We start from the raw sequence: 144179 nt of genomic DNA, 5'->3' as shown, positions 1-144179 counted from the left end.
ATAACATCACCATGTGTAAATAATACCCCCATACAAATATTATCACCATGTGTAAATAATTCCCCCATAGAAAGTCCAAATAATATCACCATGTGTAAATAATACCCCCATACAAAGTCCAAATATTATCACCATGTGTAAATAATACCCCAATACAAAGTCCAAATAATATCACCATGCCACGTGTAAATAATACCCCCATACAGTGCTCCTAACAGAACATAAAATAGACTAAGGACTTCTTTTAATTACACGCACAGGACTACCCGTTACTATACTCTCTCTCTTAGGACCCATCCCCCAGCACTGCCATCTCCTTTGTAGTCCTGCATCTGGATTTTTTTTAATTATTTCAAAAATGTACAAATATAAAGCCCTGTTCACACAGAGTTTTTTGCAGGCATAAAATTCTGCCTCAAAATTCCGTCTGGAAATTTGAGGCAGATTTTGATCTGCCTGCACGCAGTTTGCCGGATTTTTCACTGCGTTTTTTGCCCGCGGCCATTAAGCACCACGGGCAAAAAACACTGAGAAATACGCTTTCTCTGCCTCCCATTGATGCCAATAGGAGGTCAGAGACGTAAACGCCCGAAGATAGGGCATGTCACTTATTTTCCCGCGAGACGGTTTTTCTGCTCGCAGGAAAAAAACGCCTCCGCCTCCCATTGAAATAGATAAGAGGCATTTTCAGCTGTTTTTTTGGCGTGTTTTCCGACGCGGTTTCTGCGTCAAAAAAAGTTTAGGGACACTTGGAAATTTCCTTATTTTTGCAAGAAAAGCACACTTTTTTTCAATGAAGATAACATTAAATTAATCAGAAATACACTCTATACATTGTTAATGTGGTAAATGACTATTCTAGCTGCAAACGTCTGTTTTTTAATGCAATATCTACATAGGTGTATAGAGGCCCATTTCCAGCAACCATCACTCGTGTTCTAATGGTACATTGTGTTTGCTAACTGTGTTAGAAGGCTAATGGATGATCAGAAAACACTTGAAAACCCTTGTGCAATTATGTTAGCACCGCTGTAAACAGTTTTGCTGTTTAGAGGAGCTATAAAACTGACCTTCCTTTGAGCTAGTTGAGAATCTGGAGCATTACATTTGTGGGTTCGATTAAACTCTCAAAATGGCTAGAAAAAGAGAGCTTTCATGTGAAACTCGACAGTCTATTCTTGTTCTTAGAAATGAAGGCTATTCCATGCGAGAAATTGCCAAGAAACTGAAGATTTCCTACAACGGTGTGTACTACTCCCTTCAGAGGACAGCACAAACAGGCTCTAACCAGAGTAGAAAGAGAAGTGGGAGGCCCCGCTGCACAACTGAGCAACAAGACAAGTACATTAGAGTCTCTAGTTTGAGAAATAGACGCCTCACAGGTCCTCAACTGGCAGCTTCATTAAATAGTACCCGCAAAATGCCAGTGTCAACGTCTACAGTGAAGAGGCGGCTCCGGGATGCTGGCCTTCAGGGCAGAGTGGCAAAGAAAAAGCCATATCTGAGACTGGCTAATAAAAGGAAAAGCTTAATATGGGCAAAAGCACACAGACATTGGACAGAGGAAGATTGGAAAAAAGTGTTATGGACAGACGAATCGAAGTTTGAGGTGTTTGGATCACACAGAAGAACATTTGTGAGACGCAGAACAACTGAAAAGATGCTGGAAGAGTGCCTGACGCCATCTGTCAAGCATGGTGGAGGTAATGTGATGGTCTTGGGTTGCTTTGGTGCTGGTAAAGTGGGAGATTTGTACAAGGTAAAAGGGATTTTGAATAAGGAAGGCTATCACTCCATTTTGCAACGCCATGCCATACCCTGTGGACAGCGCTTGATTGGAGCCAATTACATCCTACAACAGGACAATGACCCAAAGCACACCTCCAAATTATGCAAGAACTATTTAGGGAAGAAGCAGGCAGCTGTTATTCTATCTGTAATGGAGTGGCCAGCGCAGTCACCAGATCTCAACCCCATAGAGCTGTTATGGGAGCAGCTTGACCGTATGGTACGCAAGAAGTGCCCATCAAGCCAATCCAACTTGTGGGGGGGGGGCTTCTGGAAGCATGGGGTGAAATTTCTCACGATTACCTCAGCAAATTAACAGCTAGAATGCCAAAGGTCTGCAATGCTGTAATTGCTGCAAATGGAGCATTCTTTGACGAAAGCAAAGTTTGAAGGAGAAAATTATTATTTCAAATAAAAATCATTATTTCTAACCTTGTCAATGTCTTGACTATATTTTCTAGTCATTTTGCAACTCATTTGATAAATATAAGTGTGAGTTTTCATGGAAAACACAAAATTGTCTGGGTGACCCCAAACTTTTGAACGGTAGTGTATGTAAACGGGATATTAGGACTTGGTGACAGCTACTCCTTAAAAAATAAATTCTGACCCATAAAAAGACACCTAAATATTAGATCCTCAGAATAGACCCCCCCCCCCCCCATTTACCACTCACACGTGTCACACACAGACGGTACAAACACTTCACCACATAAGCACTAGATACACACACATTACTCACAACACAACTCTAAACAAGTATCCCACGCCGTCCCATGTATCCCCCTCCTCACACACTGCTCCCCATAAACCCCTCTCCTCACACACCGCTCCCCAGGTACCCCCTTACTCACACACTGATCCCTGTGTACGCCCCTCCTCACACACTGCTCCTCATGTACCCCACACCTCATACACTGCTCCCCATGTACACCCTTCTCACACACTGCTCGCCATGTACACCCCCCACCTCATACACTGCTCCCCATGCAGGGGCGTAGCTAAAGGCTCATGGGCCCCGATGCAAAAGTTCTTATTGGGCCCCCCCCCCCCCGCAAACTTCTCATGGCCGACGGTCCGCAGCTTTCAGCTGCATCGCTGGGTCGAAGTGACCCAACAATGCAGCACTAGCAGCCGGGGGCGTCACTAAGGGCTTAAAATGTCAGGGGAAATAGCCCTAATACATATGTGTCTGCCCAAAAAAAATGTGTGTATAGGAGACCGCATATCTATAGCACTACGACCCTATATACTATGGATAGGATTAGATACAGTGGCTCAGCAGACAGTATCACACATGATAGGATTAGATACAATGACTCAGCAGACAGTATCACACATGATAGGATTAGAGATAGGGCCCAGCAGACAGTATCACACATGATAGGATTAGATACAGTGGCTCAGCAGACAGTATCACACATGATTGGATTAGATACACACCTCAGCAGACAGTATCAAGACAGTATCACACATGATTACATTAGATACAGGGCTCAGCTGGCTGACATTGCAGCTCCAGCGCTGGACCCAGGATAGGTAAGAATAATAATTTTGCTTCTTTATGTGTTACTGATTATTTTTGTGTGTTTGTGTTTTTTTACAGGTTCGGTTGTTGGACTTCGGATTCGAGGACTTCAATGACGGCGTTTTTTATTCTCAATAAAATGGTTAATGAGGGTTGTGTTTTTTTATTTCAATAAAATATTTTTTCTATGTGCTTGTATCTTTTTAAACTTTATTATCACCGCCTTAGTAATGGCCGCTGGCTGATTGACAACCTCCATTACTAAGGCTGGGCTTAATGTTAGCCGGTGCAAAGGCTACACTAACCCCGATTATTACCCCGGTACCCACCGCCACCAGGGGTACTGGGAAGAGCCGGGTACGAACCAGTACCCGTCCATCTGTAGTGACGGGCAGGGACCGGGGTGGCCGCAGGCTGGTAGTATTAGGCTGGGGAAGGCCAAAAACAGTGGCCCTTCCCACCCTGGTAATGCTGCCTGCTGCTGCTGTGTTGTATCTGGCTGGTTATGAAAATTGGGGGGGGGGACCCCACCTCGTTCTTTCCAATTATTTTTTATTTTATTTTTTTTAAATTACGTGAGTTCCCCCCCATTTTTCATAACCAGCCAGATACAATAAAGCAGCAGCAGCCTAGCATTACCAGGGTGGGAAGGGCCACTGTTTTTGGCCTTTCCCCTCCTGATAATACCAGCCTGCGGCCACCCCAGTGGCCGTCCATCACTACAGATGGTCAAGTACTGGATCGTACCCGGCTCTTCCCAGCACCCCTGGGGGCGGTGGGTACCGGGGTAATAAAGGGGGTTAGTGTTAGCCTCTGCACCGGCTAACACTAAGCCCCGCCTTAGCAATGGATGCTGTCAATCAGCCGGCGGCCATTACTAAGGCGGTAGTAATATAGTTTAAAAAAAAACACAAAGACATAGAAAAAATATTTTATTGAAATTAAAAAAAACCCACACAACCCTCATTAGCCATTTTATTGATAATATAAAAAGCCGTCATCGAAGTAGTCCTGGAATCCGACGTAGTCCAACGACCGAACCTGTAAGAAAACACACGAAAAACTATTAGTAACACATGTGGTAGGCTTAGATACAGGGTCCAGCAGACAGTAATCTTATACAGTATAAGATTACTGTGTGCTGGGGCCCTGTATCTAAACCGACAGTGTGGTAGGCTTAGATACAGGGTCCCACAGACAGGATCACACATGGGCCATGTATCTAAGCCTACCATGTGATTGGCTTAGATACAGGGCCCAGCAGACAGGATCACGCATGGGCCATGTATCTAAGCCTACCATGTGATTGTCTTAGACACAGGGCCCAGCAGACAGGATCACACAATCTGTGATCCTGTCTCATGGGCCCTCTAAGCCTGCTACATCGTAAGCTTAAAGAGGCTCTGTCACCAGATTTTGCAGCCCCTATCTGCTATTGCAGCAGATCGGCGCTGCAATGTAGATTACAGTAACGTTTTTATTTTTAAAAAACGAGCATTTTTGGCCAAGTTATGACCATTTTTGTAGTTATGCAAATGAGGCTTGCAAAAGTCCAAGTGGGTGTGTTTAAAAGTAAAAGTACAACTGGGCGTGTATTAGGTGCGTACATCGGGGCGTTTTTAATACTTTTACTAGCTGGGCGCTCTGACGAGAAGTATCATCCACTTCTCTTCACAACGCCCAGCTTCTGGCAGTGCAGATCTGTGACGTCACTCACAGGTCCTGCATCGTGTCGGACACATCGGCACCAGAGGCTTCAGTTGATTCTGCAGCAGCATCGGCGTTAGCAGGTAAGTCGATGTAGCTACTTATCTGCAAACGCTGATGCTGCTGCAGAATCATCTGTAGCCTCTGGTGCCGATGTGTCCTCACTCGTCTGACACGATGCAGGACCTGTGAGTGACGACACAGCGTGATCTCTCGAGAACACGCTGTGTCTGCACTGCCAGAAGCTGGGCGTTCTGAAGAGAAGTGGATGATACTTCTCGTCAGAACGCCCAGCTAGTAAAAATAGTAAACACGCCCCGATGTACGCACATAATACACGCCCAGTTGTACTTTTGCAAACCTCATTTGCATAACTACAAAAATGGTCATAACTTGGCCAAAAATGCTTGTTTTTTAAAAATAAAAACGTTACTGTAATCTACATTGCAGCGCCGATCACATGCAATAGCAGATAGGGGTTGCAAAATTTGGTGACAGAGCCTCTTTAAATGGGTTGTGCAGTCCCTAAACATTGATGGCCTGTCCTCAGGATAGGCCATCAATAGCTGATGTGCCTGGGTCCGACTCCCGGGACCTCCCTGGTTCCGGATCGCAGCGGAGGTCCTGACGTCACAGCGCTATGCGCCGCGCACAACATCGAGAGGACAGAACTTCTGCTGCGGCTGAAGAGGAAGGTAAGATTAGTTGCCCTGACTGGCGGGGTCCGACTCCCGGGACCCGCCAATCAGCTGTTTTGAAGGGGCCGCAGCACTCGTACGAGAGCTGCTTCCCCTTCATCTCACTACTCGCTCACACTGTGAATCGCCGACACAGATTCACAGTGTGACCGGAATGAAGGGGAGCAGCTCTCGTACGAGTGCTGCGGCCCCTTCAAAACAGCTGATTGGCGGGTCCCGGGAGTCGGACCCCGCCAGTCAGGGCAACTAATCTTACCTTCCTCTTCAGCCGCAGCGGAAGTTCTGTCCTCTCGATGTTGTGCGCGGCGCATAGCGCTGTGACGTCAGGACCTCCGCTGCGATCCGGAACCAGGAAGGTAAGGTCAGTCTGTTACTATAGTAACAGGGGCCCGCAGCCCGAGTTACTATAGTAACTTTTTATTGATGTGGTGCGGGGGGCTGTGGGCCCCCCTGGCTTCGGGGCCCGGTCGCAATTGTGACCGCTGCGACCCCTATAGCTACGCCAGTGTAGATATGAGATAGATAGATAGATAGATAGATAGATAGATAGATAGATAGATAGATAGATAGATAGATAGATAGATAGATAGATAGATAGATATGAGATAGATAGATAGATAGATAGATAGATAGATAGATAGATAGATAGATAGATAGATAGATAGATAGATAGATAGATAGATAGATAGATAGATAGATAGATAGATATGAGATAGATAGATATGAGATAGATAGATAGATAGATAGATAGATAGATAGATAGATAGATAGATAGATAGATAGATAGATAGATAGATAGATAGATATGAGATAGATAGATATGAGATAGATAGATAGATAGATAGATAGATAGATAGATACAGTGGCGGATTATCATATGGGCGTTTCGGGCGGCCGCCCGGGGCCCGAGGCTTCCAGGGGGCCCATGGCAGCCCGAAACGCACATTATCTCGTAAATCTATTCAGCGCGCTAGCGCTGCTAACGGCCGAAGATGGGGAGGAGCAGGGAATTCGCCGGGATCCAGGGGTAGGACACGCCTCCCTGACAGTGCGGGCCGCCGCCATTGAGTAACAGAACAGCGACGGACGGCTGTTCTGTTACTCCAAAGCAGCAAGAGAAGAGCCGGCGGGCGGTCACCGGCGCTGAGGTCAGTACAGGATTATCCTCCTGCCCAACTGGTTCCCGACCGCTGGCTGTATTTTTACGGCCAGCGGTCAGGGACGGGTGCTTAAAACCCGAGCCATAGACTTTCTACGGCTCGGGTTTTAACTTGCTGCCCGCGCGATCGGGCAGCTGAATGTCGGGTCTCCGGCTGTCAGTGACTGCCGGGGACCCTGAGGAGAAGACAGAAGCAGCTTTCGCTGCTTCTATCTTCTCCGATGTCTTCTTACACAGCGTTCAATGAACGCTTGTGTACAGGAATAGAGACAGCAGCAGCGGCGCTGTCTCTATTCCTCCCGGTGATCATGTGACAGGTCACATGATCGCCGGGTGCCGTTAGTGGCAGACTGTTGCTGGGTCTTACTAGACCCAGCACAGCCCTATTAGTGACAATCGTCACTGTGAGAGGGCTGATTTCCCCTGTAACTGGGGCTGCTGTGCAGCTCCAGTTACAGTGGAAAAACATGGTGTAAAACAAAGAGAAAGTAGATATAAAGTTCCCCAAAGGTCTTTTTTGACCTTTGAGGATCAGAACATAGTAATAAAAAATAGTAAAGTGCAAAAAAAATAAATAATAATAAATACACATAAAATACCCACCCCAAAAAAAACGTTCCCCCCCCGCCAATCATTGTTGTAACGCTAGCGCTGACCCAATTACCCTAATATAGACATGTAATATATTAAAATTTACGGTAGACAATGCCGATCACAGATAAAAGGTCTATTTTAGGGTAAAACAATGTTATTACCAAAAAAAAATAGCTGAAACGTAAAAAAGCTTCTTTTTTTACTATTATTTTCAAACTTTATGAATAAAAATTCTAAAATGGCAAAAAATGTGTGCATAAAAACGATAAAAAACGAAACCTGCATTGTCTACGGAAAAAACGTCGCAAAAATAACGTCGGTTTTATTTTTTTTTATAAAAATGTGTGTTTGGTGCAACTTTGTAATTACGTTTTATTAAAAAATATTTTCACTTTTTGAGATACAGCTGCTTTGTATCCTGTATCCGTCAGGTCAGCAGGACTGACGGGATCAGTGAAACGGGCCCTGCGCTAAATTATAATCTTAGATGTGATAGATTTGAGGTGGATCCTGCGTGTCACTGATCCCGTCAGTCCTGCTGACCTGACGGATACAGGATACAAAGCAGCCGTATCTCAAAAAGTAAAAATATTTTTTAATAAAATCAATCAATCACACTGATACACAGACATACTATATATATATATATATAATTATAATATAAAGTTTTTAAATGTGTACATAACCTTGTGGCACTATATACAAGGGGGAGCGCTGTGTGGCACTATATACAAGGGGGAGCTCTGTGTGGCACTATATACAAGGGGGAGCGCTGTGTGACACTATATACAAGGGGGAGCGCTGTGAGGCACTATATACAAGGGTGAGCGCTGTGAGGCACTATATACAAGGGGGAGCGCTGTGAGGCACTATATACAAGGGGGAGCGCTGTGAGGCACTATATACAAGGGGGAGCGCTGTGAGGCACTATATACAAGGGGGAGCGCTGTGAGGCACTATATACAAGGGGGAGCGCTGTGAGGCACTATATACAAGGGGGAGCGCTGTGAGGCAAGGGGGGGCTGTGTAGTGCTATCCACCGTGGTATGTGTGTGGCGCTCTTTATAGGGGGGGCTTTTTGGTGCTATTTACAAGAGGGGGAGGGCTGTGTGGCGCTCTCTACAGGGGGGCTGTATGGCACTATCTATAGGGGGCTGTGTGTAACGCTCTCTACGAGGGGGATGTGTGATATATAGAGGGGGCTGTGTATGGCGATATCTATGGGGGTGTGTAATATCTACAGGGGCTGTGTGTGGCACTATGTACAGGGGGCTGTGTGTATGGTGTTTTACAGTGTGTGGTATTATATTCAGGCGCGCAGTGTTTGGTGCTATTATATTTAGGGGTACACTATGTGGCACCATGATAACTTTATTTTCGTTTATAGGTGTGGAAATGTTGGAAAAGTGAGGAGACGTCTAAGTGGCAAATTCTGCAGAAATGAGTCATGGCCGGGAGAAGTCGTCATGAGCGCTGGACCGGATGGAGAAGAAAAGAGGAAAAAAACTACTAGAATCTGAGACGTCGTCACCTGTGAGTCACTAGATTTATAGAGAATCTGTCACCTCTCCTGACATGTTTATTATAGGAAATCCTTGTATTTCACAAAAAGTCTTTCTGCGGTCCAGGACTGATAGACAATTCCCCTTGTCAGGAGGTTGTGTCCCTGCACAGTGTGATCCTGTCAGTATGTAGGGACACCGCGCTGTGACAAGGGGAATCGTAACACTGTTAATGCTTGCCCAAAAAGGTAGTGTTAAAAATAGTTACGGTGAGGAAGGGGGGCCCAAGTTTGGGTAACAGCCCAGGGCCCATGGTCTACTTAATCCGCCACTGGATAGATAGATAGATAGATATGAGATAGATAGATAGATAGATAGATAGATAGATAGATAGATAGATAGATAGATAGATAGATAGATAGATAGATAGATAGATAGATAGATAGATAGATAGATAGATAGATAGATAGATAGATACTTTGTCTGTTATGATAAACTGTCAGCCCTGAGGTGTGACTGCTCAGCATGACAGACATACATACACACAGTGAAGGGGTTAAGAGCTGGATTACTAGTTGCTACTTACATCTGCTGTGGGGTCAGAGAGCAGCTGGTACTGCAGGGGAGCAGCAGACACGCACACCATCTTCTTGCTGTAGCCATTCCTTTCCCTCTGAACAGGTCACGAGGAAGAGGGAAACAGCAAGAAGTGAGCTGATTGGGTGGACAGTACAGTGGGCGGGCCTGGGTCTCGTAAGATGAGTGGATTCATCTATCATTCATTTTCCACCCTCTTGTTCCCCCAGGCAATGACTGTCTGACAGCTGAGCTGCCACCAATGCTTTAAGCTACATTACTGGGTCTCTTTTGTACCACAGCAGGGACCCAACAATGTAGAGCAATCATTGCAGTACTAGTGTGGTGAGGGGGGCCTGCGGGCCCCCCTAGCTACGGGGCCCGGTCGCAGTTGCGACTGCTGCGACCCCTATAGCTACACCACTGTCCCCATGTACACCCCCTCCAAACACACACTGCTCCCCATGTACCCCCCTCCTCACACACATTGATCCCATGTACCCCCCTCCTCACTTACACTGCTCCTCATGTACACCCCCTCCTCACACACTGCTCCCCATGTACACCCCCTCCTCACACACTGCTGCCCATGTACCCCCCTCCTCACAGACCGTTCCCCATGTACCCCCCTCCTCACACACCGTTCCCCATGTACACCCCTCCTCACAAACACCGCTCCCCATGTACACCCCATACTCACACACTGCTCCCCACGTTTACACCCCTCCTCACACACTGCTCCCCATGTACACCCCCTCCTCACACACTGCTCCCCATGTACCACCCTCCTCACAGACCGCTCCCCATGTACACCCCTCCTCACACACACTCCCCGTGTACCCCCCTCCTGACACACCGCTCCCCATGTATCGCCCCACCTCACGCACCGCTTTCCGTGTATCCCTATCCTCACACACCGTCCCCCGTATATCCCCCTCCTCACACACCATTCCCGTGTACACCCCCTCCTCACACACCGTTCCCATGTACCCCCTCCTCACACACTGCTCCCCATGTACACCCCCTTCTCACACACTGCTCCCCATGTACACCCCCTCCTCACACACTGCTCCCCATGTAAACCCCCTCCTCACACACTGCTCCCCGTGTACCCCCTCCTCACACACTGCTCCCCATGTACATCCCCTCTTCACACACTGCTCCCCATGTAACCCCCTCCTACAACCCTGCTCCCCATATACACCCCTTCCTCAAACACTGCTCCCCATGGATCCCCCTCCTCACACACTGCTCCACATGTATCCCCCTCCTCACACCCTGCTACCCCATGTACCACCCCTCCACACACACTGCTCCCCATGTACCCCCCTCACACACTTCTCCCCATGTATCCCCCTCCTCACACACTGCTCCCCATGTACCCCCCTCCTACCACACTGCTGCCCATGCACCCCCTTCCTCAGACACCGTTCCCCATGTACCCCCCTCCTCACACACCGTTCCCCATGTACACCCCCTCCACACACACTGCTCCCCATGTACTCCCCTCCTCACACACTGCTCCCATGTACCCCCCTCCTCACACACACCGCTCCCCATGTACACCCCCTACTCACACACTGCTCCCCATATACACCCCCTCCTCACACACTGCTCCCCATGTACACCCCCTCCTCACACACTGCTCCCCATGTAAACCCCCTCCTCACACACTGCTCCCCATGTACCCCCTCCTCACACACTGCTCCCCATGTACATCCCCTCGTCACACACTGCTCCCCATGTAACCCCCTCCTACAACCCTGCTCCCCATATACACCCCTTCCTCAAACACTGCTCCCCATGGATCCCCCTCCTCACACACTGCTCCCCATGTATCCCCCTCCTCACACCCTGCTACCCCATGTACCACCCCTCCACACACACTGCTCCCCATGTACCCCCCTCTCACACACTTCTCCCCATGTATCCCCCTCCTCACACACTGCTCCCCATGTACCCCCTCCTACCACACTGCTGCCCATGCACCCCCTTCCTCAGACACCGTTCCCCATGTACCCCCCTCCTCACACACCGTTCCCCATGTACACCCCCTCCTCACACACACCGCTCCCCATGTACTCCCCTCCTCACACATTGCTCCCATGTACCCCCCTCCTCACACACACCGCTCCCCATGTACACCCCCTACTCACACACTGCTCCCCATGTACACCACCTCCTCACACACTGCTCCCCATGCACCCCCCTCCTCACACACACTGCTCCCATGTACCCCCCTCCTCACACACATTGCTCCCATGTATCCCCCTCCTCACATACTGTTCCCCATGTACACCCCCTCCTCACACACTGCTCCCCATGTACCCCCCTCCTCACACACTGCTCCCCATGACACCCCCTCCTCACACACTGCTCTCCATGTACACCCCCTCCTACAACCCTGCTCCCCATATACACCCCTTCCTCAAACACTGCTCCCCATGTATCCCCCTCCTCACACACTGCTCCCCATGTATCCCCCTCCTCACACCCTGCTACCCCATGTTATTTATATAATCAGAAGAGCAGACGTCACTCTGCTCTTCTGATTATATAAATAATTGGCAACGTGAATTATAATTTTTCATGCCCGAAGAAGGACCTGGAGCGGTCCGAAAGTTTGCAAATTTCATTACTTCAAGTATTGGGAAGGAATCACTTTGTGCTGATATATATATATAGTTCAAGTAGATAGGAAAAACACAGCGCTCAAGGTAAACATCAGGCCGTGTGCACGTTACCAGTAGAGGAATGAATCCACTCCTTAGAATAAGATAACAGGGGGGGGGGGCGTGACCAACTGCCGACAGGACCGGTCGCATGATTTAGGAGCTTCGCTCGCGGCCCTGATTTCCCTACATTTATCCTGCTGATATACCGCTACAATTACTCACAGAGCCAGAAGACGACCTCGCCGACGTAGAGAGGGTGAAATGAATTGCACACGGCAATCCATGGCTGCAGAGAAGTTGAAGGAGTTTGCCCGTGCTGCTCCTCAAGATGGCGCCAACGCTTCTTCCTCCTTGCCGCCTCCCCCACCAGAGAGTGCACAACAAGATGTCCCGCCCGCTCCTGAGCCAGAGCTTACGCTGGCGCAGGTATCAACCAGACTCCTGGATGCCATACAGCTATCCACCTCTTCCCTGACTGGAAAGATCGCTGAAGTGAAGTCGGATGTGGGTCTCCTCAGACAGGATCTGCAGAACTTAAGGGACCGAGTGAGGGAGACGGAGGACCGCATATCTGGGTTAGAAGATAAAGTGGCGCCACAGACAGGGAAGCTGGCACAGCTAGATAGAGTGGCTACTCAATGGCTACAGAGAGCAGACGACCTGGAAAATCGTCTGAGGTGCAATAATATAAGGATCCTTGGACTCCCAGAGCGCTGTGAAGGCAAAGACCCCTGCTCCTTTATCGAAACCTTGTTTAAAGAAATTCTACCGAATGCTGTATTATCGCAGTCCTATACTATTGAAAGGGCGCATCGTGTACCTGGCAGACCGCCGCCACCTGGCGCCCCACCGAGACCCCTGTTAGCACGCTTTCTCAGCAGCCGAGATCGGGACGCTATCCTGCAAGCTGCCCGTACACATGGAGAAATCCGGTACCAGAATACCACTATCCTGCTCTTTCCGGATTTTTCTGCTGCATTACAGAAAACGAGGGCTTCCTTTGTACAAGTCAAGAAGCGGTTGCGAGATCTGCAAATTTCTTATTCAATGGCGTTTCCAGCACGATTGAGAGTTATGTATCAAGACAAGACGGTTTTCTTCAACACTCCGTTGGAAGACGATGACTGGCTGACTTCCCTGGGTCACTCTCCTCGAAGATAGAAATGGAGACTGCAGCAATATTTGGAACTGTTCACCGTGAACAATTGGTTCTACCTGCCTCCCTGCACGAGATTTCGTTTTGGATGTCCAGATGAGTATTAGCCTGTCTTATCCTGAAATGGTGTCCTCACGCAAGTTTTGTCTTATATTATTCTTGTAATTTTTCATATGCAAGTTCTGAGAGAAGAGTTGCGGAAAATTTAGTAATACCGCTGTTTATTATTATATTGCTGTATATGGTACGGTGAGGCAGATGACTATAACAGGTATCATTTACTGAACAGATGCCCTCTCACTTTGATCTGGTGACTTAAATAACGGGCGAGTGGAAGCTGACCTTTCTTTTCTAGAGAAACAGTATGTAAAGTTTGTAGTTAGCGGACAATTATCCGCGAAATTGGGAATCATAACGCCGGTTCCTTTATTTCACTTGTGCCTTTTTCTTTTCCTTTGTTCTTGCTCACCTGTATTAGTCATCTGATATATAGGTGATCCCCCGTTTTGCCTCAAATATCACTTCTGTGATACACAAACGCGTAACAATTAGTGTATAGCATTGGTTGTTCTATATTTGTTATTGTTGATAACCTAACTGTTTCACTGCATATCTCAATTGACGGTAATTTTATTGCTCTCTTACTGGTTTATCCTTAACTATTGAAGTATTATGACATTATCTATTCTTTCTGTGAATGTGAGGGGTCTGGGAGACTCCCATAAGAGGAACCTGACTTTTTCATTTATCCGGCAGCAGGGTCCGCAGATAGTATGCCTTCAAGAGACACATCTTATACAATCTACTGCCAACTGCCTAAATAGAACATGGATTCAGTGGTCGGCCCATTCTACACACAGTACATATTCTAGAGGGGTTTCCATTTTGATACATAAATCGCTCAGATGGGAACCGGATGTGGTGCAGGTGGACAAGGAGGGCAGATCAGTCTTCATACACGCGTGGATTGAAGGTCAGCAGTTCGTACTGATTGGACTTTATCTTCCTCCTCCGGCCTCCATGAATGTGTTATATGAGGCGGCTAAGTTTGCATCCCAATTCCCTGCTGCTGGGGTAATTTGTATGGGAGACTTCAACCTTCTTCTAGATCCTTCCACAGACAAATTTTACCCTGGACCTGTGCCCGGGCATGTACCCAGGTCTTCCCAGCTGGCTGGATTCTTGGGGGAGATGGGTTGGATGGATATGTGGAGGCAGCGCCATCCCAATGGCCACGAATACACATGCTTCACACCTGGGAGAAACTCACTGTCCAGGATTGATTATGTGTGCAGTAACGCCAAAACCTACAGTATGATGGAGCTTATTTCTCATTTACCCAGAGCAATGTCGGATCACTCGCCTATTATAGTAAAGCTCAACCTACGACCCCAACACCTGTACAGAGGACCGAGGAAAATTCATCCATTCTGGCTCAAAGTATTTGGGGATCAGGACCGCATCCCGGATCAACTGATAGTGTTCTTTGCAGGAAATCTTCCCTTTGACAACCACTCAGCCTTATGGGATGCGCTGAAAGCATACCTGCGAGGGTGTTTGCAGTCCTCGATCTCCTACCACAAACGACAGGCCTCCGAGGTGGAACAGCTGATGGCCACTGAATGTATGTCATTGGAAGCCGCATTTATAGAGGACCCCACTCCGTTAAACCAGCAGACGTGGCTACAGAGAGGCAGGGAGTATGCCCATCTCCTCCAGGAAAAATCGAAGCGTCGCATATTCTTCTCCAACCAGAAATACTTTGAGCTAGGTAATCAATCCAGTAGCCTGCTGGCACACCTGGTTCATAGTAATTCGGCCTCGCCGGCCATATTGCGTATTCACTCCGGGACTGGGGAAGTGATACACGACAATGAGCGAATTATGTCACGTTTCGCTGAATTCTACAAAGGACTCTACGAATCTAAAATACAGATGTCTCTACAGAATATCAGGGATTATCTGTTGGGAATGGATATTCCGCAGCTAACGGAGTCACAGAGAGAGTTTATGGATGCCCCTATTACACTGCCTGAACTATCAAAAGCATTGACCACTATGGCAAAGGGCAAAGCCTCGGGCCCGGATGGAATCCCCCTGGAAGTATACACTATATACCAGGACCAACTCCTACCACAGTTACTAGAAATATTGAATGCCTCCTTTGAAGAAGGTACCCTGCCAGCCTCAATGTACGATGCGACTATAATTGTACTCCTGAAACCTGATAAAACATCGTTGGATTGTGGATCCTACAGGCCCATCTCTCTACTCAACACAGATTACAAACTGCTGACTAAAGTACTGGCACTCAGACTAAACTCCGTCATCTCTGATATTATTCACCCAGATCAATCTGGGTTCATCCCTGGGAGGAGTACATCTGATAACTTGAGGAGAGTCCAGACGGTGGCGCAGATAGGCGAACGTAATAAAAATGACTGGGCCTTGGCCTCCTTGGATGCTGCTAAGGCTTTCGACTCTGTGGAATGGACCTACCTAGCTAGTGTTCTGTCCAGCTTTGGATTCGGCCCTGCATTTGTGGCATGGATACAGATCATCTATAAGCATCCCAGGGCCAACGTAGCACTGAACGGCCTCGCATCCACCTCCTTTGACCTAGGTAGGGGAACAAAGCAGGGCTGCCCCCTGTCACCCCTGGTCTTTGCAATGGCAATAGAACCACTGGCAATACTTATCAGATCGGACTCGGAAGTAAAGGGGGTCCCACACGAGAAGGGTGAGGATCGAATTGCACTATACGCAGATGATATTATGTTATTTGTTTCGCAGATACAGTCTTCCCTCCCGAGAATGATGCATTTAATTAACACTTTTGGAGATTACTCTGGAGTTCGCATTAATTGGTCCAAATCGACCATATTGTTTTTACAGCCTGGGGATACGCAGTCTGTGGGCTCCACGAGAGAAGGTCTTGCTGTAGTTGATCAATTTAAATACTTGGGTATACATATTACTAGAAAGGCGGCACTCTCCCTACAACTCAATGTGTATCCTCTATTATCCGTTGCCAGAGAAAAGTTTAAGACATGGGCGGCCCTTCCATTGTCGGTCATGGGGAGAATTAATCTGATTAAAATGGTAATACTTCCAAAGAGTCTTTATATTTTACAACATATCTTCACTCCTATACCAAAGTCCTTCTTCCGGCAACTGGAGTCTCTCATCATTTCCTTTATATGGGGAAGATCTAGGTCAAAACTGGCCCTACAGAAGCTACAAAGACCAAAGGAGATGGCGGGTATTGCTCTCCCGGACATTTACCTATACTATTTGGCCGGCCAACTCAAATACCTTAGCTCCTGGACTCAAGCCACACGCCCTTCGGGCCTTGAGGGTATGTTACTGGACTATTCTGCACATAAGTCACTGTGACCGGTATTGTTTCATCAGGAAGTGCCAAGGTCCTCTTTACTGCCTGTCTGTCGAGTGGCAAGGGAAGTTTGGAAAGTGGCTATGACTATCTCGAGTTCGTCGGATATCCCCGCGGAGACTCCTCTGTGGCATAATACGGTGCTGGACTCCCTAGTTAAGTTCCCGGATGCCGCATACTGGATTGATGTGGGTGTCACAGTGCTTGGGGACGTGTATGAAAATAATATCCTTCTGTCTTTCGAACAAATGCAAGAAAAATTTAGGCTTCCTCAACAACATTTCTTCAGATATCTACAGATGCGTCACCTCCTTGCTGAGCAGTTTCCGAGACAGCGTCAATCCATCTCCTCCTATCCGCTCATCGGGGTGGTCCGGTCTCAGGGCCCCAGAGGTCTGATCTCTACTATTTACGCTCATCTGCTCGAACAGAAGGCTAATGCGGCTCCGCTGCCGATTGTTACCAGGTGGTCTCAGCTAATTCCTTCTCTGACGGAGGACACTATTGAAGACCTACTGCAATCACACTTGCATGTTTCACCTGCTGCTAATAACAAGCTCATTCAGTTGTACTATATTCACCAGGCGTATCTGACACCTCAGCGTCTATTCAAAATGAAATACATATCGGAACCTGCTTGCCCGAAATGTTCGCATGCCCCAGCTGACTTCTGGCATATGGTATGGACGTGCCCACACATCCGCTCTTACTGGTCAGAGATCATCGGATTCCTCAACTTAATGCTACCATTCCCTGTTGTGGGGACTCAGGAGCTGTGCCTATTTGGAATACTGGAGGAAGACATATGGTCCTCTCCTACAAGAACCTTTTTACAAGAGACTCTCTTTCTGGCCCGTAAAGGCATTTCTATGAGATGGATGGATCGCCGACCTCCTAAAGTTGCAGTATGGAAGCAGATGGTTAATTCTACTATATCATATGAACGTATCATTTTTAAACATAGAGATCGGCCAGACAAATTCCATAAGATATGGGACTTATGGTGTAACAGCTCTGATTCAACGTACACCTCTCGGGAGTTGGAGGTAGCAGTGGAAGCGATGAGGGGAGGGAGGGGACGATATGCGGGATGCGAAGAGACGGAGAATGTAGTGGATCTCCCGGACCTCTCACATATAAACATATTGTATGAGCATTATACTGTTTTAAAATGTAGTGAATGGATTTATCTTTCGTGAATTTTATTATGCCTCTTTTGAGCAGTGAAGTAAACAGGATGGCAATATTGTTGAGATTTGTACAGCACCTGCGAGTGCTCTGTTGGCTTGATTAGGACACTGTTGTCCTTTACCTTTGTTTTTATACCTCATATTGTGTTAAAACAAACTTACTTTTCAATAAAACGAGTTTTTAAAAAAAAAAGAATAAGATAACAGGAACAGAGGACAAGTAACAGCACCAGGACTTCAGTGTTGGGGAAGATGTTGGTTTATTCACCACCAGGTGGAAAGAATGAGCAACGTTTCGGTTCACACCTGAACCTTTCTCAAGCTAATTCCAAAAGTGCAGAGTGCCACATATATATAGGGATACACAGGGTATACAGTAAATAGTGCAATTAATAATACATATGTTAAAATCAGTTAATACAAAGAACATAATCATACAAAAAGTGAAAATATATCAGTCAATGTGGCTAATAAATGTGTTAAAAAACAACATCTCTCAATATTAGGTAAATAGTGCAAAGAAAACTAAGGTAATAATATAATTACCCTAATAACTGACATCAACTCATAATGAAGGGGACTGAGGGATTCTTCCAACACAGTTGTAGTGGAAAAGAACAGAAGTTATGTAATAAAACTTAGTGTCAGCTCTCGGTGATGCATGGAGTAAACCATGGTGTCCCGCGATAGATAGTGCGCATGCACAAGATGGCGGACTGCCGGAAGTGCGTCATATGGAACGCATCCCTGGAACGCAGTATGGCCGCGCATGCGCGGACAGAGAATTCCGTCCCGGCGCATATTTTGACAATATGGAATAACACTCAGAGTGTGTAACCAGCAATATATATTTCTTTATACAAGTAGCCCACAATAGATATATATGTGAAATGTGATTATATGTATATGTCAAAAGACTCAATATATAGTCTGTAAATATAATGGCCACGGACTGCAACATATATATATATATATATATATATATATATATATATATATATATATATATATTGCTGGTTACACACTCTTTTGAGTGTTATTCCATATTGTCAAAATATGCGCCGGGACGGAATGTGATGACTTCATAAAGCAGATATGTCATCCACCTTCTTGACCAATCATGGTATGTTCTTCTGTGGTGTCATAGTGTGATGACATCATAAAGCAGTCATAGGTTAACTTATCACTTTCTCCTTGATTTGACCTCTCTGATTATGGCGAGTGTACTGAGCAGAATGCTTATTTTCTGGCTTATCTTTGCTTTATTTGTTGCTGAAACAGCAGCATCTGAGAATGACCGACCATCCAGGTCTTCTCCCATCCCAGCTTATGCTGAAGGTAAGAACAATGTCCTTTATTATATGTAATATGGAAGCTTGTAGATAGAAATGCCGCAGTTGTGGATTCTCTAGTGTGAAGAACTCCCTTTTATTACATGTGTTTTATACATCCATTATACAGCCATTTTTTGTCTGCTGTATTTCTGCAGTCACAGGTGTTCTTGCACCTGCATACATTTTGTATCATTTAGTTGGAATGTGCTGTTCAACTTTTTGTTGTGTTTATGTGATCCATATATGTGGGGTTAGTGACTGCCTCCACTTGTTGTTCTTGCACTCCTCCCATTCTGCCCTGGGTGATTTTAATCAGTTCAATGCTGGATCCTACCATCCCCAGGTATATATGTAGGCTTAGTCCCAGTTCTGGGTGTATGTGCAGCGTAGGTTCCCACCTTACAGAGGTCGCCTTGTCGTGGCAGGTGGGCTAACACTTTTTGATCAAAATGTGCACTAAGAACCTCCCTATTTGTAAGTAGATTTAGCTTTAGTGCATATTTATTTATATTTAGTGGTTTAGGTGGCATTAGTGTTGCAGGGTGCTGTCGCCATTTTTTGTCTGCTGTATTTCTGCAGTCACAGGTGTTCTTGCACCTGCATACATTTTGTATCATTTAGTTGGAATGTGCTGTTCAACTTTTTGTTGTGTTTATGTGATCCATATATGTGGGGTTAGTGACTGCCTCCACTTGTTGTTCTTGCACTCCTCCCATTCTGCCCTGGGTGATTTTAATCAGTTCAATGCTGGATCCTACCATCCCCAGGTATATATGTAGGCTTAGTCCCAGTTCTGGGTGTATGTGCAGCGTAGGTTCCCACCTTACAGAGGTCGCCTTGTCGTGGCAGGTGGGCTAACACTTTTTGAACAAAATGTGCACTAAGAACCTCCCTATTTGTAAGTAGATTTAGCTTTAGTGCATATTTATTTATATTTAGTGGTTTAGGTGGCATTAGTGTTGCAGGGTGCTGTCGCCATTTTTTGTCTGCTGTATTTCTGCAGTCACAGGTGTTCTTGCACCTGCATACATTTTGTATCATTTAGTTGGAATGTGCTGTTCAACTTTTTGTTGTGTTTATGTGATCCATATATGTGGGGTTAGTGACTGCCTCCACTTGTTGTTCTTGCACTCCTCCCATTCTGCCCTGGGTGATTTTAATCAGTTCAATGCTGGATCCTACCATCCCCAGGTATATATGTAGGCTTAGTCCCAGTTCTGGGTGTATGTGCAGCGTAGGTTCCCACCTTACAGAGGTCGCCTTGTCGTGGCAGGTGGGCTAACACTTTTTGATCAAAATGTGCACTAAGAACCTCCCTATTTGTAAGTAGATTTAGCTTTAGTGCATATTTATTTATATTTAGTGGCATTAGTGGTGCAGGGTGCTGTCGCCATTTTTTGTCTGCTATATATATTGCTGGTTACACACTCTTTTGAGTGTTATTCCATATTGTCAAAATATGCGCCGGGACGGAATGTGATGACTTCATAAAGCAGATATGTCATCCACCTTCTTGACCAATCATGGTATGTTCTTCTGTGGTGTCATAGTGTGATGACATCATAAAGCAGTCATAGGTTAACTTATCACTTTCTCCTTGATTTGACCTCTCTGATTATGGCGAGTGTACTGAGCAGAATGCTTATTTTCTGGCTTATCTTTGCTTTATTTGTTGCTGAAACAGCAGCATCTGAGAATGACCGACCATCCAGGTCTTCTCCCATCCCAGCTTATGCTGAAGGTAAGAACAATGTCCTTTATTATATGTAATATGGAAGCTTGTAGATAGAAATGCCGCAGTTGTGGATTCTCTAGTGTGAAGAACTCCCTTTTATTACATGTGTTTTATACATAGGGGGGATGTAAAGTGGGTGACCTCTTAAAAGCAGATCCCCAGGACCCCCCGTTATTACAAATCATTTGTCTCAGTACACGGGAGGCCGTTACCTTACTGTAATATACATGTTATGTGCACATAGTATATACTTATCTCTGGTATTGATAGAAATGTAATGATAAAGGAGGTGAAGCCTTTACCAGTGACTACAGATGTACAATGTAGGACCCTCCAGTAATCCACAATCTTCTATTACATATCACTACGATGTTTGGCCCCAGATGTCACCAATGATAATAAAAGGTCGTGGGTTTCATTCTTTTCTTATAGGAGAAACACAACGTGTTTTTCTCAGGGGTTTGAGACAACTCAAACAAATCATGGATGAATTTCAGTCCGTACAAGGTAAGTTTATTTATTGCCACCATTTTATTCTACAATTCTCCTCCCATCTTAAAGGGGATACAATCTCTGTTAAGTCAATAACACAGAGATCACAGTGACCGGACCCCCAACTTACCTAAGAACAAGGGGGTCCTATCCCCATACTGTAAATTATAAGGAATAGTAGAAGTCATGTAGAAATGTCCTGAGCCGGCAGCCTGTTATATGTCATACAGCTCCCTGGTGACTTCTAATATTCTTCTGTTACAGTAGGAGATACATGATCCCATATATAATAATAACAGATTGGTACTATAAACATATGATGTATATTATACTCAGGATAGATAATACAGGAAACATAAATAACCAATAAATGTAATGTCCTTCACATAGGAACATCTGATGTACAAACTGAAAAACCTAAAACACGTCTGAGGAAAATTGTGGTGACTCTTCCTCCGACCATCGATGGTAAGTGTCTGCTGGACGTCTTCTGTGTCTTCAATGGCAGAAAACTCATTATATTCATTATTTACATTGTTTATTTGATTTTTCTATAATATATTGTTTTATTATTTACAGAAAAGACGTCTGGCGAGATAAAACCATCGTCCATCGCCGTGCCAACATCCCCTGCAGGTAATATAATAACACATTATAGAACAGACTCATATCTATCCATAGAGGACATAACGGCTCCGCTTATACATGCAGCAGTCAGGGACAGAAGATACAAGTCTCCATCCCGCACATATGTCTTCTGTGTCCACACTCAACATCCAGGAGGAGGAACCTGAAGACACTTGTGGTCAGCAATGTATAGAAGGACGTCCAGTCAGGAGGAGGAATCCTGGAGACATTTCAGTAGACTAGAACCCCATTACTTCACCATATAGAGTCATGTATTACACTAGAACATGTTCCCTAATGATCCCCCAATGCTGATATATAGGGAGAGTAGGGAACAATAAGGTGTCTACTACATGTGGAGAAGGTGGGCTCCTCCATTATATTGTCTCCATAACAATGTTGTATGTGAATGACTCTCTGCTCTGTGCAGGACATCAGAATGGATTAGAATTATTGGGATTAGATCAACAATTTCTCTGTATTTTCTTCCAGGTCCAACAAGTGCAGTAATAACCAGCACCACACAGGGGTTTACATCCCCGACTGCTTCTGATCTACAGGGGATCGGTGAGTTCTCTAGATACTTATATTGTCTGTTCTAGTACGAGGCTGACACTGGAATAAGATTCTCCATATATTGGGGTCACTTATTGTTATTTCTTTGTGAATAATTATAATATGTTCCTGTTTATTATAGTAAAGACGTCTTCTGCAACTGAACAACCGTTGCCGACCACCACGACCACATCCCCTGCAGGTAATATAATAACACATTATAGAACAGACTCATATCTATCCATAGAGGACATAACGGCTCCGCTTATACATGCAGCAGTCAGGGACAGAAGATACAAGTCTTCATCCCGCACATTGTCTTCTGTGTCCACACTCAACATCCAGGAGGAGGAACCTGAAGACACTTGTGGTCAGCAATGTATAGAAGGACGTCCAGTCAGGAGGAGGAATCCTGGAGACATTTCAGTAGACTAGAACCCCATTACTTCACCACATATAGTCCTGTAGTACAGAATTAATGGATTAGGATTATTGGGATTAAATCAACAATTTCTCTGTATTTTCTTCCAGGTCCAACAAGTGCAGTAATAACAAGCACAACACAGGGGTTTACATCCCCGACTGCTTCTGATCTACAGGGGATCGGTGAGTTCTCTAGATACATATATTGTCTGTTCTAGTACGAGGCTGATATATAGTATGAAGTATCTATATATAAAGTAGATGATTAATAATGCAGTTTAATGACTTCTATGTAATAGAATAGACTGGACAAGCTATGAATATATAGTTATGGAGGGTAATTCATGTACTTTTCTCACATAGGACACTCCAATGGAATTTCCACCAAAAAACAATTAAAATCCATCATTGTTCCACGTGGAATCCTCCATGGTAAGTTCATCTTGACGTTCTTGTTGTTCTCAGCTTCATATCTTGTTCTTCATGTGGAATCTACAATTAATAAAAATATAACATCTCCAAATGTCCCAGTGTAGAAGAAGCGGAGGTGTAGAGGGGACTGGAAATCATGGAAATATTACAGGAAATTTATATGACGCTCTTATCTGGAAATAATCGTTCCTAAGAGAGTCTGAATACTCAGGTACATCCCTGTAGTCTATTTGGTAAAAAGGAAATCTTCAATAATAAAAGTGAATGTGAATTTTTATCATACAGGAGAAATCGGTTTTACCACAACAATTCAACCAAAGAAAATCCGGGTTGTATTTATGAGAAAGCTTGGTAAGTTCTGTCTGAGGAATTTCTTTATAACCTGCAAGACAATTAATCTCCTGAAAATTACATGTAACCATGACCCAATGTATTTCTATAGACAGTAATTGTCTTGAGGCAGTAGTAATATTACTATCTCATACAAAGAGGGCCAATATGGTGGTAGATCCACCGCTATGTACAAAGACATACTGCACCCCTTTCCAGACCAGCACACCACTCACCAGTCTTTATATATGACCCATTAGAATAACATACAAGGATTTGTCCCTTTGCTCTACATGACGCTTTATTCCACTATCAATGAAGAAAACATTTCCTGATGCAGTTCACACTCATATTCTGCATTGACTGACAACATACACTAGGTTGACCTCCAACACACTATACCCCATAGCTTTACTGTGATGAGGGGCCAGTAATCTGGTTTAGTAGAATGAACAATAATGCACTGCAGAGTTGTACATTAGGAGGAAACATCAGAGGACAATGGTAGTGGACCGAATATGATGTAAGGAAATACATGTTCAGTATTATGGCAATGCCCACTAATGCCATAGCCTGTTACCATTGTATATATCAGTCATTATAAGAGTAGATATACTGCTTACCAGTCACTGTCGGTCATATTTGGCCGTTACCTGGGCACAGAGCGTTATGTCGTTTATCTTATGATTACAAGTTCTTCTATCTATTTCACTACTATAAGCATCACACACTTATATCTATAATAACACAATATCAGGATTCATACTTTGTTTGCTTTTAACTTATAACCTCTAAAATAATTGTATTACTAATTTTCAGGTCGTAAAATCAATGAGGACGTAGAAACATCCGACCATGCAGGTAACGTCTTCTCCAGTCTATTACATCATTCATATTATATATATAAACTTGTAAAGAATGACCCTCACAGATGTAATAAATAATACTGTACATAGGAAAACATTTATTAACAGACTAACAAGTTAGTGGCTCTACAGGGGTTAAAATCATCTATTTCTCACACTTGACCCTGCAGGGTGACTATATTATTAGTCAGGGAAATGAAATCCCCAGTGACCACAATGTCCCCTCCATGTCACAGGCAGGTACACGGTTAACTATAAGACCCTGTAATTGTGACATGGGTAGAAGAGGGATATTGGGGTCTATTGTAGTCACCAGGGAATATTTAGGTTTTGGGTGTAGTTAGGTCTTGAATAGTAAATAAGTTGCAGTAAATTATTTGCACCTCAGCAGCAGGATATTTGTTACATCAATGATGGCGGCTTTTTCGTTTCAGGAGAAAGCCGACACTTTATAGTAGAAATCTAACTGCTCCAAATAATACAATACAAACCAAGCAGAACTGTAGATGCTGCAAATCAATGAAACATTTCTAAGAAATCTGTAGACAATCATTCTTAATAAAGTGTAAATAATGAGGTAGATATTGTGCCAGATCTGGACAACCCACCTCTAGAATAATAAAGGTTAATGGCTGGAATTTTATCATGTAGGTGAAACCGATATACAGAAAGAGCTAAAAATATTAAAGAAGATGATGGCTGGTACTAAAAAGAAGCGCGGTAAGTTCTATGTGAGATAATTCTTTATAGACACTGAGATAATAACACTTATAATATAACATGGTATCTCATATAAACAGGGAGGCTATGGCTGTAGATCCACCTCTATATACAGAGACACAGCAGATCACACAGTAACACATATAACTCTGATACTCTGGTTAGGGAACAGTTTTCTGATTGACATAATATCTATTTAATGACATGTCTAATAAGTAAATGATTATAAGATGTCGTTGAGTAAGAGAATATAAGTCACATACACTGGAATGATATAATAGAATTTGTGTTTGTGTCAGGACAGGCAGGTCCAGTGTCATGGTAATGCCCACTAATGCCACAGCCTGTTACCAGTGGATGTATCAGTCGTTATGAGAGTACATATACTATATACCAGTCACTGTCAGTCATATTTGGTCTGGACCTGGGCACAGACTGTTATGTCTCCTATCTTATGATGACAAGTTCTTCTATCTATCCCAATATTAGAAGCATCACACAGTTATAGCTATAATATCACAATATCAGGATTTGTATTACTTGTTTTATTTTAGCTTCATGGAATTTTAAATGATTTCATTTTTAATTTTTAGCTCGTAAAATCAATGCAGGAAAAACATCTCCTGAGAAGTCAGAAACCAACTACCGTGCAGGTAACGTTTACTTCAGTCTTTAAGATCATTCTTGTCATTGATATAAATGTTATATACACAGATATGGGGCTCATGTAAAGCACCATGTTATGCCTCTATACCACCTCCGAGTTATACAGAGTCGTAATATGGCGCCCATAGACATGTGGAGGGTTTTCGGTCTGATTCCATATTAATCTGACAGAGAGCGCCTATAGCTCCATAGTACAGAGCTGCAGGAATTGTGTTCTCCTCTGTACAGGCTCCGTGCACACGCCATATACTGACATTTATACATAACATTCACACCAGAAATAAGTAGTGACCAGAAGAAAACATTTACTAATGATGAACTGTGTGACACGTCTTATTTCCAGAATTATCACCAGCGCCACCAGATTATGACGAGGAGACCTATCCCTGGATGGAAGGCACAACAACTGAACGTAAGCTTCTCTACTCTCCCACATCTCTCATCTCTGTAATACAGTTCTGATAATCAATTATTGATTTTCTAATCATTTTCTTGTTTTCCAACAGCCTCTTATCAAACAACCATAAAAACAACACCAGCCCCAGCAGCAATCCAGAAACTAAAAGTGCGTCTAGCAGCAGCAAGAAAAATGGCTGCAAAAACTAAAACAACAGCAGCGCATACCGCAGCCGCAATAAGAGCACCAAATATCCGTACAACAACAGCGCATACAGCAGCCGTAATAACAGCGTCTCCAGCCACACAACAAGATCTTGCAGCCACTGCCAGCATTACAGACGACAGCCTGAGAAAAATCCTGATCATCAGCGGTGCTGTCGGCGTTCCACTCCTGCTGGTCGCTGCCCTGTTAGTGCTGCTACTAGTGAAGCTGCACAACATTCAGAAATTGCTGGAAAGAGAAAGTGTCTGATGAGCGCTGCTGCTTGTAGAATATCGCTTGTTCTGGCTCTGGCACATGACATCTTGGCCGGTAAAGTAGGTCAACATCTGGATTGAACATAATGGTGGCTGTGAAGGGTTTCGTTGAGAAGACAGGGCCCCGACCTACCATATATCATCTATAATACTGGTGTCTTTTGGGCCCCTCAGACTCCAGGGCCCGGGTGCACCCCGTATAGCTACGCCCCTGTCCATCATTATCATAACTATGAGGACAGTATTCGGGAGTCCTGGTGATTGCCGGTGTGATAGTGAATGTGCGTGTTTCCACCATTATGTCAGTGTAGTGATATCATAGACTGACAATGGCGCACTATTAATTCATCACACATTCTCTGGTAGAAGCAGCTACGAGACTTTCCATTCTCGCTGTGAGGAAAGTGCGATAACAACTGCACAGATATTCATTACATCAATAAACTTCTACCACTCATCTGTGTCTGTGGAGCGTTGTATTAATAATATTCCTATTATGAGTGAAAAGCGACTTCACATATAGAAAGGCTTCGCTCGGAGGGGGCTACCGGGGCACTTGCCCAAGAAGCAGAATGTGGTCTGGGCGCAACATGGGCCCCCTCCAGATTTAATAAGAATTGATAAAAATCGTCCATTATCTATTGGTCTAATCCTATAGATAGCAGCATGTATACTTCCCTCCTCAGTCCTGGCTCTTCTTCAGCTCCGGGCACAGCTGCACTGGGTCTCTATGCTGGTTAGCGTCAGGACAGATTCTATAGCGCTCGGAGCTGAACAAAATACGGAAGAAAGGTGGGTAAGTATATAGTTTGGGGTCTGAATATGTATTTATATCATGTCAGGAGTTAGATGGTAATATAGAGGCCCAGTCTGGTATGTGAATTCATTTAGGGTTCTGCTCTATATTTAATAAGTAAATATATTTATGTAGGTCTGAAACTAATATAGTAGTTTCATATCAATATAGGGATTGGGTCTGGGGTCTGATATTAGCCCCTTCTGACATTTGACGTCATAGATCCTTTTTATTTATTTCCTTATATATATTTTTTAGTGAGGGCAGGGTTTTTTCAGGATTTTCCAGTGATGATCAAGTGAATGGGGACCTGCCGTGACTGGATAAACAATGAAGGGCCGGAGAACTGTGGCCCCTTCATTAGACTTTCTTATAGTTAGTCTTCATTTCTTCTAGTTGGTCTCCTTTAACCGGTTAAGGACTAGGCTGTTTTACAGCTAAATGACCAGAGCAAATTTCACAATTTTGCTATGCGCTTCTTTAGATGACTATAACGCTGCAGGTGAATAAAGTTCATCTTTGAATTTTACACTCTTTTTAAAGGACAGATAGGGCTTTGTTTTAGTGGCATTTGTCAGTATATATCATTTTTATTTTTTTCTCTAAAGTGGGCAAAATTGGAAAAAAATGCAAGAATTTAGCAATTGCGCCAGTTTATGCTAGCATTTTTCACACACGGTATGGACCACGGACAAAATTAATCTCCTTTCACATTCTTCCACTTCTCCTGTGCATGGGGATACCAAATATGTGTGCCTTATTCACTGTGCGGGCATGTGCCAGGGCTTGGCATAAAAGGAGGCTTTTCGGTCCAGGAATTTTGAATTTGATTTTATAGCCGCATACTGTTTTCTGGGGGGTGTAATGCTGCTGAAACATTAGAATCACCCCATAAATGACTTCATTCGCACAAGTAGACCCCACAAAGTTTCCTTGAAGGGGTTTATCATATTTTTAGCAAGTCCAGTTTTCTTCTGAAAGTTTCTTGAATAAGATGGAACAAAAAAAAATCAGCTATTTTTTAGCAAATGCGTCAGTTTAGGCTAGTATTTTTCACATACGGCATAGACCACGGACAAAATTCATCTCCTTTCACATTCTTCCACTTCTCCCGTGCATGGGGATACCAAATATGTGTGCCTTATTCACTGTGCGGGCATGTTCCAGGGCTTGGCATAAAAGGAGGCTTTTCGGCCTTTTCGGTCCAGGAATTTTGCATTTGATTTTATAGCAGCAAACTGTTTTCTGGGGGGGTGTAATGCTGCTGAAACATTAGAATCACCCCATAAATGACTTCATTCACACAAGTAGACCCCACAAGGTTTCCTTCAAGGGGTTTATCATATTTTTAGACAGTCCAGTTTTCTTCTGAAAGTTTCTTGAATAAGATGGAACAAAATAAAATTACCTTTTTTTTTTAACAAATACGTCAGTTTATGCTAGCTTTTTCACACACAAAATGGACCACGGACAAAATTCATCGCATTTCACATTCTTCCAATTCTCCTGTGCATGGGGATACCAAATATGTGTGCTTTATTCACGGGCATGTGCCAGGGCTTGGCATAAAAGGAGGCTTTTTGGCCTTTTCGGTCCAGGAATTTTGCATTTGATTTTATAGCCGCATACTGTTTTCTGGGGGGCCTAATGCTGCTGAAACATTAGAAACACCCCATAAATTACTTCATTCACGCAAGTAGACCCCACAAGGTTTTCTTCAAGGGGTTTATCATATTTTTAGACAGTCCAGTTTTCTTCTGAAAGTTTCTTGAATAAGATGGATCAAAATAAAATTAGCAATTTTTTAGCAAATGCGTCAGTTTATACCAGCATTTTTCACACACGGCATAGACCACGGCCAAAATTCATCTCCTTTCACATTCTGCCACTTCTCCTGAGCATGGGGATACCAAATATGTGTGCCTTATTTATCACATAGAGATGTAGGAGGGCGGACGATAGAAGAAGCTTATTTCACAAATCGCTTTTTTTCAAAGCTGGTTTTACAAAACTCAACAGAGTTTCTATAACACTTCCAAAATATCTGCTCTTGAAGCCGAGATCCCAAAATATTCATCTAGGGGTATAATGGGAATTTATTTTTTGGGGTTTTCTAAAATAAGAAATTGCAGGTTTATGCAAATGGAGCTCTCCAGCAGATGAACTTTAGAGAATATGCAAACATGACATCCACCCCCCACCCACCCATTCCCTCCCTCACCCTTGGAGTAAAATCAGGGGAAAAATAAAAACGTAATGTAGGGCAAATATATTTTCAACAAATTAACTAAAATCTAATAATGCAGAACAGTGTGGTATTTTTTAAAACATGGCTCAATGCACAGGCCTGGTTGTGAGGGACATGAGGGACAAAAATATCGGGAATCTTTGCGGTGCCCGTCTTTTCTGCAGACGCGGCACTTTTTCTGAGGGTTGCTTCTGGTTGGTGTTGGGGGAATCCGACTGATGAAGTGTCTTTCAGTCAGTCGCGTGACATCCTCAGACTGGGGGCATTCTCGGGTGTCCTGAACATCAAAAATGAGGCCTTCAATAATTTTTTCCTGGAAATCCAGGTATGTGTCTCTGCCTCTGTTTTTTTTGTAGAGCACAAATGAATTGTGGATGGCCACCTGTAACAAATAAATGGCCACTTTTTTGTACCAGGTTTTAGTTTTGCGTTTTACTAAATAGGGCTGTAAAACCTGGTCGCTTAAATCCACCCCCCCCATGTACTTGTTATATTCGGACACGCTCACTGGTTTGTGCTTGTCCGATGTTGCCCCTCTTTCCCTCACTGCCACTGTTCCTGCGGTATGAATCGTGCTTAGCACATACACATCTTTGCGATCCCTGAACTTGACCGCCAGCAATTCTTCAGATGCATAAGCACAGGAGTCCCCCTTTACCATGCGCTTCCCCACTAATTGCTGTGGAAAACCAATTCTGTTTTTGCGCATGGTACCACATGCCCCAGTCCTTGCAGCATGCAAATGCCTAAACAGGGGCACACTCGAATAAAAATTATCACAGTACAGGTGGTACCCCTTGTGAAGCAGAGGCTGCATTATCTCCCACACGATCTTACTGCTGGTGGAAAGATCAGGGGGGCATCCAGGAACATTTATTGTGCGGTCCCGCCCTTCATAAATCCTGAAGGCGGTGGTATATCCTGACCCGCTTTCACACAATTTGTAGAGCTTAACGCCATATTTTGCCCTTTTTGAAGGTAGATATTGGCGAAAGCGAAGTCTTCCATTGAAGTTGAAGAGGGATTCGTCCACACTTACATTCTGCTCAGGGGTGTAGAGTTGCAGAAATAAATTATTCAGGGAATTTATTAGCGGTCTTATTTTGAACAACTGATCCCGGTTTGCATCGGTACTTGGGGGGGCCTGTGCGTTGTCATTGAAGTGGAGGAACCTCATTATTGTCTCATAACGAGACCTGGGCATTACTGCAGAATATACTGGGGTGGCTTGGGCGGGTTTTGTTGACCAGTAAGACCTAATGGAGGGCTTTTTGACAATACCCATATTTAGGGTGAGCCCCAAAATTTTTTTTAATTCCAGCAAATTGGTGGGCGTCCAATCTCTGGCATGGGTGGATGAAGGTTTCTGCCTTATATATTGAGTGGCATATAAATTTGTTCGTGGACAATCTGATTTAGGATGTCGTCCGTTATAAATAAATGGAAGTAATCCATTTGGACAAAATTTGTATTGTCCACGGTTATGCCAGGAGTGGCAGTAAATCCGTGGATTCTAGGCCCAAAAGATGGGGCAGGTGCCCATACAAGAGCCTGGACTGAAGGGACCAGGCTGTCCCGTGCTACAGCGCTACTTGGCCCTGCGCTTTCAAGTTCTGCAGTTTCAACTGCATCAGGGACAACGTCCCCTGAAGATGAACCTGAAGTGACGCTGTCATCGTCACTACCTAAAACAGGTTCCATCTCGGACGCCATCTCTGATGCGGTCTCCGACTCAGACCACAGCATGGCGTATGCCTCCTCGGCGCTAAACAACTTCCTCGCCATAACGTAACTAACACTAACTAAACAAATTGTTTTGTTTTTTGTTTTTTTTTATATAAAACACACAAACTAACTGCTATATATATCTACACTAACAAAAAAATAAACCGCTATTGCTATATATATTATATATATGTGGATATATATATAATTATATACTCCCTACCTGCCTATTAAATAGAATAAAAGATAGAAAGGTAGATATATAGAAAAAAAGATAGATGGATAGATAGATTGTATAGATAGATAGAAATCTATCTATACAGAGAATGTTTTAGAGTGTAACTGTATTTTTTGTGTAGCTGTAACTGTATTCTTCTGGCAGCAATTCTCCCGAGTCTCTTCTTCTCCTCAAACTGAAACAATGTTTGAGGAGAAGAAAAGAGGCAGGAGATTTACTGCCAGAAAAGTCAAAATAAAACAAATGTGGTCGCTGTGATAGGTTTTCACAGCGACCACATGTTCAGGGACCATCAGATTGGTCCCTGATACTCTGCCCAGTGCCCAGAGCTGTTGGTAACAGCGTGGGCACAGGGCTGTGTGCACGCGATCGCGTGCACACTGTTTTCTATGCAGAAATGCATGTGATCGCTGTGATTGGTTGTCACAGCGATCACATGTTCAGGGGCCAAAAGATTGACCCCTGACATTCTGCCCAGTGCCCATGGCTGTTAGCAACAGCCAGGGCACAGAGCTGTGTGCACGCGATCGCGCGTGCACAGTCTCTGAAGTGCCGCCGTAAATAGTCTATACGGCGGACTTCAGAGACCCAGACCGCTGGCCGTATAAATACGGCCAGCGGTCGGGAACCTGTTAAGAAGTGTGGATTGTAAATCAGTAATAACCCTTAATGGTATTTGTAGAGGGATAGTTCTCAAATAGTAAAGAATCTTCGGCATGAGCCATATCTTTACTAGGTTTATCCTACCCACCTATGATATAATAACATCAGAGACCTGTTGAATTTGAGCTTTAATGGAGGAACAGAGATCTTTAAAGTTAAAAGCAATCATATCCGCCGATTTAGCCATAAGCTTAATGCCTAGGTAAGATATATGGCCTTCCGCCCAGCTGAATGGAAACAGTTTAGAAATATGTTTTTTAAGAGATTTAGAAACGTGAATTGGTAACATTGCAGATTTGGAGTCATTAATTTTATAATAAGGCGACTATACTCGCCAGGACATGAGAAAGAGATTGAACTGGGGAGGTTACAGTCAAGATCACATCATCAGCATACAGTCCAATTTTATGCTGCACATTACCGATGGAAATACATATGACATTCTGGTGAGATCTTATAGACGAAGCAAATGGCTCCATTATCAAAATGAAGATTAGCGGTGAAAGGGGGCATCCATGTCTTGTACCATTTGACAAGCAAAAGGATTTGGAGATTATCCCTGATATGAAAATCTGGGCTGAAGGTAAGGTATACATTGACATTATAGCTCTATGGATACATCCCACAAACCCAAATTTAGAAAGAACCTGTGACAGGAAGCCCCAGTGACCCCAGTCAAAAGCCTTTTCAGCATCCAAGGAGAGGCACACAGTGGGTACAGAAGAAGACTGAGCAATATGAATTAAGTCTATCATTCTCCTAGTATCGTCAGTAGCTTGTTTGTGCTTGACAAACCCAACTTGGTCTACATTTATTAGTGAGTCAAGGAGAGGGTCCAACCTAAGGGCCAAGATTTTTGCAAACAATTTCAAATCCATATTCAACAGAGATATTGGTCTAAAATTACCTGGTGATGTTGGCGGCTTCCCAGGTTTTGGCAAGGCAATAATTGTAGCTGCCAGCATTTCCTTAGGGAAGGAACCCACTTGTACTGAGGCATTAAACACTTGGGCCAAAGCGTCTGATAAGAGGTCAGGAAAAGTTTTATAGTACTCTCCGGGAATCCCATCAGGACCCGGGGCTTTCGAGGTTTTAATAGTTTTAATAGCTTTCCCTATGTCTTCTACTGATACCGGAGCATTTAAATATTCTGTTTGTAAGTCATCTAGCTTTGGGAGATCTAGTCCGTGAAGGAACTCCTCAATCAGCTTGCCTGTAGGCTGGGGAACCCTCTCATCTGTGTTTAAATTGTATAACTTCTCATAGTATGCAACGAATGCATCAGCAATATCCACCGGATTATGAACTTTGCCTTTTGTAGGGTGATCAATGAAACCTATTGTACTCCTGGCCTGACATTTTTTAACTCTCCTAATAAGTGTAGCCCCAGCTTTATCTCCAGCTACATAGAAATGTGCCTACATCCGTTTCAAAGCCATATTGTATTTGTACAACATCAATAAGTGGAGTTGTTTATGAAGTTCTCTAATCTGGGCTGCAATTTGGCCATTAGGCTTCAACTTATTCAAGCGCTCCAGGTGATATATACAAAAAGGAAACAGGTTATGGCTAAACCATACCCAAAAATGATACCCAAAAATGCAATATACATATAGCACGGTGCCATTTCTGGAGAAGATATATACCAAAAAAGAAAAAAAAAAAAAAAGATCCAGAAATATATCAAGGCACTCTCAGGTAAATATAATTTATATAAAGTCAATTTTATTTATTTAAACCTCCGAATATTTTCAGATACATTAATATATACATACAAAAAGTTTTTTAAAAAAAGATCTCCTGGCCAAGAGATGAAGGATGACATATAATCTAATACACCTTTACATATTAATTAAATCGCTCGTACAATACGTTTGTTCTCCCTAGGCATAGGGACAGATAATAAATTTGGAACAATCGCTAGGTTGTGTTCACACTTGCGTTTTTGGACAGAATAGATTTTATATGCTCAAGGTGGCCACCATGCCTATTCATGACAAGTGGAAATATCTTTATCTTTATAATCTCCTATATAGTGGAATTCCAATCCTGGGAGAATAATCATCCCACGGCACATAAACTGTCTTGACGGCAGATCCTTATATTATTTAGCTCTTCCCTCCTATTGCATATAGCATTGGATTTTGGGGATAATAAGTAATAGGCAGTCTATTTAGTAGACGCAAGGGTTTAAGTATATCCCCCTCGATCCTCTTTGTTCAAAAGGCAATCGGTTTTCCAAGATTTAGAAAAATAGCTTGTGTTTTTACCTCTAATGTTCCGGTGAGCCTCTGTAATCCATATGCGGGAGCAATCTGTTAACAGGTGGGACGAAAAGGCCTTCCAAAGGTAAATTCCAGGCTATATATTCATTTGTTTCTCAACCCACTTTGGAGCTCCACCGCAAGGTCAGATGGCTTTAGATTTTCTTCTGAATATCCGCTTATTCCACACCGTGCACAAGGCGGTACGAGGTCCGGGAAGGCAAGAGCATAGGCCGGCAATAAGGTGAATTACAATTCACATGATGTCTCCTTCCATATCATGTCTCCAAGTTTGGTCAGGGATTTGCAGGGCCAGGTATAGACGTCACTACCTGCCCAACTTGATTAAGTCAGCTGACGCGTTTCATCCCTACACGGGATTTCCTCAGAGCTCCAGGTGATATAACTGAGTCAGTATGGAGTGTTTACACGACTCTCTCTGCATCTTTTCGAAAGCTGCTAATTTATTAAATTCTCCACGTATAACTGCTTTGTGGCAGCACCAAAGTGTGGATGCAGAAATTTCAGGGGATGAGTTAATTTCAAAGTAACTTTGAATAGCTGCTGCTAAGGTTTCCTTGTGTTTGGGCATATTCAGAACATATGTATTCATACGCCTGTAGAGCGGCAATAAGGAGACACTTGGTTTCTTTCGTATTTTATTAATGTGAATTAGAGTAGTAATACGCTGAGTGGTCAACTCGAGGCCGGGGACCTCGACTGAACGCAGGAGTCCCACCCTGTACCGGTTGCGTCTAATATTCGTGTCCGACCGGTCGGTCGTTGTTCCTACTGCGCCTCCGTGGGTCACTGCGGGAACCACCCCACTACCTCACGGCCTACTCCAAGAGTAAGGGAGGAGCCCTCTGCTCTTGGTTGCGCCACGAACTTAGAGAACGTCGCTGCTACGCCACTGCGGGTCCTAGTGGCGGTTAACCACTACCTTTCACAGTATCACCAGTAACACACCCGAGCGGTTGCTTGCAAACTCACAAGCAACCCAATTTACTCTGCCGACAGGGATATGGTGCCACAGCATTAGTTCATAGTCCACAATTCAATTTGCAGGCTACCGTCCCTTTAAGACCAACTTGCCATTAAACAGCAGCTTTGCAGATAACAACACACTCCGCTTCACCAGAACTCTACAATGTAACACTTAACTTGTCTTGCAGGGTCTGCTGGGTGCCAATAGGAGAGTCTGAGGGTCCTGTAGCTTTCAGCAGATTTCTTCATCATATCAGAGCTGCTCCATTCAGAGAATCAGTAATATAGTGGACTCTCTTCTGCTGTTCCTGGATAATAAGGATGCAATTCAGCCTCCATTCACTGTTTCAGACTGAGGAAACCCAACTATTCCTCACAGGCTGCAGCCTCTCTCTCTGTCTGCCTCTCTCTCTCTCTCTCTCCCCACCATGTCACATGGCTCCCCCTGACTTCCACTTCCTGTCACACAGCTCTGTCTCCTCAGTCACTCGTCCTGCAGTGACACCTTGTGGCTGCTAATAATATGACAGGCATACACAGGATAACACATAGTAGGTGCAGATAACACAGAATAAAAGTACCACTAAACATGAAAGATGCACAGGGAAGACAGTTCACTTTAGAAGGGCAGTATCACCCCCTCACACGCCATGGTCTATGGTTTTGGAAATTAGATTTTTCTAAAACAGTGAGTAAAATTGGTGCGTGATCAGACCATGTAATATGTCCAATAGAAGTTGATTCCACTGCTTGCACCAATTCACTATCTATAATAAACATATATATTCTCGTGTAAGAATTATGGGTATGGGAGAAGTAAGTATAATCTCTTTCCCCAGGGTGTAAGTATCTCCATATATCATGCAAGTGTTCTTCTTTCAGTAACTGTGCTATGGAGGGTTTGCCCCTACCAACCACATCCATAGAGTCCATGTCAGGATAAGATGTAATATTAAAATCTCCACACATTATAAGGGATCCCTGTTTGACCTTATTTACTAACTTAAGAAGCTTATTAACCCCTTCCCCCTGCTTGCATTCTGGGCCCTAATGTCCAAGCCATTTTTTAAATTTTTCCATTGTCACATTCGAAGAGCTGTAACTTTTTTATTTTTTCGTCGGCATAGCTGTATAAGGTCTTGTTTTTTGCGGGACGACTTGCAGTTTTTATTGGTACCATTTGAGAGTAGATGCGACTTTTTGATCACTTTATCAAATTTTTTTTAAGTCAGGATTAACAGAAAACAGCAATTTTTCCATAGTTTTTTATTTTATTTTTTACGGCGTTCACAGTGCGGGTTAAATAATGTAACAGCTTTATAGTCGGGGTCGTTACGGATGCGGCGATACCAAATATGTGTAACTTTTTTGCTTTATTGTAGTTTTTTTTAATAGTAAAGCATTTTGTAAGGGGAAAAGCTGGGTTTTTCATTTTTTTTTTCACTTTTTTTTTTTATTAACTTTATTAAACTTTTTTTACTTTTTTACTAGTCCCACTAGGGGACTTCACTATCCTCCGATCGCTATTATAATACACTGCAATACTTTTATATTGCAGTGTATTACTGCCTGTCCGTTTAACACGGACAGGCATCTGCTAGGTCATGCCTCCGGCATGATCTAGCAGGCATTCGCTCCAGGCAGACCTGGGGGTCTTTATTAGACCCCCGGCTGCCATTGGAGACACAGACACTCGGCGATGCGGTGCATGCTATTGTGCACCGCATCTGAAGGGTTAAACGGGTGAGATCGATACCAATAGCAGGGACGCTCCCAGCCCTAAGCTGCCTCTGGCAGCTGAGAGCAGGGAGATTTGATGGCTCCCTGCTCTGTTTACTTTATTCTACAGCAGCGCCGTAGAATGGCGGCGCTGTAGAATAAAGCCCATTAATGACCGCCGTGAAAAGGCTTATCGGCGGTCATTAAGGGGTTAAGAAAAGAGATTTGTCTTTGATTGGGGGCATATACCCCAACTAAGGTGTATGTTTTGTTATTGATATCACAGGTGATAATCAAGTATCTCCCTTGTGCGTCTACCCATGAATCCCTATAGGAAAAGGCCAGTGTATCCTTAATTGCTAAGAGCACCCCAGCTTTCTTACTCTCATTATTTGCAGTGAAAATATGAGGAAAACGGACATGTGAACATTTAGGCGGGGCAGAATGTTAGAAGTGAGTTTCTTGGACACAGATAATGTCACTCTTTGATTGTAAGACTTCCTTCCACAAACGAGATCTTTTATATGGGCTATTAAGCCCATGAGCATTCAGGGAGAGAATTTTAAACACCATCTTAAACAAGTAAAAGCAAGGCGTAATTTCACTGTCTAGTTTGATAGAAATCTAATTGTGCTCCCACAATATGAGTAAATTATATAGTTCACTGAAGTAACAATAAAGTAAAAAATACCTTTTAATTAGTAACTAGTTAAAAACAGGGATAACACACCACTGTGACATAAGCCCCACCGTGATTGTTAAAAAACGTATTAAACAAAAAACACTGAGTCATTGTGATACATCTAACTCGGTGTTTATAACAATATTATGTCTGGAAACAGCATATATCCAGGGCACATCAGTAGTACAATCCCAAAATAAAGCACAGGCGTCCGAATAGATCGGGTCTCCTAGTGCTGGGTGTAACACGATATGACTATCCCCAATGCAAACATTCCATAAACAGTACAACGACCCTACGCGTTTCAGGTACTCATCCTCAGGGGTCCGTATAATGGTAACTCTGGCCTTCACACCAGCGATAGAATCCTTTAACAGCAGATATTCTGCTGTGCGTCATCTTTGCCGTGACGCACAGCAGAATATCTGCTGTTAAAGGATTCTATCGCTGGTGTGAAGGCCAGAGTTACCATTATACGGACCCCTGAGGATGAGTACCTGAAACGCGTAGGGTCGTTGTACTGTTTATGGAATGTTTGCATTGGGGATAGTCATATCGTGTTACACCCAGCACTAGGAGACCCGATCTATTCGGACGCCTGTGCTTTATTTTGGGATTGTACTACTGATGTGCCCTGGATATATGCTGTTTCCAGACATAATATTGTTATAAACACCGAGTTAGATGTATCACAATGACTCAGTGTTTTTTGTTTAATACGTTTTTTAACAATCACGGTGGGGCTTATGTCACAGTGGTGTGTTATCCCTGTTTTTAACTAGTTACTAATTAAAAGGTATTTTTTACTTTATTGTTACTTCAGTGAACTAAAAGCAAGGCGTACCTGATCCATAAAGAAAAAGATGTAAGTATTAGTACCAGTCATATTACAAAAGACATCACCACCACAACAACATGTGCAACATGTCCACACAATAGATGTGTTAGCCAAAGGAGTGAGGGCATAATTCTGGGGTATATGTATATAGCCATACACATACACCTATGACCCTCACAAACAAAGTGTGATGGGGGGTGGGATATTTAAAGAAGCACTAAAAGTGCACAGGCAGAGAGGACACTCCGCCACTATAGGGACTCGTATTCACATTATCAACTTATAAAAGGCTTGTCATAACAATTATAAGAACATTGTTAAGAATTGTAGTCGGCACACCTTGATTGTGTTCAAAATGATATTTATTTGTTTCTCAGGCTAAATGCCAGAGGCTATATGTGCAACGTCAACGTTTCGGTCGTAAGACCTTCGTCGGGCACTAGAAAAATATGTACATATAATGATAGCATATCATGAGTTTGGAGAGCTGTCACATAATATACATCATAACATCACATAATATGTCATATATATACACTAGATGTAGTATAGAATATATAACTCGGTCAATCTTAACATAGTCATTCTTTACAAAATAAGGCTATGAAATTGACAAAAAGATTAAAAACAATAGGAGGAAACAGTTGCATATATCCCAGGCACAGTCACCACAATGGGGGGAACGCCAGTATGACTATAGGGAGGTTGGTGATGTTCTAGGTAGTCGTACATATTCGGGTATGTATAATTTCGTGAGCACATTGGATAGGCATGGTGCCACTTGTCAATGATGATCTACGTAACTTGTTAAGGCATAAATATGAACACAGCGGGATGTTAGATGAAAACTATTGTTGTGGAGTGGCATTAAGGGAAGAAAGGGGTGCACATGTCTTTATGGAATCCATGATTGTGTAATCATGAGTATGGTCATTGAGCGTCTCTCCAGGTGATGGTCCCTTAGAAAAAGCATTCTAGAGGTACATTTTATACATCATATACATCGCAGACTAGGAAGTGTCACAGAATTAGGTGCAGGGCATACAGTATAAATATAACAAACAAACAAGGATTAGTTTTACAAGCGAAGTTCCACTAGTCCAAAAAAGAGTATACAGTGGAGTGTAGGCACCTCAATAAACTTTGATGATATATTCCTTACCTGAGCCGTACTAGGGACTTGATCGATCTGAGTGTACAATGCGTAGTAGCGCTGCTATAAATTGTATTCGGCGGCTTACCGCTCTTCATGGGCGCTGGTAATCCCTGGTAACTTCCTGGTTTTAAGTGCTGTGAGGAGGGGGCGTGTATAGTTGGAACACATCGGCCAAGATGGCCGTGCGTTCCACCGCGTTGTGTTAGCGAGGCGTGGAACACACGTGCATGCCCAGATTGGATGGGTATCTCGAAATGAAGGGAGAACGCTGTCTCCTTGTTGGGCACATTAAAGACATGTTGTGGACTGGATAATAGAAGGACTTGCTATAGCATTTTTTGTGGTGGCCTTTATTACAATATATGACTCTGTTTTACGAAATATTCAGCAAAGTAATGCTGAATTGTTCCATGGCGCCATCTTGTGCATATGTCTGGTAGTACAGTTTTAAACTGCAATTTTCAGTGTTAGGTAGATAATGAACTGGTTGGCTCTAGTACGCCCTTTTGTAAAAAGGATACCGTGTCAATAGAGGTGATACGTAGGTGGTTGGAGTAAGGATCCCTTGTAGTACATGCAGGCTCAGAGGGAATCATCGAGTCCGGGATAAAAACAGATGCAGGTTATGTTAATGTCAATTATAGAATGACTGTATAAGCCCCGTGTACCCCTGAGGACGCTACTACGTAGCGAAACATGTCGGGGGGGCTCTAATTGTTGTTTTTAATTCCTGCCTTAGCCGATCACACTGCTTTGAGTATCCGGGCATAGCCTGGGACCATATAGCATTGCTTCGTGACTGTCCTGCTGTTGTCAGTCAGCATTTACCCTTGGCTGTTGCACATCATGCTGGGCTCCGCCAGCTGTTGAATCCACTTCACATCGGCATTTGGCAGTGATAATTTTAAACCATATATGTGGTCTGTTTCTTGCTATACGTAGCCTAATAAAAATGTAAAAGTGTTAACAATTTAATTTCTATTCCTAAATTGGGTAGTCAGGAAAAGGGTTCTGTTTGCCTGCAGGCATTCCTTCTTTTGACTATGCCTATCCAATGTGCTCACGAAATTATACATACCGAATATGTACGACTACCTAGAACATCACCAACCTCCCTATAGTCATACTGGCGTTCCCCCCAGTGTGGTGACTGTACCTGGGATATATGCAACTGTTTCCTCCTATTGTTTTTAATCTTTTTGTCAATTTCATAGACTTATTTTGTAAAGAATGACTATGTTAAGATTGACCGAGTTATATATTCTATACTACATCTAGTGTATATATGACATATTATGTGATGTTATGATGTATATTATGTGACAGCTCTCCAAACTCATGACTCAAATAAGTCGAGTCGTGTACCCCCCTTTATTTCCCTTTTATAAAGCAGACACTGAAACAGAGTTGGAATTTAATGGCCACAGCAGCCGTTTATTATTATCATAAATAACCATAACTTTTTAAATAACCATATAACATAACTTTTTGAATTCCCCTCCGAGGAATTCAACATAACATACTTAACCATATGACCCTCTCCGGGTCAACAAAAGAATGACAGGGGCAAGTCCTTGAAGCCACCAATAATTTTGTATTTACAGGCCATCTGCCCACCAATACCTTACCCCCAGTCGTAACCCGGCTCGGGGGCACCGATTACCTTTTTGCAGATGACCTCCACCATATATGTCACAGCCTTCAAAAGGGGTAACACCCTAAGAAGCCGATTTCCAACAAAATTGGGGGGTGCATCCCATGATGCATTCCCCCCCCCACCACATTTTTCGACCTACTTCAAGGACTCCCCCCCGCCAAAGCGACATAGGCCTTGACCACCTCAAGCCTGTGAGCTCCTCCACACGCCCACCGCTCTTTCAATCCCTTCAGACAGGACCAGACTCCACATATCAATTCCCACATCATTCAAGTGCACTCCATCTTCCCTCCAATAATTGCCTGTCCCAGCCTCCAAATCCCAATGCCGCACAGCCACTCCCCCACTCCGTGCCACAAAACCAGATATGGCCCTGTTGGCCTTAATCCGAGCCTTATTGACCTTCTCCACGGAGCGAGCCCACCGCCAACTTTTCCTTGGGACGATCTCCGACCATACAGTCACCAGTTGGGGATGTGAAGACCACAAGCACAACAGGTCATGTTTGACATCCCACACTAGTTCCCGAAAAGGGCGTAAGCCCAAATCATTCCCTCCCACATGTAAAACCAACACCCCCGGTACCCTGTCCAACAGCACAAAAGTGTTAAACTCCTGTAACACCCTGCCCCAGGTCATACCACGGAAACCCATCCATTGCAAAATCGCTGCGTCCCTGAGCTGTCTGCCGTCGGGCCGTACATCCGTCCGTATGGCACCCCAGTACACATAAGAATGCCCCATGATCCACACCAAACAAGGAGGAGGGCCTGTAAAACAAAGGAAAAACATACTCGCACACCATTCACCCTTGCACACAACACCACATCACAGGCGGGAACGCACACACCCAGATCAGTAATGCAGAAATACATAAATTACAACATATGAGGACGAACATACGAGCGAAAGCGCGCTGACTCCCAGTGCCCGATACGCTGCACCCCGGCGTCGTCCAAACCCCACCTCACAGCTTCCGTCGCCGCTCCTATCCGAAAGGTGTGAGACGAGTACTGTTCCGCCCGCACCTGACATGCCACCAAACACTTTTTAAACACTGCCACAAACTGAAAACGCGACATGAAAGTACCATCCGAATGCCGAAGTAACGGAGAATCCGAAATAACTGCGCCCGCCAAGAACTCCCTGAGGCAGGAAATCGGACATACCGCCTTCCCCGGCAAAGCGAACAACACCAACCTCCTTCCCCTACCCATTTGATCCGTTTTGGAATAACGAAGCACTATCTCCACCCTATCGTCATACACATCCACATCATCCTGCCTCACACCTCCCGGCGTAGACGCACTAGGGGACACCAGCTCCCCCACCCGGAAAGTCCCGAAAAAGGCTAAAGAAAAAGCCAAACGAAACAGCTTACTCTCAGAAGGTGATTTACACACCTGCCACACCACCTCGCCCAACTCACAAAGCAACTGAAATGACACCGGACGCCTCCTGTCCCGTACCACCACACCTTTTCTCAAACCCCGCAATGCTTGGCTCACCAAGAAATGCTTTGTGACGTCCACCAAGCCCCGGAGCTTCAAACCAAAAGAAATGGTCGCCATAAAGCGATTGACCTTGGCAACCGTGCAACCCGCATAAAATGCCTCCCCCAGCCAAAACAGCAACGCAAGTATCCTGTCATTGTCAGACACCACATCCCCCAGTGACCTAATCCACTCTTCCCACTGACGCCATCCAGCGGAATATGCTGCCCACGTCGATCTGGCTAGGGATCGTTCAATCAAGGCACCGGCAGCCCGTACACCAGCTCCCAAAGATGACTGGGACAGTCCATCCCAGTCAAGTCCGCGTCCGCCACCAGCTGATGAAAACGACCCCATTGTGAGCGAGAAAGCGCACCCCCGGTACATGCACCACCACTACCCACGCATTCAACTGCAGACAAGTAAGCACCAACTTTCTTAACAAGCGAATAACCGGAGGAGACGACGCTGACACATTGTTTATTGCCATAACAACCCCCATATTGTCGCAATGAAAGCAAACTTTTTTGTCCCGGAACCTATCCCCCCAAATGGTAATTGCCACCACGATGGGAAATAGTTCGAGCAGGGCCAAGTTGCGCATCAAACCCCCCTCCACCCACGAGGCCGGCCACGTATCCGCGCACAACTGACCTCCAAAGAACGCTCCGAAACCCACCGCTCCCGACGCATCAGTGAACAATTCCATATCGAAACTCTCCAACGCCTGAGACATCCATAAGGAGCGCCCATTGTATGTAGCCAGGAAATGAAGCCATACTTGCAAATCCTCTCGGTGATCAGCAACCAACCTGATAAAATGATGCGGCTCCTTAACCCCCGCCGTTGCAGCTGACAGCCGACGGAAAAACACCCTACCCATCGGCATGATGCGGCAGGCAAAATGTAACTTCCCCAACAGCGACTGTAACTCCCGTAACGTGATCTTTTTAAAAACACTTTACAAATGGACACAGCCAGGTCAGAAACGCTGATGAAGGAGTGAGCAGGTGCTTTAAATAATAATAGCCACTCCCACTGGTCTTGAGGGGAGTGGTGTGTGTGGTGCATGGGATGTGTAGTAAGAAATAATAAATAAATAGTGTGTGTGCAAGTGTAATACTATAAGTGAAATATAGGGGGCAGTAATGAGTGAAGTGCCTCAATAGAAATAAATGGATAATGGGGTGCAAGTGTGTGAAACATGGTGGGATAGTGTGTACGTCATGAGGTACAACGTGTATAGCCAGGTAGAAGCCTATTTGTGACGCCTTGATAGTTCATAGAGCGGGCTACCCTGCTTGCTATGCCAAACAACAACACACCATGCTCTCCCAGCATCAAAGACCCGGCTGTGTCCAAGAGAAGCGAATATACATAATAATGAAAAATACCTGGGGTATTAGTGATCATTTTGGCCAAAAGGACGCAAGCTCGCAATCCACGACAAGGATCCCCAGACTTGCGAGTCCCTAACTCCTTAACTGGAACAGAATGTTCCTGATGTACAGACAGAACCGATAAAAACAAGGGGACATATACAAAAACACCGAAAAAGGCCATACTTACAAATGGACACAGCCAGGTCAGAAACGCTGATGAAGGAGTGAGCAGGTGCTTTAAATAATAATAGCCACTCCCACTGGTCTTGAGGGGAGTGGTGTGTGTGGTGCATGGGATGTGTAGTAAGAAATAATAAATAAATAGTGTGTGTGCAAGTGTAATACTATAAGTGAAATATAGGGGGCAGTAAATCCTCTCGGTGATCAGCAACCAACCTGATAAAATGATGCGGCTCCTCAACCCCCGCCGTCGCAGCTGACAGCCGACGGCAAAATACCCTACCCATCGGCATGATGCGGCAGGCAAAATGTAACTTCCCCAACAGCGACTGTAACTCCCGTAACGTGATCTTTTTAAGCCGACACGCTCTGTCCACCTCCAACCGCAAAGCCACCAGCTTATCCTCCGGCAATCTACACTCCATTTCCACCGAATCTATAGCAAATCCTAAAAAACAAATGGATGACGTCGGATCTTCCGTCTTATCAGCCGCCAAAGGGACCCCAAATTCCCGGGACACCCACGTAACCGTCTCCAGCAAGTTCGCGCACATTCCCGAACCCGCCGGACCGACACACAAAAAGTCATCGAGATAATGTATAACCGAATTCACTCCCGCAACACTCCGAACAACCCACTCTAAAAAGGAACTAAAAACCTCGAAATACGCACACGACACCGAACAGCCCATTGGCAGGCAACGATCAACAAAATATCCCCCGTTCCAGTAACACCCCAAAAGCCGCTGGCTGTCAGGGTGCACCGGCAGCAAACGAAAAGCTGCCTCAATGTCAGTCTTTGCCATTAAAGCCCCCCGTCCGTACCCGCGCACCAGCTCTACCGCCGCATCAAATGACGTATAGACGACCGAACACAAGTCAGGATCTATCCCATCGTTAACCGACAACCCTTTTGGAAACGACAAGTGGTGTATCAGACGGAACTTGTTCGGTTCCCGCTTCGGCACCACGCCCAAGGGTGACACTACCAAATCCGGCACCAGAACCGACGTGAAAGGGCCCGCCATTCTGCCCAGCTCCACCTCTTTCTTAAGTTTTTCTGATACTACCCCTGCATGCTGATAAGCCGACCGCAAGTTGCACTGCGTAAAAGGGACCGCGTGAGGTGGGGGCGGAATAATAAAAGCCGAACTAAAACCTGAACTAAGCAGCAACGCACCTTCCTTGTCGGGGTATCTACTTAGATAGGGGGCCATCTTTCTGACCATCACTGGCGTCACCCCCATGACCAGAGGACGCACTTGCTCCCCCTTGTCGGCGCCCTTTTTTAAAGCATTTTGCCGCCCCATGGGACTGACCGCTACAATGGGAACAGACATGCTTAAACTTACATGTGGCTCTGAATTTACATTGGCCTTCATTGAATTGCCAACATGTTCCAAGCTTGGAGCCCGACGCCTGCCCAGCCTGAGCAGAAGTTCCCGCCCCGCTCCCGGGAAAGGACTGACCCTGCTTGTACAACGCAGTTACCTTCAACCACAAGGCTATGTCCTTGTGGTCCCACCGGATGTTTGGCCGCACTGCCTTTCGTTGACGAAATTGTTTGTCGTACCAGAGCCACGCCTGACCCCCATAAACCCTATGAGCCTCCCCTACCGCGTCTAAGTAGCAAAACAGCGCCGAGCAATTGTCCGGCGCCTTCTCCCCAATAACACTTGCCAATATCGCGAAAGCCTGCAACCAATTGACGAATGTTTTCGGGATTAACCGATACCGTCTCTTCTCCTCCTCATCCTTCTTAGTTTCGTCGCGCTTAACCTTATCCAAATTAAACTTTTCCAAAGGCACAAGGGAAAAAATTTCAACGTACTCGTCTTTCCAAATACGCTCTCTAACCTCCTGTTTCAAATGGGCTCCCAACGGGCCCTCGTAACACACATAAACCTCACCCCGTGCACGATCATCTAAACGCACCCTATCCACCTCCTTCGGCGACTCCGTCTGCACCGAGACCGCTACCGCATCCCCCACCTCCCCATGTGATATAACTCCCGTACCCAGGATTGGGTCGCTAGTATGTTGACCTGTCCAAACCGCAACCGGGGACGCAACCGCCTGCCCGGGGGGCGTGGCCCCCCCTAACTGCCCCACTAACTCTTTTAAACAACCTACTAAGTCAGGAGAGAAGGTTGTTTGAAACGTTTAATGAAGGCCTCCTTTATATGAAAGAAATAAAATCTAGTGATAACATCCCTGGGTAGTGAGGGAGCCAAAGACTTAGGTTTCGGCAGTCTGTGAATGCGGTCAAGCACCTTCTCCATTTCAGAAATATCTGGTAGCAGGGTTGAGACAATGTCCACTACATATTTAAACAGTTGGTCGTTAAAAATGGATTCCAGGCTACCCCTTAGCCTCACATTGTTTCTGCGAGGGCGATCTTCTGTATCCACTAGTTTAGAGGCCTGTCTCTCCAGCTCATCCTCCATACTGCTTACTTTATCAATAAGATCGTTGTGCGACCCAGTGAGCTCAGCCATCCTAGATTCCAAGTGATCGGGTACGATCACCGATGCTTTGTATATCAGCTTGTAGTGTGTGAGGCATAACTTGAAAGTCTTCCTGAAGAGATTTACGTAGTGTAGATAACATACGTGCCATTTTTTCTTCCATCAAGGATGTTGTTGAGGTCTGAATGGGACTATGAGTACCTCTGCTGCTGCCGCTTTCAGCTGGTGAGGAGCACGCCATGGTAGTTTTAGAGCGCAGGCTATGCTAAGGCATATTTCCCTCACGAGGGTGGAAGAATTCTGTCAGCTTTTTAGGCTCCTTAACCTTACTCGTACGTCCCATATCTCATATCATGCAAACAAGCCGTATAGCCTTCAAATAGTTGAAATGGATAGTGCCGCAGTTTTCCCCACAAATGGCGGAGTGCAATCACCGCATGGTTATTACATATACGTTAGAGGAGGACCAGCCGCCATGCTGGATAGAACTTAGCGCTGTTGAGCTGCTGTGTGCCCCCTTGCAGAGTCAGGCTGATGGCAGATGCACCACACAGATGCTTCCCTATAGGCAGATGTACTGCACAGTCTATGTACCCTGGGCAATGCACGGCCCTGGAGGTGATGTGGGTGAGCAGTAGGCCACAAGCTGTGACTCCTGGAGCCTCACAAAATGGCAGCCGCGCTTTATCCATTGCTTCAGGACTATTTTATGCCACTCTGGCAGTACTCACAGTCTCCAGGATGATGTCCAGCCCCTTGTGCAGCTTGTGGTGAGTGTAGTGCACCTTCCGGTCAAAATTGAGGCCGGGGATCCAATGAGGGCACAAGGCCCAAATTGCAAAAGTTCTCAGAACCGGCCGAGACTGGTACCAAAACGACCCCCAGAGCAGTGGGGATCCAGTAATGGGGTATGATTCGTCCCTCGCCCCTCCAGAAGGGCAGATGTTGGCAGATAAGGAATTGCTAAGCAGAGCTCTGCAGGAACACATCCTTCCTCACTGTATGCAAGTCACGCCCCCCCCCCACTGGTGCTGTATATATGTACTGAGTTTGGTTCTGGTGCTGTATATATGTTTTGAACTTTGTTCTGGTGCTGTATATATGTACTGAGCTTGGTTCTGGTGCTGTATATATGTACTGAACTTCGTTCCGGTGCCGTATATATGTACTGAGCTTTGTTCTGGTGCTGTATATATGTACTGAGCTTGGTTCTGTTGCTGTATATTTGTGTATTGAACTTGGTTCTGGTGCTGTATATATGACCTGAGCTTTGTTCTGACGCTGTATTTATGTACTGAGCTTGCTTCTGGTGCTGTATATATGTACCGAGCTTGGTTCTATTGTGTATTTGTCATGGAGGGTTCGTGGACCCACTGGGCCGTATCGCCATGGCGGTATGGCAGCTGGCCAACAGGGTGCAGGTCAGAGTCTATAGTTTATATAGGGTACCTGTGGCAGCTCGGGCAGTAGCAAGGCAGGCTTGGCAGGAACTAGGCAGCAAGTAGGCGTCAGGTGTGAACAAGCAGGACAGGCGTGGTATACAGCACAGCATGGCTACAGCTAAGCACGGCACTAGATCAGGATACAGGTTACAGGATACATAAACAGGAAACACTGGGAGCAGGAAACATTAGGGGACCATTTGCAAGACAGACTAGGAATACAACAACAAAGCTCAGGCGTGGGAGGATGGGGCTGGGACCTTCTTATAGCCCAGGGTGCTCTGGACCAATTAGCTCAATCACCAACATATATAACCTAAAAAAGAAGATGGCAGAAGACTAGAGGTATAAGAAATTGAAAAAATACTTTATTGAGAACAACATATAGACGTACTAAGATAAAAAACGAATCCATAAACCAACAGGTTAAAAGGACATACAAGCCATGCAGCTCATGAAATAAGTAAATTGTGTGAATGAAAATACATGAAAAAATGCCTGGTTGTAGACACTATCACTGTAAGCAATAGCAAGTAAAATCCTGCCCAACACAGTTTGAATCAACATGAAATGGAAAAATACCAAATGAAGTAATTGAATTAACAGGTATATGTGAAAATGGCAGAAAATACACATTGCTAATAAATAAAGCAGTAAAGGAACAAATTGCGATAGTTGAACATACCCATAGTGAGTCCAGGACTAGGTGCACAGCAGAATGTCCACCCCAACGCGCGTTTCGGCGCTAATGCCTTCGTCTGGGGGTAGTGCTGGACAATGCACATGCCACTTTAAATAGTGGGAGCCAGCCAATAGTGATGAAGTATCCGAAATGAGGGGTCCCGAAAATGAAGGGTGTACATACCTCACTGTATAATTACAGGTCGCTGCCTCGAGGTGAAGCAAGATGGCCACGCCGCCGGAAACGCCGCTCATGAGGGGCCGGAACCGGAAACGCGTCACCGCGTCAGCCGACACGGTCACGTGAGTCCGAGATCCGACACGTCACCAGCGACGGAACGGAGGCCCGTCACTCGTCCACCAATCAGAGGAGCGACACAGCAAGGAAAGGGTAACCCTGGATACAGCAAAGGGATGTATTGGCTGGTATGAAAGACACGATAAAGTTTGTAGTATTTTGGCCGGAATCATCAGTGGGACCTTGCAAAACACATACTTAATATAATGACATGAATTTGTGAACAATTGTGAACAAAAATATATATGTACATAACATAAGAATAAGTTGTGTAGAGCACATCAAAGTCCCGCAACAAGAAACAATATGCATGTGCATGCCATAGTGACATGTGGAAAACAAAAACTGTATTCAATGTAATAAAAAAGAACGTGTAAGTGACATATGTGTATATGTGAGTGAAAGGACAGCTCCATCGACAGAAAAGAAACCATCGTGTGGGGCCATATAAGTGTGATGATGAAGAATAAGGAAGTATGTATATGAATGTAAATGTGTGAAATAATGGTGAAAGATAGAAGACAAGTGAAAGAATGTGAAGCATTGATTAAGATATAAATAAAATGAATAAAGTGAAATGAGGTGGAGTGTTGGTGCATATAAGTATATAATCATGACAAGAATAGGTGCAAATAAAATGTGATGAAACATAATATATGGATATTTATTATGTAGAAAAAAACATAAAAAATAGTTGCAGCAATATAATCGATGAACACAGTAAAAAGGCCAAACGAATGATGATTCAAGGTGAAGGACCCCAAGAAAAGTGGACAAGCAGGGAATCCGGATATAATGAGAAGAATCTCAAATAAAAGATCTAATCTGTAGAATACAAATAAAAAATGTTAAAATCACAGAAACACAAGAAATATGAATGTATATGAATTACACTGATAAAAGAATCCAACACCACTAAAATTACTGGCAATCAGAGAAATGAAGAGAACCCCGTGGTCTAATTGAGACCCTTGGGGTGCAAGGTTTGGAGCCTCCAAATCCACTTGCACTCCCTCTGTAGTAAACGTTTTTTGAGGTCACCCCCACGCATATCAAGATTAATATGGTCAATACCCCTCACCTTCAGCATTCTAGAATTACAAGCATGGTGGAGGCGGAAGTGTCTGGGGATTGTTTTGAGTTGTTCAACGTCATCTGCATTTTTCGCATTTTCAATATCCCTAACATGCTCTCTAACTCGCAGCCGCAACTCACGGGTGGTCATGCCAATGTAAATCTTCGGACACGGACAGGTTGCGTAATAGATGACCCCTTTGGTGTTACAAGATATGGGCCAACAGATTTTGAAATTATTGGTGCCACTAGAATCCACAAAAATGTTTGACCGCTCGACATTGGGACAACTGATACAGTCGCCACACGGTTTGCAGCCCCATTTGGGCCCCTTTGTGCCAAAAACCCTGCCAGGCTTAGTGGGTGAGAGATAGCTATGTACCATGGCATCACGCAGATTGGGAGCTCTGCGTGGCGCCATGGCAGGGTAGTGTGGAAGTACCCTCTGTAAAATAGAGTCGGTCATCAAAATAGGCCAAAATTTGTTCAAAGTATCACGCATCTCAGCCCAGCGTGAGTTGAAAGTGGTAACAAATCTCACCTTTGATTGTTTACGGTCCTTTGGGGTGACCTGAAGTAGTTGTTGTCGACTCACTACCGATGCTCGATGACGGGCTTTACGTATGCAACGTTGGCTATAACCTCTCTGGGTGAACCTGTCTCCCAATTCATCAAAACGAGACTTAAGGTCATCTTCACTGGAGCAAATCTTCTTCACGCGTAGAAATTGGCCTACTGGGATCGCATCAATAGTATGTCGAGGGTGTGAGGAAGTGGCATGCAATAACGAATTGGTCGATGTCTCCTTACGATAAAGGTCCGTCTGCAAAAAAACATCAATGTCCTTCTTAATCAAAATATCCAAAAAATCGATATTTGAGTGACTCCATTTATAAGTAAGTTTGATATTAAGAGAATTGCTATTCAAAGCGTTAATGAACGAAGAGATATCATCTGGAGTACCCTGCCAGATCATGAAAATGTCATCGATGAACCGTGCCCAGAACAAGACACGGCTCATCGATGGCCCATGATCTGACATGAAAAGGTCCCTCTCCCACAGCCCCAGGAACAGATTGGCATACGAGGGTACGCAGGCTGCCCCCATAGCCGTGCCCTGGAGCTGTAGGAAAAATGAACCGTTGAAGGTAAAAAAGTTATGGTTAAGAGTGAAATCAAGAAGACACAAGATGAGTTGAGAAGTTTCCTCAATGTCACTCATCAATAAAAAGTTTGCCACTGCATGGAGGCCGTCCCTATGTTGAATGCTAGTATAAAGGGACTCGACGTCACAAGTGACCAATAAATGGTCCGGATCTAAATGGATCCCCTCGATCTTAAGCAATAGATCAGCCAAGTCGCGCAGATAAGACGGTAGACACTCTACCAAGGGTTTGAGATGGAAATCAATCCATTTGCATGCCTTTTCAGTCAGACCCCCGGTACCCGAAATAATAGGCCTACCTGGCGGATTTTTAGCATCTTTATGGATCTTGGGTAACAGGTACATTGTTGGTATGGTAGGTTCTGGTACATAGAGAGAATCACTCAACAATTTTGTGATTGTGCCATTTTCCAAAGCATCCTGCAAAATCTTGTGGAACTTTAGTCTGAAAGATGACAGGGGGTTAAAAGTAAGTTTTTGGTAGCAAATCGAATTTCGTAATTGACGGTTTGCCTCATTAACATATGACTGACGTGGCCACAATACTACGTTACCCCCCTTGTCAGCTGGTTTCACTAAAACATCGTCCCATGATTTAATTTTATCAAGACTATCCCTCTCTAGTTGGTTCAAATTATCATAACTGATTTTACGAGATATAGTGCTCCACTCGTCCGAGACAAGTTTCACGAACAAGTCCACTGCTGGACAAATGGCGATAGGTGGAAATTTAGTGGATTTATTCACTATGCACTCGGGTATCTTACCTTTGGGTAAGGAATCATCTTGATTAAGTAAATCTCCCAACGCACGTAATGTTTCTTTTTCTTGTGCTGTTGTGAAGATATTATCATCCTCTTTAAAATACCACCTCTTGAAAATCAGGGATCTCCCAAACAACTGTAAATCCTTCACTGCCAAAAAATGGTCAAAGGAAGAAGCAGGGGAGAAAGTCAAACCCCTTGCCAACAAAGACATGTCGCTGGGAGTAAGTAAATGCTTAGATAGGTTAATTACCTTTAAATGTTGATGACCTAGATTGAATTCCGGATTGGAGTTCGGATTCACTTGTCTGGGATTGTAATCAATTCCTCTGTTGGCCATTCTTTTAGGATATATTGAGTTGTTGTAATTGACTTTGCGTTTTTGTCTAGTGCTGATACGACCAGGAGCCGTGTTACGTGTAGTCGTTTCGTATTGGTCACTGAGAGATGATATTGATGAAATAGATGACGAACGACTGATGTTGGCAACAGGTGTTCTACGATTCCATCTATACATCCTTTTCTGAACGTAATCGTCATGATCACGAATCAGTTTTTTGGTCTTAATAGACTCTATTTCTTTCTCCCATATGATGCATTGTTGCTCCAGCTGTGCATTGAAAATCTTTAAATTCTCCTTAGTCATCTGAGATTTGAAACGTGATTGAATTGTTTCCAACTCCATGTCCATAGTATCTATCGACTTAGAGTTTAAGTCAATTAGAAGATCCATCATTTTCCGTGAACAGGCGTTGCAATTATTCTCCCACGAGGATGTGAAATTCACATCCTCGATGGGAAACGATGGAAACACCTGAACGCGCAAGCCCCTTGGAATAAGATTGTGCTGAAGATAGTTTTGCAAAAAGGCACGGTTCCACCATACTTTCATCCTTTTATGCATGAGGTTTTTAAAATAATTCTGGGATTCCCTAACATCTCTCTGACCGCCAGCACCTGCGGTTAAGGATCCATCTCTAAAAACATTTGAAATTTGGGAGAGCCATGATAATTCCCTGGCCCGAAAGTCCATAGTTGGATTGCTGCTGTTATCTGTAAAAAACAGAGACGAAACAAATAATATAACCGAAAAGCACAGCATGGATCTGAGCAGCCCAAGAAAGGTAAACTGCGGCTGTTAGCAAGCAAAAAACTTTTATGTGATGTGAGCTAGATCCTGGGGCGTGTACCCACACAAGCATCCAAAGCATGAATATATAACCTAAAAAAGAAGATGCCAGAAGACTAGAGGTATAAGAAATTGAAAAAATACTTTATTGAGAACAACATATAGACGTACTAAGATAAAAAACGAATCCATAAACCAACAGGTTAAAAGGACATACAAGCCATGCAGCTCATGAAATAAGTAAATTGTGTGAATGAAAATACATGAAAAAATGCCTGGTTGTAGACACTATCACTGTAAGCAATAGCAAGTAAAATCCTGCCCAACACAGTTTGAATCAACATGAAATGGAAAAATACCAAATGAAGTAATTGAATTAACAGGTATATGTGAAAATGGCAGAAAATACACATTGCTAATAAATAAAGCAGTAAAGGAACAAATTGCGATAGTTGAACATACCCATAGTGAGTCCAGGACTAGGTGCACAGCAGAATGTCCACCCCAACGCGCATTTCGGCGCTAATGCCGTCGTCTGGGGGTAGTGCTGGACAATGCACATGCCACTTTAAATAGGGGGAGCCAGCCAATAGTGATGAAGTATCCGAAATGAGGGGTCCCGAAAATGAAGGGTGTACATACCTCACTGTATAATTACAGGTCGCTGCCTCGAGGTGAAGCAAGATGGCCGCGCCGCCGGAAACGCCGCTCATGAGGGGCCGGAACCGGAAACGCGTCACCGCGTCAGCCGACACGGTCACGTGAGTCCGAGATCCGACACGTCACCAGCGACGGAACGGAGGCCCGTCACTCGTCCACCAATCAGAGGAGCGACACAGCAAGGAAAGGGTAACCCTGGATACAGCAAAGGGATGTATTGGCTGGTATGAAAGACACGATAAAGTTTGTAGTATTTTGGCCGGAATCATACTGGCAATCAGAGAAATGATGAGAACCCCGTGGTCTCATTGAGACCCTTGGGGTGCAAGGTTTGGAGCCTCCAAATCCACTTGCACTCCCTCTGTAGTAAACGTTTTTTGAGGTCACCCCCACGCATATCAAGATTAATATGGTCAGTACCCCTCACCTTCAGCATTCTAGAATTACAAGCATGGTGGAGGCGGAAGTGTCTGGGGATTGTTTTGCTTGCTTGCGCTCTGGCTTCTCAAGTCTGGACTGAGCTCGTGAGCGCACCCTGGTGGTTACTGTGGAGCAGGACGGCCATATGTGCAGACATCTCTTGAGAGAAAGACGTAGACTGGATGGAAGGAGTTCGTGGTCAGCGGGGTAGGGAGACAGACAGGTGAGCCCTAATCCACCCTTCCACCCAGATGGAACCTCCTGAGCAATACCCCAGCGTGAACATCCCTGGCGGGTACCCAAGTCCTCTCCTCAGGCCCGTATCCTCTCCAATGGACCAGGTACTGGAGGGAGCCTAGGACCATCTTGCTGTCCACAATCTTGGCCAAATCGAATTCTATCCCTTCAGGGGTGAGAACAGGGACCGGAGGTTTCCTCGAGGTAGCCAAGGACGGGGAACAGCGTTTCAGGAGGGAGGCATGAAACACGTTGTGTATTTAAAAAAACGGGGGTAACTCCAGCCGGAAGGAGACAGGGTTAAGGACCTCAATGACCTTGTACGGCCCTATATACCGGGGAGCAAATTTTTTGGAAGGAACTTTAAGACGCAAATTTTTTGAAGACAGCCACACCAGATCCCCGACCACAAACGAGGGGTTAGCAGAACGTCTTCTATCTGCCTGTGTCTTTTGTATGCTCTGGGAAGCCTCTAGGTTCTTCTGAACCTGGGCCCAGACTGTGCACAGTTCCCGATGAACTACATCTACCTCGGGATTGTTAGAACTACCAAGTGAAATGGAGGAGAACCGTGGATTAAAACCAAAATTACAGAAGAAGGGGGAGACCCCCGACGAGTTACTGACCCGGTTATTAAGGGAGAATCTGGCGAGGGGAATGAAGGAGACCCAATCATCTTGACAGTCTGAGATAAAACACCTTCAATATTGTTCTAGAGACTGATTAGTCCTCTCAGTTTGGCCATTAGTTTCAGGATGGAAGGCCGAGGAGAAGGACAGATCAATCTCCAACTTCTTACAGAAGGCTCTCCAAAACAATGAAACAAATTGTACCCCTCTGTCAGAAACAATATTGACAGGAACCCCATGGAGACGCAGGATGTGTTTGACAAACAAGGTAGCTAACGTCTTGGTATTGGGTAGTTTCTTGAGGGATACAAAGTGGGACATCTTGCTGAAGCGGTCTACTACAACCCACACCACCGACTTGCCTTGGGATGGAGGCAGATCGGTGATAAAATCCATGGCGATATGGGTCCAAGGTCTCTGGGGAATGGGCAAAGAACAAAGTAAGACCGCTGGTCGGGACCTGGGAGTCTTGGACCTAGCACAAGTTTCACAATCGGTGACGTAGGCCTTAACGTCTTTAAGCAACCCAGGCCACCAATTGGTTCTAGAAATGAGGTGCTTGGTACCCAGGATGCCTGGATGGCCAGATAGTGCAGAGTCATGATTCTCCCTGAGTACCCTTAGCCGGAATTACAGGGGAACAAACAGCTTGTTCTCAGGAAGGTTCCCGGGAGCTGAACCTTGATCAGCCGCAATTTCTGATGGCTAAGTCAAAATCAACAGAGGATATGATTATACCTGGGGGCAAAACACAAGCAGGATCCTCCTCAGGATTAGCACTGGCCATGAAGCTACGCGAGAGTGCATCAGCTTTAATATTCTTAGACCCAGCCCTATAGGTGACCACAAAGTTGAATCTAGTAAAAAACAACGCCCATCGAGCTTGTCTCGGATTTAGCCTCCGGGCAGATTCTAGGAAAATTCTTGTGGTCGGTAAGGACCGTTACCTGGTGCCTAGCCCTCTCCAGGAAGTGGCGCCACTCTTCAAATGCCCATTTAATGGCTAAGAGTTCGCAGTAGGAAGGTTATATTTAAGTAGGGCGGATTTCATGAAAGGCCAGGAAATTCTATCAAAAGCCTTTTCGGCATCCGTACCAAGCAGGATTGCATTAATCTTATTAACTTGAGCAAAATGTATGAGGTTCAGCACCTTATAGGTATTATCCTTTGCCTCCCTCTTAGGGACAAATCCCACTTGATCAGGGTGAATAAGCGTGTTAAGTAAGGGTCTTAAACGCAAAGTCAATATTTTGGCAAACAATTTTAAATCTGAATTTAGTAGCGATATAGGTCTATAATTATTGCAAAGAGTGGGATCCTTACCGTCTTTAAGTATAACAGAAATATGTGCTTGTAGGGTTTGAGGGGCAAAGGGAGTACCATTCAGGGCTGCGTTGAATAACCGGGAAAGATAAGGGAGCAAGGTGTCTTGAAAATAAGGTAATAGTATGGAGTAAATCTGGGCCAGGACTTTTGTTCTTTGGCATAGTTTTTAAAGTGGCAATGATTTCCGCATGAGTAATTGGGCTACATAGTTTCTTAGCCTGTGTAACTGAAATAGTTGGTAAGGAGATTGAATCTAGAAAGTCATTTCTCAACGACTCTTTAAGCCGTGAAGTTTCTGAATTCTCTGACATATTGATACTATATAAGGCCTGGTAGAAGCTATGGAACTCCTCATGGACATAATGTTTAAACTGTGAGGATAGATAAACTTTAGCTGATTGTAGATTAAGTATATTTTTAATCTCAGAACGTAATGAAGAAAGTTCGTCTAAGGCGGGATTCACACGACCGGGTCGCGTCCGAGCCCGAGTGCCGGCCGGTAAAATCGGCCATTCTGCCCGGCCGGTTTGCATAAAGTTATGCATCCGTGCCGGGCCGGGCAGATCCGGACAGTGACATCATCGGCAACTCTTGAAGGGGAATCCCCATGTGTTCGGGGATTCCGCTTCTGGAGTTTCCCCTGATGTCACTGCCCAGATATGGACAGAGACATCAAGCGCTCTGTCCAGGAGCGGAATCCCCGAACACACGGGGATTCCGCTCCTTCAAGGAGCTAAGTGCGGCTAGCACATAGCAGAGCAGGGAGATACCTCCCCGCTCTGCTATAGTGGCGTCGCTACAGTAGTAGCATCCGCAGCAGCTGCTGCAGCTGCTAGCGGTGCCATCAAAGGTGTCGCCGGGCCAGGGCGCTTTTAACAAGCAGGAGAAGGGAGCCAGCGCAGCGCTCCCTTCCACCTGCTGTACACCCCGGCCCTGCCACACCGTGTACAGCGATGCCATTCGTCAGAATGGCATCAACTCCTCCTCCTCACATGCACTCTGCGCTGTGAGGAGGAGGAGATAGAGCGCAAGAGCCGGAAAACCCGGCCGTCACTCGGGACACATCCCGGTGATGGCCGGGTATTACCCGGCCCCATAGACTTCTATGGGAGCCGGGCGGCCGGGTACCCGGGCGAAAATAGAGCATGTCCTATTTTTTGACGGGCGGTTTTCCCGGCCGTCAAAAAATCGGCCGTGTGAATAGCCCCATTAGGAGTCTATTATTCCTAATGCAGCCGGGTGCAGGCCGATTTATGAACGGCCGGCACCCGGCCGGGAAACCCTGCCGTGTGAATGAGGCCTAAACGTTGAGTGTCCAGATTCCTCTTCATAAAAGATTCTAATGACTTAATACGGTCCAAAAGATTAGTCAGCTTTTGGTCTCTCTCCTTTTTAACAAAAGAGCCCAGAGCTATAAGCTCTCCTCTAATGAAGGCCTTGTGGGTTTCCCACAAAATTGTCACATCAACATCATTTTGGTCATTAGATGAGAAAAATTCGACCAGTTTCTTATCTAATTTTTTAACATGTTCTGAATTTTTAAGTAATAATTCATTCAGTCGCCAACTGAATTCCTTCCTAGGAATGCTGGATAAGTTTAAAGAGAACCCAATCGGCGAGTGATCAGAGAATATATGCGAATCAATAAATGGTTGTTCACAATATTGCAGAAAGCTATGGGAAATAAATAAATAATCCAGTCTCTGGAAGGAGTCATGAGGGTCAGAGCGATGAGTATAGTTTTTTAATTGTGGGTTAAAAGTTCTCCAGATGTCCACCAGACCTGCATCATGGAGCTCACTCCTCAGACTATCTAAGGCTTTATAAGAGAGTGCAGATTTACCTGTGGATGTGTCTAATAGCGGGACCATAGCGACATTAAGATCACCTACTAAGATTACGATCCCTTCTACAAAACTGTTAAATTCAGTAATAAGTGTTTTTAACCATCTAGTTTGATTCATATTAGGAGCGTATACATTCCCAATCGTGACCGTTTGAGTGCCGAGTATACATTTAAGAAATAAAAATCTACCTTCAGTATGAGTTTGTACATCTACACACGAGAAAGGAAGATGTTTAGAGATCCCTATGCTGACTCCCTTGGATGCCCCCGTCTGAGATCCGCTATGAAACCATTTTGAAAAATAATTAAGGGTCATGTTAGGAAATGCATCACCTCTAAAGTGTGTTTCTTGAAGTAAACAAATATCAACATGTTCTTTTTTTAGGTAAGCCAATATTTGACCCCTCTTGGCAGGAGAGTTCATTCCTCTCACATTCTAGGATGAAACCTTAATAGTTGTCATTACTGATAGTTATCTGTGAAGTGACCAGTCTTAGCACTCTGGAGTAATAGCTCAAGGGCATTTTTGGGTTACCAGGGGTAAGGGAAGGTAATTTATTTTTAGGAAGAGAAGAAACAAGTAGTAAACAAAGAACTACAGGCTGGAGAATAAAATATATGCCCCAGAGATATCTAAACATTGAATAAGATATCTGTGTCATAGTGGAAGACATAAGTCATATGACCACTATATCCAATATATACTTTGCCTATTCAGGCCATACTAACACGTAAATTAACATTAAGTAATAGTATTACATAAAAAATGTAAGTTAAGCAGTTTTTGAGGTAAACCAAAGGATATGTATGAAGCGTATCCAAAGGCAGCCGTAATTTCATGTGGTTTCAGCAATCAAACGCTTTGGCGTGAGTTTTCCTGAGCGCTTCTTGGATTTATTAGGATTCTCAGACACCACCATAGACCATGGAGTAGGTGGGGAGATTGATGGTAGAGAGGACATGTCCTGCACCGCGGACCAATCCTGAATTTGCAAATGAGGAATCTCCAACTGTTCCAGTAGACCATCGAGATCAGCATGATGGCGGATGACATGTCTCTTTCCTTCCACCGTTGTCGCCAGTCCAAAAGGGAAGAGCCAACTATACAAAATTTTCCTGGAACGTAGAGCATCTGTAAGTGGTTTCAGTATGCGACGTTTATTTAGGGTGATAGGTGCAAGATCTTGGAAGATAGTGATAGTCTGATTCTCCCAACAAATAGAGCTTTTATCTCTTGCTTTACGTAAAATATCATCTTTGGTTTTATAAAGTTGAATACGGCAGATAACATCCCTTGGTGGTTCATTAGGTTTGGGACGGGCTTTTAGTGATCTGTGTGCTCTTTCTACAATAATCGGGTCAGAATACGACTCTCCAAGCAATTCCAGGGCAATCTGTTTAGCAGTAGATGGGAGGGATTCTGGCGGTATCTCTTCTGAAATGCCCCGCAGTCGTATATTGTTACGATGTCCCCTATTATCCTGGTCCTCCACGTAATCAAAAAGCGAGTTTAAGTGTTTCTGACAAGTCTTGAAATTCTCTCCAGTCACTGTTGCATGGCCACACATAGAGGCTTGTGATGATTCAAGTGCCTCCACTCTATTTCCGATATGTTTAATGTCTTGCTTGATATCTTGGAGGTCCCATGCTATAGGGTCCAAGGCCTTGTGGAGGGCTTGTTGCAATAAGGAACTAGAGATAGGTAGAATAGCACTGTCCTCAATAGTATCACTATGTTCACCCTCTGAGTCCTCTCTCACCCTCAATAGGGAGGACTTAGCTGGGTTAGGTTTGCTCATCGCTCCTGTTGCTGGTGAGCTTTTCTTCATAAATTTATCAATTTCGCCCTTTGTGACTTGTGATTTAGAGTTAGAGCTGTTGTCCCTGTCGGTGCTACCGCCATACTTAACCATGTTGAGTGTTCACTTAATCTTGCATTATATAGGAGTCATAAGTGCAGCAACTTTTGTTACATCATGGGTTTTGTAAAGTCATATGTGAATCGAACAGTCAATGACAATTTGTCAATTATAAGGACATATATTTATTTTAATTCCTGATAGCTTCCTGGTGAGACTGTCTCTTTGTATGTAAGTCCAATCAAACAACTTAAAATGGCCAACAGAGCACAGTTAAGTAGCTGGATGAACGCAATATATGAGGTTGAGCTTTCAGCAAATCAGTCTGCCGCACTATAAAATTCCCCTTAGTGCCAGGTATGCATACATAGTTATGTGCCAGACAGGTTAATATGTCAGCAGGAGTCAGTCCAGCAAGTGAGCCCCAGGACTCGGGTACATGAAGGCCTCAGGAATATGGAGGTCTGTTGCTGACACAAAAATGGCTGAAGGCACAAGGGGAGAACTTATAATAAAGAGCACAAGCTCACCTTCTCTCCCAGTTGTTATAGTTGTCCAGAGTGCAGTACTTATGTATTCAGGGACTTGGCTGGAATCCACTCAATGCAGCAATGCAGCCCCAATGCAGCAAACAGCCCCAGAGAAAGCCCCCACACAGGGAACAGAAGCAGAGCTCAAGATCCTAGCAGCTGTACACTCTTGTATGTAATCCGGCACAATCAGCCGCCGCGAATTGGTCCACGAACGGGACGGCACAAAAATCGAGGCCGCAATTCCAAAAATGCTCCGATGAGCTTAAACAAAGTATCAGAGCTTAGCTCTTGATGTATGGGCTCCTTATGTCACCGGCTCAAGGCCTCTGTTAGCTCAGGGGAGCCGGATTGCGGAGGATTGGGAGGAGAAAAACCGGAGCTCTGAGAAACTTGTCTTCCCAGGTCCACTTCCGGCCACACCCCCGCCCCCCTCTTTCTAACGATTTCAATGCTGCGGTCGCTATTGATCCCGCTTGAAGTGTCGGCTGTAACATACAGCCGACACCTGCATCATATGGAGCGGGTTCACTTCGTGAGCCCGTTCCATACTTCCCCTACCCAACTTTTGCGTATGGATACGTCAAATGTCGGGAAGGGGTTAAATAACGTGATAATTTAATAGTTTGAACTTTTTCGGACGCAGCGATACGATTTACGTTTAATTTTTTTGTTTTCATACATTATATTAGTCGAAAAATGGGAAAAAGTGTTTTTAACCAGCTCAGAGCAGCAGCTCAGCCAAGATGGCTGACCCTAAAAATAATTATACTAATAAAAAAAATAACAATCAGGAAAATAAAAAGATTTGAAATACAGTATTTTTCAATAATTAGCTTTAATTAGTAAAATAAAAATATAATGTATGATGCATTCCCTTTAAGTTCAGGTTTTAGTGGCTGGGGTGGATAATTTAAAGCTAAAATACTCTGTAATTAATTAATTTAGCTTAAAGTCTTGTTATTTCCCTTGAAATCACTGCTGTTGCCAGCCACGATGTCATGGAATGGTCGTGTATTATGACATCACTCACCTTATATAAGGGGCTACTTGGCAGATACTCACTTGATGGTTGTAGTTGTCGGTTGAGTATTTGTAGCGTTGGTGAGCACTTTGATTGAGTCCGGATGAAGGAGGAAGAATACCCAGATGAGATATGGAGGCAGATGGTTGAGGAGGCAGAGCCAGCATTCCGGCCTTCTCAGTTTGGAGAGGTCTCAGTTTGTCCCAGTCTGGAGACCATACCTGAGGAGGAGGAGGTAGAGATTGGCGAGGAAGCAGAGGTCATACAGAATGAGGAGGAGGAGATTGGAGATACAGAGAAGCGAGAGAACTTCGGATTAAGAAGATTCCAAAATTGCTTTGATCTGGATAAAATCAGTGAAGAAGAGGAGGATGTGGAGGCAGAACAAGACATGGAAAGGGAAAATATCTATGTGAGAATGAATGCACCTTTAGGACATCATATAAAGGTAGCTTGGCCGAGTGTGGATTCAGTTACATCACACAGAAAATGGTGGATTCCGAAATGTCTCCGGAAGAGCGGCAGAGAAGGAGCGGCTCGGCCATCCAGATTCCTTAGGGCAATTTTCTGTTGCTGGAACATCAAGACATTTCAATGAACAACTGAACAACATCCACAGTTCCACCAGATATAATAACATCAGAAGTTCATAAGAAGATGAGAATTACCAACTTCACTAAATGTTCATCATCAGAAACATCAGAAAGACCAAACAGTATACAGGCACCGTGACATAAGATGTGCCGGGCTGGAGATACCGTGAAGATGTCACCGGATAGTATTTTAGCATTCACATATGGAATCATCACTTATGAACTTTTAAACAACTTTAAAAATATATTCTTATTTTCCTCCTGCCTCTTGTGTTTTCTGTCTGGTATATTATTGTTAAATTTTACTAGTTATGAATCAGAAGTGTGGAGCTGGGGCATTGCTAGGATCCTAGAACATCCGGGCACAGTCCTTCTGTGTTGCATTTTGCACAATAAGGGTATGTGCACATGTAGTGTTTTCAGGTGTATTTCGGGGGGTTTATGCCTCGAAAAACGCCTGAAAAAACAGAAGCAGAACGCTTACAAACATCTGCCCATTGATTTCAATGGGACATACGGCGTTCGGTTCCGACAAGGTGTTTTTTTTACGCCTCTTTTTCTAAAAACGGTTTTCATTGACCCTATAGAAAGACAGCTCCAAAAATGGCCGTAAAAAACACTGCAAAAAACACGAGTGGCTTAAAATGCTTCTGGAAATCAGGAGCTGTTTTTGTGTGTGCACATACCCTAAGGGTATGTTCACACACAGAGTCAAAAACGTCTCAAAATACGGCGCTGGTTTCAAGAGAAAACAGCTCCTGATTTTCAGACGTTTTTTGTGCCACTCGCGATTTTCGCAGTTTTTTTTACGGCCGTTTTTAGAGCTTTTTTCAATCGAGTCTATGGAATACGGCTCCAAAAACGTCCCAAGAAGCGTCCTGCACTTCTTTTTTGCGGCCGTTTTTTTACGCCTCAAAAAAACGCTCCGTCGGAACAGAACGCCGTTTTCCCATTGAAATCAATGGGCAGATATTTGGAGGTGTTCTGCTTCCGATTTTTCGGCCATTTTTCGGGTAAAACTTCAGAAAATAGGCCGTGTGAACATAGCCTAAGGCCTTATTCACACGGACGTGTCCGTTTTGCAAGGGCGACAAAAAACGCTGCGTTTTGCGCGCGCAAAAGGTCCTTGTGTCATCAGCATATGGTGCGCGGCTGCGAGATTTTCGCGCAGCCAGCATCATTATGACACTCTGGTTTTATGTTTACAAACAGAAAAGCACCAGGTGCTTTTCTGTTTGCATTCATTCATTTTACTACTGTTGCGCGAATCACACGCGGCACCCGGAAGTGTCTCCGTGTGTCGAGCGCGATTTGCACGCACCCAATGACTTCAATGTGTGCGTGCTGCGCGAAACATGGCCAAATATAGGACATGTTGTGCGTTTCACGTAGCACACATACGCTGCGTGAAATTTACTGACCGTCTGAACATAGGTCTGTGTGACTAAATAAAAGTTATATCTTAGTTTATTTCCACACATTCATTTGATTGCTGGGAAAGCTGGGCGTTTTGTGGGCTCCTGCACAGTTGTCCTTTTTTGAATGTCTATTGCCAGCTATCAGCGTCATTTCGTAGTCCTTGCACTACCTACAAGGGGGCTGTGGGCTGTGTGGCTCTCAGTGCTAACCACTGAGCCAACCACTGAGCCACCGTGCTGCCCATGTCTATCTATCTATCTATCTATCTATCTATCTATCTATCTATCTATCTACCTATCTATCTGCGTAACTAGGAAAACTGGGCCCCATAGCAAACTTTTGACTGGGGCCCCCCCTCCCCTGGGTGTCACACAACCCCCCTTGTATATGGTGCCTTTTTTACAGCCCCCCTGTAGATAAAGCCATACAGCCCCCTCTGTAGATAACGCCATACAGCCCCCTCTGTAGATAACGCCATACAGCCCCCCCTGTAGATGGGGCTGTAACGCCATACAGCCCCCTCTGTAGAGAGCGCCATACAGCCCCCTCTGTAGATAACGCCATACAGCCCCCACTGTAGAGAACGCCATACAGCCCCCTCTGTAGATAACGCCATACAGCCCCCTTTGTAGATATCTACAGAGGGGGCTGTATGGCGTTATCTACAAAGGGGGCTGTATGGCGTTATCTACAAAGGGGGCTGTATGGCGTTCTCTACAGAGGGGGCTGTATGGTGCTATCTACAGAGGGGGCTGTATGGCATTATCTACAGAGGGGCTGTATGGTGCTCTCTATAGAGGGGGCTGTATGGCGTTATCTACAGAGGGGGCTGTATGGCGTTATCTACAGAGGGGGCTCTATGGCGTTATCTACAGTGGGGGCTGTATGGCGTTATCTACAGTGGGGGCTGTATGGTGTTATCTACAGAGGGGGCTGTATGGCGTTATCTACAGAGGGGGCTGTATGGCGTTATCTACAGAGGGGGCTGTATGGCGTTCTCTACAGTGGGGGCTGTATGGCGTAATCTACAGAGGGGGCTGTATAGCGTTCTCTACAGGGGGGCTGTATGGCGTTATCTACAGAGGGGGCTGTATGGCGTTCTCTACAGGGGAGGCTGTAAGGCGTTATCTACAGAGGGGGCTGTATGGCGCTAACAGCGATCACACATGTATCCCCTATCCTGTGGATAGGGGATACATGTCTTTTGTTTAATGGCAGAGCGGGCCCCGTAGCAGCCGCTACGGCGATAGTTACGCCACTGTATCTATCTATCTATCTATCTATCTATCTATCTATCTATCTATCTATCTACAGTAAAGGAAATAAGTATTTGATCCCTTGCTGATTTTGTAAGTTTGCCCACTGTCAAAGACATGAACAGTCTAGAATTTTTAGGCTAGGTTAATTTTACCAGTGAGAGATATTATATTTGAAAAAAAAACTGAAAATCACATTGTCAAAATTATATATATTTATTTGCTGTAATGACGGGGTAGGGAGACAGACAGGTGAGCCCTAATCTACCCGCCCCTCAGTCCCTGCCTACTTGCACGGCCCGTCCTAGGTGACGGCGTACAACTGGGCGACGGTCCCTACGCTCAATAAGTGCACGACAGACAAACAGACAAGGGTACACAGAAGCTAAGGGAAATGGGGCAGTTGCCCACGGCAACACCGTGAGCAACAAGAGTAGTGAACGAGCCGAGTCAAACCAGGAGTGTACGAGGTACCAAACGCAGAGCAGGAGAGTAGTCAGTAAGCCAGGGTCAATATGAAGCAGGGACAAATAGTTCAAGCAGCAGAGCCAGGAAACAGGAGAATCACAGGCAAAGAAGGAGCAGGAAATGCAGGTATAAATAGACAGAGGGCGGGAGCTAGCTCCGTCTGGCCAGGCTGTGATAGGCTCTCCCACTCCTAAGCCTGCCAGCCTGAGTGGTGGAAGATGGAGTCACTCTCTCAGACTTAGGAGCAGGTGCAGACAAATTACCCATGGGCGTCGACACAGAAGCTGTGTCTGGCAGATCCTTTACAAGACCTGCACAAGACTGGAATGGGCTACAAAACCATAAGTAAGACACTGAGTGAGGAGGAGACAACTGTTGGTGCAATAGTAAGAAAATGGAAGACATACAAAATGACTGTCAATCGACATCGATCTGGGGCTCCATGCAAAATCTCACCTCGTGGGGTATCCTTGATCCTGAGGAAGGTGAGAGCTCAGCCGAAAACTACACGGGGGAACTTGTTAATGATCTCAAGGCAGCTGGGACCACAGTCACCAAGAAAACCATTGGTAACACATTACGCCGTAATGGATTAAAATCCTGCAGTGCCCGCAAGGTCCCCCTGCTCAAGAAGGCACATGTACAGGCCCGTCTGAAGTTTGCAAATGAACATCTGGATGATTCTGAGAGTGATTGGGAGAAGGTGCTGTGGTCAGATGAGACTAAAATTGTGCTCTTTGGCATTAACTCAACTCGCCGTTTTTGGAGGAAGAGAAATGCTGCCTATGACCCAAAGAACACCGTACCCACTGTCAAGCATGGAGGTGGAAACATTATGTTTTGGGGGTGTTTCTCTGCTGAGGGCACAGGACTACTTCACCGCATCAATGGAAGAATGGATGGAGCCATGTACTGTCAAATCCTGAGTGACAACCTCCTTCCCTCCACCAGGACATTAAAAATGGCTCGTGGCTGGGTCTTCCAGCACGACAATTACCCGAAACATACAGCCAAGGCAACAAAAGAGTGGCTCAAAAAGAAGCACATTAAGGTCATGGAGTGGCCTAACCAGTCTCCAGACCTTAATCCCATCGAAAACTTATGGAGGGAGCTGAAGATCCGAGTTGCCAAGCGACATCCTCGAAATCTTAATGATTTACAGATGATCTGCAAAGAGGAGTGGGCCAAAATTCCATCTAACATGTGTGCAAACCTCATCATCAACTACAAAAAACATCTGACTGCTGTGCTTGCCAACAAGGGTTTTGTCACCAAGTATTAAGTCTTGTTTGCCAAAGGGATCAAATACTTATTTCTCTGTGCACAATGCAAATAAATATACATAATTATGACAATGTGATTTTCAGTTTTTTTTATTTTATATAATCTATCTCTCACTGGTAAAATTAACCTAGCCTAAAAATTCTAGACTGTTCATGTCTTTGACAGTGGGCAAACTTACAAAATCAGCAAGGGATCAAATAATTATTTCCTTCAGTGTATATATATATATATATATATATATATATATACACACACCAGCAAAAAGAAGCAGCAGCACATTTTACTGAACTTGAACACACGGAAAAGGATCTAAGATTTATGATCCTTGACCACATCCCAATATCCCATAGGGGCAGTGATAGGCATTTACTGTTGCATAAATGTGAATTAAAATGGATATTTCTATTCAACTCTTTGCGCCCGAATGGCCTAAATGTCGAATTAAATGTGGCTAGAGCTATTTCATGATGATTTCCCCTTCATCTTCTCCTGACTCCTGGCGGTGTTCTCCCATAATTTACAGTTTTTGTGATACATGTTTATTTGTTGATACAATTTTTAACGATAATTCTTTTCTTATAGATTATCATGGGACTGCAGGACCACTTCAGACCACACACTGATATAATGTTATGAGTATCAGTGTAATTCATACATGTGAATATTATATTATATTGTTCCACACTTTTTTAGACAATTGGCTTATTATGTTTAGTGATCAGCATGTTTGATAATAATATAACGATTATTTAGTGACTTACAACAGGGCTATTATAAAGGTACACTATTCTTCTTTCTATTTTAATACAAATGCTTTTTGAGTTCGATACACGAGTTAGGTTTTGTGTATGGGACCGCATACACGAAGGTGAGATGCGGTTTTCCTTCACGAACCTGGTTGAGGGTTACCGCTGAACACGTTTTGTGATCAGGGACCTTATTCCCTCGTGTGGACTCTATACTTCATATCAAAGTTGTAATGCACAAATTAATTGATTAACATCTATAATGATACTGTAGTATCATTGTGTACCTCTGTTATATGGCTCTGTAAATGTGTCGGTAGTTGTTTGGTATATTTACCTCTGTATGCTGATCATATACATCTAATGCCATGGTGTCTTCTTAGTCCACTTCCTACAGAAGTCTTTGTTTACCAGCGATCGGTATCCTAGAGACAAGATCGACACGTCATTTCCGGTCCGGACTGATCCGACGCATGCGTATTGAAGTTAGACAGACGTGATTCGGACTGACAGGTCTCATACGTCATATAGCAACGTGATGCATTTCTCTGATTGGCTAGTGGTCGTGCAGTCTCAAATGTCTACCCAGCTGCTGAATATTAGAAATTTATGTAATTGTATCTCTTTTCTTGCTTAATCTATGTATGTTATATGTTGTTTTTAAACCTTATTCACGAACTCACAGCATGTATCGATGTATTTCATTTGGATACTCTTTCTAATATTTCTTCACGTTATATTGAGTTGTTTTTGTTAGCCACATCATGTTAATGAGTCTGATTATGTAAATTGGATACACACTATATATATCACTGAATGTGCATGTATCACTATGCTTGAAAAAGGTCCCAAGGTGGGACGGAAACGTTGCATTGTACCTGCCATGCTGGCATAATAAACCACTTTTTTCACTTTTGAATATCGGAGTGCTGCTGGATTTACTTTTGGAATATATATATATATATATAGTTCAAGTAGATAGGAAAAACACAGCACTCAAAGTGAACTGAACATCAGGCTGTGTGCACGTTACCAGTAGAAGGATGAATCAACTCCCTAGAATAAGATAACAGGAACAGAGGACAAGTAACAGCACCAGGACTTCGGTGTTGGGGAGATGTTGGTTTATTCACCACCAGATGGAAAGAATGAGCAACGTTTCGGTTCACACCTGAACCTTTCTCAAGCTAATTCAAAAAGTGCACAGTGCCACATATATATAGGGATACACAGGGTATACAGTAAATAGTGCAATTAATAATACATATGTTGAAAATCAGTTAATACAATGAACATAATCATACAAAAAGTGAAAATATATCAGTCAATGTGGCTAATAAATGTGTTAAAAAACAAAATCTCTCAATATTAGGTAAATAGTACAAAGATAACTAAGGTAATAATATAATTACCCTAATAACTGACATCAACTCATAATGAAGGGGACTGAGGGATTCTTCCAACACAGTTGTAGTGGAAAAGAACAGAAGTTATGTAATAAAACTTAGTGTCAGCTCTCGGTGATGCATGGAATAAACCATGGCGTCCCGCGATCGATAGTGCGCATGCACAAGATGGCGGACTGCCGGAAGTGCGTCATATGGAACGCATCCCTGGAACGCAGTATGGCCGCGCATGCGCGGACAGAGAATTCCGTCCCGGCGCATATTTTGACAATATGGAATAACACTCAAAAGAGTGTGTAACCAGCAATATATATTTCTTTATACAAGTAGCCCACAATAGATATATATGTGAAATGTAATTATATGTATATGTCAAAAGACTCAATATAGAGTCTGTAAATATAATGGCCACGGACTGCAACATATATATATATTGCTGGTTACACACTCTTTTGAGTGTTATTCCATATTGTCAAAATATGCGCCGGGACGGAATGTGATGACTTCATAAAGCAGATATGTCATCCACCTTCTTGACCAATCATGGTATGTTCTTCTGTGGTGTCATAGTGTGATGACATCATAAAGCAGTCATAGGTTAACTTATCACTTTCTCCTTGATTTGACCTCTCTGATTATGGCGAGTGTACTGAGCAGAATGCTGATTTTCTGGCTTATCTTTGCTTTATTTGTTGCTGAAACAGCAGCATCTGAGAATGACCGACCATCCAGGTCTTCTCCCATCCCAGCTTATGCTGAAGGTAAGAACAATGTCCTTTATTATATGTAATATGGAAGCTTGTAGATAGAAATGCCGCAGTTGTGGATTCTCTAGTGTGAAGAACTCCCTTTTATTACATGTGTTTTATACATAGGGGGGATGTAAAGTGGGTGACCTCTTAAAAGCAGATCCCCAGGACCCCCCGTTATTACGGATCATTTGTCTCAGTACATGGGAGGCCGTTACCTTACTGTAATATACATGTTATGTGCACATGGTATATACTTATCTCTGGTATTGATAGAAATGTAATGATAAAGGAGGTGATGCCTTTACCAGTGACTACAGATGTACAATGTAGGACCCTCCAGTAATCCACAATCTTCTATTACATATCACTACGATGTTTGGCCCCAGATGTCACCAATGATAATAAAAGGTTGTGTGTTTCATTCTTTTCTTATAGGAGAAACACAACGTGTTTTTCTCAGGGGTTTGAGACAACTCAAACAAATGATGGATGAATTTCAGTCCGTACAAGGTAAGTTTATTTATTGCCACCATTTTATTCTACAATTCTCCTCCCATCTTAAAGGGGATACAATCTCTGTTAAGTCAATAACACAGAGATCACAGTGACCGGACCCCCAACTTACCTAAGAACAAGGGGGTCCTATCCCCATACTGTAAATTATAAAGAATATTAGAAGTCATGTAGAAATGTCCTGAGCCGGCAGCCTGTTATATGTCATACAGCTCCCTGGTGACTTCTAATATTCTTCTCAGTTACAGTAGGAGATACATGATCCCATATATAATAATACCAGATTGGTACTATAAACATATGATGTATATTATACTCAGGATAGATAATACAGGAAACATAAATAACCAATAAATGGAATGTCCTTCACATAGGAACATCTGATGTACAAACTGAAAAACCTAAAACACGTCTGAGGAAAATTGTGGTGACTCTTCCTCCGACCATCGATGGTAAGTGTCTTCTGGACGTCTTCTGTGTCTTCAATGGCAGAAAACTCATTATATTCATCATTTACATTGTTTATTTGATTTTTCTATAATATATTGTTTTATTATTTACAGAAAAGACGTCTGGCGAGATAAAACCATCGACCAATAAATGGAATTTCCTTCACATAGGAACATCTGATGTACAAACTGAAAAACCTAAAACACGTCTGAGGAAAATTGTGGTGACTCTTCCTCCGACCATCGATGGTAAGTGTCTTCTGGACGTCTTCTGTGTCTTCAATGGCAGAAAACTCATTATATTCATCATTTACATTGTTTATTTGATTTTTCTATAATATATTGTTTTATTATTTACAGAAAAGACGTCTGGCGAGATAAAACCATCGTCCATCGCCGTGCCAACATCCCCTGCAGGTAATATAATAACACTTTATAGAACAGACTCATATCTATCCATAGAGGACATAACGGCTCAGCTTATACATGTAGCAGTCAGGGACAGAAGATACAAGTCTCCATCCCACACATATGTCTTCTGTGTCCACACTCAACATCCAGGAGGAGGAACCTGAAGACACTTGTGGTCAGCAATGTATAGAAGGACGTCCAGTCAGGAGGAGGAATCCTGGAGACATTTCAGTAGACTAGAACCCCATTACTTCACCACATAGAGTCATGTATTACACTAGAACATGTTCCCTAATGATCCCCCAATGCTGATATATAGGGAGAGTAGGGAACAATAAGGTGTCTACTACATGTGGAGAAGGTGGGCTCCTCCATTATATTGTCTCCATAACAATGTTGTATGTGAATGACTCTCTGCTCTGTGCAGGACATCAGAATGGATTAGGATTATTAAGATTAGATCAACAATTTCTCTGTATTTTCTTCCAGGTCTAACAAGTGCAGTAATAACCAGCACCACACAGGGGTTTACATCCCCGACTGCTTCTGATCTACAGGAGATCGGTGAGTTCTCTAGATACATATATTGTCTGTTCTAGTACAAGGCTGACACTGGAATAAGATTCTCCATATATTGGGGTCACTTATTGTTATTTCTTTGTGAATAATTATAATATGTTCTTGTTTATTATAGTAAAGACATCTGCTGCAACTGAACAACCGTTGCCGACCACCACGACCACATCCCCTGCAGGTAATATAATAACACATTATAGAACAGACTCATATCTATCCATAGAGGACATAACGGCTCAGTTTATACATGCAGCAGTCAGGGACGGAAGATACAAGTCTCCATCCCGCACATTGTCTTCTGTGTCCACACTCAACATCCAGGAGGAGGAACCTGAAGACACTTGTGGTCAGCAATGTATAGAAGGACGTCCAGTCAGGAGGAGGAATCCTGGAGACATTTCAGTAGACTAGAACCCCATTACTTCACCACATATAGTCCTGTAGTACAGAATTAATGGATTAGGATTATTGGGATTAAATCAACAATTTCTCTGTATTTTCTTCCAGGTCCAACAAGTGCAGTAATAACCAGCACAACACAGGGGTTTACATCCCCGACTGCTTCTGATCTACAGGGGATGGGTGAGTTCTCTAGATACATATATTGTCTGTTCTAGTACGAGGCTGATATATAGTACGAAGTATCTATATATAAAGTAGATGATTAATAATGCAGTTTAATGACTTCTATGTAATAGAATATACTGGACAAGCTATGAATATATAGTTATGGAGGGTAATTCATGTACTTTTCTCACATAGGACACTCCAATGGAATTTCCACCAAAAAACAATTAAAATCCATCATTGTTCCACGTGGAATCCTCCATGGTAAGTTCATCTTGATCTTCTTGTTGTTCTTAGCTTCATATCTTGTTCTTCATGTGGAATCTACAATTAATAAAAATATAACATCACCAAATGTCCCAGTGTAGAAGAAGCGGAGATGTAGAGGGGACTGGAAATCATGGAAATATTACAGGAAATTTATATGACGCTCTTATCTGGAAATAATCGTTCCTAAGAGAGTCTGAATACTCAGTTACATCCCTGTAGTCTATTTGGTAAAAAGGAAATCTTCAATAATAAAAGTGAATGTGAATTTTTATCATACAGGAGAAATCGGTTTTACCACAACAATTCAACCAAAGAAAATCCGGGTTGTATTTAGGAGAAAGCTTGGTAAGTTCTGTCTGAGGAATTTCTTTATAACCTGCAAGACAATTAATCTCCTGAAAATTAAATGTAACCATGACCCAATGTATTTCTATAGACAGTAATTGTCTTGAGGTAGTAGTAATATTACTATCTCATACAAAGAGGGCCAATATGGTGGTAGATCCACCGCTATGTACAAAGACATACTGCACCCCTTTTCAGACTGGCACGCCACTCACCAGTCTTTATATATGACCCATTAGAATAACATACAAGGATTTGGCCCTTTGCTCTACATGACGCTTTATTCCACTATCAATGAAGAAAACATTTCCTGATGCAGTTCACACTCATATTCTGCATTGACTGACAACATACACTAGGTTGACCTCCAACACACTATACCCCATAGTTTTACTGTGATGAGGGGCCAGTAATCTGGTTTAGTAGAATGAACAATAATGCACTGCAGAGTTGTACATTAGGAGGAAACATCAGAGGACAATGGTAGTGGACCGAATATGATGTAAGGAAATACATCTTCAGTATTATGGCAATGCCCACTAATGCCATAGCCTGTTACCATTGTATATATCAGTCATTATAAGAGTAGATATACTGCTTACCAGTCACTGTCGGTCATATTTGGCCGTTACCTGGGCACAGAGCGTTATGTCGTTTATCTTATGATTACAAGTTCTTCTATCTATTTCACTACTATAAGCATCACACACTTATATCTATAATAACACAATATCAGGATTCATACTTCGTTTGCTTTTAACTTATAACCTCTAAAATAATTTCATTACTAATTTTTAGGTCGTAAAATCAATGAGGACGTAGAAACTTCCGACCATGCAGGTAACGTCTTCTCCAGTCTATTACATCATTCATATTATATATATAAACTTGTAAAGAATGACCCTCACAGATGTAATAAATAATACTGTACATAGGAAAACATTTATTAACAGACTAACAAGTTAGTGGCTCTACAGGGGTTAAAATCATCTATTTCTCACACTTGACCCTGTAGGGTGACTATATTATTAGTCAGGGAAATGAAATCCCCAGTGACCACGATGTCCCCTCCATGTCACAGGCCAGTACACGGTTAACTATAAGACCCTGTAATTGTGACATGGGTAGAAGAGGGATATTGGGGTCTATTGTAGTCACCAGGGAATATTTAGGTTTTGGGTGTAGTTAGGTCTTGAATAGTAAATAAGTTGCAGTAAATTATTTGCACCTCGGCAGCAGGATATTTGTTACATCAATGATGGCGGCTTTTTCGTTTCAGGAGAAAGCCGACACTTTATAGTAGAAATCTAACTGCTCCAAATAATACAATACAAACCAAGCAGAACTGTAGATGCTGCAAATCAATGAAACATTTCTAAAGAAATTGTAGACAATCGTTCTTAATAAAGTGTAAATAATGAGGTAGATATTGTGCCAGATCTGGACAACCTACCTCTAGAATAATAAAGGTTAATGGCTGGAATTTTATCATGTAGGTGAAACCGATATACAGAAAGAGCTAAAAATATTAAAGAAGATGATGGCTGGGGCTAAAAAGAAGCGCGGTAAGTTCTATGTGAGATAATTCTTTATAGACACTGAGATAATAACACTTATAATATAACATGGTATCTCATATAAACAGGGAGGCTATGGCTGTAGATCCACCTCTATATACAGAGACACAGCAGATCACACAGTAACACATATAACTCTGATACTCTGGTTAGGGAACAGTTTTCTGATTGACATAATATCCATTTAATGACATGTCTAATAAGTAAATGATTATAAGATGTCGTTGAGTAAGAGAATATAAGTCACATACACTGGAATGATATAATAGAATTTGTGTTTGTGTCAGGACAGGCAGGTCCAGTGTCATGGTAATGCCCACTAATGCCACAGCCTGTTACCAGTGGATGTATCAGTCGTTATGAGAGTACATATACTATATACCAGTCACTGTCAGTCATATTTGGTCTGGACCTGGGCACAGACTGTTATGTCTCTTATCTTATGATGACATGTTCTTCTATCTATCCCAATATTAGAAGCATCACACAGTTATAGCTATAATATCACAATATCAGGATTTGTATTACTTGTTTTATTTTAGCTTCATGGAATTTTAAATGATTTCATTTTTAATTTTTAGCTCGTAAAATCAATGCAGGAAAAACATCTCCTGAGAAGGCAGAAACCATCTACCGTGCAGGTAACGTTTACTTCAGTCTTTAAGATCATTCTTGTCATTGATATAAATGTTATATACACAGATATGGGGCTCATGTACAGCACCATGTTATGTCTCTATACCACCTCCGAGTTATACAGAGTCGTAATATGGCGCCCATAGACATGTGGAGGGTTTTCGGTCTGATTCCATATTAATCTGACATAGAGCGCCTATAGCTCCATAGTACAGAGCTGCAGGAATTGTGTTCTCCTCTGTACAGGCTCCGTGCACACGCCATATACTGACATTTATACATAACATTCACACCAGAAATAAGTAGTGACCAGAAGAAAACATTTACTAATGATGAACTGTGTGACACGTCTTATTTCCAGAATTATCACCAGCGCCACCAGATTATGACGAGGAGTCCTATCCCTGGCTGGAAGAAACAACAACTGAACGTAAGCTTCTCTACTCTCCCACATCTCTCATCTCTGTAATACAGTTCTGATAATCAATTATTGATTTTCTAATCATTTTCTTGTTTTCCAACAGCCTCTTATCAAACAACCATAAAAACAACACCAGCCCCAGCAGCAATCCAGAAACTAAAAGTGCGTCTAGCAGCAGCAAGAAAAATGGCTGCAAAAATGAAAACAACAGCAGCGCATACCGCAGCCGCAATAAGAGCACCAAATATCCGTACAACAACAGCGCATACAGCAGCCGTAATAACAGCGTCTCCAGCCACACAACAAGATCTTGCAGCCACTGCCAGCATTACAGACGACAGCCTGAGAAAAATCCTGATCATCAGCGGTGCTGTCGGCGTTCCACTCCTGCTGGTCGCTGCCCTGTTAGTGCTGCTACTAGTGAAGCTGCACAACATTCAGAAATTGCTGGAAAGAGAAAGTGTCTGATGAGCGCTGCTGCTTGTAGAATATCGCTTGTTCTGGCTCTGGCACATGACATCTTGGCCGGTAAAGTAGGTCAACATCTGGATTGAACATAATGGTGGCTGTGAAGGGTTTTGTTGAGAAGACAGGGCCCCGACCTACCATATATCATCTATAATACTGGTGTCTTCTTATGCGGCCCAGGGCTTTTGGACCCCTCAGACTCCAGGGCCCGGGTGCACCCTGTATAGCTACGCCCCTGTCCATCATTATCATAACTATGAGGACAGTATTAGGGAGTCCTGGTGATTGCCGGTGTGATAGTGAATGTGCGTGTTTCCACCATTATGTCAGTGTAGTGATATCATAGACTGACAATGGCGCACTATTAATTCATCCCACATTCTCTGGTAGAAGCAGCTACGAGACTTTCCATTCTTGCTGTGAGGAAAGTGCGATAACAACTGCACAGATATTCATTACATCAATAAACTTCTACCACTCATCTGTGTCTGTGGAGCGTTGTATTAATAATATTCCTTATCTGAGTGAAAAGCGACTTCACATATAGAAAGGCTTCGCTCGGAGGGGGCTACCGGGGCACTTGCCCAAGAAGCAGAATATGGTCTGGGCTCAACATGGGCCCCCTCCAGATTTAAAAAGAATTGATAAAAATCGTCCATTATCTATTGGTCTAATCCTATAGATAGCAGCATGTATACTTCCCTCCTCACTCCTGCCTGGCTCTTCTTCAGCTCCGGGCACAGCTGCACTGGGTCCCTATGCTGGTTAGCGTCAGGACAGATTCTATAGCGCTCGGAGCTGAACATAATACGGAAGAAAGGTGGGTAAGTATATAGTCTGAATATGTATTTATATCATGTCAGGAGTTAGATGGTAATATAGAGGCCCAGTCTGGTATGTGAATTAATTTAGGGTTCTGTTCTATATTTAATAAATAAATATATTTATGTAGGTCTGAAACTAATATAGTAGTTTCATATCAATATAGGGATTGGGTCTGGGGTCTGATATTAGCCCCTTCTGACATTTGACGTCATAGATCCTTTTTATTTATTTCCTTATATATATTTTTTAGTGAGGGCAGGGTTTTTTCAGGATTTTCCAGTGATGATCAAGTGAATGGGGACCTGCCGTGACTGGATAAACAATGAAGGGCCGGAGAACTGTGGCCCCTTCATTAGACTTTCTTCTAGTTAGTCTTCATTTCTTCTAGTTGGTCTCCTTTAAATAAATGCAGTACAATAAATACTCAGGTTTCCTTTGCTTATATTACTTATTTTTAATGTCAGAAACCATTCAGTGTAACAACAATAGGAAACATTAGAAAGGGGGCAAATACATTTTCACATCACTGAACTTAAATACAGCACACTTTTAACCCCTTCCCGACATTTGTCGTAAGTATACGACATGGAAAGCCAGTGCTTCCCGCAAAATGTCGTATACTTACGCCAAATGATTGGCACCGGCTCAGAAGCATCTGACAGCTGACATCCGGCTGTAATGGCAGGGAACGGAATTAGCTTCGAGCTTTTTCCCGCCATTAACCCCTTCAATGCAGCATTCAAACGTGATCGCTAGATTTAAGCTGTTTGCTTCTCATCGGAACCCCAGCAATGAAATTGCTGGGGTTCCGGTCACTGCAATGGCAACCGGAGGCCTAATACTGGCCTCCCCGTCTGCCTAGCATGGAAGCCGGTCAAGATCCGCCCAGCGGCGGAGCCTGATCGGCTTCTGTAGCCGCCGGCAAGATGGCGCCGGCTCAGGAGCTGATCCGGCGTCATCAGCAGTGGAAGTCAGCATCCCTGCCATTAACCCCTTCGATGCAGCAATCGAAAGCGATTGCTGCATCTTAGCAGTTGATAGCAGATCGCCAGCCCTGACAGGCAATCAGGACTGGCGACTGCAGCTCTGGCAACAGGAGACATAATGGCCTCCTGCTCTGCCATTACGGAAGCCGATTAGGCCCCGCCGGGAGGCGAAGCCTAATCGGCTTGCTGTCAGTGAATAACTGACAGATCTAATACATTGCACTACTTAGGTAGTGCAATGTATTAGGAAAAAATAAATCTGACAGTTGGACCGTCAAGTCCCCTAGTGGGACTTGAGAAAAAGTGTAAAAAAAATTATAAAAAAGTGTAAAAAAAATTTGAAAAAAATAACATTTTGAAAACAATAAAAGTTTCAAGTAATAAAATAAAACAAAATCGCCCTTTTTCTCTTATCAAGTCCTTTATTATTGAAAAATAATAATAAACCATAGGTATTTGGTATCGCCGCGACCGTAACGACCTGAGGTATCAAAATATTATATTATTTATTGCACGCGGTGAACAGCGTAAAAAAATTACCAGAGTTTCTGTTTTTTTGGTCACTTTGACCTACAAATATTGGAATAAAAGTGATCAAAAAGTCGCACGTTTCCAAAAATGGTACCTATAAAAAGTATAGCTCGTCTCGCAAAAAACAAGCCCTCATACAGCTCCGTCGACAAAAAAATTAAAAAGTTATGGTTCTCACAACTTGGCGACAGAAAAAATACATTCTTTTTACAAAATCAATTGTATTGTGCAAAAAGTTGTAAAACATAAAAAAGTGCTATAAATTAGGTATCGCCGGAAACGGACTGACCCGCAGAATAAGGTTAACATGTAATTTATAACGCTTGGTGAACGCTGTATAAAAAAAAACCTAAAAAAACTATGCCAGAATTGCGTTTTTTTGTTTACCTGGCCTCCCAAAAAATAGGATAAAAGGTGATCTTACATGTACCCCCACATTATAAATGGAAACACCAGCAATAATCAATCAAATCTACTACCAAGCAAAATCCGCCCTCCAAAAGCCAAATGGCGCTCCCTCCGCTCTGAACCCTACAATGTGCCCAAACAGCAGTTTCCTTCCACATATATGGCATCGTCATACCCGGGAAAACCCTTTTAACAATTTTTGGGGTGTTTGTCTCCAGTGGCATAAGCTGGGCATGACATATTTGTTACTGAAATGGCATATCTAGGGAAAAATATACATTTTTAATTTGCACCATCCGCAGCGCATTCATTTATGGAAAAGACCTGAGGGGTGAAAATGCTCACTACACCCCTTAATAAATGCATTGAGGGGTGTAGTTTCCAAAATGGGGTCACTTCTGGGGGTTTCCACTGTTTTGGGCCCACAGGCGCCCAGAAACCAATCCAGCAACATCTGCACTCCAAATGGCGCTCCTTCCCTTCTGATCCGTGCCGTGCGCCCAAACAGCAGTTTATGACCACATATGGAGTATTGCCGTATTCGGGAGAAATTGCTTTACAAATGTTGGGTTCTTTTTTTCCTTTATTTGTTGAGAAAATCAAAAATTTTGTGCTAAAGCTACGTCTTATTGAAGAAAAAGGATTGTTTTTATTTTCACTGCCCAATTCTAATAAATTCTATGAAACATCTATTGGGTCAAAATGCAAAATTACTGCACCCCTAGATGAATTCCTCAAGAGATGTAGTTTCCTAAATGGAGTCATTTTTTGGGCGTTTTCATTGTTTTGTCCCCTCAGGGGCTTTGCAAATGTGACATGGCCTCCGCAAACCATTCCTTCTAAATGTAATCTCCAAAAGCCAAATGGCGCTCCATTCCTTCTAAGCCCTGCCGTGTGTGTTTATGACCACATGTGGGGTATTGTTTTACTTGGGAGAAATTGTTTTACAAATTTTGCGGCGATTTTTCTCCTTAAATCCTTGTGGAAATGAGAAAAAATTAGCTAAACCTACATTTTCTTTGACAAAAATTTAGATTGTCATTTTCAGGGCCTATTTCCAAGAATTTCTGCAAAAAACTTGTGGGGTCAAAATGCTCACTATACCCCTAGATAATTTCCTCAATGGGTGTAGTTTCCAAAATGGGGTCACTTGTGGGGGGGTTTCCACTGTTTTGTCCCCTCAGGGGCTTTGTAAATGTGACATGGCCTCCGCAAACTATTCCTGCTAAATTTGAGCTCCAAAAGCCAAATAGCGCTCTTTCCCTTCTAAGCCCTGCCGTGTGTTCAAACAGCCGTTTATTACCACATGTGGGGTATTGTTTTACTCGGGAGAAATTGCTTTACAAATTTTACTGTGCTTTTTCTCCTTCAGTTCTCGTGGAAATGAGAAAAATTAGCTAAACCTATATTTTCTTTGAAAAAATGTAGATTTTAATTTTCAATAATTTCTGTAAAAAACTTGTGCGGTCAAAATGCTCACTATACCCTTAGTTAATTTCCTTGAGGTGTGTAGTCTCCCAAATGGGGTCAGTTTTGAGGGATTTTCACTGTTTTGGCACCGCAAGAGCCCTTCAAACCTGACATGGTGCCTAAAATATATTGTAATAAAAATAAGGCCCCAAAATACTCTAGGTACTCTTTTGCTTCTGAGGCCGGTGCTTCAGTCCAGTAGCACGCTACGGCCACATGTGGGATATTTACAGAAACTGCAGAACCTGGGCAATAAATATTGAGTTGCATTTCTCTGGTAAAACCTTCTGTGTTATAAAAAAAAAATGTATTAATAATTTATTTCTGCAAAAAAATATGAAATTTGTAAATTTCACCTCTGCTTTGCTTTAATTTCTGTGAAATGTCTAAAGGGTTAAGATATTTTCTAAATGCTGTTTTGAATACTTTGAGGGGTGAAGTTTTTAAAATGGGGTGACTTTTTGGGGGTTTCTAATATATAAGGCCCTCAAAGCCATTTCACATCTCAACTGGCCCCTGTAAAAATAGCCTTTTGAAATTTTCTTGAAAATGTGAGAAATTGTTGCTACAGTTCAAAGCCTTGTAACGTCCTAGAAAAATAAAAGGATGTTCAAAAAACGATGCCAATCTAAAGTAGACATGTGGGGGATGTTAATTAGGAACAATTTTGTGTGTTATAACTGCCTGTCTTTCAAGCAGATACATTTAATTTGAGAAAAATGCTAATTTTTACAATTTTTCGCTACATTTTGGTGATTTTCACAATTAAATGCTGAACATATCGAGCAAATTTTGCCAGTAACTTAAAGTCCAAAGTGTCACGAGAAAACAATCTCGAAAAAAATGAGGCTCTGTCAGGAAGGTCAAAAGTTGCCAAAGAGGGAAGGGGTTAAAGGGCTATTTCCCCTGCCCTTTCAGCTATAGGACAAGTAATGATCATGGTGGGGTGCTAAGAAAGTAATACACACACTGTATCCCTGCATACAGTAAATATGATATGATTGGGACTACTCTCCATGTCTCATGCGATATATATAAGCAAACCTCCTAACCGTGCCAGGCGGCTGGTGGTTTGTCCCGGTTTCAACTGTATCTGCATCCTTAAGAGGCAGATAAAGTTGAATCCAATGGTGAAGCAGAGAGCCGTCAGCTCCCTGCTTCAACATTTACTGTATAATGCCAGCCATGAGCAGCTTGTCAGAGACCGGCGCGATGCTGTAACGTCATCAAACCTGCCTGCGCCGAGTCGTACACAAGTCACAGCCCAGAGGAGACCTGTCAAGGGATCTCCTCCACTCATCGTGGGAGCGAGGATAGGTATTTATTTTATAGTCCTCTTCAGATCATGTCTGACAGCATCTCAATAGGGTTGAGGTCAGGACTCTGTTTCGGCCATTCTAAAACACAACTCTTCGTTTTCAACCATTCTTTAGTTGGTTTATGTGCTTTAGGTCATTGCCTTGTTGCATGACCCAACGCCTCTTCAGCTTTGGGTCACGGGCTGCTGCCATTTGTGATAAAAAAAAGTCCACTTTTTTACTGATCTGTCCATAGAACATTTTCCCAGAAGCAATGTGGAACATCCAGGTGGTCTCGGGCAAACTTGAGACAGTCCGCAGTAGTTTTTTTTTGGATAGCAGCGGCAGTGGTATCTTTCCATGTGAAATTCTAGTTAAATGTTTGTTTTTTTTATAGGTTTTTGCAGTTTGTAGAGTCTTCAGTGGGTCTTATGCTGTTGCCCTTGGATTCTTTCTCACCTCTTTCCACATTGCCTGTTTTGCTCTTGGAGTGATCTTAAGAGGACGCTCACTCCTACGGAGAGTAGTAACAGTCCTGAATATTCTCCATTTGTAGACAATTTACCTACACGTGGATTGAGGTACACCCTGGTCTTTCGCAAGCTGTAGTAGCCTTTTCCAGCTTAAGTCATCTATATTACACGAGCCCGTCTTCTGAGACATCATGAAAGATGTTGTCAATAACCAGGCTTTGTGTTCCTTTAATAAGCAAAGCACCTGTGAAACCAACACTTCCGACCTCACCTCCTTAATTGAAACACCTTTTGCCAATTAGCTCTTGGAGAAGTCATTAACACAGAGGTTCACTTACTTTGTCTTCTTGCACTGTGAATATTTACTCAATGTGCTTAATAAACGACATGAAAAGTATAACCTCTTGGTTTGTTATCAGTTTAGATTGTGTTTTTCGTCAGAACGAGACCCTGTCTCGATTTCAATGGTGACGGATCCGGTACCAATGGTTTCCGTTTGGTTCCGTTGTGCAAGGGTTCCGTCGTTGACAGAATCAATAGCGTAGTCAACTACGCTATTGAATCCGTCAAAACAACGGAACTCTTGTACAACAAAGACAAACGGAAATCATTGGCACTGGATCCGTTACCTTTGAAATCAATAGTGATTGAAAAGGAAATCTATGATTTCCGTTTGTGTCCGTTAGGGCTCCGTTCCGACGTAAAGCTCCGACACAACGTTGGAACGGAGCACTGACGCAGATGTGAACGAAGCATTACTTTGTCTTGCAACTGTAAGTGGAATCCAGCCTTCAACCTCAACGCATGCAAGTGCATCTATCGAGTATAGAGGATCATTGCAAGTAATAAACAATTGTATACCGATCATGGGTCATGAGTGCTGCCAAAGTGAATTTTTCCGAAAAAGCTGTTTGTAGATGGGCCACTTTCCTATGCTACCTGATTTATCCATAGAGGCAGGCCATGCAACCGCTATAGGGCCTGTGGTGAGAGAGGGCTTCGCACTGAAGTGCTTTTACTTCTTGCTGAGTTATAGCGTTTGCCTGCCACTAGAGGGAGCTTGCTGCATAAAAAAAAATCATATAGCTGAGTTCATCGCTAGCTATATAAATCCATATGCACTGAGATCCCCCTAATGGTGGCTGCATGCAGTCAAAATTATAATTTTTAATAAGAAGTAGTCACCCACATATCACTTTCTCTTCTGGCTGGTGGAAGTCATCCTTTTGCTGGAGCTCATTCATGTAGGATGGAACTCAGTCTGTTATTCTATGTGTCCCTATGATAACTCTACATGTTCTAAAAGCTTATGTAACTTAAAACGTCCTGGGCCCATCTCCTTGAAGCACAATTAGTCAGGAGCATAATTGAATTTCAGAAGATGTAACACACATTGGTAGATCAAGAAAAGTTCTGAGCACTCACTGGTGGATGTAGAAAGGATCTTTGACCCTTCTTGACATGTACAGGGTGCCATATATATGGACTTAGCCACATTGTTTCCAGGCATCTTTATACAGGAGCCAAGAGATAGGCAGAAGGGCTCTGGTTTTTTAGTAAGTATGCTTTATTAACATATGCGTTTAGGGTATTCACCTGGATTTCTAATGAGAAAATGTGTGTAAATGTAATCCAAAAGTGTACAACCCCTTAAAGCAATGGTGTCAAATAATGTATGAATTTAAGCCACAAGTTAAGAGTAACATGCTAGAAGCATTGCTGAAAGCACAACATTTTATTAGTGGATCCTGTGATAAGAAATAAGAACACAGTGTTTACAGGGAAAAAGACACAAAACTTATCTCTGCTATTTAAGACATTGGAGAGAGCACATTTTCATTCTAGACACATTAATTTGCATAAGCAAGCACAACATCTCCTGCACTCAGGAAAACAACCACAAATCCCACAAAGGGTTAAAAACTGGTTGAATGGAACAGCTACCCTGCAATGTCAGCACTGGGGTCCCCTCTGAACACCCTACACCCACTTCGATTGCAAGATTTGGCGTTCTCGGCAGGAGGTTTTCGATGTTACAGCCTTAGTCTTGCATTAATGGTCTTTCTGAGCAACGTATTCGTCTTGGATAGTTGATAAGTACTGATGAAGTAATGTAAGAACCTTGACTACACTTGCGATAAAATCGATAAAAACGTCTTCTTCTAAGCACTGATTTATTTTCTCACAGAGATGTATAATCCTAAATCTATATCCTGAATGTAGCAAGACCGAGATGTTTCTATAAGGTGAACTTTCACTGAAGTACAAAAGAACGACCTGGGTGTCGAATGGTCGCTAGGAAGGACAGGTCTTGTGCAGCATTCTAATTCAACCCGAGTATGCCCAGACACATGCAAACATACCAACTGACACCTATGAATGATTTACATATGAGTATATGTACCAAAGTACAAATACATACATACATACATAAATACATACATACATACATACATACATACATACATACATACATATATGTGTGTATAAGCGATGTAACCCTCTGTGTTTCCTAAACTGTTGGTATCTTCTCCTAGAAAAAGTCACTGCCCCCGAGATTCAAAAAAAAAAAAAAGCCTGGAATCGGTAAATCTTTTGGAAATAATTAATCTTGGAGAAGGAACGCAAACCAGGGGCAGTAGAATTAGTTTGGGTCTAGCCTAGGCTGGTGATGTTGGCACGGCCACCGGGAGGCGCCACAATGTGCTGAGTAGTGCGACGGGAAATATTGTCATCAACCTGTGCCCCTGCAAGAACAAGTCAATAAAAGGTAAGACACAAATTGTCCAGAATATTTGAAGAAGAGGAAACAGCAAATTGGAAAATCAGAGATGTTTCCTGTTTATAAACGCACGTGTAACGCCTTGTAGACACAACCAACTTTCTTTTCTTTTTGTTTTTTCCTTGTTGTATTCCAAGAGCCATAACTTTTTATTTTTCCGTCGTTATAGCCATATGGGGGCTTGTTTTTATCTGGTTAAGTTGTCGTTTTTAATAGCACCATTTAATGTACTATATACTGTACTGGGAAACGGAAAATTTGTGGGATGGCGTTCACCGTGCGGTAAAAACAACATGTTAACCTTTTTCTGCGGGGCCAGATTACGGCGATACCAAGTTTATTTTGATTTCGTTATGATTTACTATTTACAAAGAAAAAATTATTTGTTCAAAAATAAAATGTTTGTGTCACGATATTCTGAATGTCATAACTTTTTTATTTTTCTGTTGACGGAGCGGTGTGAGAGCCTTTTTTTTGCAGAGTGAGTTGTAGTTTTTATTGGCCTTGACGAAGCATGGGAACACGCGAAACGGCCGTAGGCTCGAGCTCCACATCCATGCTGCCTTTGTTTGTTTGCCACAACATTAAATGAAAATTCAACTGAATGGTGAGTGCCGTGGATCTCTTCTACTTTTATTACTGTACTTGTGCTTGTCTCATCACACCACTGAGCACCACCTGTTGTGGATCCAATTGAATCCGTTTAGACCCATGTGGTCATCTGATTATTGAGACTTATAGCGCTCCACGAGCCAAAGCAGTGCCGATCTTTTTATCACTTTGAACATTTGTGTAGTTTTTATTGGTACGACTTTGGGTTACATACAACATTTTGATCACTTTTTATTAGATTTTTTTGGGGGGGAAGTGAAGTGACCACAAACCAGCAATGCTGTTTATTTTTTTTCTGTGGGGTTTACTCTGCGGGTTAAATAATGTGATATTTTACTAGTTCAGACTTTTACGGACGTATTACGTTTAATTTTTTTATTGTTTACATAATTTTTTTGTATAAAATGGATTTTTTAACTTTATAGATTTTTTTAAATGTTATTAAAGGGTACCAAACTTTAAAAAAAGCTTTTCACGTGTCATAGTGACATGTCATAAGTTTTGATCTGTGGGTGTCCGAGCACTGAGACCTCCACCGATAGCTAAAACGAAGCCGCAGTAGCACTCGGGTGAGCGCTTTTACTGTTTTGTGTCTGATCAGCCTTCCTCTGAAAGTCGAGAAAGCGGTGTATGGACTCATAATTGAGCCTGTACACCGCTCCGAGGAAAGCCGATCAGAAACACCCAAGCACTACTGCCACTTTGTTTTAGCCATCAGTGCTCGGACCCCCACCTATCAAAACTTCTGACATGTCACTATGACATGTCAAATGTATTTTAAAAGTTTAGCTACTTTTTTTTAGTCATTTGGCAAGGCTTATCGGAGGGGGAGAATGGCCAGGATCGGAGTTATCGCCAATTTGTTTCCTACCACTAGAGTAAGAATATGAGCAGAAACATATCTAAACACCCCCTTTGCCTATGCGCCATTTTTCGACTCGTAACCCGGATGTTTACTGGCATCTGGATCGCAGAGATTTTCGGTCTCTTCAGCTTTCATGACTTTGTGAAAGTGAGATGTCTAGACTCTGTATATCCTGAACTTTTATTTTTAGGAGGTGTTGTGTGTCAGGATCTACTCCAGTTAGACTTTTATCCATACACGTTTACTTTTATGCCTTTTATTACAAAACATTACACATAGATGCAATGTTGCCTTTGGGTGTAGTGCTGCGTGCCTGCAGTATTCAGGTTTCATTTGTGTACGTCAAAAGTGTGAAAATTGTCCGGCACCAAAGGGTTTAATTCAAATTGCTGTTTTGATGAATGGATCCCTGCATCTTTGCTGACAGAAGTTTTCCATGCAGAAAGAAAGGAAAGGATGATCCAGCGCTGATAGTAGTTTAAAAGGGAAGGATGGTTCCCACTTTTATTTGCAAAATCATTAAAAAATTGGTGAGGAGACGCAGTCTGAAGGCAGGAGTAATAGGGGTATATACCCACGCCTACGCGTTTCGAACACAGGCAGCGTTCTTAATCATGGCAAAAGAAGTTAAGACCGTGTGTTTCTGTCTCACCTATATGCAGACTTGTCAGCTGTTGAAGCTGCTGAGTGGATACCAGTGATTGGAAGAATCCACTGGGTGAGGAGTGGCTACCAGAACAGCTACAAGTGATCAAAAAATACGTAAAGTTGACAATATGTTATTTAATTAATACATAAACGATAATAGTCAGGATTTGTTTGAGATAGTGAGATATTGGTAGCATTCTGATCATGATTTGAAACCATTTAAATTGCAGTTATTTGCCAGTAAAACACAGAGAGGAAACAGACATGCACGGCCATGATAATACTCGTACATATACAACAAGCAAATATATTGAGAAAGCACATGAAAATATGTTAAAACCAAATGTGAAAGAAAAATAGTCTAATTAAAAAGGACCGAACATCAAGAATTAAGTTCATTTATTTTGGGATGTGTTGTTCAGGTTTTTGTGTATTTGAGCAATATATCACTGTGTGTCAGATGAATAGCAATATATTACCATACATTGGATGAACCAATTTAGGAGGTTCAAATTTTGGTAAAGCAAAAATATATTTTTTTTTAATTTTATTTAAAAATATTAACGCAGCAAATTGCTTAATGTGAATTTAGTCTTACTTCTTGAGACGATCTTATATGCCTATATAGAGATTCCAAAGATGGCCCCGTAACAAGGGTTGTATCACTACTATTTGTTAGGTGAAAGCTATAATCATATTTTATGCACAATCTTTATTTATTAAGAGTGCTATATAGCTCAGGGATCTAAGCAGGAACCTCATGGGGAGGATCAGAGAGTCGGAGAAGAGAGCCCGTTTGACCCCGTTTGTAAGGTAAATCGCAGGTTGTGCTTGGATTGGTAATATCTGTTCAAGTACTAATTTTTTGAAAGTTATATGCTATAAGAAGTTTTTATGGGGATACATCCAGATAGAAATATTAGAATGATAAAATATGGTCAAAACCAAATAAATGCGGGTCGTATATTACTTGATTTCTTTATTTATTCATTTATCGCAGCATGTTGTGTAGTGTGAATTGAGTCAAATTTTATAAGACAGTTTTATTTGCCTCCAAGGAAATTTCGGAGGGGACCTTACAAAAAAAGGTAAAAAAACAGAAAAGATAGATTAAGAACGCTGTCTGCGTTCGAAACGCGTAGGCTTGGGTATATACCCCTATTACTCCTGCCTTGACACTGCGTCTCCTCTCCAATTTTTAAATGATTTTGCAAATAAAAGTGGGAACCATCCTTCCCTTTTAAACTACTATTAGCGCTGGATCATCCTTTCCTTTCTTTCTGCATCATACACCGCAGGCCGTCGCGGGGATCCGAGCGATACACCTGGAGACGCAGAACCGGTGAGCTGGAGGTTTCCTCCCTTTCTTTATACTGTCAAGTGCAACGGCATTTCTTCCGTGCCCACCGGCAAAAGTTTGTTCATACACTCGATATATATTGACTAAACATTATATCAATTTAAGTCAGGAACACATTTGATCATCAACTGTATGCTCTAGGACAATTTTTGAACGAGGTACTCATGTACTGCACGCAATTACCTACTTAAACAACAATATGTTTTCATGCTTGTTTTTAATCAAGACTCGAAGATCATCATTATTTATTTGAAACTAAACCCACATTCTGGTTTAACTGTTTTGAGTGCATCAAGACCACATCATGTCTTTTTCCCAAACGCCCCAGCGTTCAAGAGCAGAAATGGTTGCAATGGTATTTGGAGACTCCAACTATACTGATTCATCCCATTCCTCTCTGCACAGCAAATTCAGGGAATTGGAGAAATTATCTGCTACTGAAACTAGAGTATGGTGGGATCTCACTACTCTACAAAACTATATCTCAAAGAAAATGATCCCCAGGGGTTTAAGATTGAGAAAAATACCAACTAATAACTATTCGGAAGAATTTTCAACAGATTGGAATAATATTTTGACTGAATGCTCAATCAACCTAATGCTGTTGATCACCAAACATGAAGATTTAAAACTAATAGAATTACAAGCAGATATTAGTAAAATAAGGGAAGAAATCATTTTATCCTCCAGCTCACCCGACTTCACAGCACTACAAAAGAGAACCAACGAACATCTTGAGCAATTGGAAAAATCTATTGCAGAAACAAAAAAATCTAAGTTCCACAGAGATAATCAAGACTATAGCAACAATGAAGTCTACACGTGGCACAAAGGCAATTACAATAAATATAAGACCAAGTCTATCCTTAGAAATAGAAGATCTTCATACAAACAGAACTCCAATCCACATAAAGTTAGTTTCAGCTCCACGGAGCCGGAAACCACGGATGGAGCAGAAGAGGAATCGGATCCAGATACATTCCGAAGCAGCCAATGATCAAGACCCAACCACAACACCAAACGTGATTTTTCAAAAAACGGGGGAAGAGGGGGGGCAGAAAGCACAAGTCAAGTCAACGCCACATTACCTCTGAGGCTGAGGAACCAGAGGCACTGAGGAGCCTAGATGTGGTCAATCTATCCTCAGTGCCACTTACTAAACTACAAACCAAAGTTCTTTCATTAGGACTCAATTTTGTGCCGAATCAAGATTTTGATCTCTTTAATACTCTTTTGGATATAAACAAGTTCATACGCAATCTTACGATCAAAAGGCACTTTATGACACCTGAAGAACTCGACATAACCCCAGAATCGGGGACACCCGAAATACTAGTAACGGGCAATGTTTACAAAACACTGTTGCTTCAGGAACAAGCAACATTACTACATTTAGAAGACCTAGCTGGACAACACCACAACCAAATTCCCAATGCAACATTGAAGTTTGAAACCAAAAATCCAGGATATTATCCTATCCAATCCCGTACAGAATCAATGGACAAATTCCAACAGGTTATGGAAAGGGAGTTATATAAAATTCAAGAAAAAATGAAAAACAACAAACCTATACACAACCTCATGTTACCAGAGAAGCCATTCGCATGGCAGATAAAGGAGGCAGCATTACGGTCATGGATAAGGATATTTACATTAGTCAGATTATGATATTGTTGAATGACACAGACACATACACCAGATTACATCAAAATCCAACAAATAACTTTTGTATTGTTTTGAAAAAAGTATTAGATAAAGGCCTTAATTTGGGCTTACTCTCAAATAAAGAATATAACTATATGTTAGTGGAACATCCAATAGTCCCTATCCTACACGCACTTCCAAAAACGCACAAAGGAAGCAATCCTCCTCCCATGCGACCGATTGTTTCTGGCATAGGATCTATGACTGAGAGGACATCAGAATGGCTAGATACATTTCTCCAGCCCCTTGTCACTAGAGTACCTGGGCACCTAAGAGACACCAAAGACGTCCTTGCGGCCTTTCACAACAAAACTTGGTATCATAATTATACGTCGCTTAGTTGCGATGTAGTCTCCCTATATACCAGCATCCCACATACAATTGCTCTTAAGGCTCTCACTTACCACCTCTCTAAATATAGTGGTTATGACCAGTCAATGCAAACTTTTTTGGTGGAGATGGCCAACTTTCTCATGATGCATAATTATTTCAACTTTGCAGGAAATTTCTACTTACAGAAAAGAGGAGTATCTATGGGGGCCAAGTTCTCCCCCTCTATAGCCAACCTCGTCATGGCATGGTGGGAAGAGCACTTCATATTTTCCCCCACCAATCCCTGTGCCCATCTCATCCATTGGTATGGCAGATACATCGATGATCTCCTATTCATTTGGGAGGGCGATGTGTCTGCCATACCGATGTTTTTGTCATTCTTGAGCAACAATGAATCAAACCTTAGATTCACTCATGATTATAATTCCACATCCATTAATTTCCTCGACCTCAAATTGACTTCTAAAACTGGGGATATCATCCGCTCAGAAATCTATCATAAACCAATATCGGGTAACACCATACTGCATGCTACCAGTTGTCACCAGACACACACCATATCTGCAATTCCTATAGGCGAGCTGACACGTGCTAAAAGAAACTGCAGCCTACAAACAGGATTTGCCAAAGAAGAATCTGCCATTTGCCAAAGATTGAGGGCTCGAGGATATAAAAATTGGACATTAGAAAGAGCCAAGACCATTGTTGGAACTAAGAATAGGGATTCCCTCCTTTCTACTGATAAAAAAAGCGAAATAACTATCAATCAAACTACAAATCGCAATATCCCAACTTTGGTACTGCAATTCAGCAACCAGTTTGATATTATCAAAAACATGGTCTTAAAATATATTCTTCTTCTCTGTGAAGATTCCAAACTAGAGAAGGTTTTGGAGGACGGGTATAGAGTAGTGTCCCGCAGAGCACCGACCCTGGGCAACATACTGTCCCCTTCACTCCTGACACTAAACAATCCAAAACCCACATGGTTGGCACACAAAGGGTTTTACAAATGTGGTGTTAGTGTAAAGGATTTGCCAGGCACAGCTTCTGTATCAACGCCCATAGATAATCAGTCTGCACCTGCTTCTATGTCTGTGAGACTGACTCCTTCTTCCACCACTCAAGATGGCAGGCTTAGGAGTGGGAGAGCCTATCGCAGCCTGGCCAGACGGAGGTAGCTCCCGCCCTCTGTCTATTTATACCTGCCTTTCCTGTTCCTGGATCTTCCTCCGAAGGAGGAAGGATCTTCCTCCGAAGGAGGGCTGGCCATGAAGCTACGCGACAGTGCATCAGCCTTAATATTTTTAGACCCAGCCCTATAGGTAACCAAAAAGTTGAATCTGGTAAAAAATAACGCCCATCGAGCTTGTCTCGAGTTTAGCCTCCGCGCAGATTCTAGGAAAACCAGATTCTTGTGGTCGGTAAGGACCATTACCTGGTGCCTAGCCCCCTCCATGAAGTGGTGCCACTCTTCAAATGCCCATTTAATGGCTAAGAGTTCGCGGTTGCCAATATCATAGTTACTCTCAGTGGGCGAAAACTTCCTGGAGAAGTAGGCACAGGGACGGAGATGGGTGAGGGACCTGGTACCCTGGGACAAGACAGCCCCCACTCCCTCCTCGGATGCGTCAACCTCCACGATAAATGGCTCCATTTGGTTGGCCTGAACCAGCACCGGGGCCGAGATAAAGCACTTCTTAAGGACCTCAAAGGCCTGGACAGCCTCAAGAGGCCAGTGGAGGAGATCAGCACCTTTGCGAGTGAGATCCGTAAGAGGCTTAGCGATGACCGAGAAATTAGCAATAAATCTCCTGTAATAATTTGCGAACCGCAGGAAGCACTGTAACGCCTTCAGGGAGGCAGGTTGGACCCATTCCGCCACAGCCTGGAAATTGGCGGGGTCCATGCGGAATTCACGAGGAGTGAGGATTTGACCCAAAAATGGTATCTCCTGCACCCCAAACACACATTTTTCGGTCTTCGCAAACAGTTTGTTTTCCCGAAGGACCTGGAGCACCTTCCTGACATGCTCAATGTGGGAGGACCAGTCCTTGGAAAACAAGAGTATGTCAGCAAGGTACACTACAAGAAATACCCCCAGGTAGTCTCTTAAAATCTCATTTATGAAATTCTGGAAGACCGCGGGAGCATTACACAACCCAAAGGGCATGACAAGGTATTCGAAATGACCTTCGGGCGTGTTAAACGCAGTCTTCCACTCATCCCCCTCTTTGATGCGGATAAGGTTATAAGCCCCCCGTAGATCAAACTTAGAGAACCATTGGGCACCCTGAACCTGATTGAAGAGATCAGGAATCAAAGGAAGGGGGTACTGATTCCTTACAGTGACCTTATTCAAGTTACGGTAGTCAATGCACGGCCTAAGACCACAATCCTTCTTCCCTACGAAGAAGAAGGCAACACCTACCGGAGAAGTAGAGGGGCGAATGTAACCCTTGGCCAGGCATTCCTGGATATACTCTCTCATGGCTTCACGTTCGGGACAAGAGAGATTATATATCCTACCCTTAGGGAGCTTAGCTCCTGGTACCAAATCGATTGTGCAATCGTATTCTCTATGAGGAGGTAACACTTCGGAGGCCTCTTTAGAGAAAACATCAGCGAAGTCCTGAACAAACTCAGGTAGAGTGTTCACCTCCTCAGGGAGAGAAATAGAATTATCAGAAAAACAGGAAGTCATGCATTCATTACCCCATTTGGTAAGATCCCCAGTATTCCAGTTAAACGTGGGATTATGCATCTGCAACCAGGGAAGGCCTAAAACCAAATCGGACGATAATCCCTGCATCACCAGTACAGAGCACTGCTCCAAATGCATGGAGCCAACAAGGAGTTCAAAAACAGGGGTATTCTGTGTAAAATAACCATTAGCAAGAGGAGTGGAGTCGATACCCACTACCGGGACAGGTTTAGGCAAATCAATCAAAGGCATAGCTAGAGACATAGCAAATTCCACAGACATGATATTAGCAGAAGACCCTGAATCCACTAAGGCACTGCCGGTAGCAGACCTACCACCAAAAGAGACCTGAAAGGGAAGCAAGATTTTATTACGTTTCATATTTACGGGAAATACCTGTGCGCCCAAGTGACCTCCCCGATGATCACTTAGGCGCGGAAGTTTTCCGGCTGCTTATTCTTATGCCTAGGACAGTTGTTCACTTGATGCTTGTCATCCCCACAGTAGAAGCAGAGACCATTCTTCCTGCGGAACTCTCTATGTTGTTGGGGGGACACGGAGGTCCCGAGTTGCATAGGTACCTCCGAGTCTTCCGTGGAAGAACGAATCAATGGAACCTCGGGAGGCATCATGGGGGAGTCAGAGGAGAAAACACCAAAACGTTCAAGTCGTCGTTCCCTGAGACGTCGGTCAAGTCGTACCGCTAAAGCCATAACCTGGTCTAGGGAGTCAGAAGAGGGGTAGCTAACTAGCAGGTCTTTCAGAGCGTTCGACAGGCCCAACCTAAACTAGCACCTTAAGGCAGGGTCATTCCACCGAGAAGCTACGCACCACTTCCTAAATTCAGAGCAATACTCCTCAACAGGTCTCTTACCCTGACGTAAGGTCACCAGCTGACTCTCGGCAAAGGCAGTCCTGTCAGTCTCGTCATAAATGTGTCCGAGAGCAGAAAAGAAAAGATCAACGGAGGAAAGTTCAGGGGCGTCAGGAGCCAAGGAGAAGGCCCATTCTTGGGGCCCTTCCAGGAGCCGGGATATAATTATACCCACCCGCTGGCTCTCAGAACCTGAGGAGTGGGGCTTTAAGTGAAAATTGAGCCTACAACTCTCCCGAAAGGAGAGAAAAGTCTTCCGGTCCTCTGAGAACCGGTCAGGCAACTTGAGGTGGGGTTCAAGAGGTGAGGTGAGGGGCACTACCATGGTAGCATCAGGCTGGTTGACCCTCTGAGCCAGGGCCTGGACCTGTAGGGAGAGACCCTGCATTTGCTGAGCCAGGGTCTCAAGGGGGTCCATAGTAGTGTCAGGGACCAGGGTAGACTTGGTATATGGGATTGTGATTATGTAATGATAGTTGTAGGGAAACAGACAAGTGAGCCCTAATCTACCCGCCACTCAGTCCCTGCCTACTTGCAACGAACCGCCCTAGGCGACGGGGTACAACTGGGCGACGGTCCCTACGCTCAATAAGTGCACGACAGACAAACAAACAAGGGTACACAGAAGCTAAGGGAAATGGGGCAGTTGCCCACGGCAACACCGTGAGCAACAAGAGTAGTGAATGAGCCGAGTAACCAGGAGTGTACGAGGTACCAAACGTAGAGCAGGAGAGTAGTGAACAAGCCGAGTCAAACGAGGAGTGTACGAGGTACCAAACGCAGAGCAGGAGAGTAGTCAGTAAGCCGGGGTCAATATGAAGCAGGGACAAATAGTTCAGGAAGCTGCAGCAGGGCCAGGAAACCAAACGTGAAGAATCACAAGCAAGGAGGAACAGGAAAGGCAGGTATAAATAGACAGAGGGCGGGAGCTACCTCCGTCTGGCCAGGCTGCGATAGGCTCTCCCACTCCTAAGCCTGCCATCTTGAGTGGTGGAAGAAGGAGTCAGTCTCACAGACATAGAAGCAGGTGCAGACTGATTATCTATGGGCGTTGATACAGAAGCTGTGCCTGGCAAAACCTTTACACTAACACCACATTTGTAAAACCCTTTGTGTGCCAACCATGTGGGTTTTGGATTGTTTAGTGTCAGGAGTGAAGGGGACAGTATGTTGCCCAGGGTCGGTGCTCTGCGGGACACTACTCTATACCCGTCCTCCGAAACCTTCTCTAGTTTGGAATCTTCACAGAGAAGAGGAATATATTTTAATACTCCTCAACAGGTCTCTTACCCTGATCTGGTGTGGCTATCGTCAAAGAACTTGCGCCTTAAAGTCCCGTCCAAGAAGTTTGCTCCCCGGTTTATAGGGCCGTACAAGGTCATTGAAGTCCTCAATCCTATCTCCTTCCGACTGGAGTTGCCCCCATCTTTTCGAGTACACGACGTGTTTCATGCCTCCCTTCTTAAACGCTGCTCCCCGTCCTTGTCTCCCTCAAGGAAACCTCCTGTCCCCGTTCTCACCCCTGAGGGGGTAGAATTCGAGGTGGCCAAGATTGTGGACAGCAAGATGGTCCAAGGCTCCCTCCAGTACCTGGTCCATTGGAGAGGATACGGGCCTGAGGAGAGGACTTGGGTACCCGCCCGGGATGTTCACGCTGGGGTATTGGTCAGGAGGTTCCACCTTTGTTTCCCCAATAAACCAGGTCCATCTAGAAAGGGTCCGGTGGCCCCTCATAAAAGGGGGGGTACTGTTAAGGATCTGCCAGGCACAGCTTCTGTATCCACGCCCATAGGTAATCAGTCTGCACCTGCTTCTATGTCTGTGAGACTGACTCCATCTTCCACCACTCAGGATGGCAGGCTTAGGAGTGGGAGAGCCTATCACAGCCTGGCCAGACGGAGCTAGCTCCCGCCCTCTGTCTATTTATACCTGCCTTTCCTGTTCCTCCTTGCTTGTGATTCTTCTCGTTTTGTTTCCTGGCCCTGCTGGAGCTTCTTGAACCATTTGACCCTGCTTCATATTGACCCTGGCTTACTGACTACTCTCCTGCTCTGCGTTTGGTACCTCGTACACTCCTGATTTGACTCGGCTTGTTCACTACTCTCCTGCTCTGCGTTTGGTACCTCGTACACTCCTGGTTTGACTCGGCTTGTTCACTACTCTCCTGCTCTGCGTTTGGTACCTCGTACACTCCTGGTTTGACTCGGCTCGTTCACCACTCTTGTTGCTCGCGGTGTTGCCGTGGGCAACTGCCCCTTTTCCCTTGCTTCTGTGTACCCTTGTCTGTTTGTCTGTCGTGCACTTATTTAGCGTAGGGACCGTCGCCCAGTTGTACCCCGTCGCCTAGGGCGGGTCATTGCAATTATGCAGGGACTGAGTGGCGGGTAGATTAGGGCTCACTTGTCTGTTTCCTTACCCCCATCATTACACGAACATTAGGAAAGTTTATACCCCCGTTAAACTTCTGTTGTTGTAGGACATGAAACGGAATTCTCGGTCTCCCTCCCGCCCACATAAAACCCCAATATAATTGATTCATATATTTTTCATCTTTCGGTCTGAGGTACAGAGGTAATGACTGGAAAACATATAAGAGTTTTGGGAATTCTACCATTTTCAGGATATTAGCCCCGCCCCATGAAAGAAAGAGAAAAGTATTTCCAAAGTTTTAAGGTTTGTTCTAATTTAGAAATATACGCCATGACATTGTGTTTATATAAGTTTTCTGGTTGTCTCGTAATCTGCACTGCCAGGTATTTAACCCCTGTTACGCACACCATTTCAGGGGGATCCCTGATGTCCATTAGGGTTTAGCCGAGCCTTTCAATATTAAAGCAGGGGCGTAGCTAGGGGGGGCAGGCGGGGGCATGTGCCCCGGGCGCAGCTTAGAGGGTGGCGCCAGCGCCACCTCCTCCTGCACTATAATTGTACCTGTGTCGCAAGGACATAGGTACAATTAGAAGCAATGAATGACCGGTCATTCAGCGCCTTTCCACGAATGGAGTGACTGGTACCTTTTGTACCAGTGAAGCTTCCGTCGATGAAAGGCGCTGACTGACTGACAGGGAAAGTCATCCTGCCCAGTCAATAGACGCCGCGTTCATCCCCCTGGAGACCTGCACAGAAGAGAGCAGGTCTCCATGGCTGCTGGATGGCGTGGGAACGGGAATAAGGTGAGTTTGAATAGTTTTTTTTTTTTTAATTGTAATAAAAGTGTGTGGCTGTATCTACGGGGGGGGGACGGGGGGGACTTTATCTACACGGGGGGGGCTTTATCTACGGGGGGGGGGTGTCTATCTACAGGGGGGGCTTTATACAGGGGGACAATATCTACAGGCGGTGGGCTATATACAGGGGGACTATATCTACAGGGGGGCTATATATACAGGGGGGCTATATACTGGGGTGGGCTATCTATGGAGCACCATATACAGGGGTGGGCTATAGCTACAGGGGGGCTATATAGTATATAGCCCCCTGTAGATATAGCCCACCCCTGTATATGGTGCTCCATAGATAGCCCACCCCATTATATAGCCCCCCTGTAGATATAGCCCACCCCTGTAGATATAGCCCAGCCCTGTATATAGCCCACCCCTGTATATAGCCCACCCCTGAAGATATAGCCCCCCCTGTAGATATAGCCCACCCCTGTAGATATAGCCCACCCCTGTAGATATAGCCCACCCCTGTTTATAGCCCACCCCTGTATATAGCCCAGCCCTGTATATTGCCCCCCCCCCTGTAGATATGGTCTCCCTGTAGATATGGTCCCCTTGTAGATATGGTCCCCCTGTAGATATGGTCCCCCTGTAGATATAGTCCCCCTGTAGATATAGCCCACCCCTGTATATAGTCCCCCTGTAGATATAGCCCACCCCTGTATATAGTATCCCACAAATAGCTCCCCCTATAGTGCTCCACAGAAAGCCCACCCCTGTATATAGCCCCCTTGTACATATAGTCCACCCCTGTATATAGTGCTCCACAGATAGCCCACCCTTGTAGGGGTGGGATATCTGTGGAGCACTATATACGGGGGTGGACTATCTAGTGGAGCACTATATACAGGGGTGGACTATATGTACAAGGGGGGCTATATACAGGGGTGGGCTATCTGTGAAACACTATATACAGGGGTGGACTATATGTGGAGCACTATATACAGGGGTGGGCTATATCTACAGGGGGGCTACATACATGGTTGGGCTATCTGTAGAGCTCTATATACAGGGGTGGGCTATATCTACAGGGGGGCTATATACAGGAGTGGGCTATCTGTAGAGCACTATAGGGGGAGTTATTTGTGGGATACTATATACAGGGGTGGGCTATATCTACAGGGGGCTATATACAGGGGTGGACTATCTGTAGAGCACTATAGGGGGAGATATTTGTGGGACACTATATACAGGGGTGGGCTATATGGGGGGCACTATCTACAGGGGCTCTATGGCAGGCACTATCTACAGGGGGCACAGTGTGTGTGTGTGGGACACGGTGTATGGTGCTATTATAATTAGAGGTGCAGTGTTTGGTGCTATTATATTTAGGGGCGTAGTGTGTGGTATAATGATAACTTTATCTTTATTTATAGGTGTAGAAATGTTGGTAAAGTGAGAAGCTGAAGACATGTGAGCGGCAAACTGCAGAAATGGTCTGTGACCGGGAGAAGTCATCATAGAGGTCTGGACCGGATGGAGAAAAAGAACTAGAATCTGAGTTGTCACCGGTGAGTCACTTAATGTAAATGTTTATTCTGCCTCTAATCAGTAATGTAGTCACTGTATGATCTGCAGCGAGATGATGGGTGGAATGATTATGATATGATTTATTTTTTGTGAAACAGCATCTCCCAGCATATCCTTATCATTGTTCGGGCCATGCTGGGAGCTGTAGTTTTACGCCGTACACACCTATACGGCAGGGGTTGCACTAAATTGAGCTGTATTTGTGCTGGTGTAGTATATATGTAATGAGCTTTGTTCTGGTGCTGTATATATGTATTGAGCTTGGTTCTGGTGTTGTGTATAGAACCATATTGCTTGTAAAATGTACAAATGTTTTTATGCTCGCTTTACATAAAAATAAATGACACGTCGATTGGTAGAGAAAACAAACACGGCGAGAGGGAAGGAGATGTCGGGAAAGAGGTTGGGGGGCGCCAAACTGAATCTTTGCCCCGGGTGCTGGAGAACCTAGCTACGCCTCTGATTAAAGCCTCACTCTTATCCACATTTAGAGTATAGCCCAAGAGTTTACCAATTGTCTGAAGTTCTTCCAGTATCTGAGACAATCTGGTTTTAGGATTCTCAATCACCAGTAGGAGATCATCAGCATATGCTGTGACCTTTAACTCACTGTTCCCGATAGGTATACCTCTAAATAGAGATGAAGACGATATGTGATAAAGCAAGGGATCTAATGACAAGTTAAATAAAATGGGCGAAAGAGGGCAACCTTGTTTCGTACCTCTAAATATATCCAGCCTATGAGAAAGATGACCATTAATAAATATCTGTGTACCGGCCTGCGATTGCAGCAAGTGCAGATACCCCAAAAACGCATTGCCAAAATTCCGTCTACTTAGCGTTTCCTCCAAAAAAAAACAGGAGACTTTATCGAACGTTTTTTCCGCGTCCAAACTCAGCAGCATAGTCGGGGGATGGCCATCTTCCCGTGCAACCACCGTCGCTGCAATCACAGCCCGAATACTTCTGGATGTGTATCTGCCCGTAACAAAGCCCATCTGTAGAGGGTGTGCCACAGTAGGGAGGAAAGTCTGTATTCTAGTTGCCAATATTTTGGAATATAACTTGTAATCCTGGTTAAGCAGTGATATGGGTCTATATGATTGAGGCAAAGTTGGGTCCTTATTTTGCTTAGGGAGTAAAATAGTTCTGGCATCCGTAAACGTGTCAAGTGTGAGACCGTCAAGATAAATCTTGTTAAATAAATTCGTGAGATATGGGACAATGTCTGGAGACAGCATCTTGTAGTATTCTATAGGGAAGACGTCAGGCCCAGGGGATTTTTTATTATGTGCGGAAGAAATAGCTAATCTCACTTCATCTTCTAGAATAGCAGTCCCTAACAGGGTCCTGTGCTCCTCTGTCAGCTTAGGTAACTCTAGCGAATCCAGAAACGTATTAATAGCTGTCATGTCTGTTGGCTCCGCTCTATATAAATCCTCATAATAACTAGTAAAGATAGACTCTATTTCCCCAGTGTCAGAGCTTGTCAAACCAGTGTCCAGGTCCCTTCCAACAGAATTTGACCGGTCCCGCGAGCAAGGCGTGTTACATGTGCTAAAAGAGAACCCACCCTGTTACCCCATCTATAGTACATGTTTTGTATGGACTTTACTTGACACATAGTATTTCCCTGCAAAAATGTGTTTAACAAGCTCTGTGCTTCCAAAAATTCTTCTTTTGAGTGTAGTGAGGGGTTACCCGCGTGCATGGCTTGCGCTCTCAGCAAGTTTGCCTGTAGTTCCAGCAGTTGTGTCTTTGCCTTTTTGCGTTTCAGCGCTATGTAGCTAACTATGTGTCCCCTCATCACCGCTTTAGACGTGAGCCATATCAGTGCCACCTCGTCTAATTGGTTCTGATGGTCCTGAATGTAATTATGCCAGTGAATTGTTAAGTAAGTTTTAAAGTCTCTCGACTCATATAGGTAAGAGGGGAACCTCCAAATCCTAGTGAGAGGCCTATTAGGTTGCCCCCCAGTGTTAGTGAAATCAGTGCATGGTCTGAATTTGAAATAGGGCGTATGTCTGTGTGGACCACCTCTGGGAATAATTGTGTGGAAAGCATTATAAGATCTATTCTTGAAAAGGACTCATGAACCGCTGAATAAAAGGTGTACCTCCTTGTTCTCGGGTTGTGTAGTCTCCATGGGTCACATAAAGATAGCTGCTCCATAAATGTAACTATGTGCAAGTTAGGAGGCAGTGCAGCATGGTCCGGTCCTGATCTGTCTATGGATGGATGAGGGGTTAAATTATAATCCCCAGCCACTATCAAATTAGGGTGATCCCTTTGAGCCAAGAAGTCAGTCATTTAAGGGTAGAAGCTGTCATTAGGTTGATTTGGGGCGTAGATATTAAGTAAGGTATATGTGTGTTGATGAATTTTGACCTTTATGTAAACAAATCGGCCGTTTTGGTCAGCATATTGTTGCGTTAAGGAATATGGCAGGCCTCTTCTAAAGTATACCACCACCCCCCTTGTTTTGGAGGAGTATGTGGACACTACTGGATCATCAAGTCAGGAGGGCCTTAGAGGCACATAATGACCTGTCCGCCAGTGTGTCTCCTGGAGAAGCATGATACCTGCCTGTTGATGTCTCAAGTGAGCAAGCACCTTACGTCTTTTCTCTGGCGTGTTTAGCCCCGCCACATTCCATGACACCATGTGTAAAGTTAGGGTTGAGCTACACTCCTGAGGTGTGAGACCACAGAGAGAAAAGAGCTTGTAGCCAGGAAATTATGTTAAACATTAGAAATTTTTATTAACATATATATACAAATACATTCATATAAAATACATATGGATACAATATATAAAAAAGGACACGACTCTAGAAAAAGTTTCAAGGAGCACACATCAAAGATATCAATATGCAAAGATAGGTTTGGCTATATTATCCATTAACACAGAATTCAATAACTATCATGGAAAGGTACCTCTTGTGGGGCAAAGTCACATTATAAACGGCCCCATATCAACAGAGATATTGTACAGGGATCTAGATATCAGGTATTGCATCAAGATCAACTCCCTTAACTTAGTAGCTAAAAGATAAGAAGTGTTGGATACAGCTTACCTATATTGAATAGCAGTAGTAAAACGATGTGTGCTCCAGCACAAAAGCCCCAAACTCCTGAGGTGTGTGCTATAAATTACTCATCCTGTGTCCAGAAGCTCGACATGGGTACGCAGTTCTCGGTTTTCATCACGATGCCACCCCCCGTCCCAGCGAGCATGGGGGACATCTAGTAAGGAAGGGCAAGGGGACCCGGTTCGGTCCATGATACACATTCGTAATCTATAAAAGAGAGGCGGCAGGGTCAACAAACATACAATCAAACCAAAATACACTTGCACATATGTGCGCATTTGTTAACTAGCATAAATCAGTGCCTAAAGAACTCTATCAAGAGAAGATAAAGACTTTATAAACAATAGTAGAGCCTCTTGGCTAATATAGCAAACAGTTTTCTCCACAGGAAATTTAAGTTAGATCAAACCGCGTCTGCTGGGCGATATCTTCTAAGCGCCGCGTCAGGCGTCTCGTACAGTCTGGTTCGACCGTTCTCCATGACTTTCAGCTTTGCCGAGTACAGCAATTGGAAGCGGATGATATTCTCATGTAAGTATTTGAAGACTGGCGTGAAAGCTTTTGTTTTTGGGAGAATTGTATAGAAAAAAACTGAAACATCAAGATTTTGTCCCCATTTATCCTGAGCTCCGGGGTTTGTCTGAAGGCCTTCAGAATTTTTTCCTTTACCGTCCAGTTATGATATTTGGCAATGAGTGCTCTAGGTCTTCCCCCATTCTCATTTTCTCTCCGGACGCCCAAGCGATGTGCTCTTTCTATGTATAGCGGATCCTCTGGCAGCTGTACGTGCAAGGCCCTAGGTAGGGCTGTAGAAAGGTAAGTGGTAAGTGACTCATTTGTTACATCCTCCGGAATCCCCACAAACTGTAAATTATTGTGACGTTCCCGATTTTCAAGATCGCCCAATTTCTCCGGCAGCGTTTGTATAAGTCCGCCTTGTTCCGTCGTTAACGTTTCCAGCCGGGTTACCTCCATCTCGCATGACAGCGTTTTATTTTCCAAATCCCCAATTTTCTGCAAATTTGTGGTCACCTGTGCCAGCATAGTATTTATAGAGGTTTGTATGAGATCCAAACGTCTTTCAAATATCAGAACAATGAGACGCAAAACTTCCTGCGCCACTTCCGGCGCCTGGGACTGTATTGCAAGATGTAAGGATGTCGGGCTAGGTGGGCCTGAGAGGTTCGGCGGAGTTATGTCTCAGATGCTGAAACCGCCACCGAGAATTCACTCCGTTGTGAGGGGTTGGCCATATTGGTGCCTTTGGACAGTCCTTTCCCCTGTTTCTTCTTTGTGGAGGAGGTGGAAGTAGATTGACCAGAAGATGCGTGCGGCATTGCGGAGGAGCATGTAGACCTGGGTGTCCCAGAAGTGTGCAAATATTTGTCCATTAACTCAGTGACCCGCGACAATGCGGTTTGTAATGAGGCGGTTTAGGTATGTATAGTCTATGGAGGAGCTATTTATGCGTTCACATATGCATCTTCAGGGCAGCGCCCAAAGTGGAGAAAACAGTCTTTTGCATTTGAGCCAGTAGGTGGGTGAGGCGTGTGGCTGCAGCTAGTAAGTCAATATCACCCTGGTAACTTGTGTCCCGTATACCAAGACAGTTCTGTTTTAAACTGTTATGAGCCCACCTTCCACAGCCGTTCCTGCCGCGTCTATGTGAAATAGGGGTACACGTTACAACACAGGCACAGCGGCCCTCTTTGAGACTGCATAGTCCGCCCACTCAAAAATGCGTTCCAGGCAAGCTATAGCCACTTCAGGTTTATAATAAAGCGTTCCACTGAGAAACACACTCAGTGAGGTATTTCAGGGGTGTAACACAGTCCCATACAGTCATGTAGATATTTGGTACTTATCTGTCCCACTGCGTTGTGGCATCCGGTGGCATCCTCTGCACGTGTCTCTGTCGGCTGTATGGCCAGCCAGTGCTCTCCCACCACGTGTCCCAGCTCCTCCGTTGTGCTAGGAGCTCTCCAAGTCCCCTCTCTCCTCAGCGGTCAGAGCCTCCACTTCTCACTCCTCCGGCTCACAGACCGCTCCAGGCACACACTGGGATTTCAAGATGGCGGCTCCCGATCTCTGCTGCTGACTGTCTGTTTGCTCTCCATCAGAGCGGACTCCGGCGTGGCAATATGGCGCTCCGAGGGTAAGTCGCTCTTGTCCCCAGTCCCACAAATTTTGTTGGGATTTATAAAAGATTCTAATGGGTGTGAACATTGGCTTAGAATAATGGCTCCTTATTGATACGTGATGAATGAGATCGCCCTGTAGAAATTGTACTGTATGTTATTTTTACATTGATAATATGTGATCTAGTGTCGAAGAACAGATGCGATTTTACAAGCAAATTAGGGGTGGAATTTTTTTATAGGAAAATGAAACTCACATAATGTTACAAACTTACAATTACACAATATGGCATGAAATTTTAACAGTTGGGGGGGGGGGGGATTTCATTTGATTTGGGGAAGATAAATGGGATTTCTGCATAAAATCGACAGATCAAGAGCCAGAAACCGTAATGCGCTGTAAAGTCACATGTGGTTTTGCCGTATGGCACACTACATTTATGTTCGAGAAAATTGTGGAAAAAAAGCTGTGGATTTGTGCAAATCACGATAAGACCACTACATGTCAATGCAGCGCATCTTTACACCTCGTTCCAATTTTCCTATGATATTAAAAAAAATTATCCTAAACGTTGCGGCGCAAGGTTAATATTCCGTATTGTCTGGATGCTCAGTCAACTTCACCCCAAAAGACTCCTACTGGGCCTTGTTACATTTATGCCTTTATGATTCTTATTGTACATTTATGTTCTCCTTTTTGTTTTTTTACAGATTTAGTGCCATAATAACTTGCAGATACTTTTGTAATGTAAAAGTTTAAATGGAAGATGCCAGCACTGCCACTGTGTGGTCATCAGAGGTATTACGTTTAGGTATTGCTGGTGCAGGCAGTTTTTATCAGTAGAGATTTGGGCCGTTCACATGGAGTTTTTTTGACAGGGAAACCGCGTTGGAATCAAAAACGTCCGAAGCTGCCTCCCATTGATTTCAATGGGTGGCGAAGGGATTCTTTCTGTGGCAGTTTTTAGCCGCTCCCAGTAAAAAAAGCAGCATGCTCTTTTTTGCCACTGTTCCGTCTCTGACCTCCCATTGAAATCAATGGGAGGCAAAGAAAGCGTTTTTCGCAACATTTTTTACCTGTGTGCTCAATGGCCGCAGACTAATAAACACTGCAATAATCGCAGCAACGTTTTGCAGGCATGTCAAAATCTGCCACAAAATTCATTCAGGAATTTTGAGGCAGATTTTTCTGCCAGTAAAAAAAACTCAGTGTGAACAGGGCCTTTGGCTAGGGCTACACACTGATGTTTTGGACAGTTAATAGCAATACACCCAGGGGTGGGATTCAAATATGATCTCTGTTTTGTCTACAAAACATATACGTGCCTGGGTGGGGGAGGGGAGTCACGGTGCTTCACAGTGTATGGCGCCATAGAAAATGTTTCTAATTATCAAATAAAAAAATTACAATATTGCAAATAACCCCCATATTAAAGTGGACTCTAAATAAAGAAATTCCCTGTCCTGAATGTTTAACTGGATTGGCACACTATGTATATAATTACATAAGCATACATACCTACTTACCGACATTCATTATATTAAACTCACTCAATACGCACATTCAATATCCTATTCGTGCTCAGCCCATTTATTTAGGCTGTGCACAGTAAGCCGCAACAAATCTCCCGGCTAATGCACAGATACAGTGCCAAAGCTCAGTACATATATACAGCACCAGAACAAATCTCAGTACATAAATACAGCACCAGAACAAAACTCAGTTCATATATACAGCACCAGAACAATGCTCAATTTATATATACAGCACCAGAACAAAGCTCAGTACATAAATACAGCACCAGAACAAAACTCAATACACAAATATACAGCAACAGAACCAAGCTCAGTACATATATACAGCACCAGAACAAAACTCAGTACATATATACAGTACCAGAACAAAGCTCGGTACATAAATACACACTAGAACCAAGCTCGGTACATAAATACAGCACCAGAACAAAGCTCAGTACATAAATACAGCATCAGAACAAAGCTCAGGTCATATCTACAGCACAAGAACAAAGCTAAATACACAAATATACAGCAACAGAACCAAGCTAAGTACATATATATATAGCACCAGAACCAAGCTCAGTACATATACACAGCACCAGAACAAAACTCAGTACATATACACAGCACCAGAACAAAACTCAGTACATATATACAGTACCAGAACTAAGCTCAGTACATAAATACACACTAGAACCAAGCTCGGTACATAAATACAGCACCAGAACAAAGCTCAGTACATAAATACAGCATCAGAACAAAGCTCAGGTCATATCTACAGCACAAGAACAAAGCTAAATACACAAATATACAGCAATAGAACCAAGCTCAGTACATATATACAGCACCAGAACCAAGCTCAGTATATATATATACAGCACCAGAAGAAAGCTCAGTACATTAATACAACACTAGAACCAAACTAAATACACAAATATACAGCAACAGAACCAAGCTCAATACATATATACAGCACCAGAACAAAGCTCAGTACATAAATACAACACCAGAACCAAGTTCAATACACAAATATGCAGCAACATAACCAAGCTCAGTACATATATACAGCACCAGAACAAAGCTCAGTCCATATATACAGCACCAGAACAGAGTTCAGTAAATATATACAGAACCAGAACCAAGCTCAGTACATATACACAGCACCAGAACAAAGTTCAAAACATATATAAAGCACCAGAACAAAGCTCAGTACTAGAACCAAGCTCTCTGTCTCTATATATATATATATATATATATATATATATATATATATATATATATATATAGAGTTCCAGAAATATATAGAGTTCCAGAACTAAGCTTGGTACATAAACACGGCACCAGAACAAAGCTCAGTATATAAATACGGCATCAGAACAAATGGGCAGGTCATATATACAGCACCAGAACAAAGCTAAATATACAAATATACAGAAACAGAACCAAACTCAGTACATAAATACAGCACCAGAACCAAGCTCGGTACATAAATACAACACCAGAACAAAGCTTAGTACATAACTACAGCACCAAGCTCAGTACATGTGTTGCAAATTCTGCAGAGGCAAGTCGTGGCTGGAAGAAGTCGTCATGGTGATCTGGACTGGACAAATAAGAAAAGAGAAAGTGAATAATTCCACTCTGAGAAGGCATCTCCTGTAAGTCACTGTATGTAACTGTCTGCAGCACACCTGTGTAGGTCTGGTATCTAACTCTATATGGTCATAATATGGAGGCAATATTGGTCTTTATTTTACTACATACGTTTTACTACACAATTAAGAATGGTCCTGCATTATTTCTACATAGCTGAAGAGTGGGCTCCAAGAATTATTTCCTCTGGTGGGCCCAAGGTACTCCAGTACAACACTGCTTAACATTCCCACCAAGTGTGCTCTGGTACAGGTAATACAGGATGCTGGTCTGTCGGTCTTATGGTTACTGGTATTTTTTTCTCATTTTTTAAGCCCCTACGGTCAATATTTACAATTCACAGATATAGAAAAGAAGAAAGAAATATGCAAAAGTCTACTCAGGTATATACCTAATAAAACACTACTCAGGATTAGAGGCCTGAATGAATAGTTAGAGGATCTATCGTAGAAATACCGCTTTATATACAGGTTTAAATGCACAACATGCAGCCTTCTTGAAGGGGTTGTCTCATTACAGACAACCCCTTTAATACAGGGGCCGCTGCGAAACAGCTCCTGAAACCCCTGTCAAACTGCTGATTTTGCTGAGGGAAGTTGCCGTGGCGGTCATTTAGATAAATGATTGTCCATGTACATCCCTAGTCCGCCAGAGTTGTTGGTTTTTAGCAATGAATACAATTAATTGTGCCACTTTTTGGGTATGTTCACACGTGGCGTATACTCTGCAGATTTTCCATCCGGATTTGAGGGTGGAAAATCTGTAGTGTATTACAGTAGCCGCAAAGTGGATCAGATTTGAACAAATCTCATCCTTACGTTGCGGCAAAATTCTGCACAGAATACATGCATAAATTGACCTGCGATGCGGATTATAAATCTGAATGTTAATTTATGCTTTGGATTCGCTGCTCATAAATATGCTATTGTTTGTGGAATTTGTTGCGATTACTCTGCGTATTAGCTGCAAATTCTGCAGGTTAAAAAAAATAAAGACCTATACTTACTTCTCCTGGCGTTTTCATAGCAATGCGTCCTTGTTAGCGGCTGCTCAATATCCAGGGAGACCCCTGCAGCCAATCACAGATGGCCGCTGAACACAGAGCAGACGGAGGAGCAGGAACACGTTGCTATGGCAATGCTAGGAGAGTTTAAAATAGGCGTTTTTTTCTTTCAGCTGTTTACCACAGCGGTCAACCTGGCAAAATATACTCAAAGGGTTGCCACTATTTCATTAAAAAAAATACCGTCCAGGGAATATGGGGCGAGGCTGGAGCGTGACTTAACAGTATGATTACAGCGATACCAAATTTATATAGGTTTTTTTTTAATCTTTTACTACTTTTATAAAGAAAAAATATTTGTTGAGCGCCATCGTTTTTCTATTCTTCCATCGACTGAGCAGTGTGAGGGCTTATTTTTTGCAAGGCAAGCTGTAGTTTTTATTGGTACAATTTTTTGTTATATAAGACTTTTTCATCACTCTTTCCTAAATTGTTCTCTGAGAGATAAGATGACCAAGAAACAGCAATTCAGTTTTCGTTTTTTACGGACGTGGTGATACCAATTACGTTGTTTTTCTTTTAAATTACTTGAGAAAACAATGTGAACATTTGCTTTTTAACTTTTAATATATTTTTTTTTTTTGTACGTCAAAAAAATCTTTACTTTACTTTTTGGATTTTTTTTTATTAGTGCCTGTAGGGGACTTGAACCAGCGATTGTTAGAATGCTGATGTATTGCAGTATATTGTGAATTGTACTTCCTATTAAGCCCTGCCACGTAGATTTTGTCATGGTGAGCCAAGGGGTTAATACTTCAGACCACTGTGGATGACTTCACAATGAATGAGGGGGCAGTGGTAATAAACACCTGTAGTAATGATGACAGATGTGCTGATGTCATAAATACACATGTTTATGACATACAGAAGATTCCATACTAGAAGGTTTTACTGCCACGTTCAGCGCCATATTTGATGCGACTGAGGACCTTGAGCTTAACTTCCCACCAATGCCGACCTTGATGCAGTTTGGAGGTTCTAGCAGGGAAGTCCCTTTACCCAAGACCGCTTCTTCATCACAGTAATGCCATCTTCTACATATGGGTTATCTGCTTTAGACAACTCCTTTGCATATGCTGTTAGGGGGCATATCAATGTAATAGAGGGGGGTTTCCAGCACGAGATCCCCCTCTATTAGCCAGAGCGGAGACAGCTGCTACAAAAAAGGCATCTGGAGGACCCGTCTCATCTGTGAATTACATGGATGGCCCTTTAATTTCAATGGGTGCCAAAGAAAGACGCCATCCGCCATAGCCAACCAGATCAGCCGGATTATGTGTTTAATGTTGTTTGTTCTTTGTAATGTCGTAATTTGTAAATCTGATAAAATGCACAAATTCTGTTCATACTATAAGAAGTTATATTTTGGCACCTTCTAAGCCCAGAGGAAGGGCAATCCTCCAGCCATGGTTTCCCTAGAGGTTTCCCCCACAGGGGGTTTTTCCTCTCCTGCGTGCTGGAGGGTGACTCTTCGTGAGTCGGAGGTTTGCCATTTTGGGTTTGGTCATTTCATTAAATAAAGCTTTGACCATTTAACACCCAATTAAAACGTTTTGTGTCTTTATTCTGAATTTTTGGGGTTTATTCATTTTGTTTGGGAATCTGGGTCTATCACATATCACAAGTCGTAAGGCCAGGCATCTCCTTCCCACAGAGGAAAATAACCTTTCCCATGGAGGAGTTTTTGAGCCAGTTGGGTGTTATTGTTAAACAAAATCTGACTGAATCCTAAACTCTTCATTATTTGTCTATCAGTTCCATACAGTCCACCAAAAAAATACTGCTATGTAAGGGTCAGTTCACATGGCGGATTTTGTGTGGCAGGTCCTGCCGCAAAATCCGTAGCAGAATTATTCCTGCCATCGGCAGAGAGATTCCTCCTCCCATTGACTTTAATGGGAGGTTTGGCCAGAATCAGACCAAAGATCGAGCAGGACGTTTCTTTTTCTTGCTAGCTGAAAAAATTAGCTAACGGGAAAAAAAAGCGTCTGACTCCCATTGAAATGAATGTGAACAGGGCCTAATAGTACCAGCAATATCAGTGCCGTATAACGGAACAAGCCATGTCAGTGCCTATATACATTACACACAAATGTGAAAAAAATGGAAAAAAGGCGCTCCTCCGAGATTTTTGTGGAATGATCAATGTCTTTGCCGGCTGCCACCCACTGCGGTCCCTCGGTGGACGAATCCTCGTTACAGGGAACAAATATGTAATTAAGAGATAGGTAAAAAAATGCAGTATAATGTGCGGTATCCGACAACGCGTTTCTGGACTGGACCAGTCTCTTTATCAGGTCTGTAACCTTAGGTTAGATCGCTGGTTCAAGTCCCCTAGGGGGGGCTAATAAAGTGTGTAAAAAAATAAGTAAAAAAAAAACCCTTTTCCCATTTTCCCCCTAAAGTAATATAAAAAAACAAACAAACTGCATCCGTAAACGGCTAAACTATTACAATATAGCGTTATTTAATGTGCACGGCGAACGCCGTATAAAATAAAAACGTAGAATGACCAAAATCTAAATTTTTTGGTCAAATTAGCTGTCAATTGTTTTAAATAAGAAGTGATCAAAAAGCTCTATGAACCAGAAAATGGTACCGATAAAAACTACAGCTCATCCCAGAAAAAATAAGCCCTCACACCGCTCAATCGGTGAAAAAATAAAAAAGTTATGGCCCAAACTAGGCTGCGTCCTTAAAGGGAAGGTGATATAATTTTTTTTTATGTTTTTGCTTTTAGTATGTTATTAAAATAAATTTTATTTATTTGTGTTTTTGTGTTGTACTTTTTTCTTTTTTTCTTTCTTTTACTTCTCTATGGGGGCCGTCTTTTTTTTTTCATCTCTGTATGTGTCGATTAACGACACATACAGAGATGGAATACGGAACATACACCCCCATAGAGAATGCAAACGGGAGCCGTTCCATCCACTATAGCGTACGCCGTCTGTGTGGGAACTGCGCATGCGCCGCTCCCACACAGTCCAAAAGGAAAGTCTTCGGCAGAGCGACATCCGGCATAATTTTCGTGTGGACCGGAAGCCGCGGCCGGACAGTAAGACGACTACTTCCGGTCGCAGCTTCCATCCATATGTTCAGAAGCAAGGACTAGGAGCGGAGGCAGCGGCGGCAGCGACAGCGACGGCGGTGGCAGGAGCAGGTAAGTTATGGAGGGAGGATTTTTTGAGGACACTAGAGCGAGTGTGTCTTCTCCAATTTTGCAGCATAAAGCAATGAGGTTGCTTTACCACAAGCCAATGCTGCAATTTGGGGAATTGCTCCCTCTAGTGACCAGCACATGGAAATGTTATAAATTAGAATCTAATTTATAATATTTCCTGACTTGTGAAAAAATTTAAAAAAAATTAGAACAATGTGTAATCATTTATATACTAACTGTTCAACTAAAAAAGAGAAAAATATATTTCTAGCGACACATTCCCTTTAAGGGGTTAATGTGCACGGCGAACGCCGTAAAAAATAATAATGTAGAATTATCAAAATCGCAGTTTTTTGGTCAACTTAGCTGTCAAAAATGTTTTAATAAAAAGTGATCAAAAAGTTCTACGTCCTAAAAAATGGTACTGATAAAAACTACAGCTCATCCCAGAAAAAATAAGCCCTCACACCGCTCAATCGGTGAAAAAATAAAAAAGTTATGGCTCTCAGAATGTGGCGACACACAACTTTTTTTTTTTACCAAAAAGTTTATCATCAATAAAAGTAGTAAAATATAAAAAAACCTATATAAATTTAGTATCACCGTAATCGTATAGAGCCACAAAATAAAGATAAGTTGTCGTTTTTTACCACATGGTGAAAGCCGTAAAAACAAAACCCAAAAAACAATTGAGGAATCGCAGTTTTTTCCAATATTTTTTGTTTCACAGTACGTTATATGGAACTTTAAATGGTACCAAAAGAAACAACAAATCCTCCCGCAAAAAAATAAGCCCTCACAACACTCTATTGTTGGAAAAAGAAAAAAGTTATGGCTCTTGGAAGGCAGGGAGTGAAAAACGAAAATCAAAAATCAAAAAATGGCTGTCCCGAAGAGGTTAAAAAAGACACAGGTCCTTCAAGTCTAACTTTTCTCATTAAATTCCACGTCTTTAACTCCTTAACGCCGAAGGACGGATATATCCGTCCTCAGCAGCTGCTAGTTCGCGCAGGAGGACGGATATATCCGTCCTGTGATGGCGCGGGTACTGAGACTGTACCCACGCGATCAGCGGCAGGAGCACAGCTGTTATACACAGCCTGGCTCCTGCTGCAACTGCCGGAATCGAAGCGCGCTTCGATTCCGGCAGTTTAACCCATTAAATGCCGCTGTCAATAGTGACAGCGGCATCTAATGTGTTTGACAGAGGGAGGGAGCTCCCTCTGTCACCCGATCGGCGCCCCCGCAAACAAATCGCGGGTCGCCGTCGGGTTTCCATGACAGCCGGGGGTCTAACAAAGACCCCCAGGTCTGTCTTCAGCATCTGCCTGTTAGGCGATGCCGGAGGCATGACCTAACAGATTGCCTGTCAGTTTTACTAAGTATACCAAAGCATTATATATGCGATCGGCACATCGCATAGTGAAGTCCCCTGGTGGGACTTAAAAAAAAAAAAATGTCAATCAGTTAAATAAAGTTTGTAGAAAAAAATAATAATAATTACAGTCAAAATCAAATAAAACTACTTTTTTTGCCCAAAAAGTGGTTTTATTCAGTAAAAGTGTCAAAACAAATCAAACATACACATATATGGTATCCCCGCGATCGTAACAACTTGACCAATAAAATGAACACATTAATTAAACCGCCGGATGAACGGCGTCCAAAAAAAACGCAAAAAACAACGGCAAAATTCTCTGTTTTCTCCCATTCCCCCCATAAAAAATAAAATAAAAGTTAATCTATAAGTCCTATGTACCCCAAAATAGTACTAATGAAAACTACACATTGGCCCGCAAAAATCAAGCCCCCATACGGCCACATAGACGGAAAAATAAAAAAATGACGGCTCTTGGAATGCGGCGATGCAAAAACAAGTAATTTTTTTCTAAAAGGCTTTTTATTGTGCAAACGTAGGAAAACATATAAAACCTTTACATATTTGGTATCCCCGTAAGAGTGCCGACCCATAGAATAAAGTGAACATGTTATTTACGCTGCATAGTAAACGGCGTAAACTTATAACGTGAAAATTAATGCTGGGATAGCTGCTTATTTTCAATTCTCTCCTAAAATAAAGTTAATAAAAGTTAATCAATATATTGTAAGCATCTAAAAATGGTGCAATTACAAAATACAACTCGTCCCGCAAAAAACAAGCCCTTATACGGCGATGTCGACGGAATAAAAAAAAAGTTACGACTCTTGGAATGCGACCGTGAAAAAACAAAAAATAATCCTTGGTCATTAACGTGCAAAATGGCCCGGTCATTAAGGGGTTAATTGCTAGATTATTTATAACCTTCAATGCCATTCGTCAGTAAATAAACATCTAGCCATTTTCTAAATGCTGACATAGTAGCTGCCATCACTACCTCTTGGGGAAGGGCATTCCATAGTTTGACTACTTTCGCTGTAAAGAAGAGGCCGTACAATAGCCTGAAAGGCGATGAGGGGAGGCCTCCATGACCGGGATAGGAGGGAGGTCTTAGCACAGTCTATGGGGGTTACATGGTAGGAAAGGGGGAGCTGCCTAGGGAGATTGAGGGAAGGGCAGTATTAGGAGAGGCTTCCCGCCATTTCCTCTGCATTATGTCCCAAGCAGAGACAACAGCGTTTCCTGCCCGTCCTTCATTTATTTTAGTTGTTGCTTTTTTGATTGATAGTTGGCCGCTATTTTAATAATGGGGGGTAGGGGTCCTTGTTGTATCATTGGTTTGAGTGTATATTGTTTTGTCTTTTGTTCGTCATAACAGCTGCATGGGGAGTCCTTGGGTTTGGTCATTAAAAGCGGTGGTGTGCATGCATCGCGGGTATGCATCCACGCAAAAATATTGGAAGATATGGCCCTCAGATGTCCGTCTGGATACTGGGAGGCTTCTTAGTGTCATCCCTTAGAAGCTTGATTTTGTGAACAGAGATCATCTGCAAAAGGTACTCGGTGCCTCCGAGCCAGGTAACAGCTGGGGTAAGAAAAGTGGTGTGGGCAGATGGCCAAGACAATGTGAGTGCCTTCAAGGACTTCTTCTGTCATAGTTAAGTTTAAAAGATGTTATGACCCTGATAGGGTTGTGTTTTTTGATTGTTGTGGTTTAATTCAATTGTTGGAATTACAAGTTTTTCGTGTTTTTGGTAAATTATTTTGGACATGTTTATCTAATAAAACGGCTGCTGTGGCCATTAAATCCAAACCTGGAGATAACACGACTCTACTTACTCCAGTCAAGAACCCTTTCCTATATTTTTGTCTGAAATACATTTCCTCAGCACGCAATGAATGTCGACTGGTCCTTTGTAAAGTCCCTGGAAAGAACAAATCATGTGCTAGCTCTTTGTATTGGCCACACATATACTATAGTTGAAATTAATTAGTTCAGTTACAAGAAGTCTCCATGTAGGCCAGGTCTTATTCATACATTTCCAGGAGGAATAACAGAGGAATGTCACAACATTCTAAGTAAAGATGATCCAGAATTGTTATCTCATGGGCAATACAAGGATACTATATGAGATGTCAATAGCTGAAAGGTCCTCTTTAAAGCTAGGACTACATGACAACTTTGGTCGCTCTAGAAAAAAAATAATTCCGATTTGTATGCAACTTGCGGTCTATTTGGGGACTATTTTAGGAGGTGGTTTGGTTGCGAGTCGCATGTGATTTAGGCTTTGGGACATCAATAGACACCCAAAAAAATAAAAATCACAAATGAGTCACTGTCGCATGCAACTTACAATAAAGTCTATGAGTATGACTTGCAATCTGCAACCAAAAGTCCATCAGGCTTGCAATTTCTGTGACTGTTGTGACGCGGTTGCATTAAATTGCGTGCCTTAACGCGGCCACATTCACAATCATTACTGGCGATGTGGCATTGCGACATTGTGATTTTCAAGTCGCATGACCAAAGTCGCTGTGTAGAGGTAGCCTACTGCTTCCACTCTCCGCTCTGCCTTCACGTCACTCACCGTTAAGAGAAGGCAGGAGGTCTGGCAGCAGCGTTCTGACTGGTGTCGATGCCGGCCTGGGAGTGGACCAGTCGAGTCACCTGACCTGTCACCTGACACGTCCACTCTCGAGCCGGCATCGACACCAGTCAGAACGCCGCTGCAAAACTCCCTGCCTCCTGACGCTGATCACTAATCGCTGCTGCAGTCGCACAGCATGCAGGACGCCTGTTAGCAGCAATCAGCTGTTTTGATACCGCTGCAGCACCCAGCTGGACATTTTTCAGACCGCCCGGGACGGCGGGACAGCGGTGAGAAACCGGGACCGTCCCGCCGGATCCGGGACGGTTGGGAGCTATGCAATAACCCATATGTGGCCCTAAACTGCTGTTTGTGTACACATCAGGGCTCAGAAGGGAAGGAGCGCCATTTGGCTTTTGTAATGCAGATTTTGATGAATTTGTCAAGTCCACGGAACTGATGGGTTCAGTGTCAAAGGGTCCTGCGTGTCTCTGACACACAGGATCCACCTGTTATCCATCTCATCTAAGTTATGAACTTAGATGTGATCGATAACAGCTCGATCCTCAGATACATGCAGGACCTGAAGTCACTGAACACGTCAGTGCCGCTAACCTGACAGATTCAGGGTTCAGCGCTAGATACAGCTGCTTTGTATACAGGATACAAAGCATCGGTATCTCAAAAAGTAAAAATAATTTCTAATAAAAAGTATTTAGAGAGTTGCACCAAACACACTGATATACATTTGTATAAAGAAATAAAATAAAAACAAAAAAGATTTTGAAGTTGTACATAGCATTTAATTGCCAGTAGCTCGGTATTGACAAAATAAGTCCCTGTTCTAGGCAGTACAAAACTTACTGTGTAAGGCTGGATTCACACGAGCATGTTCGGTCCGTAAAGGACGGAACGTATTTCGGCCGCAAGTCCCGGACCGAACACACTGCAGGGAACCGGGCTCCTAGCATCATAGTTATGTACGATGCTAGGAGTCCCTGCCTCGCTGCGGGACAACTGCCCCATACTGTAATCATGTTTTCAGTATGGGACAGTAGTTCCACGGAGAGGCAGGGACTCCTAATAGTCGCCTAACAAGGCCAGGACTTATCAGTCGCAGTCAGCGCCAAAGGATACAGCAAAAACATAGTCAAATATTAGACTGGGCTGGAACAGAGCGGTACGGCAGCCAAAAGGCAGTACAAGGGGGGACAAATGTTTAAATAAAGTCAAACTTACCAAGGTCATGAAATGCAGATAGTCAGCAATCTAGACTAGGTACAGAGGGGGGTCACATACTTAGTCAAACATTCTGGGTCAAGCACGAAGTAAACGATGAGCATGAGCATAAGAAAATCAGCCGAGCACTATGGTAACCTTCCTGTCCCCAAAAGTCGCGTGTATATCCATGTACTGGCTTTTTTTATACGCCTTTAGTAAAACTTGTTTTTAGCTAAATAAAAAAAACAGCAAAACCCGCGCCATTTTTGTAAACAGAAAAACATAGTTGAAAAGACCTCGACAAGCATAATAACTCATGTAATTACACCCAATTGCGGATCTGTGCTGGAAATCATCGCCAGATTGTCAAACTTTCTGGATTATCGGATGCTGGATTAAAGGAATTTCACCATATCTTAATAAATATAAGGGTATGTTCACACGAGGGCGACCGTTACGGCTGAAATTACGGGGATGTTTCCGCCTGAAAACATCCCCGTAATTTCAGCCGTATCGGCATGTGCAGGCGCTTGAACGCCGCGTCTATTACGGACGTAATTGGCGCTGCTATTCATTGGAGTCAATGAATAACGGCTCCAATTACGGCCAAAGAAGTGACAGGTCACTTCTTTGACGCGGGCGTCATTTGACAGCGACGCGTAAATTACGCCTCGTGTGAACAGACAAACGTCTGCCCATTGCTTTCAATGGGCAGATGTTTGTCAACGCTATTGAGGCGCTATTTTCAGACGTAATTCGGGGCAAAAACGCCCGAATTACGTCCGTAATTAGTGCGTGTGAACATACCCTAAGGGTATGTGCACACACACTAATTACGTCCGTAATTGACGGACGTATTTCGGCCGCAAGTACCGGACCGAACACAGTGCAGGGAGCCGGGCTCCTAGCATCATACTTATGTACGATGCTAGGAGTCCCTGCCTCGCTGCAGGACAACTGTCCCGTACTGAAAACATGATTAAGGGTATGTGCACACACACTAATTACGTCCGTAATTGACGGACGTATTTCGGCCGCAAGTACCGGACCGAACACAGTGCAGGGAGCCGGGCTCCTAGCATCATAGTTATGTACGATGCTAGGAGTCCCTGCCTCTCCGTGGAACTACTGTCCCGTACTGAAAACATGATTAGAGTACGGGACAGTTGTCCTGCAGAGAGGCAGGGACTCCTAGCGTCGTAAATAACTATGATGCTAGGAGCCCCGCTCCCTGCACTGTGTTCGGTCCGGGACTTGCGGCCGAAATACGTCCGTCAATTACGTCCGTAATTAGTGTGTGCACATACCCTAACTATACTCACAGGTAAACATATCTGACTTCCCCATGAACAATACAAGCTGCAGAAAATAAAGAGAGTAGTAGTACATTTAATGCGATTATTATAGTAAATGATTCCCTAGGTCTGGCAGCAAAACAGTTAAATTAGCTTATGCTAAGAAACATCTCGGCACTACTACATTAACTTGATGTAGTGCTGAAAATATGTAGCTCCACTTCCTGCCTGCAGTTTGTGCCAGAACTACAATCCCCAACATGCTTTGCTGCAGGAAGTCAATAGACTATTGATACCAGAATCACGTCCTCCAGCCATTATCCAGGGAAATCTGCTGCAGCCAGGACAGAAGTCAGAGAATGTTATGTGATCCCGGCTGCTTGCTGTGTATTCCACTGTATGTATATATACATTTCCTACACTGATAAATGTCTGTGCGGTTGTATTGTACTACCTCTGCATGCTGTATGGTGCTCCGCTGTTCGAAAGTCTTGGTTATTATAATGATTGCGAGTCTCAATGGATCTGGAGGAATCGCTATGAAAATGCTCCTCTTCTATGAAACGGCAGGGAATCCGAAAAAAAACATTGTAATCCATAGGACACCATTGTTTATAATCCGCCATAGCTGAAATCCCCTCTGAATGCTGCTCTTAGATGGGTGCATGGCCGGCCTTAGCTATGTGCGACACGTGCGGTCGCACAGGGCGCCGGCCGCCATGCTGTAAGGGGGGCGCCAGTGGGTACGAGCAGAAGAGAGGAGAAATGTTCCTCCCTCTGCACTGCTGCGTGAAGTGAGCGCTGATTGGAGGAGCAGCAGGCGCTTCTGTCTGCTCCACCAATCGGCACAGCCTGTACTGCAGGGTCACACACACTCAGCACCTCACGCAGCTCCTTCCTGCTGTGCTGCTGCCCCAGTGAAGACTCCTCCACGGAGCTCCAGAGTCAGGTAAGAAGAGCAGCAGCTTTAGCTTAATTTATGTGCTGGGGGAGAGAGGGGGCTTTATGTGATGTGTAACAAGATGTTTTTTTGTTTTTTTTAAAAGATCGATTTTGTGGGGGAGGGGAGACTAGGTTAGAGGTACTATGAGTGTATTTTTTACAGATCGATTTTGAAGGTGAGGGGACATTGCCCTAAATGCTATAGGAGTGAGGGGATTCTTTATACATGTATTTTGTGGGGAGGGGGACTTCTGTATAGTTTATTTTGTGGTGTTGGAGCTTATTATGAATCATGGGGGAGGGGAACTTAGCGTTATGTATGGGGAGAAAGGATTCTTTAGGGTCCGGCCACACGGAGCGGCCCTCACACTGTCGCAACGCGGCCAACAACCGCGCTGGCACTATGTAGGAGCGGCTGTCCAATACCTCGTTACGGGGTATTCCGGTTACATTCACACGCGCACTGCCGCATTCATTCTCTATGGGAGCGCCGGAGATAGCCGAGTGCAGTGTTCTGCTTTTTCCGGCGCTCCCATAGAGAATGAACAGGGAGTAAGCTGTTGTAATTTGCAAAATCGTGCGGCCATAAAGGGTGTATTAATTCATGACCGCACGTTAACGCGGGTAAACCGTCCCTTTATCTGCAAAATCGTGCGGCCATGAATTAATACACCCTTTATGGACGCACGATTTTGCAAATTACAACAGCTTACTCCCTGTTCATTCTCTATGGGAGCGCCGGAAAAAGCAGAACACTGCACTCGGCTATCTCCGGCGCTCCCATAGAGAATGAATGGAGCGGCAGTGCGCATGAGCGTGTAACCGGAATACGTGCGGCCATTAACAGGCTGTTTGACAGCCGCACTGAACATGGTGCCGGCGTGGTTGTTAGCTGCGTTGCGACCGTGTCAGGGCCACTCTGTGTGGCCTTACCCTTAGGCTGGATTCACACGAGCGTGTGCCTTTTGCGCACGCAAAAAACGCGGTGTTTTGCCTGCGCAAAATGCATTTGACAGCTGCGTGTGTCAGCCCCGTATGATGCGCGGCTGTGTGCTTTTTGCGCAGCCGCCATCATTATGACACTCCATTTGGATGTTTGTAAACAGAAAAGCACGTGGTGCTTTTCTGTTTTCACTCATCCTTTTCACAGCTGTTGCGCCAATCACGCTGTTCGCATGGAAGTGCTTCCGTGTGGCATGCGTGGTTTTCACGCACCCATTGACTTCAATGGGTGCATGATGCGCAAAAAACGCTCAAAGAACGGACATGTGACATTTACGCAGCGGACTCATTGCACGGACGTAATTCCCGTTCGCCTGAATAAGCCCTTAGAGATAATATTTGTGGAGGAGAGCAACTTGATTATAAGGGTAGGAACACACAGGGCGGATACGTAAAACTACACAGTGTATACGTCCTGAGAACCGCAGGGAATTTCACCTGAAAAACAGCACCAAATTTTGGTGCAGTTTTTGGGGCGGAAAGACTGCAGAAATAAATTTAAAAAAAAGCTAATACTCCCGGCCATAGTCCCTCTCTCTGCGTAGCCCCGCCTCCTGCGATGATGCTGTCGTCCATGTGACCGCTGCAGCCTTTGATTGGCTGCAGCTGTCACATGGGACGCATCGTCATCCCTGGAGGCCGGGCTACGCTCAGAACAGAATACGCATCGCTATGACTACGGCCGGGTGTATTACCTTTTTTTTTCTCATTAGAGATTAACGATAAGCAAAGTTTTTATCATTGATCTTCCCCTTTAACACTGACCAAATATCATTATAATTGGTCAGAAACTGGTGAATCATGATGATAATTGGCTAAACTAAATAGGCCTTTAACCCCTTAATGACCGGCCTATTTTAAACCTTAATGACCAAGCCATTTTTTACGTTTTTCCATCGTCACATTCCAAGAGCTATAACCTTTTTCTTTTTATGTCGACATAGCTGTATAAGGTCTTGTTTTTTGCGGGACAAGTTGTATTTTTTAATAGCACCATTTTGAGGTACATATTATTTGTTGATTAACTTTTATTAACTTTTTTTTGGGGGGGGAATAGAAAAATACCTGAAATTTCGTCACCCTTTTTCACGTCCTAAATCTACGCCGTTTACCGTGTGGTATAAATAACACTAACTTTATTCAGCGGGTTGTTACGATTGCAATGATACCAAATTTGTATAGATTTTGTATGTTTTACTACTTTTACACAGTAAAAACGCTTTTTTTTCAAAATTATTTGTTTTTGTGTCTCCATATTTGAAGAGCCGTAACGTTTTTATTTTTTCGCCGATGCGGTTGCATGAGGGCTTTTTTTTTGCGGGACGACTTGTAGTTTTTATTGGTACCATTTTGGAGTAGATGCGACTTTTGGATCACTTTTTATCACATTTTTTTTTAAGTCAGGATTCACAGAAAACAGCAATTTTTCCATAGTTTTTTATTACATTTTTTACGGCGTTCACCGTGCGGGTTAAATAATGTAATAGATTTATAGTCGGGGTCGTTACGGACGCGGCGATACCAAATATGTGTAACTTTTTAACTTTATTTTGGTTTTTTAACAGTAAAGCATTTTGTAAGGGGAAAAGCTGGGTTTTTCATTTTTTTTCACACTTTTTTTTTTAATTAACTTTATAAAACTTTTTTTTCACTTTTTTACTAGTCCCATTAGGGGACTATAATATGCGCAGACAGAACCGATAAAAACAAGGACATATACAAAAACACCGAAAAAGGCCATACTTACAAATGGACACAGCCAGGTCAGCAACGCTGATGGAGTGAGCAGGTGCTTTAAATAATAATAGCCACTCCCACTAGTCTTGAGGGGAGTGGTATGTGGTGCATGGGATGTGTAGTAAGAAATAATAAATGAATAGTGTATGTGCAAGTGTAATACTATAAGTGAAATATAGGGGGCAGTAATGAGTGAAGTGCCTCAATAAAAATAAATGGATAATGGGGTGCAAGTGAGTGAAACATGGAGGGATAGTGTGTACGTATCCATTTATTTTTATTGAGGCACTTCACTCATTACTGCCCCCTATATTTCACTTATAGTATTACACTTGCACACACTATTCATTTATTATTTCTTACTACACATCCCATGCACCACATACCACTCCCCTCAAGACTAGTGGGAGTGGCTATTATTATTTAAAGCACCTGCTCACTCCTTCATCAGCGTTGCTGACCTGGCTGTGTCCATTTGTAAGTATGGCCTTTTTCGGTGTTTTTGACTATAATATGCGATTCTGCGATCGCATTTATAATACACTGCAATACTTTTGTATTGCAGTGTATTACTGCCTGTCCGTTTAACACGGACAGGCATCTGCTAGGTCATGCCTGCGGCATGATCTAGCAGGCATTCACTCCAGGCAGCCTGGGGGCCTTTATTAGACCCCCGGCTGCCATTAGAGAGACAGACGATCGTATCGCCGGGTGTCGGGGGAGAGAGGGAGCTCCCTCCCTCTCTCCAAAACCACTCAGATGCGGTGCACGCTATTGAGCACCGCATCGGAGGGGTTAAACGGGTGAGATTGATACTAATATCAATCTCACCCGGCAGAGCAGGGACGCTCCCAGCCCTCAGCTGCCTCTAGCAGCTGAGAGCAGGGAGATTTGACGCTCTGTTTACTTTATCCTGATGCAGCGCCGTAAAAAGGCATATGCATCAGAATAAAGCCCGTTAGTGGCTGCCGTTAAAAGGCGTATTGGCGGTCACGAACGGGTTAATGGAGGTATATTCAGGCTTAGTGCCTAGGGCAGCGTGAGTTGTATATACGGCCGTGCTAAAGACGCAGATACTATTGAACACTATAGCAGAGCAGGGAGGTATCTCCCTGACTGCGATCTACTAGGCTGGTGGTTCCCAACATGAGGTTCCCATGAGAACCCTCCAGGGGCGCCGCGACACTCCTCTGGACAACTGCCACGGACGTGCTTTCTCTCATCCTCCTCATAGCGCAAAGTGGATGTGAGGAGGAGGAGATTTTTTTTCAGAACCCCTGTAGATAGCACCCCCCGACTAAATGGACAGAGACGTCAGGGGCTTCTCCTGGAGTGGAATCCCCGGTCACAGCGTCGGCAATGCTGAGGACAGGGATTCTGCTTCAGGAGTTAGTTGCCCCTGATGTCATTGTTCACATATGGACAGAGACATCAAGCACTCCGTCAAGGAGCGGAATCCCCAGCCACAGGGAGCTACAGTGGTGCTATCTACAGGAAGGGAGTGCTACCTACACAGGGTGTGTGTGGCACTACCTACAAGGGTGTGTGTGGCACTACAAGGGATCTGTGTGGCACTACTTACAAGGGGGCTGTGCGGCAAGGGGGGGATTTGTGGCACTACTTACAAGGGATGCACAATGCATCGAAACTTCTATACTGTGCATCCCCAAATGGTTCGAGCCACACAGCTAAGTATAGTAATACATGATGAATGAGAGCAGGGCTTCGGCTGTGTAATACAGCCATTGCCCCGCTCCTGAGTCCTGACAAATGCGCGCCGCGAGGATGATGCGATGCGGCCAGCGCTGCACTAATGAGCGGCGGCACTGAAAACAGAACATGGCGGCCGCACTGCAAAACACCCCCATGTTCTGTCTTCGGTGTCTGCGCCGCCGCTGATTAGTGCAGGGCCAGCCGCATTACCTCATGCTGACCGCGTGCGCACTTCTGTCAGGAGCGGGGCAATGACTGTATTACACAGCCGCAGCCCCGCTCTATAACGGCGGAGATCAGAGAAACCGCTCATCTCCGCCGCTATTCTCCTGCAGCATTCAGGGGAAAGTGAGGAGGGGGGATGCCCCTGGATTGCGTCACAGGGAATTCCTGTGATGCGATCGAGGGCCATACCATATATGGGCAGACAGCCCAGGGTCCATTGAAGGAACCCAGGGCTGTCCTACCATATTTCCTGTTATGGCATACCCAAGTATGTCCTAACAACTGCCTGTGTACTATACATACACAGGCTAATGTACTGGCACATATCTGATATAAGCCAGTATATTAAAGTTTAAATCTAAAGTAAAAACATAAAGTAATGTTAAATTTAAAAAAAATACACACATACCTTTTTTACAATAAGCATTACAATAAATCTCAATACATAAAATATACACACATTCAGTAATGGCGTGGACGTAATAACCTGCACAACAATTTTTTTGCATAATTTATGATGTGTACTCTGTAAAAAATAAATAAAAAAAAACTTTACTTATTAATGTGAGGCGCGAGGTGTGATGATGAATTTAACCTCCATGTGCCTCAAATTAATAGTAATTAACCCCATCATGTACCTCACACATTAACCCATTATGACTGAGAAACATGATGGGGTTAATTACTATTAATGTGAGGCACATGGAGGTTAAATTCATCATCACACCTCGCGCCTCACATCAGAAAATGGAAGAACCTTTTTTTATTACTGTTGGCAAAGTATCGTTTTGGTATCGAAATTGCAATACTACACAAAGTATCGGTATCGAAGTCCAAATTCAGGTATCGTGACATCCCTATTACCTACAAAGGGGCTGTTTTGCACGACCTACAGGGAGCTGTGTGGCACGACCTACAAGGGGGCTGTGTGGCACGACCTACAAGGGGGCTGTGTGGCACGACCTACAAGGGGGCTGTGTGGCACGACCTACAAGGGGGCTGTGTGACACTATCTACAGGGGGCTGTGTGGTACTATCTACAGAGGGCATCTGTGAGTGGCGGGCTGATGGTCGTTTTACTGTGAGTGGCGGGCTGATGGTCGTTTTACTGTGAGTGGGGGGCTGATGGTCGTTTTACTGTGAGTGGGGGCTGATGGTCGTTTTACGGTGAGTGGGGGGCTGATGGTCGTTTTACGGTGAGTGGGGGGCTGATGGTCGTTTTACTGTGAGTGGGGGGCTGATGGTCGTTTTACAGTGAGTGGGGGGCTGATGGTCGTTTTACAGTGAGTGGGGGGCTGATGGTCGTTTTACTGTGAGTGGGGGGCTGATGGTCGTTTTACTGTGAGTGGCGGGCTGATGGTCGTTTTACTGTGAGTGGCGGGCTGATGGTCGTTTTACTGTGAGTGGCGGGCTGATGGTCATTTTACTGTGAGTGGGGGGCTGATGGTCATTTTACTGTGAGTGGGGGGCTGATGGTCGTTTTACTGTGAGTGGACGGGCTGATGGTCATTTTAGGGTATGTTCACACGGCAGCCTCCGTTACGGCTGAAATTCCGGAGCAGTTTTTAGGAGAAAACAGCTCCGTAATTTCAGACGTAATGGCATGTGCAGGCGCTTTTCGCTGCGTCCATTACGGACGTAATTGGTGCTGTTTTTCCATGGAGTCAAGGGAAAACGGCTCCAATTACGTCTCAAGAAGTGACAGGCTTTTCTTTGACGCGGGTGTCTCTTTTACGCGCCGTCTTTTGACAGCGGCACGTAAAAAAAATGACCGTCGGCACAGAATATCGTAAGACCCATTCAAATTGAATGGGCAGATGTTTGCCGACTCTTTTGAGCCACATTTTCGGACGTAATTCGGGGCTAAAACGCCCGAATTACGGCCGTAAATAGTGTGTGTGAACCCAGCCGTACTGTGAGTGGAGGGGCTGATGGTCATTTTACTGTGAGTGGGGGGGGGGGGGGGGGCTGATGGTCTTCAAGTGGTTTCCACCTCTGACCTCCAATTGAAATTAATAGTAGGAAGAAAATAGCTGTGGCGCTCGTTTGGAGCTTTTTTTGCTCTGTTTTTTGCATTCGCTTCAACGGCTTAAAAAAAAACGCTAAAAAAACCCCATCAAATAACGCTGTCAATTCAAAATCAGATTTTTTCTGCCTTATAAAAAAACGCTGTGTGAACATACCCTAAGAATGTAGTGCTTATTTTTAGCTATTTTCTGTCTTTCTCTAAACAATTTTTGGTAGGGGGGCCCTGAGGATTTTTTTTTTTCCAGGGGTGGCTCAAGTCCGAAAAGGTTGGGAAACTCTGTAACAGGCTACAGAGGCGCCTGCAGCCTATGAGGCGCAGGGACAGGATCCCTGCCCAGTCAGCGTGATGACATCTCTGGATCAAGCCGGCCTACGCAAGGATCCTGTCAGGTGGAGGTGGGGGGGCAGTATGGCACTGTCTACAAGGGGGAGGTGGGGGCTGTATGTCACTTTCTACAATGGGGAGGTGGGTGCTGTATGACACTGTCTACAAGGGGGCGGTGGGGGGCACTGTGTACAAGAGGGAGGTGGGGCTCTATGACACTACAAGGGGCAGATGGGGGGCTGTATGACACTACAAGGGGCAGATGGGGGGCTGTATGGCACTACAAGGGGCAGATGGGGGCTGTATGGCACTGTCTACAAGGAGGAGGTGGGGGATTATGGCACTGTCTACAGGGAGGCTGTACGGCACAATCTACAGGGGGCACTTTCTACTAGGGGGGCTGTGGGGGCATTATACTCTGTGGAGGACATCATACTGTGTAGGGGCACTACAGGGGGCAATATAATGTGTGTGGCACTTAGGGGGCATAACACTGTGTGGGCACAATTAGAGGACAAAATACTGTGTCCTTGAAGGCGTTATAATATATTACATTATTAAATATTATTATTACACTGTGTGGGGCACTAAAGGGGCATTACACTGTGTGGGGGCACTATATAGGGCATTATACTATGGAGAGGAATTATGCTTTTTTATGGGGCATTTTTTATAATGGCGTGGGGCGCCGAAAGATAATTTCGCACGGGGCGCCATCTACCCTAAGGCCGGCCCTGGATGGGTGGTCCGGATAGCGAGACCCCTGCTATATGCAAAGCATGTGTTCAAGTAGGGGATTAGGGAGGTGGGTAACTGTAACTGCCAAATTCTTCTTGAGATATATATATATATATATATATATATATATATATATATATGTATGTGTGTGTGTGTGTATAACCGTAATGCCTTATTCAGACGAACGTGTGTCAAATCGTCCGATTCGATCCGGCGCGGGATCCGTTTTCATGGATCCCTCATAGACTTGAGCCTATTGAGGGATCCGTGAAAATGGACAAAAATAGGACATGTCCTATTTTATTCACGGGCCCCTTACACGGACTATTTATACGTTCCTTTGAATAAAGATTAACGCTCATAAAAAATTTAAGCCCCTGGGCAGTTCATTCCGACTTATCCGGCCACTTGTTCCAGAGAGAATGGACCAATAAAGTCTGACGAATCCTATTGACTTATAATTGGGTCCCTCACGGTTCTGGTATTTTATATGGCAATAATAGTGCTGTAGACTACGGTATGTTCTTGATGTGAAATTTTGGAACCCCAGAGGCTAATAGGAGTCTGTCCTGGTGAAAAATTCCCTTTTAATAAATGTTCTTTAAACCCCTTCCCAACATTTGATGTAACTGTATGTCATGGCTAGGAAGGAGTATGGAGCGGGCTCACGGACTGAGCCCACTCCATACCCAGCGGGTGTCGGCTGTATGTTACTTACTTCACTGTAAGGCCGAATTCAGACAAACGTAGAGTACGTCCATGTGACTGCCGTTAAAACAACGGACGCATGTATTTCAATGGGGCCGTTCACACGGCCGTCGTTTCGATGGACGGTGTGAAGGGTCTGTTGAAAAATAGAATGTGTCCTATTTTGTTCCGTTTTCACGGATCCCGCCATAGACTCAAGTCTATGGGGATCCTTGAAAACTCAACCTGCACGGGGGGGCACCTCGGATGTGAAAATTCGTGTGAATTTGGCGTAAGGGCCGGTATCGGTGATAGCTTTGCTCCTGGGCATTTAACCACATACATTCCACAGGCAATAGCAACTGCGGCATCTACAAACATAATTGGTAACGCCGCGTACATAAAAGTCAGAACATTATGGTGAACGCCATAAAAAAAATAATTTGAATAAAAAGTGAACAAAAAGTTGTATAAACTACAGCACGCCCTGCAAAAACAAGCCCTTACACCCCTCCATCGATGGGAAAAATGTAAAAGACATGGCTCTTAGAATATGTAAAAGTAGTACATTATAAAGAAAAAAACTATATAAATTTGGTATCGCCGTAATCGTATTGAAATAAAGTTAACTTGTCATTATTACCGCACGGTGAATACCGTAAAAAGAAAAAACCCAACAAACAATGGAGGAATCATTGTTTTTTTTTTTTCCATTCCACCTCACAAAGATTTGTTTTTCTTTTTATATATAATTTCTCAGTACATTATAAGGTACATTCAATGGTGCTATTAAAAATTACAACTCATCCCGCCCCGCATAAAACAAGTCCTTATATGGCTATCGACGAAAAAGTGATGGCTTTTGGAAGGCGGGAAGGAGAACGATCAAACAAAAAATTATTGCGGTGGCAAGGGGTTAAATGCTATTGTGTTATAGTATCAGATGACATCTGTAGAATGATGTCAAAAAAATAGTCATTTACGTTGCGTTTTATGTCTTTTCAGAATTCTTGTAACACGACTGAATTTTTTTTGTCATTGACTGTCTACAAGACTTGATGTTGCCTTAAAACCTTCCCTAAAAGTTCCAGCCGGATTGAAACTTAAATCTTGAAGAACTTCAGGATTATGGAGGACGAGAAGAGAGATAGAAAGCGTGCCAGAATTGAGGACTATAAAGTGTGTGGAACCAAAAGGCTAATGAAGAAGAATGTTCTTCCATCTTCTGTCCCCATGTTAGAAGAGTCCACTTGTATCACTGCCACCTCACATGAACCTCCTAAAACCTATATGGATGTTGGAATAAACACGGACTTGATAGGTATGGGTCAAGGTAAATTTACCTGTAGAACTTGTATGTCAATACAGATTGAAGACCATTTTAGAGAAATGGTGGACATGGCCGTGCAGTGTACATTGGAAATTGAGGCTACAGCTCTAAAGGTTATGACTTTGGTGCCCATGAAGATGGCGTGGACTGATGATGAAAAAATGCATGGTTTTAGGCATGTGTTGTCCAACCAGAAACATTTATTTTCTTCTGAGAACAATTTGCATAGAGAAGCTGGAACGGAGACCATTGGCCATAAACCATTGACCATAAACTCTGAGCCTACTGTTGACAGAAAGACTCCCGATAGTATTCACGTTAATTTGGAGGAGATCTATTCGCTTGTTTCTGATGGCATCTTCCAGGAAGCCATTGTTGAAGATAAGACGGCCACAGTCTTACAGTCTGCTGGTCATTTGAGTACTATGACATTAATTCCCATTAAATCACAACCACCTGATGATGAAAAATTGTCTACTACGGAACTTAACCATGCACCTTCTCATTCAGAACAAATAAATACATTGGTTTCAGAGGGAACGTTCTTAGAGGAACATGTTATGGACACCACAACTTCTCAACATAACTGTGATTGGAACGTTAGGACATTAGGGACTGTAAAATCGCCTGGTGATAATCGAACGGTGCTGAATCCTATAGATGTAAATCCATTTTACAGTAAAAGTGTGGGTTCCACCAAGTCATCCCTCCAACACAGCCAGGGGAACTTATCAGAAAATATCTCCAGAACTGTTCATCAAATATCTTCTGAAGACATGGAAATTCAACCTCAAAGTGAGCAAGAACCAGAAAGGAATTGTGTAAGCAATGGCAATTGAATGTATATACTTGAGCTGTGTTTAGAGCCATGTTAATACGGTAAAATTCCACTGGCAACTAATAGTTTAGAAATGTTGATAGTCCGGCATCTATTTACATATATCGGTGGTGCACGATAATCCATAATCTTAAAAAGACGGAAGCAAAGACTGAGCATAGGTAACCAAGTATCAAGAGTTAAAATACAAATGATTGTGGCATAATTTCTGGAGATTATCTACCCTTACAAGTGTCATTTATTTGATTTTATATAACTGCCTGATAATACAGAATATTTAATAATTCGATACTTCTTAAAGGGGTTGTTCCTTTTGGACAACTTCTTCTCTAAAGGTCGACATGCTAGCGATCAGCTGTGATTGCCTTGGCGGCTGAAATCGCAGGTGGCCACACATTTCTCATGCAGCGGCCACTGCAGGAGAAGTGTGGTATTGCATTGGGCCCTTTTAAATGAATGGACAACTATGTAATGAGCTGGTCCAGTTTATAGAGGGCGGTCCTGAGCAGAACAATAGGGAATATGGTCAGTGTTTGTCCTACTGGGACCAACTCTTATATTCCCATTGGTACATTTTATACAATACTTATAAATATTATATACTATTTTGGTTATTTCCTTTCATTTTAGGGCTCTTTAACATTCAGTGATATTGCTGTGCATTTTTCCAAGGAGGAGTGGACGTCTCTGGGGGATTTGGAGAAGAATCTTTACAAAGAAGTCACTATGGACAATTTCCAAATACTCCAGTCATTAGGTAATACATTAGTAAAGAGTAAATCCAGTCTTAATTTATATTAAAACCATGTTTTTGTACAGATAGTTTTAAATGAATGACTATAGTACCACCAGTGGGAAAAAAGATCATCACGTAAATGCTGCACATATACTGAAGGAGATGAGTCTTAGTAAGGGGGAGCCTGGAGAGATACTTTAACCAGAACACGCCACCCCCCAGGCCAAATACCGAACAGTCACAGGGCTGCCTGACCCAGACTACAATACAGTGGATATGCCTTAAATGTGACTGATCAGAATAGGGAACTAATTATGTACATAAGTTATGAGGCCCTAAAAATGAGCACCTCGTGATTGTGGGGGTTTCAATAATCACACGTTGACGGCGTATACTAGGGTTATGTTATCAATAGTTAATGTGGAACAAGAGGCACATTTTTATGAGTAAAATGGAGCTACGTTTTATTTTTATTTGAATAAGTATTTTGTACATACTTGGTATATATATGATTCCTACAAATGGGAACCTCTAAACTTTTATCGTCACAGGTTTTGTGATTGAAAAACCAGAGATTGTGCGGAGGATTGAAAATGGTGATGAAGCTCTATGGGAAAAACACTGGCCAGGATCTGACTCCGGTGAGAATTAGTGACATAAAGCTCGGACACATCACTGTCTTATCTTATGGAAATGGTTACATAGTGATTGTCTTGTGTCAAATGTTCTACCTTGCTGGGTATTCTGACTACATGGTGATAGGTGGTGGGTCCTACCTCTGGAATCACCACCTTTCGGGAGAATAGGGGTCCCTGACCCTCCGTCATCAAATAGGAGGGGACGAGTGTGAAATGTTCACTCCTACTCAACAGGGAAATTGTAGAAATGGCAAACTGATAGGTCATGGGTTTTATGTAATTGAATTCTGTACATAGATCATTATTTTGTAGAAATTTTCTTCACACTGTATATCGCAGAAATCACTAAGCCTTATGTTGCCTAAAAAGATAGGAGAGGGCATAGTTTCCAGAGGTATAACTTATATCTCCTGGGCCCCCATGCAAAATCTGTAACAGACTTATTTTGTGCCATTTATAATAATGGGCCTTTGGGCCCCCTTTGGCACCAGGATTCGGGAGTAACTGCTACCTCTGCACTTCTTATAGCTACGCTCCTGATGGTTTCCGTTCTTTTTGATACAATGCTACATGTTTAAAATCATAAATATTACATTTATATGTTCTATTTCAATAAACTGTAGTGATTTATCAGCTTAACCCCTTCCCGCAAAATCACGTACAGTTACGTCATGGGAGATGGACTGTTCCCGCATCTTGACGTAACTGTACGTCATGGAGATGAAGCTGGCTCAGGAGCTGAGCCAGCGACATCACCGCCGGGTGACAGCTGTATGTTACAGCTGGCACCCTGAGGTATCGGCCAGGACCGGAGCTAGCCTCCGATCCGACCGATTAACCCCTCACATGCTGCGTTGAATAGCGATCGCAGCATGTGAGGAATTAATAGCCACCGGCGCCCCAGCAACGTGATCGCTGGGTTGCCGGTGGCTGCAAAGGCGATCGGAGGGCTAATGCTTACCTCCCGGTCCGCCAGCAACGGAATCCTCCTATGCCCCGTCGTCGGCGGGGCCCAGGAGGCTTCCGGTACCATCGGCAAGATGGCGCCGGGTCAGCTTCCGGCTCAGAAGCTGAGCCGGCGTCATCAGCAGTGGGTGTCCGCTGTATGTTACAGCGGACACCCCGATCTATCGCCAGGAACCGGAGCTAGCTCCGATTCCTGGCATTAACCCCTTCGATGCAGCGATCCATTGTGATCGCTGCATCCTAGAGGTTTGTAGCAAATCGGCAGCCTTGCCACGCGATGGCAAGGCTGGCGACTGCTACCATGGCAACAGGAGCCCTAACAATGGACTCCTGTCTGCCATTACGTAAGCTGATTAGGCCCCGCCCAGAGGCGGAGCCTTATCGGCTTGCTGTCAGTGAACAACTGACCGTTCTAATACATTGCGCTACATAGGTAGTGCAATGTATTAGAACATCAAACAAACTGTTGGACCTTCAAGTCCCCTAGTGGGACTAAAGAAAAGTGTCAAAAAAAGTGTCAAAAAAGTAAAAATAAAAGTTGTAAAAAATACAATAAAAGTTTCAAATAATAACACAAAACACAATCGCCCTTTTTCCCTATCAAGTCATTTATTATTGAAAAAAATAATAAAGCCATACATATGTGGTATCGCTGCGACTGTAACGACCTAAACTATAAAAATATTATGTTATTTATTCCGCACAGTGAACGCCGTAAAAAAAATAACTAAAAAATACTGACATAATTGCTATTTTTTGGTCACTTTGTCTTCCAAAAATTGAAATAAAAAGTGATCAAAAAGTCGCATGTACCCAAAAATGGAACCTATAAAAACTATAACTCGTCTCGCTAAAAACAAGCCCTCATACAGCTCCGTCGACGAAAAATTTAAAACCGTTATGGCTCTCACAACTTGGCGACAGAAAAAATCCATTCTCTTTACAAAAGTTATTTTATTGTGCAAAAAGTTGGAAAACATAAAAAGTGCCATAAATTAGGTATCACCGGAATCGGACTGACCCGCAGAATAAAGGTAACATGTAATTTATAATGCGTGGTGAACGCTGTATAAAAAGAACTAAAAAAATATGCCAGAATTGCTGTTTTTTGGTCACCTTGCCTCCCAAAAAAAAAAGGATAACAAGTGATCAAAAAGTCGCGTGTACCCCAAAATGGTACCAATAAAAACTACAGCTCGTCCCGCAAAAAAAAACAGCCCTCATACCACTACGTCTATGAAAAAATAAAATTAAGGCTCCAATAAGCCAGGAAATAAAAATATGCAGTTGTGCCGGCCCGAGGGAAACATTTCTTCTGTTTCAAGTGGCGAATTATCAAGGCCCCTAAAATTAGGGATCCAGGAAGGGGAGGGCCCAAACAGATCTGCTGAAAGTGAGGGTGCCCGTATTATACCAGGACAACACTTCTCAGCAAAATTCCCCAAACTTCAAAGGTGCCGAGTGTGGACCAAAAGGGGGATAAGTAAAGACCATTTATTAGTGCGACACCGGCCTGTGCAGAAAGGATTGTGTCACAGCATAACACACATCTATGGATTATTTTATTGTTTTTTTTTTACCCCACTATACCACCTGACTATGCCCCTTATATACTCCGCCCGCCTTACATGTACCCCCAAATTATAAACGGAAACACCAGTAAGACTCCAAACAAATCTACTACCAAGCAAAATCCACGCTCCAAAAGCCAAATGGCTCTACCTCCCTTCTGAACCCTACAGTGTGCCCAAACAGCAGTTTACTTCCACATATATGGCATCGCCATACCCGGGAGAACCCTTTTAATAATTTTTGGGGTGTGTGTCTCCAGTGGCACAAGCTGGATATTGGCATATCTATTGAAAAACCATTTTCACTCTGCAACATCACGTGCACACCAATTTCTGCCAATCATCTGTGGGGTTAATATGCTCACTACACCCCTAGGTGAATACCTTGAGGGGTGTAGTTTCCAAAATGGGGTCACTTCTGGGGGGGATCCACTGTTTTGGTCCCACAGGGACTTTGCAAATGCGACATAGCGCCCAGAAACCAATCCAGCAAAATCTGTACTCCAAAAGCCAAATGGCGCTCCTTCCCTTCTGTGCCCTACTCTGTGCCTAAACAGCAGTTTATGACCACATATGTGGTATTGTCATACACAGGAGAAGTTGCTTTACAAGTGTTGTGGTGCTCTTTTACATTTATTTGTTGAGAATATGAAACCTTTTCAGCTAAAACTACGTCTTATTGAAGAAAAGGGATTTTTTTTATTTTCACTGCCCAATTCTAATAAAATATATGAAACACCTGTGGGGTCAAAATGCTTACTACACCCCTAGATGAACTCCTCAAGGGGTGTAGTTTTGTGAATGGAATCATTTTTGGGGAGTTTCCACTGTACTGACACCTTAGGAGCTTTGCAAAAGTGACATGGTGTCAAGAAACCAATCCAGCAAAATCTGTGCTCCAAAAGCCAAATGGCACTCCTTCTCTTCTGATCCTTGCCGTGTGCCCAAACAGCAGTTTATGACCACAAATGGGGTATTGCCGTACTCCAGAGGAGTTGCTTTACAAATGTTGGGGTTCTTTTATTCCTTTATTTGTTGAGAAAATGAAAAATGTTGAGCTAAAGCTACGTGCTTCAGTCCATTACCGCACTAGGGCCACATGTGGGGTATTTCTAAAAACTGCAGAATCTGGGCAATAGATATTGAGTTGCGTTTCTCTGGTAAAACTTTCTGTGTTACAAAAAAAATAGATGAAAAATGAATTTCTGCAAAAAAAAAAAGAAATTTGAACATTTCACATCTAGTTTGCCTTAATTCCTGTGAAACATCTAAAGGGTTAAGAAACTTTCTAAATGCTGTTTTGAATACTTTGAGGGGTGAAGTTTTTAAAATGGGGTGACTTATCGAGGGTTTCTAATATATAAGGCCCTAAAATCCACTTCACAACTGAACTGGTCCCTGTAAAAATAGCCTTTTGAAATTTTATTGAAAATGTGAGAAATTGCTGCTAAAGTTCTATGCCTTGTGATGTCATAGAAAAATAAAAGGATGTTCAAAAAACAATGCCAATCTAAAGTAGACATATGGGTGATGTTAATTAGCAACAATTTTGTGTGGTATTACCATCTGTCTTACAAGCTGATACATATAAATTTAGAAAAATGCAAATTTTTGCAATTTTTCGCTACATTTTGGTGTTTTTCACAATTAAATACTTAATGTATCGAGCAAATTTTGCCAGTAACATAAAGTCCAATGTGTCACGAGAAAACAATCTCGGAATCGCTTGGATAGGTAAAAGCATTCCGGAGTTATTACCACATAAAGTGAAACATGTCAGATTTGAAAAAATCGGCTGTGTCCTGAAGGCCAAAACAGGCTGTGTCCTTAAGGGGTTAAAGAGGCTCTGTCACCAGATTTTGCAACCCCTATCTGCTATTGCAGCAGATAGGCGCTGCAAAGTAGATTACAGTAACGTTTTTATTTTTAAAAAACGAGCATTTTTGGCCAAGTTATGACCATTTTTGTATTTATGCAAATGAGGCTTGCAAAAGTCCAAGTGGGCGTGTTTAAAGTAAAAGTCCAAGTGGGCGTGTATTATGTGCGTACATCGGGCGTTTTTACTACTTTTACTAGCTGGGCGTTCTGATGAGAAGTATCATCCACTTCTCGTCAGAACGCCCAGCTTCTGGCAGTGCAGACACAGCGTGTTCTCGAGAGATCACGCTGTGACGTCACTCACTTCCTGCCCCAGGTCCTGCATCGTGTCGGCCACATCGGCACCAGAGGCTACAGTTGATTCTGCAGCAGCATCAGCGTTTGCAGGTAAGTAGCTACATCGACTTACCTGCAAACGCCGATGCTGCTGCAGAATCAACTGTAGCCTCTGGTGCCGATGTGTCCTCGCTCATCCGACACGATGCAGGACCTGGGGCAGGAAGTGAGTGACGTCACAGCGTGATCTCTCGAGAACACGCTGTGTCTGTGCACTGCCAGAAGCTGGGCGTTCTGAAGAGAAGTGGATGATACTTCTCGTCAGAACGCCCAGCTAGTAAAAGTAGTAAAAACGCCCCGATGTACGCACATAATACACGCCCAGTTGGACTTTTACTGTAAACACGCCCACTAGGACTTTTGCAAGCCTCATTTGCATAAATACAAAAATGGTCATAACTTGGCCAAAAATGCTCGTTTTTTAAAAATAAAAACGTTACTGTAATCTACTTTGCAGCGCCTATCTGCTGCAATAGCAGATAGGGGTTGCAAAATCTGGTGACAGAGCCTCTTTAACATTGTACCTCCCATTAATAAAAAATATTACTCGGGACTAGAGATATTACAGCCAGTCCTCCTCGGGTGTGGGCTGCATACACAGTAGAGACCAGGTAAAACTTGAGCGTATGCTTTGTCTCACTAGTATCCATATTCAGTACAAGCAGTATTGATACGCGGGGATATTTAATTGAATAGGTGCCGTATAGCAGCAATGTCCATTCTTAAAGGCTTTGCCCACTTTGCAACCATTTTTTTTTATTGTTGCAATACATCTTAAATGAAAAATGAAGCCACTTTACATTTAGTCTTGATGAAAAATATCCTACTGTTTTGTACATACAACTCCTATGTAGACTGTCTCCATAGTTACAGACTACAAACACTGTGTAGTCGGATCCTGCAGCCATAGTGCCTTTCATCTGCCCCCTACTTCTTGCTAACTTATGTTGACAATAAGCATGGTTCAGATGGAAAGATGTTTGCAGGGTTAGACTACAGAGGGTTTGTTTTATTGTCTGTACCGATGGGGGCACATGTCTGCATAGGAGCTGTAAACAGTACTGCAGCTCTGTTCCTATTTAAGCGAATATGAAAAGAGCTGCAGTTCTGCAGCACGGTCGCTATGCAATGTACGGGACTAACTGCTTCCGGCTCCATACATTGCATTCTGTGCAATGACCTCCGGTATCCGCAGGCCACTGAAGCAGCTGATCGGTGTGGGGTCTGGGTGTCTGACCCCCACAGATCATATACTGATGACCTATCCGGTGTCTGGTAGTGGACAACCCCTTTAATGGCTATTTTGCAATAACATTTAATTAAACCTACCGTAATTTTGCAGCAAATTTACTCACTGAAATGTCTTTACAGATCCCACAACCATGGCTACAATTCCTATGGCTACAAAAAATTTACAGAATCTTAGCCAGCGTTCATATTGGACCCGTCATGATAACATTCTGTGTCATACACCTGAAGAGCAGTTCCAAGTATGGAGAAATAAATGGACGCTTTGTGACTCCAAGACATCTGGACTGCAACCAAAATGTCATGATCAAATCATGATGGTTTGTCCATCGGATGTCAATAAGATTGTATCACAAAAAAATACACAGGTCAAGAAATCCATGCAATCGCATAATGACTTAGGTCAGAAGGGTGTTCGACATTATTCATGTATGGAGTGTGGAAAACATTTCCTCCGAAGTTATCAACTGACGTCCCATCAGACAATGCACACAGGTGAAAAGCCATACAATTGCGAAGAGTGCAAAATGTCTTTTTCAGACAAGCGTAAACTGGTAAGGCACCAAAAGACTCACTCATGTGCGAAGCCATATCCGTGTCCCGAGTGCGGGAAATATTTTACCCAGTCTTCCCACCTTAACATGCACCGGAAAATACACATTAGTAAGGAACAGTGCCCTGAATGTGGTCTCCTCATAAGTGATGTGACAAATTTACAGCTAGGACAAAGAGACTGTATAACATGCAAACAACGCTTAGTAGAAAGCCTTGATGTCACCAGCCGACAAACATCTAACAGAAGTGAAAAGACTTACCAGTGTACTCAGTGTGATAAATGCTTCACTCGGAAATCCAACCTTAATGTCCATTATAGAATTCACACAGGGGAGAAACCATACACGTGTTCTGAATGTGAGAAAACCTTCATAGATAGGTCGAACCTTGTAAGTCATTTGAGAACCCACACTAGAGAGAGACCATATTCCTGCAATGAGTGTGGCAAGAGCTTTGCCTACCACTCAGCATTTATAATACACAAGAGGGTGCACATCGGGGATAAACCATTTGTATGTAGTGAGTGTGGCGAAAGCTTCTTCTCTAAGGCACGCTTGACGCTGCACATCAAAGCTCACACGGGTGATAGGCCCTTCGTTTGCGACATTTGTGGTAAAAGTTTCTCCTGTAGCTCAACCCTTATAAAACACCAGATTATACACACAGGGGAGCGGCCTTATGTCTGCAGGGAATGTGGAAAAGCCTTTATTCGGTCGTCTCACCTTGTAGTACACCAGAGAACGCACACAGGGGAAAAACCTTACGAATGTGCAGAATGTGGTAAAGGCTTCAGAGACCAGTCCAATCTTATAAGCCACCAGCGAACCCACACAACGAAGAAGGATTTTGTATGCAAAGAGTGTGGGAAGAAATTCACACACAGTTCCACATTGAAGAAGCACCAACGTATCCACACTGGTGAAAAACCCTATGGCTGCTCAGAGTGCGGTAAAATGTTTTCTCGTAATTCAAATCTTGCCATTCATCTCCGAATGCACACAGGAGAGAAGCCTTATTCCTGCACTATCTGTTACAGAAGCTTTTACCATAGCTCACATCTCATAAAGCATAAGAAAACTCATACAAAAATAGGAAAGCCACATGACCACGGAGCTATACAAGAAGCGAAGTGTGCAGAATAATCCATTAAGGGAACACTCCTGAAAAAATAGATACACTGCGTTATGCCTAGTGGGGGGCGGTGCATGACATAGGGTTTCTAAGATTGAGGTCATGTACTGCCCCCTCAGGCCCTTAACTTTGCGTAAATTTCCAGATCTGCTCGTAAATGTCTTTTCATTGCCCATCTGATTGGTAGCTTGAGGACTGTCATAATTCTAATAATTCTCTAAATGCCAATCTATCTGAAGTAGCGTTTCATTTTACAGACAGGTTAATAGGGACAAGGCTGTCTAACAAACTTTTGAGAGTGCAGTATTTCGCTGCTACCTTGAAACTGTACTCCTACAGAGAATGGTCATAGCAACATAGCCGGTTAGACGGTCGTAACAACATAGCCGGTTAGACGGTCGTAACAACATAGCCGGTCATAACAACATAGCCGCGTTTTACATCCATATTACGAGTACAAGTCCCTATGATACTATCAGTTCTGGTCCTTAGACCTTCACTGGGAATGGGACCTTCGTCAACTCATGTGAGTGCACTAATCTTCTTTGGTGAATGAAAAATCAATTATTGAGAATACATATGAGCAGTATATTTCAAGGGTTTGGCCATTGCCATTCAAGTGAATAGGGCTGAGTTGAAATTCCAAACACAGCCCATGGACAAAAGTGGCGCTCCTTCTAAACAAAGACAACAAACCACCGTTTTTTACGTGCAACCCCTTTAACAAGATTTAACGGATTAAAATAGGTGTCCAATAAAGTCTTGTTGAGTTCCTTAGGTATTTCCTTTACTTTAAAGGCATTTGAAAACTCCAGAGCAGCTCTTTCTACTTGAACTGGGGATAGGAAAAATGTGAACTGTGTGAAATGTCTGAACTTTTGTCTTACTGAAATAAAGTTCACTGCTTTTGAAAACATTTTTTAATACATTTGTGCATGTGGGGGTGGATACATATTTTTCCACAGCCGCCAAATAACCTGCCCAGTAAGTAAACTCTATACTCCGTGTTGGACTGCGGTTCCTTGCACCTATCGGAGGTAATTTTTCTTAGGTCAACGTTCCATCTATACAAAATATTTTAATAGCCTTATGATCTTTTTTATCATTGTACACAATGCAGAAGGGTGCTATCTGCGTCAAATCTGGAACTAAATCCACAAAGTGTGAACCAAGTCTTATGGTTTACTCATAAGTGGCAGACTTTGTTGCAGAAATATTTGCTGCTGAATATCAGTTTCATTCTTCTGAATGGAACTTGCAGAAATCCATGCATCGGTTACAGAGACTGTCACATATGATGGATGTAAAGAATTTTCTGTCAGAAAATTCTGCAACAAAAACTGCGGCGTGTGACAGCACCCTTAGGGCTTGTTCACACACTGCGGAATTGCCGTGTTTTTTCCGGACGCAGAATACAGTAGCGGCAAAGTGGATGAAATTGAACAAATCTCATCCACATGCTGCGTAAAAACTCAGAGCAGAAATTTACCTGCGGTCACTGGCGTAGCTATAGGGGTCGCAGCGGTCGCAATTGCAACCGGGCCCCGAACCCAGGGGGGCCCACGGCCCCCCGCACCACATCAATAAAAAGTTACTATAGTAACTCGGGCCGCGGGCCCCTGTTACTATAGTAACATACTTTACTTACCTTCCTGGTTCCGGATGGCAGCGGAGGTCCTGACGTCACAGCGCTATGCGCCGCGCACAGCATCGAGACGACAGAACTCCCGCCGCGGCCGAAGAGGAAGGTAAGGTTAGCCCTGACTGGCGGGGTCCGACTCCCGGGACCCGCCAATCAGCTGTTTTGAAGGAGCCGCAGCACTCGTACGAGAGCTGCTCCCCTTCATTCCTGTCACTTCATTCCGGTCACACTGAATCCGTGTCGGCGATTCACAGTGTGAGCGAGTAGTGAAATGAAGAGGCCGCAGCTCTCGTACGAGTGCTGCGGCCCCTTCAAAACAGCTGATTTGCGGGTCCCGAGAGACACATCAGCTATTGATGGCCTATCCTGAGGATAGGCCATCAATGTTTAGGGACTGTACAACCCCTAAGCCTATGATGTAGCAGGCTTAGGGGGCCCATGAGACAGGATCACAGATTGTGTGATCCTGTCTGCTGGGCCCTGTATCTAAGCCAATCACATGGTAGGCTTAGATACATGGTCCATGCGTGATCCTGTCTGCTGGGCCCTGTATCTAAGCCAATCACATGGTAGGCTTAGATACATGGCCCATGTGTGAGCCTGTCTGCTGGGCCCTGTATATAAGCCAATCACATGGTAGGCTTAGATACATGGCCCATGTGTGATCCTGTCTGATGGGCCCTGTATATAAGCCTACCACACTGTAGGTTTAGATACAGGGCCCCAGCACACAGTAATCTTATACTGTATAAGATTACTGTCTGCTGGACCCTGTATCTAAGCCTACGTTGTGCTAGGCTTAGATACAGGGTCCCACAGACAGTATCACACATGGGCCCTGTATCTAAGCCTAACACACGTGTTACTAATCATTTTTTGAGTGTTTTCTTACAGGTTCGGTCGTTGGACTACGTCGGATTCCAGGACTACTTCGATGACGGCTTTTTCTTATTATCAATAAAATGTTTAATGAGGGCTGTGTGGGTTTTTTTTTATTTCAATAAAAAAATTTTCTATGTCTTTGTGTTTTTTTTTAAACTATATTACTACCGCCTTAGTAATGGCCGCCGGCTGATTGACAGCATCCATTGCTAAGGCGGGGCTTAGTGTTAGCCGATGCAGAGGCTAACACTAACCCCCTTTATTACCCCGGTACCCACCGCCACCAGGGGTGCTGGGAAGAACCGGGTACGATCCAGTACCTGACCATCTGTAGTGATGGTCGGCCATTGGGGTGGCCGCAGGCTGGTATTATCAGGAGGGGAAAGGCCAGATACAGTGGCCTTTCCCATCCTTGTAATACTAGGCTGCTGCTGCTTTATTGTATCTGGCTGGTTATGAAAAATGGGGGGGACCCCACGTCATTTAAAAAAAAAATAGAATAAAAAAATAATTGGAAAGAACGATGTGGGGTCCCCCCCACTTTTCATAACCAGCCAGATACAACACAGCAGCAGCAGGCAGCATTACAAGGGTGGGAAGGGCCACTGGTTTTGGCCTGCCCCAGCCTAATACTACCAGCCTGCGGCCACCCCGGTGCCTGCCCGTCACTACAGATGGTCGGGTACTGGTTCGTACCCGGCTCTTCCCAGTACTCCTGGTGGCGGTGGGTACCGGGGCTATTTCCCGGACATTTTAAGCCCTGAGGGTATGTTCACACGGCAGCGTCTGTTACGGCTGAAATTATGGTGCTGTTTTCAGGAGAAAACAGCACCGTAATTTCAGCCGTAAAGGCATGTGCAGGCGTCTTTCGCTGCGTCCATTACGGACGTAATTGGAGCTGTTTTTCTATGGAGTCCATGGAAAACGGCTCCATTTACGTCTGAAGAAGTGACAGGCACTTCTTTGACGCGGGCGTCTTTTTTACGCGCCGCCTAAAAAAAAATGACCGTCGGCACAGAACATCGTAAGACCCATTCAAATGAATGGGCAGATGTTTGCCAACGCTTTTGAGCCGCATTTTCGGACGTAATTCAATGCTAAAACGCCCGAATTACGTCTGTAAATAGGGTGTGTGAACCCAGCCTTAGTGACGCCCCCGGCTGCTAGTGCTGCAATTGTTGGGTCACTTAGGAGACCCAGCGATGCAGCTGAAGGCTGCGGACCGTCGGCCATGAGAAGTTTGCGGGGGGGGGGGGGTCCCAGTAAGAATTTTTGCATCGGGGCCCATGAGCCTTTAGCTACGCCCCTGCCTGCGGTGCGTATTTTTCGAATCGCAGCATGTCGATTCCTGCTACGGAAAGTGGACAGTATTGCTGCGTTTTTCAGAGAAGATGTCACCATCTCCCAACATTGTGAAAAACGCAGCAAAATACGCACCATTTTCTGCATAAAAAACGAGTTTTTGTCGCAGCGGAATGTCTGCGATTTTTAACTGAATTGCTGCAGAAATTTTCTGCAGCAATTCTGTTGTGTGTGGACAGACCCTTAGGCCTACTGCACAGGCTGCAGATTTTGATCCATACATTTCTGCGACTGAAAATCTGTTCTATTCTGAAGCCTGTGCAAGGGGGCCTTAAAGGTAGAACATAATTTTATCACCTACAATCTGGATTCTGGCCAACTCGTAAAACAAAATCATACAGAATCTGCCCTCACCAATTACTAATGTCACCTAATGACTACAAAATCTATAGGCTGTTACTCCATAATAATCCTTCTCGACCTATCCTCCAACTGTCGATCACGCTCTAGTCCTCCAGATTCTCTCCTTACTGGGACGTGACATCATGTGATTGACAGGTGCAGACAGGAGGACGTCATTTGGAGCATCTCGCAGGAAAATTACTGCAATCGTTTTACATTTCATGTTGTATCTGGTACATAAGTCACTTGTTGTTTTCTAAAGAAACTAGTAAAACATTTGTAAATTTACCCAAAATTTTATGTATTTTAAATGGAGAAATATTGATAAAAGCAGAATTACACTTTAAAGAGGGGCATTTGTTAACTTTTCTACGCCCGTTTTCTGGTGTAGACAAGTTGTAAACTTCACAAAAGTCGCATTTTACGGGAAAAATTGCGACATTTGTGCTGCTCATGCCACTTTTCTAAAATAAAGGGTGGAATTAGCAGAAGGGGTAAGGGTCGTCAGTGACAAATTTACTATAGTTTGTCAGGAAGTGGCGTAATTATAGCGCAAATTTACTTATTGCTGGAGTAGATTAGACTCTGCCACGTAGATGGCCAGAGATGCGCCTAATTTATTAAGAGGCATTCACCTTTTAATAAATTAGGCGCATCTTACTTGAGCACTCTTTATAATAACACTTGCGTATGAGAAGTCTCCTAAGACTTTATTTAGACGGTCGTAACAACATAGCTGCATTTTACATCCATATTACGAGTGCAAGTCCCTATGATACTGTTAGTTCTGGTCCTTAGACCTTCGCTTGGGCCGGATCTTGAATGAGGCCTTAAAGTG

General features: G+C 43.6%; 2 protein-coding genes and 3 long non-coding RNA genes across 8 annotated transcripts; 4 read left to right on the top strand and 1 right to left on the bottom strand.

The window, feature by feature from the left end:
• The first annotated feature begins 21500 nt into the window (after positions 1 to 21500).
• Positions 21501 to 22166, top strand: LOC142750068 (uncharacterized). Its single transcript, XR_012882563.1, has 3 exons — positions 21501 to 21543; positions 21919 to 21996; positions 22108 to 22166. It is a non-coding gene; the product is annotated as an uncharacterized LOC142750068 (long non-coding RNA).
• Positions 22167 to 22646: 480 nt separating this feature from the next.
• LOC142750064 (uncharacterized) lies at positions 22647 to 23918 on the top strand. Its single transcript, XR_012882559.1, has 5 exons — positions 22647 to 22722; positions 22853 to 22912; positions 23242 to 23316; positions 23497 to 23565; positions 23851 to 23918. It is a non-coding gene; the product is annotated as an uncharacterized LOC142750064 (long non-coding RNA).
• Positions 23919 to 72828: 48910 nt separating this feature from the next.
• Positions 72829 to 119255, bottom strand: LOC142750067 (uncharacterized). Its single transcript, XR_012882562.1, has 3 exons — positions 118944 to 119255; positions 102461 to 102682; positions 72829 to 73367 (listed from the first exon to the last, which is right to left on the bottom strand). It is a non-coding gene; the product is annotated as an uncharacterized LOC142750067 (long non-coding RNA).
• LOC142748519 (uncharacterized) lies at positions 73728 to 76760 on the top strand. Its single transcript, XM_075855587.1, has 6 exons — positions 73728 to 73737; positions 74457 to 74498; positions 75155 to 75223; positions 75817 to 75876; positions 76233 to 76301; positions 76396 to 76760. Exons 1-6 carry the CDS (start codon positions 73728 to 73730, stop codon positions 76758 to 76760), a joined length of 615 nt encoding a protein of 204 aa, XP_075711702.1.
• On the top strand, positions 118783 to 140231 carry LOC142750061 (uncharacterized). 4 transcript variants are annotated; one of them, XM_075858836.1, is made up of 5 exons: positions 118783 to 118886; positions 128892 to 130037; positions 130730 to 130811; positions 131342 to 131431; positions 137551 to 140231. In XM_075858836.1, the coding sequence occupies exons 2-5, from the start codon at positions 129015 to 129017 to the stop codon at positions 139122 to 139124; spliced, it is 2769 nt and encodes a 922-aa protein (XP_075714951.1). In that variant the 5' UTR covers positions 118783 to 118886; positions 128892 to 129014; the 3' UTR covers positions 139125 to 140231. The 4 variants fall into 4 exon arrangements, with proteins under 4 accessions (XP_075714951.1, XP_075714949.1, XP_075714947.1 ...); XM_075858834.1 differs by having other exon boundaries at positions 130727 to 130811; XM_075858832.1 differs by having other exon boundaries at positions 130685 to 130811.
• The last annotated feature ends 3948 nt before the right edge of the window (positions 140232 to 144179 follow it).

Source organism: Rhinoderma darwinii, chromosome 3 (assembly GCF_050947455.1).
Source record: "Rhinoderma darwinii isolate aRhiDar2 chromosome 3, aRhiDar2.hap1, whole genome shotgun sequence".
NCBI classification, from domain to species: Eukaryota; Metazoa; Chordata; class Amphibia; order Anura; family Rhinodermatidae; genus Rhinoderma; species Rhinoderma darwinii.
The sequence above is the reverse complement of the archived record's forward strand: the minus strand, read 5'-3'. Positions and strand labels throughout refer to the sequence as shown.

Excerpts from the sequence above, each read along its gene's own strand:
- LOC142748519 (XM_075855587.1), top strand. Across the intron at positions 75,224-75,816 it reads TGGGGCTAAAAAGAAGCGCG|CTCGTAAAATCAATGCAGGA; the intron begins GTAAGTTCTATG and ends TTTAATTTTTAG. Across the intron at positions 75,877-76,232 it reads AGAAACCATCTACCGTGCAG|AATTATCACCAGCGCCACCA; the intron begins GTAACGTTTACT and ends TCTTATTTCCAG.
- LOC142750061 (XM_075858832.1), top strand. The coding sequence starts at position 129,015 with ATGGAGGACGAGAAGAGAGATAGAAAGCGTGCCAGAATTGAGGACTAT. Across the intron at positions 130,812-131,341 it reads CCAAATACTCCAGTCATTAG|GTTTTGTGATTGAAAAACCA; the intron begins GTAATACATTAG and ends TTATCGTCACAG. Across the intron at positions 131,432-137,550 it reads CTGGCCAGGATCTGACTCCG|ATCCCACAACCATGGCTACA; the intron begins GTGAGAATTAGT and ends ATGTCTTTACAG.